General features: G+C 42.0%; 1 protein-coding gene and 1 long non-coding RNA gene across 2 annotated transcripts; one reads left to right on the forward strand and one right to left on the reverse strand.

The window, feature by feature from the left end:
• Positions 1-26,217: 26,217 nt before the first annotated feature.
• On the reverse strand, positions 26,218-26,935 carry LOC128484654 (uncharacterized). Its single transcript, XR_008351184.1, has 2 exons — positions 26,863-26,935; positions 26,218-26,356 (listed from the first exon to the last, which is right to left on the reverse strand). It is a non-coding gene; the product is annotated as an uncharacterized LOC128484654 (long non-coding RNA).
• Positions 26,936-42,068: 15,133 nt separating this feature from the next.
• On the forward strand, positions 42,069-99,542 carry RPS6KC1 (ribosomal protein S6 kinase C1). Its single transcript, XM_053459028.1, has 16 exons — positions 42,069-42,759; positions 44,403-44,438; positions 46,343-46,463; positions 53,857-53,972; positions 54,331-54,421; positions 61,804-61,863; positions 63,453-63,815; positions 69,461-69,582; positions 70,880-70,972; positions 78,168-78,215; positions 79,631-79,763; positions 83,464-84,957; positions 85,231-85,320; positions 92,491-92,573; positions 94,395-94,490; positions 98,971-99,542. The coding sequence occupies exons 1-16, from the start codon at positions 42,658-42,660 to the stop codon at positions 99,079-99,081; spliced, it is 3,159 nt and encodes a 1,052-aa protein (XP_053315003.1). The 5' UTR covers positions 42,069-42,657; the 3' UTR covers positions 99,082-99,542.
• The last annotated feature ends 44,637 nt before the right edge of the window (positions 99,543-144,179 follow it).

The raw sequence follows: 144,179 nt of genomic DNA on the forward strand, positions 1-144,179 counted from the left end.
CCAGGTTCGCTTGATCAGGACGCAAAGCAGCGAGTCCGCTTGATCAGGACGCAAAGCAGCGAGTCCGCTTGATCAGGACGCAAAGCAGCGAGTCCGCTTGATCAGGACGCAAAGCAGCGAGTCCGCTTGATCAGGACGCAAAGCAGCGAGTCCGCTTGATCAGGACGCAAAGCAGCGAGTCCGCTTGATCAGGACGCAAAGCAGCGAGTCCGCTTGATCAGGACGCAAAGCAGCGGGTCCGCTTGATCAGGACGCAAAGCAGCGTGTCCGCTTGATCAGGACGCAAAGCAGCGAGTCCGCTTGATCAGGACGCAAAGCAGCGAGTCCGCTTGATCAGGACGCAAAGCAGCGGGTCCGCTTGATCAGGACGCAAAGCAGCGAGTCCGCTTGATCAGGACGCAAAGCAGCGGGTCCGCTTGATCAGGACGCAAAGCAGCGGGTCCGCTTGATCAGGACGCAAAGCAGCGGGTCCGCTTGATCAGGACACAAAGCAGCGAGTCCGCTTGATCAGGACACAAAGCAGCGAGTCCGCTTGATCAGGACGCAAAGCAGCGAGTCCGCTTGATCAGGACGCAAAGCAGCGAGTCCGCTTGATCAGGACGCAAAGCAGCGAGTCCGCTTGATCAGGACGCAAAGCAGCGAGTCCGCTTGATCAGGACGCAAAGCAGCGAGTCCGCTTGATCAGGACGCAAAGCAGCGAGTCCGCTTGATCAGGACGCAAAGCAGCGAGTCCGCTTGATCAGGACGCAAAGCAGCGAGTCCGCTTGATCAGGACGCAGAGCAGCGAGTCCGCTTGATCAGGACGCAAAGCAGCGAGTCCGCTTGATCAGGACGCAAAGCAGCGAGTCCGCTTGATCAGGACGCAAAGCAGCGAGTCCGCTTGATCAGGACGCAAAGCAGCGAGTCCGCTTGATCAGGACGCAAAGCAGCGAGTCCGCTTGATCAGGACACAAAGCAGCGAGTCCGCTTGATCAGGACACAAAGCAGGGAACCAGGAACAGTACAGGTGCCGAGCCACAGCAGGAAGATCCATAGACCTCAATACAAAGGCCCTGACTGAAGGGCAGGGCAGGTTCATAAAGGCAGGGTAATCACAGGTAACAAGGGCCAGCTGGATGTATTGGCTAGGGCTCAACCCAGGTAACAAGGCACACCTGAGTTCTGAGTGCTCCAGAGGGCGGCCACTAGTGGTTGCAGATTTAAACACCACAGGTATAAAAAAAGCCATGGTTCAGGCAGCGAAAAAGTGGTTCCTGACAATAGCATTAAACATGGACATAGCATTGCACATAGAGATAACATTAAACATGGAGATAGCATTAAACACTGACACTGCCTTACACATGGATAAAGCATTAAACATGGACATAGCATTTGTGACAGTGTAAACCCCAGGGAGATGCTTAGTGTGGCATTTGGGTACAGGTGCTATCCAGATCGTAAATATGGGTCCCTGGGGTGGAGCAATTGGAGAGCAGGGTGGGCCAATGCTCCGTTTCCCCATGCTGTGGAAATTCCATGCCGAGTTTTCCAGGAGGCAAGAAATCTGCAGGATCCGGTCCGGGATTCCTATGGGGCCGGCATCAGGCACAGGTGCTGGACATTAAAAGCCCCTGGAGCTTGATACTCAGAGAGACTGTTGGGGGAAGAGGAAGTTCCCTGTGCTCCTAGGGCAAGGAGAGGCCCCGAAGAAGAGAATCCCTGAGCCAAGTGAGGCAATACCTGCCTGGACGTTTTGTGTGTTGTCTGGGGGAGGTTTTCCAGAGCCTGGCTGGGAGGTTGAGGTAGTGGGTGATTAGGCTGGTCAGTCTGCACCAGCATAGTTCAGTTAGAGACATACCATGCAACAGTCAAACAGTGGTTTTTGGGGTTTAAGCGGTTAAAATAAAGTGAATTTTTTTTTTTCTCTTTTTTTTTGTTTTTCGTTTTTTTTTTTTGGTTCCTGCTTTCTGCCCACAGACCATAGCAGTGCTTTGCCCGCATCCTCCACCATATGTGACAAACCCTATAGCATGAGGGCCATACATGTCACTTTTAGGGGTCCTAAGCACCTAAGTCCTCTAGGGCAATTAGAGCCAGGAACAGCAGCTCATTTTTTTTTCGTTTTTTTTTTTTTTGGTTCCTGCTTTCTGCCCACAGACCATAGCAGTGCTTTGCCCGCATCCTCCACCATATGTGACAAACCCTATAGCATGAGGGCCATACATGTCACTTTTAGGGGTCCTAAGCACCTAAGTCCTCTAGGGCAATTAGAGCCAGGAACAGCAGCTCATTTTTTTTTCGTTTTTTTTTTTTTGGTTCCTGCTTTCTGCCCACAGACCATAGCAGTGCTTTGCCCGCATCCTCCACCATATGTGACAAACCCTATAGCATGAGGGCCATACATGTCACTTTTAGGGGTCCTAAGCACCTAAGTCCTCTAGGGCAATTAGAGCCAGGAACAGCAGCTCATTTTTTTTTCCTCCTTATTTTAACCGCTTAAACCCCAAAAACCACTGTTTGACTGTTGCATGGTATGTGCCCTTGTGTATTGCTGGCTGAAATACATATGCTTATGGAGGATGGCCTTGATGTGTTTGTGACGACTTATTGATGATCAGGACGTGAAGTTTCTTTTTGCTGGATAAAAGTATTGCATATCTGTGAAACCTGCAAAAGAAATGTCCAGGCAGGTATTGCCTCACTTGGCTCAGGGATTCTCTTCTTCGGGGCCTCTCCTTGCCCTGGGAGCACAGGGAACTTCCTCTTCCCCCAACAGTCTCTCTGAGTATCAAGCTCCAGGGGTTTTTAATGTCCAGCACCTGTGCCTGATGCCGGCCCCATAGGAATCCCGGACCGGATCCTGTGGACTTCTCGCGTCCTGGAAAACTCGGCATGGAATTTCCACAGCATGGGGAAACGGAGCATTTCCCACCCTGCTCTCCAATTGCTCCACCCTAGGGACCCATATTTACGATCTGGATAGCACCTGTACCCAAATGCCACACTAAGCATCTCCCTGGGGTTTACACTGTCACACATTACACATAGAGATAACATTTAATATGGACATAGCATTAAACATGGACATAACACTACTCATTGAGATAGCATTAAACATGGAGTTAACATGCAACACATCGGAAGGATTTCATTTTGGAATGTATCGATTTTATTTTGAAATATAACTATTTCTTGTTTGAACACCAGTTTTACCGTCATCTATGTGGGACAGCCATGGGTGCCAGGTTCGCTTGATCAGGACGCAAAGCAGCGAGTCCGCTTGATCAGGACGCAAAGCAGCGAGTCCGCTTGATCAGGACGCAAAGCAGCGGGTCCGCTTGATCAGGACGCAAAGCAGCGGGTCCGCTTGATCAGGACTCAAAGCAGCGGGTCCGCTTGATCAGGACACAAAGCAGCGAGTCCGCTTGATCAGGACACAAAGCAGCGAGTCCGCTTGATCAGGACACAAAGCAGCGAGTCCGCTTGATCAGGACACAAAGCAGCGAGTCCGCTTGATCAGGCCACAAAGCAGCGAGTCCGCTTGATCAGGACACAAAGCAGCGAGTCCGCTTGATCAGGACACAAAGCAGCGAGTCCGCTTGATCAGGACACAAAGCAGCGAGTCCGCTTGATCAGGACACAAAGCAGCGAGTCCGCTTGATCAGGACACAAAGCAGCGAGTCCGCTTGATCAGGACACAAAGCAGCGAGTCCGCTTGATCAGGACACAAAGCAGCGAGTCCGCTTGATCAGGACACAAAGCAGCGAGTCCGCTTGATCAGGACACTAAGCAGCGAGTCCGCTTGACCGGACGCAAAGCAGCGAGTCCGCTTGATCAGGACGCAAAGCAGCGAGTCCGCTTGATCAGGACGCAAAGCAGCGAGTCCGCTTGATCAGGACGCAAAGCAGCGAGTCCGCTTGATCAGGACGCAAAGCAGCGAGTCCGCTTGATCAGGACGCAAAGCAGCGAGTCCGCTTGATCAGGACGCAAAGCAGCGAGTCCGCTTGATCAGGACGCAAAGCAGCGAGTCCGCTTGATCAGGACGCAAAGCAGCGAGTCCGCTTGATCAGGACGCAAAGCAGCGAGTCCGCTTGATCAGGACGCAAAGCAGCGAGTCCGCTTGATCAGGACGCAAAGCAGCGAGTCCGCTTGATCAGGACGCAAAGCAGCGAGTCCGCTTGATCAGGACACAAAGCAGCGAGTCCGATTGATCAGGACACAAAGCAGCGAGTCCGATTGATCAGGACACAAAGCAGGGAACCAGGAACAGTACAGGTGCCGAGCCACAGCAGGAAGATCTTCAATACAAAGGCCCTGACTGAAGGGCAGGGCAGGTTCATAAAGGCAGGGTAATCACAGGTAACAAGGGCCAGCTGGATGTATTGGCTAGGGCTCAACCCAGGTAACAAGGCACACCTGAGTTCTGAGTGCTCCAGAGGGCGGCCACTAGTGGTTGCAGATTTAAACACCACAGGTATAAAAAAAGCCATGGTTCAGGCAGCGAAAAAGTGGTTCCTGACAATAGCATTAAACATGGACATAGCATTGCACATAGAGATAACATTAAACATGGAGATAGCATTAAACACTGACACTGCCTTACACATGGATAAAGCATTAAACATGGACATAGCATTTGTGACAGTGTAAACCCCAGGGAGATGCTTAGTGTGGCATTTGGGTACAGGTGCTATCCAGATCGTAAATATGGGTCCCTGGGGTGGAGCAATTGGAGAGCAGGGTGGGCCAATGCTCCGTTTCCCCATGCTGTGGAAATTCCATGCCGAGTTTTCCAGGAGGCAAGAAATCTGCAGGATCCGGTCCGGGATTCCTATGGGGCCGGCATCAGGCACAGGTGCTGGACATTAAAAGCCCCTGGAGCTTGATACTCAGAGAGACTGTTGGGGGAAGAGGAAGTTCCCTGTGCTCCTAGGGCAAGGAGAGGCCCCGAAGAAGAGAATCCCTGAGCCAAGTGAGGCAATACCTGCCTGGACGTTTTGTGTGTTGTCTGGGGGAGGTTTTCCAGAGCCTGGCGTAGCTGGGTCTGGCTGGGAGGTTGAGGTAGTGGGTGATTAGGCTGGTCAGTCTGCACCAGCATAGTTCAGTTAGAGACATACCATGCAACAGTCAAACAGTGGTTTTTGGGGTTTAAGCGGTTAAAATAAAGTGAATTTTTTTTTTCTCTTTTTTTTTTTTTGTTTTTCGTTTTTTTTTTTTGGTTCCTGCTTTCTGCCCACAGACCATAGCAGTGCTTTGCCCGCATCCTCCACCATATGTGACAAACCCTATAGCATGAGGGCCATACATGTCACTTTTAGGGGTCCTAAGCACCTAAGTCCTCTAGGGCAATTAGAGCCAGGAACAGCAGCTCATTTTTTTTTCGTTTTTTTTGTTTTGGTTCCTGCTTTCTGCCCACAGACCATAGCAGTGCTTTGCCCGCATCCTCCACCATATGTGACAAACCCTATAGCATGAGGGCCATACATGTCACTTTTAGGGGTCCTAAGCACCTAAGTCCTCTAGGGCAATTAGAGCCAGGAACAGCAGCTCATTTTTTTTTTGTTTTTTTTCCCCTCCTTATTTTAACCGCTTAAACCCCAAAAACCACTGTTTGACTGTTGCATGGTATGTGCCCATGTGTATTGCTGGCTGAAATACATATGCTTATGGAGGATGGCCTTGATGTGTTTGTGACGACTTATTGATGATCAGGACGTGAAGTTTCTTTTTGCTGGATAAAAGTATTGCATATCTGTGAAACCTGCAAAAGAAATGTCCAGGCAGGTATTGCCTCACTTGGCTCAGGGATTGTCTTCTTCGGGGCCTCTCCTTGCCCTGGGAGCACAGGGAGCTTCCTCTTCCCCCAACAGTCTCTCTGAGTATCAAGCTCCAGGGGTTTTTAATGTCCAGCACCTGTGCCTGATGCCGGCCCCATAGGAATCCCGGACCGGATCCTGTGGACTTCTCGCGTCCTGGAAAACTCGGCATGGAATTTCCACAGCATGGGGAAACGGAGCATTTCCCACCCTGCTCTCCAATTGCTCCACCCTAGGGACCCATATTTACGATCTGGATAGCACCTGTACCCAAATGCCACACTAAGCATCTCCCTGGGCTTTACACTGTCACACATTACACATAGAGATAACATTTAATATGGACATAGCATTAAACATGGACATAACACTACTCATTGAGATAGCATTAAACATGGAGTTAACATGCAACACATCGGAAGGATTTCATTTTGGAATGTATCGATTTTATTTTGAAATATAACTATTTCTTGTTTGAACACCAGTTTTACCGTCATCTATGTGGGACAGCCATGGGTGCCAGGTTCGCTTGATCAGGACGCAAAGCAGCGAGTCCGCTTGATCAGGACGCAAAGCAGCGAGTCCGCTTGATCAGGACGCAAAGCAGCGAGTCCGCTTGATCAGGACGCAAAGCAGCGAGTCCGCTTGATCAGGACGCAAAGCAGCGAGTCCGCTTGATCAGGACGCAAAGCAGCGAGTCCGCTTGATCAGGACGCAAAGCAGCGGGTCCGCTTGATCAGGACACAAAGCAGCGGGTCCGCTTGATCAGGACACAAAGCAGCGAGTCCGCTTGATCAGGACGCAAAGCAGCGAGTCCGCTTGATCAGGACACAAAGCAGCGAGTCCGCTTGATCAGGACACAAAGCAGCGAGTCCGCTTGATCAGGACACAAAGCAGCGAGTCCGCTTGATCAGGACGCAAAGCAGCGAGTCCGCTTGATCAGGACGCAAAGCAGCGAGTCCGCTTGATCAGGACGCAAAGCAGCGAGTCCGCTTGATCAGGACGCAAAGCAGCGAGTCCGCTTGATCAGGACGCAAAGCAGCGAGTCCGCTTGATCAGGACGCAAAGCAGCGAGTCCGCTTGATCAGGACGCAAAGCAGCGAGTCCGCTTGATCAGGACGCAAAGCAGCGAGTCCGCTTGATCAGGACGCAGAGCAGCGAGTCCGCTTGATCAGGACGCAAAGCAGCGAGTCCGCTTGATCAGGACGCAAAGCAGCGAGTCCGCTTGATCAGGACGCAAAGCAGCGAGTCCGCTTGATCAGGACGCAAAGCAGCGAGTCCGCTTGATCAGGACACAAAGCAGCGAGTCCGATTGATCAGAACACAAAGCAGCGAGTCCGATTGATCAGGACACAAAGCAGGGAACCAGGAACAGTACAGGTGCCGAGCCACAGCAGGAAGATCCATAGACCTCAATACAAAGGCCCTGACTGAAGGGCAGGGCAGGTTCATAAAGGCAGGGTAATCACAGGTAACAAGGGCCAGCTGGATGTATTGGCTAGGGCTCAACCCAGGTAACAAGGCACACCTGAGTTCTGAGTGCTCCAGAGGGCGGCCACTAGTGGTTGCAGATTTAAACACCACAGGTATAAAAAAAGCCATGGTTCAGGCAGCGAAAAAGTGGTTCCTGACAATAGCATTAAACATGGACATAGCATTGCACATAGAGATAACATTAAACATGGAGATAGCATTAAACACTGACACTGCCTTACACATGGATAAAGCATTAAACATGGACATAGCATTTGTGACAGTGTAAACCCCAGGGAGATGCTTAGTGTGGCATTTGGGTACAGGTGCTATCCAGATCGTAAATATGGGTCCCTGGGGTGGAGCAATTGGAGAGCAGGGTGGGCCAATGCTCCGTTTCCCCATGCTGTGGAAATTCCATGCCGAGTTTTCCAGGAGGCAAGAAATCTGCAGGATCCGGTCCGGGATTCCTATGGGGCCGGCATCAGGCACAGGTGCTGGACATTAAAAGCCCCTGGAGCTTGATACTCAGAGAGACTGTTGGGGGAAGAGGAAGTTCCCTGTGCTCCTAGGGCAAGGAGAGGCCCCGAAGAAGAGAATCCCTGAGCCAAGTGAGGCAATACCTGCCTGGACGTTTTGTGTGTTGTCTGGGGGAGGTTTTCCAGAGCCTGGCTGGGAGGTTGAGGTAGTGGGTGATTAGGCTGGTCAGTCTGCACCAGCATAGTTCAGTTAGAGACATACCATGCAACAGTCAAACAGTGGTTTTTGGGGTTTAAGCGGTTAAAATAAAGTGAATTTTTTTTTTTCTCTTTTTTTTTTTTGTTTTTCGTTTTTTTTTTTTGGTTCCTGCTTTCTGCCCACAGACCATAGCAGTGCTTTGCCCGCATCCTCCACCATATGTGACAAACCCTATAGCATGAGGGCCATACATGTCACTTTTAGGGGTCCTAAGCACCTAAGTCCTCTAGGGCAATTAGAGCCAGGAACAGCAGCTCATTTTTTTTTCGTTTTTTTTTTTTTGGTTCCTGCTTTCTGCCCACAGACCATAGCAGTGCTTTGCCCGCATCCTCCACCATATGTGACAAACCCTATAGCATGAGGGCCATACATGTCACTTTTAGGGGTCCTAAGCACCTAAGTCCTCTAGGGCAATTAGAGCCAGGAACAGCAGCTCATTTTTTTTTCGTTTTTTTTTTTTTGGTTCCTGCTTTCTGCCCACAGACCATAGCAGTGCTTTGCCCGCATCCTCCACCATATGTGACAAACCCTATAGCATGAGGGCCATACATGTCACTTTTAGGGGTCCTAAGCACCTAAGTCCTCTAGGGCAATTAGAGCCAGGAACAGCAGCTCATTTTTTTTTTGTTTTTTTTTCCTCCTTATTTTAACCGCTTAAACCCCAAAAACCACTGTTTGACTGTTGCATGGTATGTGCCCTTGTGTATTGCTGGCTGAAATACATATGCTTATGGAGGATGGCCTTGATGTGTTTGTGACGACTTATTGATGATCAGGACGTGAAGTTTCTTTTTGCTGGATAAAAGTATTGCATATCTGTGAAACCTGCAAAAGAAATGTCCAGGCAGGTATTGCCTCACTTGGCTCAGGGATTCTCTTCTTCGGGGCCTCTCCTTGCCCTGGGAGCACAGGGAACTTCCTCTTCCCCCAACAGTCTCTCTGAGTATCAAGCTCCAGGGGTTTTTAATGTCCAGCACCTGTGCCTGATGCCGGCCCCATAGGAATCCCGGACCGGATCCTGTGGACTTCTCGCGTCCTGGAAAACTCGGCATGGAATTTCCACAGCATGGGGAAACGGAGCATTTCCCACCCTGCTCTCCAATTGCTCCACCCTAGGGACCCATATTTACGATCTGGATAGCACCTGTACCCAAATGCCACACTAAGCATCTCCCTGGGGTTTACACTGTCACACATTACACATAGAGATAACATTTAATATGGACATAGCATTAAACATGGACATAACACTACTCATTGAGATAGCATTAAACATGGAGTTAACATGCAACACATCGGAAGGATTTCATTTTGGAATGTATCGATTTTATTTTGAAATATAACTATTTCTTGTTTGAACACCAGTTTTACCGTCATCTATGTGGGACAGCCATGGGTGCCAGGTTCGCTTGATCAGGACGCAAAGCAGCGAGTCCGCTTGATCAGGACGCAAAGCAGCGAGTCCGCTTGATCAGGACGCAAAGCAGCGAGACCGCTTGATCAGGACGCAAAGCAGGGAGTCCGCTTGATCAGGACGCAAAGCAGCGGGTCCGCTTGATCAGGACACAAAGCAGCGGGTCCGCTTGATCAGGACACAAAGCAGCGAGTCTGCTTGATCAGGACACAAAGCAGCGAGTCCGCTTGATCAGGACACAAAGCAGCGAGTCCGCTTGATCAGGACACAAAGCAGCGAGTCCGCTTGATCAGGACGCAAAGCAGCGAGTCCGCTTGATCAGGACGCAAAGCAGCGAGTCCGCTTGATCAGGACGCAAAGCAGCGAGTCCGCTTGATCAGGACACAAAGCAGCGAGTCCGCTTGATCAGGACACAAAGCAGCGAGTCCGCTTGATCAGGACACAAAGCAGCGAGTCCGCTTGATCAGGACGCAAAGCAGCGAGTCCGCTTGATCAGGACGCAAAGCAGCGAGTCCGCTTGATCAGGACGCAAAGCAGCGAGTCCGCTTGATCAGGACGCAAAGCAGCGAGTCCGCTTGATCAGGACGCAAAGCAGCGAGTCCGCTTGATCAGGACGCAAAGCAGCGAGTCCGCTTGATCAGGACGCAAAGCAGCGAGTCCGCTTGATCAGGACGCAAAGCAGCGAGTCCGCTTGATCAGGACGCAAAGCAGCGAGTCCGCTTGATCAGGACGCAAAGCAGCGAGTCCGCTTGATCAGGACGCAAAGCAGCGAGTCCGCTTGATCAGGACGCAAAGCAGCGAGTCCGCTTGATCAGGACGCAAAGCAGCGAGTCCGCTTGATCAGGACGCAAAGCAGCGAGTCCGCTTGATCAGGACGCAAAGCAGCGAGTCCGCTTGATCAGGACGCAAAGCAGCGAGTCCGCTTGATCAGGACGCAAAGCAGCGAGTCCGCTTGATCAGGACACAAAGCAGCGAGTCCGATTGATCAGGACACAAAGCAGCGAGTCCGATTGATCAGGACACAAAGCAGGGAACCAGGAACAGTACAGGTGCCGAGCCACAGCAGGAAGATCCATAGACTTCAATACAAAGGCCCTGACTGAAGGGCAGGGCAGGTTCATAAAGGCAGGGTAATCACAGGTAACAAGGGCCAGCTGGATGTATTGGCTAGGGCTCAACCCAGGTAACAAGGCACACCTGAGTTCTGAGTGCTCCAGAGGGCGGCCACTAGTGGTTGCAGATTTAAACACCACAGGTATAAAAAAAAGCCATGGTTCAGGCAGCGAAAAAGTGGTTCCTGACAATAGCATTAAACATGGACATAGCATTGCACATAGAGATAACATTAAACATGGAGATAGCATTAAACACTGACACTGCCTTACACATGGATAAAGCATTAAACATGGACATAGCATTTGTGACAGTGTAAACCCCAGGGAGATGCTTAGTGTGGCATTTGGGTACATGTGCTATCCAGATCGTAAATATGGGTCCCTGGGGTGGAGCAATTGGAGAGCAGGGTGGGCCAATGCTCTGTTTCCCCATGCTGTGGAAATTCCATGCCGAGTTTTCCAGGAGGCAAGAAATCTGCAGGATCCGGTCCGGGATTCCTATGGGGCCGGCATCAGGCACAGGTGCTGGACATTAAAAGCCCCTGGAGCTTGATACTCAGAGAGACTGTTGGGGGAAGAAGAAGTTCCCTGTGCTCCTAGGGCAAGGAGAGGCCCCGAAGAAGAGAATCCCTGAGCCAAGTGAGGCAATACCTGCCTGGACGTTTTGTGTGTTGTCTGGGGGAGGTTTTCCAGAGCCTGGCGTAGCTGGGTCTGGCTGGGAGGTTGAGGTAGTGGGTGATTAGGCTGGTCAGTCTGCACCAGCATAGTTCAGTTAGAGACATACCATGCAACAGTCAAACAGTGGTTTTTGGGGTTTAAGCGGTTAAAATAAAGTGAATTTTTTTTTTTCTCTTTTTTTTTTTTTTGTTTTTCGTTTTTTTTTTTGGTTCCTGCTTTCTGCCCACAGACCATAGCAGTGCTTTGCCCGCATCCTCCACCATATGTGACAAACCCTATAGCATGAGGGCCATACATGTCACTTTTAGGGGTCCTAAGCACCTAAGTCCTCTAGGGCAATTAGAGCCAGGAACAGCAGCTCATTTTTTTTTCTTTTTTTTTTTTTGGTTCCTGCTTTCTGCCCACAGACCATAGCAGTGCTTTGCCCGCATCCTCCACCATATGTGACAAACCCTATAGCATGAGGGCCATACATGTCACTTTTAGGGGTCCTAAGCACCTAAGTCCTCTAGGGCAATTAGAGCCAGGAACAGCAGCTCATTTTTTTTTTGTTTTTTTTTTCCTCCTTATTTTAACCGCTTAAACCCCAAAAACCACTGTTTGACTGTTGCATGGTATGTGCCCTTGTGTATTGCTGGCTGAAATACATATGCTTATGGAGGATGGCCTTGATGTGTTTGTGACGACTTATTGATGATCAGGACGTGAAGTTTCTTTTTGCTGGATAAAAGTATTGCATATCTGTGAAACCTGCAAAAGAAATGTCCAGGCAGGTATTGCCTCACTTGGCTCAGGGATTCTCTTCTTCGGGGCCTCTCCTTGCCCTGGGAGCACAGGGAACTTCCTCTTCCCCCAACAGTCTCTCTGAGTATCAAGCTCCAGGGGTTTTTAATGTCCAGCACCTGTGCCTGATGCCGGCCCCATAGGAATCCCGGACCGGATCCTGTGGACTTCTCGCGTCCTGGAAAACTCGGCATGGAATTTCCACAGCATGGGGAAACGGAGCATTTCCCACCCTGCTCTCCAATTGCTCCACCCTAGGGACCCATATTTACGATCTGGATAGCACCTGTACCCAAATGCCACACTAAGCATCTCCCTGGGGTTTACACTGTCACACATTACACATAGAGATAACATTTAATATGGACATAGCATTAAACATGGACATAACACTACTCATTGAGATAGCATTAAACATGGAGTTAACATGCAACACATCGGAAGGATTTCATTTTGGAATGTATCGATTTTATTTTGAAATATAACTATTTCTTGTTTGAACACCAGTTTTACCGTCATCTATGTGGGACAGCCATGGGTGCCAGGTTCGCTTGATCAGGACGCAAAGCAGCGAGTCCGCTTGATCAGGACGCAAAGCAGCGAGTCCGCTTGATCAGGACGCAAAGCAGCGAGTCCGCTTGATCAGGACGCAAAGCAGCGAGTCCGCTTGATCAGGACACAAAGCAGCGAGTCCGATTGATCAGGACACAAAGCAGGGAACCAGGAACAGTACAGGTGCCGAGCCACAGCAGGAAGATCCATAGACCTCAATACAAAGGCCCTGACTGAAGGGCAGGGCAGGTTCATAAAGGCAGGGTAATCACAGGTAACAAGGGCCAGCTGGATGTATTGGCTAGGGCTCAACCCAGGTAACAAGGCACACCTGAGTTCTGAGTGCTCCAGAGGGCGGCCACTAGTGGTTGCAGATTTAAACACCACAGGTATAAAAAAAGCCATGGTTCAGGCAGCGAAAAAGTGGTTCCTGACAATAGCATTAAACATGGACATAGCATTGCACATAGAGATAACATTAAACATGGAGATAGCATTAAACACTAACACTGCCTTACACATGGATAAAGCATTAAACATGGACATAGCATTTGTGACAGTGTAAACCCCAGGGAGATGCTTAGTGTGGCATTTGGGTACAGGTGCTATCCAGATCGTAAATATGGGTCCCTGGGGTGGAGCAATTGGAGAGCAGGGTGGGCCAATGCTCCGTTTCCCCATGCTGTGGAAATTCCATGCCGAGTTTTCCAGGAGGCAAGAAATCTGCAGGATCCGGTCCGGGATTCCTATGGGGCCGGCATCAGGCACAGGTGCTGGACATTAAAAGCCCCTGGAGCTTGATACTCAGAGAGACTGTTGGGGGAAGAGGAAGTTCCCTGTGCTCCTAGGGCAAGGAGAGGCCCCGAAGAAGAGAATCCCTGAGCCAAGTGAGGCAATACCTGCCTGGACGTTTTGTGTGTTGTCTGGGGGAGGTTTTCCAGAGCCTGGCTGGGAGGTTGAGGTAGTGGGTGATTAGGCTGGTCAGTCTGCACCAGCATAGTTCAGTTAGAGACATACCATGCAACAGTCAAACAGTGGTTTTTGGGGTTTAAGCGGTTAAAATAAAGTGAATTTTTTTTTTTCTCTTTTTTTTTTGTTTTTCGTTTTTTTTTTTTGGTTCCTGCTTTCTGCCCACAGACCATAGCAGTGCTTTGCCCGCATCCTCCACCATATGTGACAAACCCTATAGCATGAGGGCCATACATGTCACTTTTAGGGGTCCTAAGCACCTAAGTCCTCTAGGGCAATTAGAGCCAGGAACAGCAGCTCATTTTTTTTTCGTTTTTTTTTTTTTTGGTTCCTGCTTTCTGCCCACAGACCATAGCAGTGCTTTGCCCGCATCCTCCACCATATGTGACAAACCCTATAGCATGAGGGCCATACATGTCACTTTTAGGGGTCCTAAGCACCTAAGTCCTCTAGGGCAATTAGAGCCAGGAACAGCAGCTCATTTTTTTTTTGTTTTTTTTTTCCTCCTTATTTTAACCGCTTAAACCCCAAAAACCACTGTTTGACTGTTGCATGGTATGTGCCCTTGTGTATTGCTGGCTGAAATACATATGCTTATGGAGGATGGCCTTGATGTGTTTGTGACGACTTATTGATGATCAGGACGTGAAGTTTCTTTTTGCTGGATAAAAGTATTGCATATCTGTGAAACCTGCAAAAGAAATGTCCAGGCAGGTATTGCCTCACTTGGCTCAGGGATTGTCTTCTTCGGGGCCTCTCCTTGCCCTGGGAGCACAGGGAACTTCCTCTTCCCCCAACAGTCTCTCTGAGTATCAAGCTCCAGGGGTTTTTAATGTCCAGCACCTGTGCCTGATGCCGGCCCCATAGGAATCCCGGACCGGATCCTGTGGACTTCTCGCGTCCTGGAAAACTCGGCATGGAATTTCCACAGCATGGGGAAACGGAGCATTTCCCACCCTGCTCTCCAATTGCTCCACCCTAGGGACCCATATTTACGATCTGGATAGCACCTGTACCCAAATGCCACACTAAGCATCTCCCTGGGGTTTACACTGTCACACATTACACATAGAGATAACATTTAATATGGACATAGCATTAAACATGGACATAACACTACTCATTGAGATAGCATTAAACATGGAGTTAACATGCAACACATCGGAAGGATTTCATTTTGGAATGTATCGATTTTATTTTGAAATATAACTATTTCTTGTTTGAACACCAGTTTTACCGTCATCTATGTGGGACAGCCATGGGTGCCAGGTTCGCTTGATCAGGACGCAAAGCAGCGAGTCCGCTTGATCAGGACGCAAAGCAGCGAGTCCGCTTGATCAGGACGCAAAGCAGCGAGTCCGCTTGATCAGGACGCAAAGCAGCGAGTCCGCTTGATCAGGACGCAAAGCAGCGAGTCCGCTTGATCAGGACGCAAAGCAGCGAGTCCGCTTGATCAGGACGCAAAGCAGCGAGTCCGCTTGATCAGGACGCAAAGCAGCGAGTCCGCTTGATCAGGACGCAAAGCAGCGGGTCCGCTTGATCAGGACGCAAAGCAGCGTGTCCGCTTGATCAGGACGCAAAGCAGCGAGTCCGCTTGATCAGGACGCAAAGCAGCGAGTCCGCTTGATCAGGACGCAAAGCAGCGGGTCCGCTTGATCAGGACGCAAAGCAGCGAGTCCGCTTGATCAGGACGCAAAGCAGCGGGTCCGCTTGATCAGGACGCAAAGCAGCGGGTCCGCTTGATCAGGACGCAAAGCAGCGGGTCCGCTTGATCAGGACACAAAGCAGCGAGTCCGCTTGATCAGGACACAAAGCAGCGAGTCCGCTTGATCAGGACGCAAAGCAGCGAGTCCGCTTGATCAGGACGCAAAGCAGCGAGTCCGCTTGATCAGGACGCAAAGCAGCGAGTCCGCTTGATCAGGACGCAAAGCAGCGAGTCCGCTTGATCAGGACGCAAAGCAGCGAGTCCGCTTGATCAGGACGCAAAGCAGCGAGTCCGCTTGATCAGGACGCAAAGCAGCGAGTCCGCTTGATCAGGACGCAAAGCAGCGAGTCCGCTTGATCAGGACGCAAAGCAGCTAGTCCGCTTGATCAGGACGCAGAGCAGCGAGTCCGCTTGATCAGGACGCAAAGCAGCGAGTCCGCTTGATCAGGACGCAAAGCAGCGAGTCCGCTTGATCAGGACGCAAAGCAGCGAGTCCGCTTGATCAGGACGCAAAGCAGCGAGTCCGCTTGATCAGGACGCAAAGCAGCGAGTCCGCTTGATCAGGACACAAAGCAGCGAGTCCGATTGATCAGGACACAAAGCAGGGAACCAGGAACAGTACAGGTGCCGAGCCACAGCAGGAAGATCCATAGACCTCAATACAAAGGCCCTGACTGAAGGGCAGGGCAGGTTCATAAAGGCAGGGTAATCACAGGTAACAAGGGCCAGCTGGATGTATTGGCTAGGGCTCAACCCAGGTAACAAGGCACACCTGAGTTCTGAGTGCTCCAGAGGGCGGCCACTAGTGGTTGCAGATTTAAACACCACAGGTATAAAAAAAGCCATGGTTCAGGCAGCGAAAAAGTGGTTCCTGACAATAGCATTAAACATGGACATAGCATTGCACATAGAGATAACATTAAACATGGAGATAGCATTAAACACTGACACTGCCTTACACATGGATAAAGCATTAAACATGGACATAGCATTTGTGACAGTGTAAACCCCAGGGAGATGCTTAGTGTGGCATTTGGGTACAGGTGCTATCCAGATCGTAAATATGGGTCCCTGGGGTGGAGCAATTGGAGAGCAGGGTGGGCCAATGCTCCGTTTCCCCATGCTGTGGAAATTCCATGCCGAGTTTTCCAGGAGGCAAGAAATCTGCAGGATCCGGTCCGGGATTCCTATGGGGCCGGCATCAGGCACAGGTGCTGGACATTAAAAGCCCCTGGAGCTTGATACTCAGAGAGACTGTTGGGGGAAGAGGAAGTTCCCTGTGCTCCTAGGGCAAGGAGAGGCCCCGAAGAAGAGAATCCCTGAGCCAAGTGAGGCAATACCTGCCTGGACGTTTTGTGTGTTGTCTGGGGGAGGTTTTCCAGAGCCTGGCTGGGAGGTTGAGGTAGTGGGTGATTAGGCTGGTCAGTCTGCACCAGCATAGTTCAGTTAGAGACATACCATGCAACAGTCAAACAGTGGTTTTTGGGGTTTAAGCGGTTAAAATAAAGTGAATTTTTTTTTTTCTCTTTTTTTTTGTTTTTCGTTTTTTTTTTTTGGTTCCTGCTTTCTGCCCACAGACCATAGCAGTGCTTTGCCCGCATCCTCCACCATATGTGACAAACCCTATAGCATGAGGGCCATACATGTCACTTTTAGGGGTCCTAAGCACCTAAGTCCTCTAGGGCAATTAGAGCCAGGAACAGCAGCTCATTTTTTTTTCGTTTTTTTTTTTTTTGGTTCCTGCTTTCTGCCCACAGACCATAGCAGTGCTTTGCCCGCATCCTCCACCATATGTGACAAACCCTATAGCATGAGGGCCATACATGTCACTTTTAGGGGTCCTAAGCACCTAAGTCCTCTAGGGCAATTAGAGCCAGGAACAGCAGCTCATTTTTTTTTCGTTTTTTTTTTTTTGGTTCCTGCTTTCTGCCCACAGACCATAGCAGTGCTTTGCCCGCATCCTCCACCATATGTGACAAACCCTATAGCATGAGGGCCATACATGTCACTTTTAGGGGTCCTAAGCACCTAAGTCCTCTAGGGCAATTAGAGCCAGGAACAGCAGCTCATTTTTTTTTGTTTTTTTTCCTCCTTATTTTAACCGCTTAAACCCCAAAAACCACTGTTTGACTGTTGCATGGTATGTGCCCTTGTGTATTGCTGGCTGAAATACATATGCTTATGGAGGATGGCCTTGATGTGTTTGTGACGACTTATTGATGATCAGGACGTGAAGTTTCTTTTTGCTGGATAAAAGTATTGCATATCTGTGAAACCTGCAAAAGAAATGTCCAGGCAGGTATTGCCTCACTTGGCTCAGGGATTCTCTTCTTCGGGGCCTCTCCTTGCCCTGGGAGCACAGGGAACTTCCTCTTCCCCCAACAGTCTCTCTGAGTATCAAGCTCCAGGGGTTTTTAATGTCCAGCACCTGTGCCTGATGCCGGCCCCATAGGAATCCCGGACCGGATCCTGTGGACTTCTCGCGTCCTGGAAAACTCGGCATGGAATTTCCACAGCATGGGGAAACGGAGCATTTCCCACCCTGCTCTCCAATTGCTCCACCCTAGGGACCCATATTTACGATCTGGATAGCACCTGTACCCAAATGCCACACTAAGCATCTCCCTGGGGTTTACACTGTCACACATTACACATAGAGATAACATTTAATATGGACATAGCATTAAACATGGACATAACACTACTCATTGAGATAGCATTAAACATGGAGTTAACATGCAACACATCGGAAGGATTTCATTTTGGAATGTATCGATTTTATTTTGAAATATAACTATTTCTTGTTTGAACACCAGTTTTACCGTCATCTATGTGGGACAGCCATGGGTGCCAGGTTCGCTTGATCAGGACGCAAAGCAGCGAGTCCGCTTGATCAGGACGCAAAGCAGCGAGTCCGCTTGATCAGGACGCAAAGCAGCGGGTCCGCTTGATCAGGACGCAAAGCAGCGGGTCCGCTTGATCAGGACTCAAAGCAGCGGGTCCGCTTGATCAGGACACAAAGCAGCGAGTCCGCTTGATCAGGACACAAAGCAGCGAGTCCGCTTGATCAGGACACAAAGCAGCGAGTCCGCTTGATCAGGACGCAAAGCAGCGAGTCCGCTTGATCAGGACGCAAAGCAGCGAGTCCGCTTGATCAGGACGCAAAGCAGCGAGTCCGCTTGATCAGGACGCAAAGCAGCGAGTCCGCTTGATCAGGACGCAAAGCAGCGAGTCCGCTTGATCAGGACGCAAAGCAGCGAGTCCGCTTGATCAGGACGCAAAGCAGCGAGTCCGCTTGATCAGGACGCAAAGCAGCGAGTCCGCTTGATCAGGACGCAAAGCAGCGAGTCCGCTTGATCAGGACGCAAAGCAGCGAGTCCGATTGATCAGGACACAAAGCAGCGAGTCCGATTGATCAGGACACAAAGCAGGGAACCAGGAACAGTACAGGTGCCGAGCCACAGCAGGAAGATCCATAGACTTCAATACAAAGGCCCTGACTGAAGGGCAGGGCAGGTTCATAAAGGCAGGGTAATCACAGGTAACAAGGGCCAGCTGGATGTATTGGCTAGGGCTCAACCCAGGTAACAAGGCACACCTGAGTTCTGAGTGCTCCAGAGGGCGGCCACTAGTGGTTGCAGATTTAAACACCACAGGTATAAAAAAAAGCCATGGTTCAGGCAGCGAAAAAGTGGTTCCTGACAATAGCATTAAACATGGACATAGCATTGCACATAGAGATAACATTAAACATGGAGATAGCATTAAACACTGACACTGCCTTACACATGGATAAAGCATTAAACATGGACATAGCATTTGTGACAGTGTAAACCCCAGGGAGATGCTTAGTGTGGCATTTGGGTACATGTGCTATCCAGATCGTAAATATGGGTCCCTGGGGTGGAGCAATTGGAGAGCAGGGTGGGCCAATGCTCTGTTTCCCCATGCTGTGGAAATTCCATGCCGAGTTTTCCAGGAGGCAAGAAATCTGCAGGATCCGGTCCGGGATTCCTATGGGGCCGGCATCAGGCACAGGTGCTGGACATTAAAAGCCCCTGGAGCTTGATACTCAGAGAGACTGTTGGGGGAAGAAGAAGTTCCCTGTGCTCCTAGGGCAAGGAGAGGCCCCGAAGAAGAGAATCCCTGAGCCAAGTGAGGCAATACCTGCCTGGACGTTTTGTGTGTTGTCTGGGGGAGGTTTTCCAGAGCCTGGCGTAGCTGGGTCTGGCTGGGAGGTTGAGGTAGTGGGTGATTAGGCTGGTCAGTCTGCACCAGCATAGTTCAGTTAGAGACATACCATGCAACAGTCAAACAGTGGTTTTTGGGGTTTAAGCGGTTAAAATAAAGTGAATTTTTTTTTTTCTCTTTTTTTTTTTTTTGTTTTTCGTTTTTTTTTTTGGTTCCTGCTTTCTGCCCACAGACCATAGCAGTGCTTTGCCCGCATCCTCCACCATATGTGACAAACCCTATAGCATGAGGGCCATACATGTCACTTTTAGGGGTCCTAAGCACCTAAGTCCTCTAGGGCAATTAGAGCCAGGAACAGCAGCTCATTTTTTTTTCTTTTTTTTTTTTTTGGTTCCTGCTTTCTGCCCACAGACCATAGCAGTGCTTTGCCCGCATCCTCCACCATATGTGACAAACCCTATAGCATGAGGGCCATACATGTCACTTTTAGGGGTCCTAAGCACCTAAGTCCTCTAGGGCAATTAGAGCCAGGAACAGCAGCTCATTTTTTTTTTGTTTTTTTTTTCCTCCTTATTTTAACCGCTTAAACCCCAAAAACCACTGTTTGACTGTTGCATGGTATGTGCCCTTGTGTATTGCTGGCTGAAATACATATGCTTATGGAGGATGGCCTTGATGTGTTTGTGACGACTTATTGATGATCAGGACGTGAAGTTTCTTTTTGCTGGATAAAAGTATTGCATATCTGTGAAACCTGCAAAAGAAATGTCCAGGCAGGTATTGCCTCACTTGGCTCAGGGATTCTCTTCTTCGGGGCCTCTCCTTGCCCTGGGAGCACAGGGAACTTCCTCTTCCCCCAACAGTCTCTCTGAGTATCAAGCTCCAGGGGTTTTTAATGTCCAGCACCTGTGCCTGATGCCGGCCCCATAGGAATCCCGGACCGGATCCTGTGGACTTCTCGCGTCCTGGAAAACTCGGCATGGAATTTCCACAGCATGGGGAAACGGAGCATTTCCCACCCTGCTCTCCAATTGCTCCACCCTAGGGACCCATATTTACGATCTGGATAGCACCTGTACCCAAATGCCACACTAAGCATCTCCCTGGGGTTTACACTGTCACACATTACACATAGAGATAACATTTAATATGGACATAGCATTAAACATGGACATAACACTACTCATTGAGATAGCATTAAACATGGAGTTAACATGCAACACATCGGAAGGATTTCATTTTGGAATGTATCGATTTTATTTTGAAATATAACTATTTCTTGTTTGAACACCAGTTTTACCGTCATCTATGTGGGACAGCCATGGGTGCCAGGTTCGCTTGATCAGGACGCAAAGCAGCGAGTCCGCTTGATCAGGACGCAAAGCAGCGAGTCCGCTTGATCAGGACGCAAAGCAGCGAGTCCGCTTGATCAGGACGCAAAGCAGCGAGTCCGCTTGATCAGGACACAAAGCAGCGAGTCCGATTGATCAGGACACAAAGCAGGGAACCAGGAACAGTACAGGTGCCGAGCCACAGCAGGAAGATCCATAGACCTCAATACAAAGGCCCTGACTGAAGGGCAGGGCAGGTTCATAAAGGCAGGGTAATCACAGGTAACAAGGGCCAGCTGGATGTATTGGCTAGGGCTCAACCCAGGTAACAAGGCACACCTGAGTTCTGAGTGCTCCAGAGGGCGGCCACTAGTGGTTGCAGATTTAAACACCACAGGTATAAAAAAAGCCATGGTTCAGGCAGCGAAAAAGTGGTTCCTGACAATAGCATTAAACATGGACATAGCATTGCACATAGAGATAACATTAAACATGGAGATAGCATTAAACACTAACACTGCCTTACACATGGATAAAGCATTAAACATGGACATAGCATTTGTGACAGTGTAAACCCCAGGGAGATGCTTAGTGTGGCATTTGGGTACAGGTGCTATCCAGATCGTAAATATGGGTCCCTGGGGTGGAGCAATTGGAGAGCAGGGTGGGCCAATGCTCCGTTTCCCCATGCTGTGGAAATTCCATGCCGAGTTTTCCAGGAGGCAAGAAATCTGCAGGATCCGGTCCGGGATTCCTATGGGGCCGGCATCAGGCACAGGTGCTGGACATTAAAAGCCCCTGGAGCTTGATACTCAGAGAGACTGTTGGGGGAAGAGGAAGTTCCCTGTGCTCCTAGGGCAAGGAGAGGCCCCGAAGAAGAGAATCCCTGAGCCAAGTGAGGCAATACCTGCCTGGACGTTTTGTGTGTTGTCTGGGGGAGGTTTTCCAGAGCCTGGCTGGGAGGTTGAGGTAGTGGGTGATTAGGCTGGTCAGTCTGCACCAGCATAGTTCAGTTAGAGACATACCATGCAACAGTCAAACAGTGGTTTTTGGGGTTTAAGCGGTTAAAATAAAGTGAATTTTTTTTTTTCTCTTTTTTTTTTGTTTTTCGTTTTTTTTTTTTGGTTCCTGCTTTCTGCCCACAGACCATAGCAGTGCTTTGCCCGCATCCTCCACCATATGTGACAAACCCTATAGCATGAGGGCCATACATGTCACTTTTAGGGGTCCTAAGCACCTAAGTCCTCTAGGGCAATTAGAGCCAGGAACAGCAGCTCATTTTTTTTTCGTTTTTTTTTTTTTTGGTTCCTGCTTTCTGCCCACAGACCATAGCAGTGCTTTGCCCGCATCCTCCACCATATGTGACAAACCCTATAGCATGAGGGCCATACATGTCACTTTTAGGGGTCCTAAGCACCTAAGTCCTCTAGGGCAATTAGAGCCAGGAACAGCAGCTCATTTTTTTTTCGTTTTTTTTTTTTTGGTTCCTGCTTTCTGCCCACAGACCATAGCAGTGCTTTGCCCGCATCCTCCACCATATGTGACAAACCCTATAGCATGAGGGCCATACATGTCACTTTTAGGGGTCCTAAGCACCTAAGTCCTCTAGGGCAATTAGAGCCAGGAACAGCAGCTCATTTTTTTTTTGTTTTTTTTTTCCTCCTTATTTTAACCGCTTAAACCCCAAAAACCACTGTTTGACTGTTGCATGGTATGTGCCCTTGTGTATTGCTGGCTGAAATACATATGCTTATGGAGGATGGCCTTGATGTGTTTGTGACGACTTATTGATGATCAGGACGTGAAGTTTCTTTTTGCTGGATAAAAGTATTGCATATCTGTGAAACCTGCAAAAGAAATGTCCAGGCAGGTATTGCCTCACTTGGCTCAGGGATTGTCTTCTTCGGGGCCTCTCCTTGCCCTGGGAGCACAGGGAACTTCCTCTTCCCCCAACAGTCTCTCTGAGTATCAAGCTCCAGGGGTTTTTAATGTCCAGCACCTGTGCCTGATGCCGGCCCCATAGGAATCCCGGACCGGATCCTGTGGACTTCTCGCGTCCTGGAAAACTCGGCATGGAATTTCCACAGCATGGGGAAACGGAGCATTTCCCACCCTGCTCTCCAATTGCTCCACCCTAGGGACCCATATTTACGATCTGGATAGCACCTGTACCCAAATGCCACACTAAGCATCTCCCTGGGGTTTACACTGTCACACATTACACATAGAGATAACATTTAATATGGACATAGCATTAAACATGGACATAACACTACTCATTGAGATAGCATTAAACATGGAGTTAACATGCAACACATCGGAAGGATTTCATTTTGGAATGTATCGATTTTATTTTGAAATATAACTATTTCTTGTTTGAACACCAGTTTTACCGTCATCTATGTGGGACAGCCATGGGTGCCAGGTTCGCTTGATCAGGACGCAAAGCAGCGAGTCCGCTTGATCAGGACGCAAAGCAGCGAGTCCGCTTGATCAGGACGCAAAGCAGCGAGTCCGCTTGATCAGGACGCAAAGCAGCGAGTCCGCTTGATCAGGACGCAAAGCAGCGAGTCCGCTTGATCAGGACGCAAAGCAGCGAGTCCGCTTGATCAGGACGCAAAGCAGCGAGTCCGCTTGATCAGGACGCAAAGCAGCGGGTCCGCTTGATCAGGACGCAAAGCAGCGTGTCCGCTTGATCAGGACGCAAAGCAGCGAGTCCGCTTGATCAGGACGCAAAGCAGCGAGTCCGCTTGATCAGGACGCAAAGCAGCGGGTCCGCTTGATCAGGACGCAAAGCAGCGAGTCCGCTTGATCAGGACGCAAAGCAGCGGGTCCGCTTGATCAGGACGCAAAGCAGCGGGTCCGCTTGATCAGGACGCAAAGCAGCGGGTCCGCTTGATCAGGACACAAAGCAGCGAGTCCGCTTGATCAGGACACAAAGCAGCGAGTCCGCTTGATCAGGACGCAAAGCAGCGAGTCCGCTTGATCAGGACGCAAAGCAGCGAGTCCGCTTGATCAGGACGCAAAGCAGCGAGTCCGCTTGATCAGGACGCAAAGCAGCGAGTCCGCTTGATCAGGACGCAAAGCAGCGAGTCCGCTTGATCAGGACGCAAAGCAGCGAGTCCGCTTGATCAGGACGCAAAGCAGCGAGTCCGCTTGATCAGGACGCAAAGCAGCGAGTCCGCTTGATCAGGACGCAAAGCAGCGAGTCCGCTTGATCAGGACGCAGAGCAGCGAGTCCGCTTGATCAGGACGCAAAGCAGCGAGTCCGCTTGATCAGGACGCAAAGCAGCGAGTCCGCTTGATCAGGACGCAAAGCAGCGAGTCCGCTTGATCAGGACGCAAAGCAGCGAGTCCGCTTGATCAGGACGCAAAGCAGCGAGTCCGCTTGATCAGGACACAAAGCAGCGAGTCCGATTGATCAGGACACAAAGCAGGGAACCAGGAACAGTACAGGTGCCGAGCCACAGCAGGAAGATCCATAGACCTCAATACAAAGGCCCTGACTGAAGGGCAGGGCAGGTTCATAAAGGCAGGGTAATCACAGGTAACAAGGGCCAGCTGGATGTATTGGCTAGGGCTCAACCCAGGTAACAAGGCACACCTGAGTTCTGAGTGCTCCAGAGGGCGGCCACTAGTGGTTGCAGATTTAAACACCACAGGTATAAAAAAAGCCATGGTTCAGGCAGCGAAAAAGTGGTTCCTGACAATAGCATTAAACATGGACATAGCATTGCACATAGAGATAACATTAAACATGGAGATAGCATTAAACACTGACACTGCCTTACACATGGATAAAGCATTAAACATGGACATAGCATTTGTGACAGTGTAAACCCCAGGGAGATGCTTAGTGTGGCATTTGGGTACAGGTGCTATCCAGATCGTAAATATGGGTCCCTGGGGTGGAGCAATTGGAGAGCAGGGTGGGCCAATGCTCCGTTTCCCCATGCTGTGGAAATTCCATGCCGAGTTTTCCAGGAGGCAAGAAATCTGCAGGATCCGGTCCGGGATTCCTATGGGGCCGGCATCAGGCACAGGTGCTGGACATTAAAAGCCCCTGGAGCTTGATACTCAGAGAGACTGTTGGGGGAAGAGGAAGTTCCCTGTGCTCCTAGGGCAAGGAGAGGCCCCGAAGAAGAGAATCCCTGAGCCAAGTGAGGCAATACCTGCCTGGACGTTTTGTGTGTTGTCTGGGGGAGGTTTTCCAGAGCCTGGCGTAGCTGGGTCTGGCTGGGAGGTTGAGGTAGTGGGTGATTAGGCTGGTCAGTCTGCACCAGCATAGTTCAGTTAGAGACATACCATGCAACAGTCAAACAGTGGTTTTTGGGGTTTAAGCGGTTAAAATAAAGTGAATTTTTTTTTTCTCTTTTTTTTTTTTTGTTTTTCGTTTTTTTTTTTTGGTTCCTGCTTTCTGCCCACAGACCATAGCAGTGCTTTGCCCGCATCCTCCACCATATGTGACAAACCCTATAGCATGAGGGCCATACATGTCACTTTTAGGGGTCCTAAGCACCTAAGTCCTCTAGGGCAATTAGAGCCAGGAACAGCAGCTCATTTTTTTTTCGTTTTTTTTGTTTTGGTTCCTGCTTTCTGCCCACAGACCATAGCAGTGCTTTGCCCGCATCCTCCACCATATGTGACAAACCCTATAGCATGAGGGCCATACATGTCACTTTTAGGGGTCCTAAGCACCTAAGTCCTCTAGGGCAATTAGAGCCAGGAACAGCAGCTCATTTTTTTTTTGTTTTTTTTCCCCTCCTTATTTTAACCGCTTAAACCCCAAAAACCACTGTTTGACTGTTGCATGGTATGTGCCCTTGTGTATTGCTGGCTGAAATACATATGCTTATGGAGGATGGCCTTGATGTGTTTGTGACGACTTATTGATGATCAGGACGTGAAGTTTCTTTTTGCTGGATAAAAGTATTGCATATCTGTGAAACCTGCAAAAGAAATGTCCAGGCAGGTATTGCCTCACTTGGCTCAGGGATTGTCTTCTTCGGGGCCTCTCCTTGCCCTGGGAGCACAGGGAACTTCCTCTTCCCCCAACAGTCTCTCTGAGTATCAAGCTCCAGGGGTTTTTAATGTCCAGCACCTGTGCCTGATGCCGGCCCCATAGGAATCCCGGACCGGATCCTGTGGACTTCTCGCGTCCTGGAAAACTCGGCATGGAATTTCCACAGCATGGGGAAACGGAGCATTTCCCACCCTGCTCTCCAATTGCTCCACCCTAGGGACCCATATTTACGATCTGGATAGCACCTGTACCCAAATGCCACACTAAGCATCTCCCTGGGGTTTACACTGTCACACATTACACATAGAGATAACATTAAATATGGACATAGCATTAAACATGGACATAACACTACTCATTGAGATAGCATTAAACATGGAGTTAACATGCAACACATCGGAAGGATTTCATTTTGGAATGTATCGATTTTATTTTGAAATATAACTATTTCTTGTTTGAACACCAGTTTTACCGTCATCTATGTGGGACAGCCATGGGTGCCAGGTTCGTGCCGAGTTACGCCAACCTTTTCGTAGCCGAATGGGAAGCAGAACAGATATGGCACAACAATCCATTTGAAGCAGACCTGGTGCAGTGGAAGAGATATATCGATGACGTGTTAATTATATGGAGGGGAACACTGGATAAATTACATCAATTTATAGAATACATCAACCAGAACCAATACAACCTAAAATTTACTTTCAACATACTAAAGCAAAGTGTTGAATTCTTGGATGTGGAACTATTCACAGAAGGCAATGCTCCAGAAATTATAAAAATGCTACCGATGCCAATGGTTTCATTGATTACACAAGCTGTCATCACCCAGCATGGTTAGATAACATCCCCACGGGGCAGATGATGAGAATAAGGAGGAACTGTACACGGGACCAGGACTTAATTAAACACACCACAGATATTAAAAGTAAATTTAGGGAGAAACACTATCCAATAGAGTTATTAGCGAGAAGTCAACAGAAAGTGGAACAAATGGACAGATCTCATCTACTAAAAGGAAAGCCCGAACATAATATGAACAAGAAAGATTTCAGTTTTTCATTCATTAAGGAATATAATACTAAGGCTTACCACATTAAAAAGATATTGCGGAAACACTAGCATGTCCTGAAGAGCGATGACATTTTAGGTCCCCTCTTACCGGAAAAACCTCAAATCGTATACAAAAAAAACAAATAATTTGAAAAACATTTTCCTCCCAACAAAGAAAACAGAAATTAATTTTAATACCTTTCTGGGCAAGAAACCCATTGTTTTTTGCCCATGCGGTAGGTGCAAGATGTGCACCTACCTACCAAGGAAAACAAACAGTTTTATCAGTAATAGGACAGGGACTACATACGAAATTAACAAATTCATCACCTGCACCACCAAATCTGTAATTTATTTATTACAATGTCCATGTGGTGCACAGTATGGGGGAAGAACAACCAGACCACTTAAAGGAAGAATTTAGGAACATCTTGGGAACATTATGAATTCAAGCATTAAACACGGTGTCCCGCGATACTGTAATTCATGTCCTGTTTTCTCAATTAATCAATTTTGAATCATGGGAATAGACACTGTACCCCCAAATTGGAGAGGAGGGAATAGTGCAGAAAACATTTCAAGAAAGGAAACTAAGTGGATCTTTAAATTAGGAACATATAAAAAAAGGAGGCTTGAACATAAACTTGGATATTCACGCTTTCACCTAAGGGATCCTAACCCCCATTTGAAATAAATAGACACAGACTACTTATTCATTCATGGGTTCTTCAATATTACTTTTTACTATACACAATTCCAATATTTCATATTTTGTATTATTGTTTGGCATTTTTCCACCCTTATTGCTCTCTTTTCTGTGGATTCATATAGACATTTATGTATAAACAAAATCCAAAGTATGTTTAGTTATAGTTCATATATCCACGTTTAATGCAATCACATCCTTAAACGTTTACATCCTATAGCGTTTATCCTACCTTCATGTTAATCCGTCTTCAAATGTCATTTCTTAACATCTGCACTGCACAGCACAGCAGGACACTAGGAGCCGATGCAACACCAAGAAAAGAGACAGCCCTACGGAGAAGGAGAAGCCGTTTCTATGGGGACGCGTATAAACAGAATGACGGCAGTACGCACATCCAGCCTCCAATACGTCCTCACGTATTGTGGAATGACGTAACAGCGCCACCTAGTGTACATGTGCGTACAACACGTCCTCATGTTCTGGGAAACAACGTTACACCGCCATCTAGCGTATATAGAAGAAAATACAACGAATTAACACACATAAAAAGAGTGGAAGAAGCGATCAAATACTTTTTTTTTCGTTTGACGTTTACATATTTATATTTTATATATCTTAAAGTACTTTTTTTTAAAATTTAAATAAAATTATTTTAAAGGCATATTCCCGTAATAAACCTATATCTTTAAATATAAGCAGCAGTTGATTATTCTTTGGGGGTGGTTTTCCCGCTCCCTGGCTGGAAGAAGTTGCCGCACTGTATCACAGCGTTCGGGGGATTGGACCTGAAATTACATGACATTTGGAGAAGAGATCCTGGACACCGTGGGCTTCCCCTACCCCCCTCCCTGAGCGCACCTTGCACATAATTTTACGTGCATTGGATCCCGTGATTGCAACCATTTACTACCTTTTTCACAAGCTGCTATGAGAGGGGAATGAGAAACAGACACAAATCTTCAGCACTATTGTGAGTGCAACTAACGCAATATAATTAACACCGTATTGACTGAACAGTCTACACTATTGTTGTTTCGTTTGTTTTTCTTACATGAGCGCCCCCTATTGAAATTGAACCTATACTTTACAACACCTGGAGAGAGTTGTTTTTAAAGAGGCAGCTGTGAGAAAACAAACGGGAAGTATTTTTAAGAGATTTACTTATTTAGCACACACTATTTTTGGGGCACACCGGTTCTCCTCACAATCTTTTTACTAAAGCACACACACCCAGGCACTCACACTAACACAACCAGACAATCACCACTAATACACACACACCCAGACATTCACACTAACACCACCAGACCCATACATTAACACACACCCAGACACTAACACAACCAGACAATCAGCACTAATACACACACCCAGACATTCACACTAACACAACCAGACCCATACATTAACACACACCCTGACACTAACACAACCAGACAATCAGCACTAATACACACACAGACACTCACACTAACACAACAAGGCCCATACATTAACACACATGCACAGACACTTAAACTAGCACAAATGCATGCTATCATACCCAGAGAAACACACATAGACAATATCATACCCATACACACACAGTCATAACATGCCTGCACACACACTAACATAAAACAATAGAAGAATTCCGCGCATATTCAGCGAATATCAATCACTGATCTGAGGAGTAAGTATTGGGGGTTGCAAAAAAACAACCCCCCCCCGATGTTTTAATTTAAACCCTGTGCGGACGCACACCTGTAAGGCCGGCCCTGGCGCAGTTGCGGCGGGTTTAAGGGGCAGGTGCATTTTTCGGTGCACAAGTTTATAGCAAGATGCACAAAACATTTCATAAAAGCCAAAATACACCTACATTTCCATTCCGACATGTCATGTTTGGGACAGTCTATTTTAGTAGTATTAATTTTAATTCCAACTATGTACCACATGAGAGATACAAAAATAAAATACCTGTATTAACACCAATATAGGCTATGCAATGTTATACTTCAAGTGTAAAAAAGGAACTATTATTTATTAACTCTAGTTACCTGGGGAAAGAAATATATTTTTGCGAGCAGTTGATAGGAAAGCTACAGGTTGCAGGTGCAACTTATAACCGTTACAAAAATAAAAATGCCCTGGTCCCCAAACCTTAATAGAACTTAAGATACTGGAAACGGCATGTGATGTAATTCTCTGCACTAAGGGAATGACATCCGTAGTTCCCACTGGTCTCTAATCTTTTGTTCGGAGCTTGGAAGACACTGACCCCGGCATATAACAGCCCTCTGCCATAGTGACCGTCGAACCAGTTGCCTCAGATTCTGGTATTGTTCTGTAGGCAGAGTAGTGGTGTAGCAGGAGAGGATGACCCGCAGCAGCCCCTGGAATTCTGATACCACATCCATGTGTTCGTCAAGGCGACCGAAGTCTGTCGTCCTGTCGGTTAATCCCGGTAGAAAGTAAGTGTCCCTCAGACTAAGAAGCAATCCCGCCGCCCGACCGACTACCTCCGCTGTCTTGTGCTCCCTTAGCCTGGGACAACACTTTCCCCAGTTCCCCAGTCACTCGCCGAGACTCAGTGTAGGGTAAAACCAAACGAAGACTGATTTATTTTGGACACACAGGGCTGGATATATCCATCAAAACACACATTTACATAAAATAAGATATTGGGACACAAACCGCCCCCCTTAATCTGCCTCCCAGAGACAACAGGGGCAGTCACGAGATTAACAATACAATGGGGGGGGGGAGACTGATTTATACAACATTAAACTGAAACAATGGCAGTCACTCCCTGGTTGCAGATCCTGGCTGTCTGCTGGAGATAATCCCCTCAGCAAGTGATGAGATGATACTGCTGGGGGTAGCCACAGAAGTCTTTACAAACCCAGGGCCCATAGTCAATAGGGAGGAGGCTGGCAGCCAGGCTTCTCCAGTGGTCCCAGTGATGGAGGGTTCCGTCACAGCATTAAACATAGAGATAACATTATCCTATGGGCATTCCATCAATACTGTCATTCACCTGTCATTCCATAGAACACAGCTATAATTCCACTTAATATGAGGTTTAGAACCTATAACTGTACTAGGGGAGTATACATGACACAGTTCTATATGATATTTAAGATGGTTTTCTCTAAAAAACAAGTTTAATTTTTCTCCCATTATATCCTATGGGCATTCACTCAATTCACATTCACTCAATCACTATAATCCCACATAATCTGAGTTTTAGATCCTGTGTCTGTGCTAGGGGAGAATGTGTGCCAAAGATCTAAATGATATGTTTTAAATTCAAAATCAATTATTCTTTTACCTTCCATTATAGTCAATGGGCATTTCTCCCCATTAAAGTCTATGGGCATTCCTCCCCATTAAAGTCTATGGGCATTCCTCCCCATTATAGTCTATGGGCATTTCTCCCCATTAAAGTCTATGGGCATTCCTCCCCATTATAGTCTATGGGCATTCCTCCCCATTATAGTCTATGGGCATTCCTCCCCATTATAGTCTATGGGCATTCCTCCCCATTACAGTCTATGGGCATTCCTCCCCATTATAGTCTATGGGCATTCCTCCCCATTATAGTCTATGGGCATTTCTCCCCATTATAGTCTATGGGCATTCCTCCCCATTATAGTCTATGGGCATTCCTCCCCATTATAGTCTATGGGCATTCCTCCCCATTATAGTCTATGGGCATTCCTCCCCATTAAAGTCTATGTGCATTCCTCCCCATTATAGTCTATGGGCATTCCTCCCCATTATAGTCTATGGGCATTCCTCCCCATTATAGTCTATGGGCATTCCTCCCCATTAAAGTCTATGGGCATTCCTCCCCATTAAAGTCTATGGGCATTCCATTTTGTCATTCGTTTTAGTATGTCCCACGGTAGACACTAAATACTACACGTCGGCAAATATACTGGAGTCAAGCTATCAGACAGTTTCAAATCAGTGGTCATGCCATCAGACGCTTTTTCTTTAGATTAGCAAAAGGTGCCTTAGACCTGGAAATGTGATAATAATCATATAATGTTACAATTTTTAGTGGATTTTGCAGAGTTCTCACACAAATATATCTCCCTGCAAAATTAGATACGTTTATTAAACAAATTAAAGGTAAATATCCGCTCATTACCTTTTATAACATTTCTGCATATATTACAAAATTCCACCGTTGGACCAACACATTTACACTGCACATATCTCACATATACACCCCTATATAATATCTTACAATATGGTGCATTTTTACTGTGGAAATTTAAAGATATAGCACCCCAAATAGCAGTGCAGTACTTGATAAATGTCATATTTCAACATTCTACATGGGGTTAAAAAAAAATCCCCCATTGGACCAATACAGTTACACTGCACATATCTCAAACACAACCCCCTCTATTATTTCTGAGAATATGGTGCATTTTTACTGTGGAAATTTAAAGCTATAGTGCCCCAAGTATCAGCCCGGTAGACAGCAACCGTAATTTTTCAACATTCTACATGGGGTTGAAAAAAATTCCCCCATTGGACCAATACAGTTACACTGCAGATATCTCAAACACATGCCCCTCTATTGTTTCTGAGAATATGGTGCATTTTTACTGTGGAAATTTAAAGCTATAGCGCCCCAAATATCAGCCCAATACATAGCAAATGGGATTTTTCTAAAATCTACAGAGGGTTAAAAAAAATTCCTCCATTGGACCAATTCAGTTACAGTGCAAGTATCTCAAACACACCATTCTCTATTATTTCTGAGAATATGGTGCATTTTTACTGTGGAAATTTAAAGCTATAGCACCCCAAATATCATCCCAGTAGACAGCAACTGGCATTTTTCAGCATTCTACAGAGGGTTAAAAAAAATTCCCACGCTGGACCAATACAGTTACACTGCAGATATCTCAAACACATGCCCCTCTATTATTTCTGAGAATATGGTGCATTTTTACTGTGGAAATTTAAAGCTATAGCGCCCCAAAAATTAGCCCAATACATAGCAGGTGGGATTTTTTAAAAATTTACAGGGGTTAAAAAAAATTCCCCCATTGGACCAATACAGTTACACTGCAGATTTCTCAAAGACATGCCCCTCTACTATTTCTGAGAATATGGTGCATTTTTACTGTGGAAATTAAAAGCTATAGCACCCCAAATATCAGCCCAGTAGACAGCAACTGCCATTTTTCAACATTCTACAGAGGGTTAAAAAAATTCCCCCATTGGACCAATATATTTACACTGCACATATCTCAAGCACACCCCCTTCTATTATTTCTGAGAATATGGTGCATTTTTACTGTGAAAATTTAAAGCTATAGGGCCCCAAATATCATCCCAGTAGACAGCAACTGCCATTTTTCAACATTCTACAGAGGGTTAAAAAAATCCCCCGTTGGACCAATACAGTTACACTGCAGATATCTCAAACACATGCCCCTCTATTATTTCTGAGAATATGGTGCATTTTTACTGTGGAAATTTAAAGCTATAGCGCCCCAAATATTAGCCCAATTCATAGCAAATGGGATTTTTCAAAAATCTACAGAGGGTTAAAAAAAATTCCTCTATTGGACCAATTCAGTTACACTGCAGATTTCTCAAAGACATGCCTCTCTATTATTTCTGAGAATGTGGTGCATATTTACTGTGGAAATTTTAAGCTATAGCACCCCAAATATCAGCCCAGTAGACAGCAACTGCCATTTTTCAACATTCTACAGAGGGTTAAAAAAAATTCCCCCATTGGACCAATATATTTACACTGCACATATCTCAAGCACACCCCCTTCTATTATTTCTGAGAATATGGTGCATTTTTACTGTGAAAATGTAAAGCTATAGTGCCCCAAATATCAGCCCAGTAGACAGCAACCGTCATTTTTCAACATTCTACAGGGGGTTGAAAAAAATTCCCCCATTGGACCAATACAGTTACACTGCAGATATCTCAAACAAGTGCCCCTCTATTATTTCTGAAAATATGGTGCATTTTTACTGTGGAAATTTAAAGCTATAGCACCCCAAATATTAGCCCAATACATAGCAAATGGGATTTTTAAAAAATCTACAGGGGTTAAAAAAAATTCCCCCATTGGACCAATATATTTACACTGCACATATCTCAAGCACACCCCCTTCTATTATTTCTGAGAATATGGAGCATTTTTACTGTGGAAATTTAAAGCTATAGCGCCCCAAATATCATCCCACTAGACAGCAACTAGCATTTTTCAGCATTCTACAGAGGGTTAAAAAAAATTCCCCCATTGGACCAATACAGTTACACTGCAGATATCTCAAACACATGCCCCTCTATTATTTCTGAGAATATGGTGCATTTTTACTGTGGAAATTTAAAGCTATAGCGCCCCAAATATCAGCCCAGTAGACAGCAATTGCCATTTTTCAACATTCTACAGGGGGTTAAAAAAAATTCCCCATTGGACCAATACAGTTACACTGCAGATATCTCACACACATGCCCCTCTATTATTTCTGAGAATATGCTGCATTTTTACTGTGGAAATTTAAAGCTATAGCGCCCCAAATATTAGCCCAATTCATGGCAAATGGGATTTTTCAAAAATCTACAGAGGGTTAAAAAAAATTCCTCCATTGGACCAATTCAGTTACAGTGCAAGTATCTCAAACACACCATTCTCTATTATTTCCGAGAATATGGTGCATTTTTACTGTGGAAATTTAAAGCTATAGCGCCCCAAATATCATCCCAGTAGACAGCAACTGGCATTTTTCAGCATTCTACAGAGGGTTAAAAAAAATTCCCCCATTGGACCAATACAGTTACACTGCAGATATCTCAAACACATGCCCCTCTATTATTTCTGAGAATATGGTGCATTTTTACTGTGGAAATTTAAAGCTATAGCGCCCCAAATATCATCCCAGTAGACAGCAACTGGCATTTTTCAGCATTCTACGGAGGGTTAAAAAAAATTCCCCAATTGGACCAATACAGTTACACTGCAGATATCTCAAACACATGCCCCTCTATTATTTCTGTGAATATGGTGCATTTTTACTGTGGAAATTTAAAGCTATAGCGCCCCAAATATTAGCCCAATTCATAGCAAATGGGATTTTTCGAAAATCTACAGAGGGTTGAAAAAAATTCCTCCATTGGACCAATTCAGTTACAGTGCAAATATCTCAAACACTCCATTCTCTATTATTTCTGAGAATATGGTGCATTTTTACTGTGGAAATTTAAAGCTATAGCACCCCAAATATCATCCCAGTAGACAGCAACTGGCATTTTTCAGCATTCTACAGAGGGTTAAAAAAATTCCCCCATTGGACCAATACAGTTACACTGCAGACATTTCAAACACATGCCCCTCTATTATTTCTGAGAATATGGTGCATTTTTACTGTGGAAATTTAAAGCTATAGCACCCCAAATATCGGCCCAGTAGACAGTAACTGCCATTTTTCAACATTCTACAGGGGGTTAAAAAAAATTCCCCATTGGACCAATACAGTTACACTGCAGATATCTCTAACACATGCTCCTCTATTATTTCCAAAAATATGGTGCATTTTTACTGTGGAAATATAAAGCTATAGCGCCCCAAATATTAGCCCAATACATAGCAAATGGGATTTTTCTAAAATCTACAGAGGGTTAAAAAAAATTCCTCCATTGGACCAATTCAGTTACAGTGCAAGTATCTCAAACACACCATTCTCTATTATTTCTGAGAATATGGCGCATTTTTACTGTGGAAATTTAAAGCTACAGTGCCCCAAATATCAGCCCAGTAGACAGTAACTGCCATTTTTCAACATACTACAGAGGGTTAAAAAAAAATTCCTCCATTGGACCAATTCAGTTACAGTGCAAATATCTCAAACACACCATCCTCTATTATTTCTGAGAATATGGTGCATTTTTACTGTGGAAATTTAAAGCTATAGTGCCCCAAATATCATCCCAGTAGACAGCCACTGGCATTTTTCAGCATTCTACGGAGGGTTAAAAAAAATTCCCCCATTGGACCAATACAGTTACACTGCAGATATCTCAAACACATGCCCCTCTATTATTTCTGAGAGTATGGTGCATTTTTACTGTGGAAATTTAAAGCTATAGCGCCCCAAATATCAGTCCAGTAGACAGTAACTGCCATTTTTCAACATTCTACAGGGGTTTAAAAAAAATTCCCCATTGGACCAATACAGTTACACTGCAGATATCTCAAACACATGCCCCTCTACTATTTCTGAGAATATGGTGCATTTTTACTGTGGAAATTTAAAGCTATAGCGCCCCAAATATCAGCCCAGTCGACAGCAACTGCCATTTTTCAACATTCTACAGGGGGTTAAAAAAAAATTCCCCATTGGACCAATACAGTTACACTGCAGATATCTCAAACACATGCCCCTCTATTATTTCTGAGAATATGGTGCATTTTTACTGTGGAAATTTAAAGCTATAGGGCCCCAAATATCAGCCCAGTAGACAGCAACTGACATTTTTCAACATTCTACAGGGGTAGAAAAAAATTCTCCCATTGGACCAAAACAGTTACACTGCAGATATCTCAAACACATGCCCTTCTATTATTTCCGAGAATATGGTGCATTTTTACTGTGGAAATTTAAAGCTACAGTGCCCCAAATATCAGCCCAATACATAGCAAATGGGATTATTCTACAGAGGGTTAAAAAAAATTCCTCCATTGGACCAATTCAGTTACAGTGCAAGTATCTCAAACACACCATTCTCTATTATTTCTGAGAATATGGTGCATTTTTACTGTGGAAATTTAAAGCTATAGCGCTCCAAATATCATCCCAGTAGACAGCCACTGGCATTTTTCAGCATTCTACAGAGGGTTAAAAAAATTCCCCCATTGGAGCAATACAGTTACACTGCAGATATCTCAAACACATGCCCCTCTATTATTTCTGATAATATGGTGCATTTTTACTTTGGAAATTTAAAGCTACAGTGCCCCAAAGAACAGCCCAATACATAGTAAATGGGATTTTTCAACATTCTACAGAGGGTTAAAAAAAATTCCTCCATTGGACCAATTCAGTTACAGTGCAAGTATCTCAAACACACCATCCCCTATGATTTCTGAGAATATGGTGCATTTTTACTGTGAAAATTTAAAGCTATGGCGCCCCAAATATCATCCCAGTGGACAGCTAATGGGATTTTTCAAGATTCTACAGAGGGTTAAAAAAAATTCCCCCATTGTACCAATACAGTTACACTGCAGATATCTCAAACACATGCCCTTCTATTATTTCTGAGAATATGGTGCATTTTTACTGTGGAAATATAAAGCTATAGTGTAATTTAGTTATAAATATAAAGGTCCTGGTATATGTCACTGTCAAACAACCCCCCAATATGTGTTCAGCAACATCTCCTGAGTATGGTGATACCCCACATGTATAGGTTTGTCAGATTGTTTGGCTGGTAAAAGGCTACTTTTGGGACATGCGTAATTCAGGTAGTCATTTGGTCATTCTGCCTCTATATCCTCTTTGGATCATCTTTGAAGCAGACTACTTCAATTTACCCCATCAAACCATATATTTTTGAAAACTAGACACCACAAAGTATTTCAAATGCTGGTATTTTAACCCTTTTATGCATGAGATTCTACCACCTGTCTTTCCCAAAATGTAATTTTGTATTTTTTTCCACACAAATTGTACTTCAGGAATGAATTCATAGCTCCTGGTATGCGTCACTATCGAACAACCCCCCAATGCAGAGCCGGCCTTAGGCGTTGTGGCGCCCTGTGCGGACTACTCCTCTGGCGCCCCCCCTCACTACCCCCCTCTCTGCCCCTTCAAACTACCCGCCCTCTCTGCCCCTTTAAACTACCCCCCCTCAAACTACCCCTCCCCTCTACCCCTTCAAACTACCCCTCCCCTCTGCCCCTTCAAACTACCCCCCCCCCCACTTACCTTGTTGCCGGAGTCCTGCGGTAAGAGCGGGAGGCATCCGTCTTCTCGCTCTGCCGGCATTTCATGTTGAGCGCCGGTATAGTCCGGCGCTCAACATGAGATGCTGGCTCCGCGACGGAGTCACGGAGAGTAAGGGGCGCCGAGCGGTTCCCGAGAACTTCACGAGCAACTGCTCGGCGCCCCTGACCGGGACTTAGATTAAAGCATCGTTTTTTTTTTAAACTTTATTTAACATCAATGATGTTAAATAAAGTTTAAAAAAAAAACAAAAAAAAAAAACGATGCTTTAATCTAAGTCCCGGTCAGGCGCCCCTGCAACCATGGCCCTGCCCCAATGTGTGTTCAGCAACATCTCCCGAGTGCAGTGATAAAAAAAATGCCATATTTTTACAGATATGTGCCATATATTTCAATATTCACTTGTGTTTAAATAAATGTCACTAGTTTTGCATAAAAGAATATAAAAATATTTATATTATTTAACCCATTAACGACCTTTGCCGGTTCAGGACCGTCACTGAAAGACGGTCACTTAACGACCTTTGACGGTCCACCTCCTAAACTTCAATGGTGTCGCCAGAATGCCTCGATCAGGAGGCATTCAGGTTCACCAAACACTTACCCTGGGATGGACCGCCGCTGCCGGTGATCTTCACCATCGGCAAGATGGCGACCGTCCTGAAAAAAAAAAATAAAGACGAAAAAGTTCGCTAGATGGTCTCCAGACCCTCTAGAGAACTCTGGCTCCACTTGCAGGTTGAATACAGGTACTGCACTCAACCATGCAAGTCAATGGAGCCCAGCTTACTAATCACAATGTGATTAGTAAAATATTTTTTTAAAAAAAGGAAAATAAAAGCTTAAAAAAAAAATGTGCTAACATTTAAAAATAATTATGCAGTGATGTCACCAGAGGAACCATCCAGTACCAGCAAAATGTGTAAAAAAAAATATTAAAAAAAAAAATGTATTATTATTTTGAGCAAGTCCTAAAATCTCAACATACAAAGAGTTAAAATAAAAGCACTTCAAATAACCAAGGGGTGTCTAATTTAATAAAAAATGGCTTGATGGGGTAAATTGGAGTGGCCTGTCTCAAAGATAGGGCGTAGGTACAGACTGACCAAAATAGAGAAAAAAAGCGCACTTCCCAAATGTGGGATTTTAAATCTCAAACAACCCGACAAACCCATGCATGTGGGGTATCACTGCACTCGGGAGATGTTGCTGAACACACATTGGGGGGTTGTTCGATAGTGACGCATACCAGGAGCTATAAATTCATTCCTGAAGTACAATTTGTGTGGAAAAAAATACAAAATTACATTTTGGGAAAGACAGGTGGTAGAATCTCATGCATAAAAGGGTTAAAACACCATTTTTTGAAATACTTTGTGGTGTCTAGTTTTCAAAAATATATGGTTTGATGGGGTAAATTGAAGTAGTCTGCTTCAAAGATGATCCAAAGAGGATATAGAGGCAGAATGACCAAATGACTACCTGAATTACGCATGTCCCAAAAGTAGCCTTTTACCAGCCAAACAATCTGACAAACCTATACATGTGGGGTATCACCATACTGAGGAGATGTTGCTGAACACATATTGGGGGGTTGTTTGACAGTGACATATACCAGGACCTTTATATTTATAACTAAATTACACTATAGCTTTATATTTCCACAGTAAAAATGCACCATATTCTCAGAAATAATAGAAGGGCATGTGTTTGAGATATCTGCAGTGTAACTGTATTGGTACAATGGGGGAATTTTTTTTAACCCTCTGTAGAATCTTGAAAAATCCCATTAGCTGTCCACTGGGATGATATTTGGGGCGCCATAGCTTTAAATTTTCACAGTAAAAATGCACCATATTCTCAGAAATCATAGAGGATGGTGTGTTTGAGATACTTGCACTGTAACTGAATTGGTCCAATGGAGGAATTTTTTTAACCCTCTGTAGAATGTTGAAAAATCCCATTTGCTATGTATTGGGCTGATATTTGGGGCACTGTAGCTTTAAATTTCCACAGTAAAAATGCACCATATTATCAGAAATAATAGAGGGGCATGTGTTTGAGATATCTGCAGTGTAACTGTATTGCTCCAATGGGGGAATTTTTTTAACCCTCTGTAGAATGCTGAAAAATGCCAGTGGCTGTCTACTGGGATGATATTTGGGGCGCTATAGCTTTAAATTTCCACAGTAAAAATGCACCATATTCTCAGAAATAATAGAGAATGGTGTGTTTGAGATATTTGCACTGTAACTGAATTGGTCCAATGGAGGAATTTTTTTTAACCCTCTGTAGAATGTTGAAAAATCCCATTTGCTATGTATTGGGCTGATATTTGGGGCACTGTAGCTTTAAATTTCCACAGTAAAAATGCACCATATTCTCGGAAATAATAGAAGGGCATGTGTTTGAGATATCTGCAGTGTAACTGTTTTGGTCCAATGGGAGAATTTTTTTCTACCCCTGTAGAATGTTGAAAAATGTCAGTTGCTGTCTACTGGGCTGATATTTGGGGCCCTATAGCTTTAAATTTCCACAGTAAAAATGCACCATATTCTCAGAAATAATAGAGGGGCATGTGTTTGAGATGTCTGCAGTGTAACTGTATTGGTCCAATGGGGGAATTTTTTTTTAAACCCCTGTAGAATGTTGAAAAATGGCAGTTACTGTCTACTGGACTGATATTTGGGGCGCTATAGCTTTAAATTTCCACAGTAAAAATGCACCATACTCTCAGAAATAATAGAGGGGGTGTGCTTGAGATATGTGCAGTGTAAATATATTGGTCCAATGGGGGAATTTTTTTTAACCCCTGTAGAATGTTGAAAAATGACGGTTGCTATGCTTTGGGCTAATATTTGGGGCGCTATAGCTTTAAATTTCCACAGTAAAAATGCACCATATTCTCAGAAATAATAGAGGGGCACTTGTTTGAGATATCTGCAGTGTAACTGTATTGGTCCAATGGGGGAATTTTTTTCAAACCCCTGTAGAATGTTGAAAAATGCCAGTTGCTGTCTACTGGGATGATATTTGGGGCGCTATAGCTTTAAATTTTCACAGTAAAAATGCACCATATTCTCAGAAATAATAGAAGGGGGTGTGCTTGAGATATGTGCAGTGTAAATATATTGGTCCAATGGGGGAATTTTTTTTAACCCTCTGTAGAATGTTGAAAAATGGCAGTTGCTGTCTACTGGGCTGATATTTGGGGTGCTATAGCTTTAAATTTCCACAGTAAAAATGCACCATATTCTCAGAAATAATAGAGGGACATGTCTTTGAGAAATCTGCAGTGTAACTGTATTGGTCCAATGGGGGAATTTTTTTTAACCCCTGTAGATTTTTTAAAAATTCCATTTGCTATGTATTGGGCTAATATTTGGGGTGCTATAGCTTTAAATTTCCACAGTAAAAATGCACCATATCCTCAGAAATAATAGAGGATGGTGTGTTTGAGATACTTGCACTGTAACTGAATTGGTCCAATGGAGGAATTTTTTTTAACCCTCTGTAGATTTTTTAAAAATCCCATTTGCTATGAATTGGGCTAATATTTGGGGCGCTATAGCTTTAAATTTCCACAGTAAAAATGCACCATATTCTCAGAAATAATAGAGGGGCATGTGTTTGAGATATCTGCAGTGTAACTGTATTGGTCCAATGGGGAATTTTTTTCAACCCCATGTAGAATGTTGAAAAATTACGGTTGCTGTCTACCGGGCTGATATTTGGGGCGCTATAGCTTGAAATTTCCACAGTAAAAATGCACCATATTCTCAGAAATAATAGAGGGGGTTGTGTTTGAGATATGTGCAGTGTAACTGTATTGGTCCAATGGGGGATTTTTTTTTAACCCCATGTAGAATGTTGAAATATGACATTTATCAAGTACTGCACTGCTATTTGGGGTGCTATATCTTTAAATTTCCACAGTAAAAATGCATCATATTGTAAGATATTATATAGGGGTGTATATGTGAGATATGTGCAGTGTAAATGTGTTGGTCCAACGGTGGAATTTTGTAATATATGCAGAAATGTTATAAAAGGTAATTTGCTAGATATGAGCGGATATTTACCTTTAATTTGTTTAATAAACATATCTAATTTTGCAGGGAGATATATTTGTGTGAGAACTCTGCAAAATCCACTAAAAATTGTAACATTATATGATTATTATCACATTTCCAGGTCTAAGGCACCTTTTGCTAATCTAAAGAAAAAGCGTCTGATGGCATGACCACTGATTTGAAACTGTCTGATAGCTTGACTCCAGTGGCAAATATACCGGTACCAAAAAGCCTCATTACAACACCGGAAACTATGCTTGGCTCGGCCCCTCGACAAGCCACCAATCAGAGAGCTTTAGACAATCGTAATATTCAAGCGGAAGCTGCCCTTTAAATACAGAGCGACCGAACGCACACAGAGCGCTAAACACTAGAGACTGACAAACAACTCACACGAATGGACTTCTGAGGTTTATGTGAACTGTAAGGCAACGTCCATTTTATCGGAGATCAAAATCAAACGTGTCCTATGCAGTTGAGCTCCACAAACATGGCTCCTTAATCAGAACTACGGATAGGATGCGATGATCGCCCTCTCCCTCTCTTGTGTTTTGATTTATGTGACCTTATTATTCCACATAGCCGCCCAAGACCCGGAAGTTGTATTCCAGGGGTGGTGTACGGTTATCAGTGAGAGTGAAACGAAAGGGTTTGAGGCTAGTGTTCATTAGAACCCCCCCCTGTGTTAGGTATTGGTTGGGGAGGACGTGCAGCTGAAGGGTGAGAAAGGCCAAAACCAGAATGTTTATATGTGCACGGTGTGTGTGACATGACACCTGTCAAATTCTGCTCATTGCATTGATGTGAGTCTTTTTGTAACGGGAATTGAATAGTTTACTGTGACCATAATGAATGGGCAGCCACTTTCCAGAATGATCCACAGATGAGAAGAGGAATTGGTGGTTGCTGTAGGGAGTATGTGGGAGTCGCATTGGCTGGCTGTGATAGGAGTGCTCTGCATTATCCGGCAGGACTCCCCGGTAGTGATTTAGTGTTTGGGTTGCGTGTAGCGTGTAAATGGCAGTCAGAAAGGGATATAGCGCTCTGATGGTCTTTCTCTGGCGGTAGCGGGACAGTATGATCTCCCATAGAGACAGAGGGGATCTGGCGCGGTTTTACACGGTCACTGATCCTAGAAGACACCAGAAGGGTTTCACCATATATAAAGTCACAGCCAGGGTAAGTCACTGTTTACCGTGTGGGGTGAAAGGACGATACTCTGGATTTTGGAACTAAATGGGAGGAATGTGGAGTATTTGGAATGGTTTCTTCCATGTTTCTTCATTACGTGCAGCGCCGATAAAAGTCCTGCGGTAAGAAAAATGGCGAGAGTTCCAATATTCTACCGGTTACGGCGATGCGTCCGCGCCTTGGTCCACGGGAGGTGGTGATTATTTGAGAAGTTTGCCTGGGGCGCCGTTAGCACGGAGCCTTTCATTGGACAAGTCAATGGCAGATCTCTCATTCTGTACATCATACTGAGTGTAGGTTATGCTAAAGCGACAGTCCAGCCGCTGTATTCGCTTAATAAGTATGATAGCGGAGTGGTTTCTTACTTAAAATGTACAGTATCTGTGATCCACCTTGTACATGCATGGAGGGATTCGGCAGCCCCCAGCTATATGGCTTGCGGGAGATGTGTTTTGCACATCTCTTTCCATGCAATATCATCACCGCCAGTCAGTTTCTGCTCTGGTTTGGCAGGGGTTGTACCCGGGGTGTGTGGGGTCTAATGAGATGGTGTTAAGCTACAACTAAAAGGGGCACCCAGCCGTTATATGCACTTTAATGCGTCTGATAACTGTGTTAGGGATTTACATTGTTATCTGTGTAGCCCTCCATGTGCATGCTTGGGATGCAGCCCCTTTTAATTTTAATGGAACGCTTTACTACGACTCATTGGCTGCTTCCAGCAAGAGGGCAGACAAAGGGGCAAATACATGTGGGGTGAATCCCCCCCGGGGCATTTACAAAGGGGACATCACAAAGAAACCACTCGGCTATCATGCGCATATGATGGCTGGGGTGTCCCTTTAATAAATTGCTCCCTGAACCCAGTGATTTGACCCAAAGAGATGGTGTTTTAAAGATAAGATTTAAAGACCTGGATGCACACCGTTTAATAACGGATTTCTAAAACTAATAATTAGGCGGTCCGATTATTTCTTAGCGGGATGCTCACCTTTGGGGCGTACGATAAGATTGCCCTCCATGGGAAGTTAGGTATGTTGTGTTCCGGCTTAGTTTAGATGCCATACAAAAGAGAAATGATATTTGCCGTTTCCCTCTGGTCCCATCTGTTGTAGTAACACAATTAGAATGTGTATATCTAGTCTGATGCAACACAAGTGCTGCGGATAAAACCTATAATAAAATGAAGTCTCCCTAATTAACCCCCAGACAGAGCTTTCCCCAGAAGGCTGTGCCAAGCAGGTGTCACGTACTTGGTGTTAAAGGCAAATTGTGCGTCATATAAGATCATGCGTTGGAACAAATGGGGAAAAAATGACCTGTGTATGGCATTTAAGGGGTCAATACTCAAGAAAAGATGCTGTAGAACTTTTTTATTCAATTATTTAATGCAATAAAGTGACCTTAAATTTAGTAAACTTTTCTAAATATATAATCTGCAAATTCTTATCCTAATAGTTAACCCATTTTCCTGCCGCCCGCAGCTTGTTGCAGGTGCCATTTGTTTTATTTTTATGATACAGAGACGTCTTTCTATAAACCTCTGTGTGTCGCGTTTCGACTTCCAATTTTCTGCTCGCTGCCTTATTCATTTCTTTTATCTTTCTTTTTTTCTTTTTTTCTTTTTTCAGGTCGTGTCCCGAAAAAACCCTGAAGATGTCCAAGAGGTAACATTTATTAAAGGGAAATGTTCTCATTCCGGATTATTTATTATTATTATATCGTATACAGATATAATGAATCCTAATTCCCATACCTATATATTTCGAGATTATCATCTTTTCATATTCTTTTTGCTTTAGTAATAATAGAGAAAATCCTGGTTGTGCATGGTATTCGGACGCTGCCATCTTGCTGCTGCTTCGCCTTTATCCCCTTCAGGCCGGGGGTTTTGAAAACCCAAGAGCTAAAATATTTTTAGGCTCCCAATTACCTTCAGAATTAAATCTAAAGTCCTTGTACAAACATATAAGGCCCACCATAACACTGCCCCCTTAACACTGCTCCTCCATACATTTCTGCTCTCATAAACAAATACTCCTCTACTCTATACTTACGTTCTTCCCTCTTCCTTTTCCCGTCTACGAGATTTCACTCTATCTGCCCCCTATCTGCCCCCTATCTGCCCCCTATCTGCCCCCTATCTGCCCCCTATCTGCCCCCTATCTGCCCCCTATCTGCCCCATATCTCTGGAATCCACTTCCACCGAACCTTCAGCCTTCACCCTCCCTCCCAACATTCAAGAAACATCTCAAAACTCACTTCTTCAGAGAAGCCGCCCCATCTTAGCTGCTAGAACTTCCCTGTCACTGACAACCACCACACTACCTCTCACCCGTCTCTGTGCCTTATGTTTGTCACCCCATTTCCCTCTGGATTGTAAGCTTGTGGGCCGGGTTGTTTGTCAATTCTCGTCTTGTCAGACCCCCTGAATATATGTATTGTATTAAGCGCTGCGTAAAAGGTTGGCGCTATATGAAAAAGAGATAATTTTTCGATATGTTTCTTAAACCGGGATTCATCTTTTCCATGTTTGAAGCTGCTCAAATTATACAGCGTTCTGTTCAGGAGAAGTAGAGCCTTCTTTTAAAATCATAGAATTATTAGTAATAATGGAAGAAAAAATCGAATTATTCTTGCTAACATTTATCGTACTGTAGGTGCCGCAGCTGGACAATGACCTGATTTACTTTCAGCTGCATCTCCTGACTACATTCATACCCCGCATACGTAATTTTTATGTTCCAGAGGGCCACATGCATACTTTACATATTACCCCATATTACATATTTTTTAATACTATTGACTTAAGGGGCTTAGGAGTATTTTTAATATATGCTTTTCTTATAGTAGAAGAGCTAAGGGGCGTTTTTTTTTTTAGGAACATTTTTTTTATTTTTATTTTCAACCCCCCCCCTTTTTTTGAAAGGGGAGTAACTATTTTTCTCCCTCTCCTCCTCCTGACCTGTTTGTGCTGATCAAACTGTGATCAGCAAGCAGGGCTCCATAGTCCTGCATTGCTGAAAGACCCTGCGGAGCCTCTCCTGTCCTCAGCGGTGACACCTACCAGAAAGAAATGGCCGATCACGTGATCGACGCAGCTTGAATGGCGGTGTACCGGCCCCTGAAAAGACAAGATCAGCCGGCGATGCTGGCTTCAGCCGACAGGCAAGAGTCCAGACTGTCAATGGACAGCCTGATCTCCCGTGTAACGGTAGAGAGATGTCACTGCGACAAAGCCAGGACCTCCCGGTTTCTTGAACCCAATAATTATTACAAACCTTCTCATTTACTCTCCACATATATGTCCGAATGCCAATGAGATGAGTACGAACAAAATACGATGTGCAGCGTTATTGTTCAGCTGAAACTTTCCGTATGGAATGTCCAGAATATTTTGTTCCAAAGATGTCTAGACATATCACTGCAACTCGCTTATTATCCGCGACGCGCAAATACGTTTCTTTTTTTACAAATGGTTTTTCCTTTGTATTTTAAGCTGACGTGCCACTGTTACGTTTCTATGGTTTTATCTTCAGATCTTCATTTCAATATGTTTTTTTTCCCCAGATAGTTACTTGGAAGAGATACAGCGACTTTAAGAAACTACATAGAGATCTCTGGCAATTACACAAACTTCTCTTCAGACAGACCGAGCTGTTTCCGCCCTTCGCTAAAGCCAAGCTGTTTGGTAGGTGTTGTGTTTGCCTTGTCTTGTCTTTTTTTTCTGCCTCTAGGTTGTTTCTGGATAGGGATCAGCAGATGTATGGATCAAAACCTTTACATCTGCTGTCTCTGCCAGCATGCATGGCATCAGGGTGCAGCTTCACTGGAAAATAAATCATTTTCATATTATTTCTTCAGATGGGGTAACAGCAAGCAGGTAGAACAAACACATTTTAAGCATTTTGTTCGGCAAACTATATGTATTATCTCTTAACTGTTATTGCGGTGAATGCTGGCATGGTCCGGCTGATGCCTCCCCTCAAAGGGTTACCTGGCGGCGACCCTGTGAGAAAGCTAAAGAAACATCTCCGATGAATATCTAGAAGGAGGCTTTTCATATTTGTGGAAAAAACCCTCTTTATGGGTTATTTTTTATTACATTAAACAAACCTGAATGTAAAGGTTCTTACAGGTTCAAATAAACAATAAATGCCTGTACTGCCATTCAAAAGTTTGGGGTCACTTAGCCGTTTTTAGGGAAAACAAGGAATTTCTGGCTGTAACATAATTGCAAAAAGGTATTCTAACTGTCAATGAGCTTTTTAAACTTTGATTAGTGACCACAGCTTGCCACTGGAACACAGGAGTGATGGGAGTGATAAAGGGCCATTGGAACACAGGAGTGATGGCAGTGATAAAGGGCCACTGGAACACAGGAGTGATGGGAGTGATAAAGGGCCATTGGAACACAGGAGTGATGGGAATGATAAGGACCACTGGAACACAGGAGTGATGGGAGTGATAAAGAGCCACTGGAACATAGGAGTGATGGGAGTGATAAAGGGTCATTGGAACACAGGAGTGATGGGAGTGATAAAGGGTCATTGGAACACAGGAGTGATGGGAGTGATAAAGGGCCATTGGAACACAGGAGTGTCGGGAGTGATAAAGGGCCATTGGAACACAGGAGTGATGGGAGTGATAAAGGGCCATTGGAACACAGGAGTGATGGGCGTGATAAAGAGCCTCTGTACGTCTATGAAGAGATTCCATTAAAAATCAGCCGTTTCCAGCTACAATAGTCATTTACAACATTAACCCCGTCTGCGCTGGATTTCTGATCCATTTCATGTTATTTTAATGGGCAAAATTAGCTTTTCGGAAGTTTCTAAGTGACCCCAAGCTTTTGCGCACTAGTGTATTATACACTTTATATGTATACGCATGCGTATCATTTTCCCACGGGTTTGTATGTTGTGAAAGTGCGCTGAAAGTTTCAGCAAGCTTTTCTGTATGTTTTGCACATTGGATTTGCGCCTGCATTTCAAAGATTAAAAGATTATTATTGCAGACCGAAGCCTCAAAGAGAAACCGTAACCGCGGGTTTAATGTTTTTGTTTCAAAACATTGATTGCCCTCCTAAAACGACATGAAATGACTGATCATTTTGCGCCATGTTGATGAGCTTTGTATGAATTGTTAAATTTTAATGTACAGCAACTGGATAAAGTACTGAAAAGAGGGCCGTATAATATGAATATGATAAGCCGTTAACGTGCCGGATGTAGATCTCTGTGATGTTCCTATACCGTAACTTTCTGACATGTTTTAACACTTTAATAACTAATCAATCGCTTAACCAGGAAACGGCTTTTTCTAATTTGTAGGTTATAGTCCGTAAAGCCAAATACCTGCTTTTCTGTTACGGTGTTGTTTAGGTTTGTGTGCCTCTCGGGGCTGTCTTTTTATTTAGGGAATTCATGGAAATGGGGATTTTTTGCAATTAGGACTCTTTATATCGGATATAAAATCAAAAGGTCACTCAGTGCTATAAAAGTGGGCGGCTAGTTTTCTTATAATTATGTAATCATTTATAATAGCCAAGCCTATGTTTGATTCTCTGCTGCTTTAGATGTTGTTAAATGTTATTTAGTGCATTGTTTAAAATGTGCGTGTAAGGGAAGCGCCGGTGGAATTTATGACCTGAATTAAACTCTATAATAATAATAATAATATATTATTATTATTATTATTTTTTTTTTTTATTTTTTTTTTTATATACGGTAATATAATTTTAAAAAAACTATATATATAATTTTTTTTTTAATTATATTATATAACAAAAAATAAATAAAAAATAAAATAATAATGTATATATAATCTCTTGTGCTATTTCTTAGTATAGAAGATACACATGGCGACATGGTAAAGGTTTTGATGGAATGTACGTTGTACACTTTGAGTAAAGTGTGTTGTTTGAACCTTCCCTTTCTGCCCTTTTTATGTTGCCCGATCGTCGTTATCTTCTCCCTCCCTGTAAGGAAATGTTAGGAGAAGTGAACTCAGGACAGGAGAGGACGCTGGCTCTGCCGCATACATCGGTGTCTGTAGGTAAACACTTAAAGGAGAAGATATAAAAAATAGAAAGAAAATGGGCTTTAATAATGTAATTATTGGAAATTGGTGCTTTGATGAAACTTGAAAATGAAACTTGTCGCTGACTGTTCATGCGCGTTTGACCATCATAGCTGAACTCTGATGTATGGATCCTGGGTTTAGCACATTTACGTCGGTGCATATCCCCTATGCCAAGTTCGTGGTGGTCTGCATTGAGAGTATAGCTGGGTAGAATGCATTTGCTGCCTGTTGGGTGGCAGGGATTAGAGTCTGACTTTGGGACAGCATGTGTATTTAAAGGGACCGTTTACTCCTTAAGTACTTTAGTATACATTCTTCCAAAATGGGGGGAAAAAGAGCATATTTACTTGAGGTAGCCCTGCTGCAGCTGCCCTCACCCCCCATGGTCAACTTATTCTTGACGCTGATTGGCTTCAAGGAACCAATCGTTGTCGGAAAAGCTCTCCTATTAAAACCCGTGGGAAAGCTTTCGGTACAGGCACACAAGGGTCTGAACGGCGTTCTTTGAGCCAGCGATGGGGCTGACTGGCGGTGAATATAGCTCGTGCAAGGGGCATTTAGCTGGGGGTAGAAGTGATATGGGGGGGGAATTCTGCAGAACCCCCCTCCCCACAATGAAAGGAACACGGCGATATGTAAAGCGGCCACTCAGCATTAACGTGCATACGACGACTGAAGCGTCCCTCTAACGGACCCTGAAAGCTCTGCGGACCCCCCTGTCAGAGCGGCTGATTGGGGACTCGTGCCCCGTTCTACCGATTAACCGAATGAACAGCCTGTATATAAATTATGGAGCGAGCCGAGTCCTGTAGCCTTTCTGCAGCCGCAGATGTTCATGTAATAGACGGCATTAAACAGAATACATCTTCATTTCATTTCCACATGCCTCACTGTGTGACCTCTCAAAGGCGTTCCTGCTTGACATCAGGTATATTGTAAATTGGTCTCTGTACAGGTTTTGGATGCAGAGGATTAGCGAAGGAATCTACCCCAAGCCGTGTACGATCTCTAATACCTTTGAGATGTATAGGTCACCGGCGGGGTGCTGAGAATTGTGCTGTAATAAAAAAAGCACGCGCCTTCTTTAAGAAGTTTAGAAACTGGTCTTATAGCCTTAGAAACCAGTTCTCACTGATTGACCCATTATCTTGTTGCTATGGTGATAGCTGTAGCAAGTGCTAGGCTGAGACTGCATCATGCATAGTTAAATAGGTGGGATTTTGAACTATGCATTATGCAGGATTAACGCCGGCGATCGTGCAGTAAAAGGGTCACTGTGCCCTTCGTAACGCATTTGCGCTTGCAATTAAGTCTGGTGCATAAAATGTTTCAGCTACCCTGCAAGCTCATGGGTTTTTATTTTCTAATTTTTTATTGGGCTGACCTGTTACCCCCCCATCCCATCCATGGCGATGTCTGAGCATTTATGGCGCGTTTAAATTAAAATTCCGGGTAGATGTATTCTGTTTCTGTACAACGTAATCAGCCATCAGCCCGTCGGTTTCTGTTGCACCAGTGTGTCTTGAAGGGACAGTTTAATGTCCCCGACACCCTGCTATGGAAAAATGCATATCAAAGTAGTCTGAGTAACTTTATACATAAAGTATATTTTAATGTGTGTTTATATATATATTATATATATTTTAATGTCTGTTTTTTTTATATATATATATATATATATATATATTTATTATATATTTTTTGATGTGTGTTATATATATATATATTTATATATATTATATATATTTTAATATGTGTTATATTGTTCATTTTAATGTTATTGTTAATTTTTCACCGTCCTCTATTGTAACAGCTACAGAATCTGCTGGTCCTCTAGATAAAATGAAATATTAAGCCACATGTATATATAGATTGTAAGCTCCTTTGAGCCGGACCCTCCTCACCTGTTGTCTCAAAGTCAATTTGTTATGTTGCATACTACTTGTTATGTCCTGTCCATCCATTGTACAGCGCTACGGAATATGATGGCACATAAAACAATAAATAAATAAATAAATAAATGTATGTATAAAATTCCTTTGTAAATAACAGACTGTGTAGCCTGCACGGACCTGTAAGAACTCTCATCAGATATTTAGAAGGTAGTTGCATTTTCCTGGATTTGTGCCGGCCTCGTGTGATTTTTACCCTTTTGGTTGTGAAGACACACAGGGGTCGGTTCTCTGCCTGGGGAAAAGAATCCTTCGCCCTGGAGCGGCTCATCGTTGGTTTAGGGATTCTCCGCCGTGTTTGCTTAATGTATTTTGTTCCCACGCGCACTAAAAACAAAACGCCCGGAGTTTAAACCCAGAACACGAATGTTATTAGGAAAGCGATGCGATCTCGCCGTGTCGCCACATTGTTTTCCTTCTGAAAGCGTTGCTTACGCTGGGGTCTTTCCAGCCGGCCCGTAGGAAAGCCTCCGCAGGAGGTGCGGGTTGGAAGGCTGTGATAACGCGCCCCTTGTTATCAGTTCCTCGCTTGTGTCCATTACCGGTCAAATCCGAGCTCCACGTTACAGTATCTGTAGAACAACACATGCAAAAAATTATTATTTGTCCGTTTTAGTCTTGGGGGAATAATCCGCATGTTATTACAGGTTAATATAATTTTTTTTATAGGGCACCTATAGATTTGGCAGTGCCAGAACATGGGTCAATACCGTCCTCGTTAAAAATGTACGCATTATTAATCTGACCAAATGAATAACCTACTAAAATGTTTAAAAGGATTTTCATTTTTTATTTATTTTATTTTTATTTATGTCGGTTTAGCGTCATCCCAACCTAACATTGAATTTATTATTCTAATGCGATTTGGAGCTGTCATCTCCGCTTTCCTTCTGATTTCTGTGCCAGTTACTGACAAATATACAACGTATCAGACGGTCAGAAGAAAGGTCAGGTTCGTGATGGTAAATGTTACGCCGGCAATGCAATGGTTAATCAGAGATTTGCGTTTTTTAGATTTGTAATGGGGCACTCCAGGCGTCGTATCATATGATCGCTGAGGGGTCCTTTAAATCTTTGGTGCCCACCTTGCTAATGCATGGCGGGGGTTACGCATTCGCACTTTCATTGAGCCCCCCCCCCGCGATGTTGGCCGAACACTTCTCGCTATACGTGATCCACTGCCTGCCAATCAATGGATTGGGGTCTATTGAGAACTTTGCGTCTTATCCCTAAGGTAAGCACAATTATTCTTTAGTGCATTCATTGTTTGGGGGGCTTCCTGGGACGCTGGGCTGTCCCTTTAATTAATTTAAAAAAAAAAAAGGGACACCCTATCCTTGTCTATAGTATGGATTAAGATTCTGAATTGCTTCCCATTAAAATTCAACCAATTGCTCTTTGCTATAAAAATGCATCCTCGTTATTAGATATTATATTCTGTATCCTAATTAAATACATAGAATTCTAAGCGATCTCACTTATTTCCAGGTTCTAAGTAATTTTCCACCTCCCATCTGTTATATCTGTAATCTTGTCATATTCTTTTATAAAACAAGAAAAACTACGTCTTTGCTTTGGTCTAAGTTTTGGTTTGACAGAAGAATACACGCGATTAGCCAATATTCATTAAGTTACAACAAAGCAATATTCCGTATTCTGTTATACGGTTGCTTTTGTAATATAATTTCTTTACCGCAGGGATAATGGGAGGACTAGATGGGCCGAAAGGTTCTTATCTGCCGTGTTATTCTGTTTCTGTACAATGTTTCAGCCAGCAGGGGGCAGTGTTCTCTAGCAGAAAAGAATGTCACTGGCAATACACGCAGACTCTCCTAAATCAGCTAAATGATCATATTATGGTGTGAGCTCCTTTTTTCAGTAATTCCTCCTTATTTGCTTTGAAATTAAAGTATCCCAAACAGTGAAATACTACAGTGATGAGGTGCTGAATCTTTCACGCTGAAAAATATTTGACTTCTCTGTAAAACGTGGGTCCATGTATAAATCACAATTTGGAAATCAAGTCGGAATGGTGGAGCCATTTTTCAATTCAAAGTGGAGTAGTTTTACAAATTTTAAATGATTTTGTTACCCTGCGAACATGAAATTCAGTATATATATATATATATATAAGTATCATGCTTGAAATAAAAGTACAGCTTATTCAGTAAATAAACTAAATTTGCTTTTTAAAACTTTATTTTTTGTTGCAAATGAAACAATCTGTAGATGATAAGAACATTTCAGCTATACAAGTAATAAGTAATAGTAATAATTTTTTTTACTTTTGCTAACGTTGCTTTGAAAACTATAATCTTGGGGTGAACATGTTCATCTGGCGGAGTTTTCCATTCTCCTCTCCCCGGCCCTCTCCAATAAATCTTTGGAATCTTTGCGAACCTTCTGCTGTGGAAACAATGGTGGGTGGGGAGAGTCCTCCAACAAACCCGTATCTCCAGGTCGCATACAGCTACACATTGGTGGGGGCTTTAAGAGGAACCCCTACGCCTTTTTTCAAATATTCAGTTGAAATAAAATGCATTTCCAATGGCGTCCTCATCGAAGAATCGCTTGGCCTCATTGCGGTTTAACCCTTTCAGTGCCAGAGATCGAGGCCGTAAACTATGCATAAAATCGGCTTAAAGAGCCGGTCTAATGTCCCCGATAACCCATTATAGAAGAATGCATATTAAAGTACTTTATTAATAATTTAATAAGCATTCTTGGAAAAGGGATCTCACTTTGGGTGGAAGCTGCAGCTCTCTTGCATTTCCTACATGGAGTTGGCAGGAGGACGGGGAAAAAGCGCATGGGGAGGATTCTGTAGAGGCAAGGGAGGCACGGCTCTCAATACCAATCATGCTCCATAAAGGGAGCTGTATCTCCATAAACATCGGTCGGCCGCTATCATGCATACTTTCAATAAATAAATAATAATAATAATATATGTGGCATTTGGGAATTTTGCAGATCTTTCATTGAGATTAGCATAAAACAGCTTGATATCGCGATAAGGTCCAACTTTCTAACCAGTCTTTTGTGTTCCAGGGAGGTTTGATGAGGCCGTAATTGAAGAGAGGCGACAATGTGCCGAGGACTTACTCCAGTTTTCCGCTAACATCCCAGCGCTCTACAGCAGCAGTCAGTTTGAGGATTTCTTCAAGGTGATTTATCATGCTTTGTAAAGTTGTCCGATTGAAGTGTTTAATGATCCATGTCCCATTTTTAGCGTGACTTGTACGTTAGCTACGACTGTTGGGAGCAGTGGAGTCATCTGGAGGAATATCTGCACACACTTTCTGACACTTCAAACGACCAGAGGGACACTCGTTTTAGAAGATGAGGCTTTGATAAAACTTTTTTAGTGACTTTCCAAACTATTGCTAGCTACTTGTATATTCTGAGCTCCTAGAAAAGAGGAGCCAGCATGGGTCCTAGGAGGGACTGTGTCTCCTGAAGAAGGACACTGGGGAGGTGAAGTAAGACTGTCTAAAGTGTTTCACAATATTTTCTTACCCCTAGGGTGGAGAAGTGCATGATGGGTCAGATCTGATTGGTCCAGCTGAGCCATTTACAGATTTTACAGACAGTCTGTCTGACTGTAGCTCTGATGGTGAGTTCTTGTTCTTTCATCTGCTGTTTAGGTTTTTACTTGCAAGGCCTATGTGTCTGATATAGAATGAAATATAACCTTTCAGGCCGGGGGTGCGTTTCATATTTTTTTCATATATTTTTGGCATTTTTACCGTAATTCCCCTTTTGCATATTTGATGACCCTGCACAAATTATATATCATTTAGCTTAGGAGAAGTAGAGCCTTCTTTTAAAATCATAGTAATATATAAAACATTAGTGATAATGCATAAAATCTATGCTAAAATAAAAAAAAATGTTCTTTTATAATGTAAAGGCCACAGCTGAACAATGACCCAATTTATGTTCAGCAACATCCCCTGATATTACAGTCATACCACACATACATCTTTTTTATGTTTCAGAAGGCCACATCCATGCTTTACGTATTACCCCATATTATATGTATGTTTTAATACTTGGCTTAAGAGGTTTTGGGGTAGTGATTTTTGATTTTTTTTTTTACATATAGTGGAAGGGTTAAGGGGCTATTGTTTAGATTTTTCATTTATTTGTTTGTGCAGTATGGCTCGAGATCCCTTCTCATATTTTGCATATTTTTATGCCAGTGATGTCATGGTAATATGGCTTCCCCATCAATTTCAATTTATTAAAAATTTTCTTTCTTTAATTTTTTTTTTAATTTTAATTTTTTTTTGGAAGGGGAAGAAATTATTTTTCTCCCTCTCCTTCTCCTGATGTGTTTTGCGCTGATCACAATGTGATCAGCAAGCAGGGATCCATAACCTTACGTTGCCAATTGCATTTAGCCAGCAGGGGGAGCAGTGAGAGAGCCCAGCAGGGTCTAGAAAGGCCTTACCGACGCTCTCCTACTAGAAGTGAATTCTCAATTGCGTGATCGGTCATTCCTTGAACGATAGCGCTGTTACATGCGATCAGTCGGGAGGAAGCTGATTTAAGCCAACATGGGGAGTCCAAGCTGTCAATTGACAGACTCATCTCCGGTGCAAGAAAGGCAGGACGTACCTGTACATCCTAATGGGCTTATTGCCACAGGTCTTAAGGACGTACAGGTACGTCCTTAGGGGTTAAAATACAGCAGTGGTTTGGCAATAAGTAACAGTTGTACAAATATTAAGGTTAGACTTGGCTCCTGTCTTGCCGTATATCACCCCCAATAAGGGTGAACGTTAAACCTACCTTAAAAAATGTGTAATAAAATAGCTACCTAAACGGACAGGTACAATTTCCCCCCCTGGAACATTTGGTCATTTTTTAGTAATAGGGTGCAGTAAGTTACTGAACTGGTGCAAAAATAAATATCTGAAATTGCCTTGAAAATATCTTTTATTCCCTGTTTTCCTCTTGAAAGCCAGTGGGGTTGCTGATCCCTCCTGCTATGAAAGGGTTAATAAAGCTGACCATCTTAACAGTTGTTCACACCGGGCTGGAGGGCCAATGGTTAACCCTTCCCAATACAGATCATCTACCACTGTGAGGTTAATAGGCAGCGGGTGAGTGTGTCGGGAAGGATATATATATATCAGTGACCTCTTGGGGGCAGTGTTGCTCCCCTTTTGCAGCTGCAAAGCCTGTTGACGGCGAGTTTGAATGCATAAATATCTGGAATCGTGTCTAGTGTCGGAGTCTGTGAAACATCTGTGATTGAGAGATGCAAATTTTTAAATGTTAACAGTATTCAAGCTGTCCTACAAAACACTTGAAAAATGAATACCTGCTTTTTTCGCCCCTTTATTCCTTCCCTTAAGTGACAGTGCCAATTAAGTGTTGTGGCACTCGGGAGCATTGATTGCACATTCTACAGCTGTCAATAGTGACCCAAAACAATCTACAGAATGGGAATTAATCAACTGCTAATTTTTGCAGGGCTAGTAAAGCATTTTTTATGTATTTTTTTTTTTTTATTGTCCTATGTTTTTCGAGGGTATTATACTGCATGGCGGGGGGGGGGGTCGGGGGGAGCGGTGTCTGCGATTCGAAATATTCAAATAATTATTTTGAGTTGTTTGTACTTGTAGGATTTCCAGTGTTGGATTTCTGCTGGAAATCTATGGATGAACGAGATGAGGATATGGGATTATTGACTACAATGGGCCGTACACAAAAAAAAACCAAAAAAAAAACCTTGAGAATTAAGTATCAAAATTCCGTTTTCAGTTTGCTTTGGGTTGATCCTGCAATGGTTCCCAAAACTAAGAGCTATATATATACAAGCACATTTCTGGCTATAACATAATTGCAAAAAGGCTTTTCTAACCATCAATTAGCCTTTTAAACTTGGGCCATTGGAACACAGGAGTGATGGGAGTGATAAAGGGCCATTGGAACACAGGAGTGATGGGAGTGATTAAGGGCCATCGGAACACAGGAGTGATGGGAGTGATAAAGGGCCATTGGAACACAGGAGTGATGGGAGTGATAAAGGGCCATTGGAACACAGGAGTGATGGGAGTGATAAAGGGCCATTGGAACACAGGAGTGATGGGAGTGATAAAGGGCCTCTGTACTCCTATGAAGAGATTCCATTAACCCCGTAAATTTTCCCAATGCATGCACAAAGCTGTGGCTGTAAGGGATAGATTTCCCCCCTGATTCTATGCCTCTCAAAGAATTAGCATTCTTTTTTTGTTACTATATATAGACTGTTAACCCTTTCTGTTCTGCAAGAAGCGTTTAGGAACGTTGTCCGCTGCCTTGCTTAGCTACGAGTCTTTGAAAAGGTTAATGCAGATTCCGAGACCATCCAGAAGCTATCGGAAGAGTCCTTATTACTAATTAATCATATATTATTAAGAGAAGAAGGTCTGTGTAGTGCTTGAGATGTTCTTCTTTCAATCGGTTTTATCTTGGATTAGCCTCCGCTCGCTCACCTGTAACACAATAATAATTGTTACTTCCTCCCTTTTTCTCTGCTTTGGAAGCCAAACAAAGAATGACTTTGCCAAGCGTGCGAGCCAGAAGTATGTATTCATGAACGCAGCTGATGTATGGTTTCGCCGCTCTCACCGCGGGGAAGGTTTCTCTTTTTTTTTTTCCCCCGGATGATAATACAAGATGCCTGCGTGACAATCTCTTCTGACAAAGGTTAAAACTGTTGCATATTCATTTTTTTCAGCGCTGGCGCCGAAATCGCTTGACAAGCATTTAGAGGAATAAAGCAAGGTTCAGGTTCTGACAACTTGTCTTAAAATTTCAGCTCCTTCTATCTGTTGTAATGTAAAAACCTAAGAATATGAAGCTGTTCCATCTGCTTCCCTTTCTGTGAAAGCGTGTACATCGGTGTTATTCCAGAATATCCATCTATCTCATATACTCACCACGGAAGCTCCCCGTTTAAAGCAAGATTAATGTAAATGGGGACAAAAATGAAGGAGTCGAGGGTGGGTAGTTTGTGAGCACTTTGAAGCTGAATATTCTGCACTGAAGCTTGAATAGAAATATGATGTCATAGAAATACGATGGCATCAAGCGATCCTGCATCCAAGACAAGACCAAGGACCGATGGAGACCTGAGTCTCTACATCAGAGAAAAGGGGCAGCTAGACGGGGCTGAACGGGTCTGATCCGCCGTCGCATGTTACGTTTCTATTTGTCAAAGAGAGCTGTCACCATTCCAACCTTTAGTATGTTCATTCATGTACGGAAGACATGCAACGCTTGTGTTTTATGGTATAATTGTGTGTTATATTTATATTGTGCCCATAAATTGTGTGTTATAGATATTTAGTATAAAAGTTAAGCATGTGGAGGCTGAGATCGGAGGCAGTCTGTGGTAGAGACTGCATTGTCCTGTCCTTAAACTCTCTCCCGTTCCAGGCTTCTAGAACCAATCAGGGACAGAGGTGACGTTAAGTTTTCCATTGCAGGATATATACCGTATTGGCTCGTATATAGGCCGCACCCTAAAAGTTTTGTGCTTTTTTAACCCCTTCGAGACAAAGGCTGATTTTACTTTTTGTACCCTTTGTGACAATGGCCTTTTTAACATTTCTGCGCTGCTTGTGTTTAGCTGTAATTTTCTTCTTTCTCGTTTACTGAACCCACACACATTAGATATTGTTTTTTTCAGGACAAGAAGGGCTTTCTTTAGATGACATTGTTTTGATTGTATCATATTATTCACCATTAAAAAAATTATAAAATATGGTGAAAAATTTAGAAAAAAATGACTGTTTCTAACTTTTAGTTGAAAAATCTTTTACTCATCTATAAAAGGTAATGAAAAAACCTGCTAAATAGATTCTACTATTTGTCCTGAGTTTAGAAATACCCAATGTTTTTATGTTTTTTTGCTTTTTTCTACCCATTATGGGGCAATAAGTACAGGTAGCGTTTTGCTATTTCAAAGCCATTTTTTCCAAATCTGGTAATTCTTTCCCCCATGTGCCATTTCGGGTATCTTTGAAGCCGGCCAATGCAATTTACCCCATCAAGTCATATATTTTTGAAAACTAGACAGCCCAGGGTATTCCAAATGCTAGTATTTTAACTCTTTCCATGCACCATATCTACCACCAGTCTTTGTCAAACTTTATGGTAGTCATTTTTTTGCATTTGTTTTGTCATACACATTTTACTTCAGGTATGAATTAAAATGTTCTCGTTTATGTCACTATCACAAAACACCCCAATATGTGTTCAGCAACATCTCCTGAGCGCAGCGATACCCCACATGAATGATTTTGCCTGGCTGTTTGGGGGCAAAAGGGCCACATTTGGGGCATGCGCATTTTTCAATGTTGAACTTTGGCATTTGGGGATCCACTGCCCATGCCCTATTTGGTACATCTTTGAGCCGGGCCATTTCAGTGTGCCCAATAAACCCATATATTTTTGAAAACTAGACACCCCAGGGTATTTCAAATGCTAGTATTTTAACTCTTTCCATGCACCATATCTACCACCAGTCTTTGTCAAACTTTGTGGTAGTCATTTGTTTGCATTTGGTTTTCCACACACATTTTAATTCAGGTATGAATTAAAATGTTCTCGTATATGTCACTATCACAAAACACCCCAATATGTGTTCAGCAACATCTCCTGAGTACAGCGATACCTCACATGAATGATTTTGCCTGGCTGTTTTAGGGCAAAAGGGCCACATTTGGGGCATGCACATTTTTCAATGTTGAACTTTGGCATTTGGGATCCACTGCCCATGCCCTATTTGGTACATCTTTGAGCCAGGCCATTTCAGTGTGCCCAACAAAACCATATATTTTTCAAAACTAGACACCACAGGGTATTTTAAATGCTGGTATTTTAACTCTTTGCATGCACACATTTTACCACCAGCATTTTTGCAGTAGTATTTTTGTGTGTGTATTTTTCCCACACACACCTACTTTATGTATGAATTTACAGCTCCTGGTATATGCCGCTGTCGCACGACACCCCATAATGTGTTCAGCAACATCTCCTGAGTGCAGTGATACCCCACATGCATGGGTTTGTCATTTTTTGGGGAACTAAAAGGCCACATTTGGTACGTGTGCATTTTTCTAATTGGAAATTAGATGTGTGGCCATCCTTCCCCCCGTGTTAATTGGGACGTTGTTGAACCTGGCCCATTCAATTTACCCCATCAAATCATACATTTTTTAAAAGTAGACACCCCACGGGCATTTAATATGCCAGTATTTAAACTCTTTCCATGCGAGAATTGTTTTAAGCTAATATGCTAATTTTAGGACTTGCTCACAAAAATATATTTTTTATATATATATATTTTTTTTTTATAATTTTTTTTAAAAAAATTTTTAACATTTTTTTTCAACTTGGAGGTTCCCCTGATAGTGACATCAGTGGGAAATGATTTTTACATTTTACTGTTTTTTTACTATTTTTTTCTAATTATTATTAATTTTATTTTATTTTTTAATTTATTTTTACTAATCACACTGTGATTAGAAAGCTGGGCTCCATTGACTTGCATGGTGAATGCAGTACCTGTATTCAACCTGCAAGTGGAGCCAAAGTTCTCTAGATGGTCTGGACCATCTAGCGAATTTTTAAAATTTGTGGTTCCTGTTACAGGACGGCGGCCATCTTCCTTGATGGCGAAGATTGCCGGCAGCTGCGGCTGTGACCGCTCTCCGGAGCGGTCACAGCCCATCAAAAGGTTAGTGTTTGGTGTCGCTGGATGCCTCCTGATCGAGGCATTCCAGCGACACCATTTAAGTTTAGGAGGCGATCGTCGATCGCCTCCTAAACGCTTTTAAAACGGGCGTCCGCCGCCATACAAAGTATGGCGGATGTTGACGCCCCGTGGAGGGGCCAGAGATGGCCCCTTCGTGCCGATCGCGGCGTTGCTGAATGCCTCGAGGTCGAGGCATTCAGCAACGCTTTTTGGGTGCAGAAAGCGATAGTAGATCGCTTTCTGCACCCGTTTAAAGACGTGCCGGTCCTGGCACGTCAATTGTCGTAAAGCACATGCTTTTCCGTGCCGTGCCAGGACCGGCAATTGTCATTAAGGGGTTAAAGAAAAAGTTTTTTTTCTTTAAAAAACCACCAAAAAAACATGGTGCCACTCTGTCTCCCCCCCTGAGATATGCTGCCACTGTCCCCCCCCGATATATGCTGCCACTGCCCCCCCCGGGATATGCTGCCACTGTCCTTGTCCCCCCCCCCGAGATATGCTGCCGCTTTCCTCCTCCTCCTCCTCCCCCCCCGAGATATGCTGCCACTCTGCCCCCCCCCCCACTTACCAGAGCAGACTCCAGGGTGTCTTGCGGGGCCGGCGGGGGACATCTACGCAATACGCGTATACAACTTCCGGTGCCGGCACTCAGCGGGGGATCTGTATCCTAACTGCATGTCCCGGGCGTCGGGCGCTAGACCCCGAATATAGGCCACACCCCCACTTTAAGTCTTTAAGGGAAAAAAGTGCGGCCTATATTCGAGCCAATACGGTATATATATAATATGTGTGTGTGTATATATGTGTGTATATATATATATATATATATATATATATATATATATATATATATATATATATATATATATATATATATATATATATATATATATGTAAGGTTAAAATCCTGTATTACTTTGTTACACTGAAAAGCTCTACCCGTCTGTCCCGTGTGAATAAATTATTGCATTTTTTCATAAGAATGTGGAATTCTGCCTCTTTTGATTCTTTTGTGTAAAACCTATTCAGACGGCTTTATACACGGCATACGGGCGACTCGGATTTTAAAATGTTCTAGCTTCAGACTCTTTCAAGTATCTGTAATTAATCATGTTTTTTGCCAAATCTGTTGAATATACTTCACAAAATTTCTAATCATGTCTCATTTACAGATTATATTATTATTATTTTTTTTTGGCCAGAACCAATTAACGTAGATTCTAATTACGTTTTCTTTGCAGTGAGGAAGGACTCGTTTGGACTCGATGACGTGACATTTGCCAGTCAGTCTGAATGTGGAGGTAAGAGTTTAAGGAAAAAAGCAAAAAAAATGTAATTTATTATTCATTATATTAACAATGGCAACCGGCGTCCAAAGACGTTACATGAAAGTTTCCATCGAAGTAGAGCGTGTGCTTTAGTGCCAGGGTTAACAGTTTTATTATTGACGTCCCAAACCACGACATTTTAATGAGCTTTTGCAATTTTAATTCAACCTATCGGTGCCCGGTTTTGTCTCGCATGACAACTAAGTGTTCCTGGAAAAAAAACAAAAAACAAAACAGTTATTTCTGGGAAGGGTTCGGACATTCAACATGCTTCAGATGCTGCGTTTAGTTATAAAAGTGGCCAATTCAGTGCAATAGGTGGAACGACCCCTTTAAAATATATAAAGAGTAACGTGCCGATGTAATGAAGTCTGGTAAATCGTCTTAGTAATTGCCGTGATACATGTGTTTCCTGACCATGTAAACAGAATATGTTGACAGGAACACAGATCTGACGATCTCCAACGCCGTTAATGGACAGAAGGATCTCAGTAGGAGGTTTAGATAAGTTGTTGTTACAGGGGAGAGGGTACAGGGGGCTGAAGACCGGTCATCATTAACCTAATGTGAGGCACCTTCGATTGGTCTTTATAAATGGACTCCTTTCTGCCTTCTTAACTAAAACCAATTATTGAGCCCAATCTGTCCAAGCGCAATGTAGTTATTATAGAAAAAATGAATAAAAATTTTTATATTTTTGGGCGTTTTATTTTTTTTTTAAATAGAATTTTTTACATGTGCATTCCCAGTGGGGGAAAAACCTAAAAACTGGACCAAAAAAGAAAGCAGACCCCATTTTTCGTTTAGTTTTTGGTCCATTCATTTTCCTTTCCTGACCTTCCGTTTTGGATGAGATTGGCAGGGCTTCAATTTGAAACAAGTTTTGTTGGCACACTCACGCTCACGCACACTCGCACGGGCGCTCTCTCGGTGTCTCCCTACCTTCTCCGCCAACCACCTCCGTGTCCACGTCTTTTCCGCAGCTCTGTTGTTGTCTTGCCGCTTGCTTCTTCTGTCTTCTGTCATCTTTCTTGGTCCTCTTCCTCGCGCTGTCTGCTGCGCTTCTGCAAAAGCCTCTCCTCCATTTTTTTTTTAAATGCGGGAGAGGGAGCGCGAGGCGGCTCAGTCACTTTTTGTGGAAGCGCTCTAGGAGGCAATCTTAACGGAGCGGGGAGAAGGGACCAAGAAAGAAGACGGAAGAACAAAGAAGCGGAGCTGTAGAAAAGGATACGGGAACACGGTAGGGGAGGTAGGGAGACATTGAGAGAGAGTGTGAGTGTGTGTGTAAAAAAAAAATAAATAAATAAAAAATATTTGGACATTCGTACAAATTAACGAAATTGGCAAATTTCATTAAAATTCATAAGAATGGGATTATACAAGTCTACTAAAATCTGTAGTATTTGGCCACTTGGTTAATACACTGAGGGTAGTTAAACTTGCGCAGTATGGCTATCCTGGATCTATGAACTGGTTCGAAGCACACGAGACGGCCGAACGGTTCTTATCCGCTGTCCCGTTCCACGCGCGTTTTACTCATCGGCTGTTTTCCTCTCCTCCAGGTCTGTCCGGTGACAGTGATCTGATCTCTCTGACGGTGGACGTAGACTCTCTCTCGGGGTTGGATAATGGAATGGCCTCCAATCAGACTTCACCCAGTAGACCGCTCGCCGTCTCTCCATGCGCGGAGTCAGTAGCTCAGGGCTTCTCTGCCGCTAGCCTCGATGCATCCAGAGGCGAGACGGAGAAAGAAAGCCGTGGCCTGTTCCCTGTCCTGCTGAGGCAAAAAACGGACAAATCGGACTACTTAACGAAGGCCGGCGAGCTCATCACCATGGCCTTAAACAAAGAGACCGAGCAGGACTATGAAGCTGCCTTCAGCTTTTACAGGAAAGGGGTCGATCTCCTCCTGGAAGGCGTGCAAGGTACGATATGCCGCTCCATAATAACAGTCGCTTTGATACTTGGGGTTCCTCCAGTAGTCCAACCATAGAACATAGAATAAAGGCTCACAGTGATCATATTAAGCAATAACCTTGAACTTCTGGTGATATATAACATTTACGATTATAATATTTTTTGATGCGGTTGCCAAATTAACATCTATGAAACGTTTGGTTTTCTGGGATTAGAAAATGTGAAATAATTGTACTTGTTAGTGACGGAGGGGGCGGGGAGACTGCGCGGGGGCGGGAGGACTGCATGGGGGCGGGAGGACTGCATAGTGCATAGTTGCGCAGTGATAGCTGTAGAAAGAAGGAAGACAAATTCAATGCGTATGATATTTGAGTGCGCCCTTTCAATTTGTTTGTGTCCCCCTGCGCATGCATAGTGATTCTGCAGAATCCCCCCATATATGTTTGCCTCTCTCCACGTTCCCCAGTTGCATGGCTTGCCGGAGGTATGTTCGGCTAAACACATCTTCAGCTTACAAAAGTGCACGTGCCAGCCAGCTGCAGCGCTTGTGCAAGAGTTTCCAGGGGGTCTAACAAGACCACCCTCCAGAATGCCCGTAAATGAATCCCGCTGCTTTCAGTGGGGCTGCTCTCTTGCCACTGGCGCTGCAGCTTCTCCTACAAGTTCTTCTTTTCCCAGCCTACTTAAAGAATACATACTACAGTGCTTACAAAGTACTTAAAGCACTCATTAACGGGGCCGTATGGAAGACTAGACTGTTTCTTCAAGGTCATTCAGACATCGCATCTATCCAATATAATCCTGAGTCAGATGACCTCATTGGCCATTTTTCCAGTGCACATCCATTTTACATGCAGCTGACCAGCCCTGCAGCATGTGTGATGTATAACTGATGTGAATGTATACATCGCAGGTCAGCAACAAGTAACCTGTATATGTGTCCCAAAAGAAACTGGCTGATGTGGACGGGATGATCCCGGGACTCCTTCTAGAACTATAAACGGATATCTGCTTCTTTGTGCATTATTTGGGACAACTTTTAATGGTTTTATTCCCCAAAGTTTTTTCGGAGGGTCCAAATGCATATTTCCACCGGCTGCGTTGTGAGCCGCGCGCGTAATTAGAGTGTTTTATTCTCTTCTTCCACATCGTTCCCTCGAGAAAAGCACCGGAGCGTGTTATTGGTGCGTTTTTCCGAGCAAAGGAATAATTTCTCCCCGTGTTTGTAAATGTGTATTAAGTTTGGTTTTACAGGTAATTAAGTAGCTTTTGAGTTGATGTTCTGTTTGCACTACCAGTAATAAGGACTCCGAAATAAGCACTCGCACATCGCAGCCCCCAACATCATCATTTGCTTAAAAAGAGTTCTAATTACAGCTGACGAGGCATGGCCACCATAAAAATGCATTAGTTAGGCTTGACATGTTAATTACCTGTTTTTGCAGATGTTTTTATGTATTGTTATGCGAACAGTTTACAAAATAATTGCAGGAAAGTCAAATGGAAAATAAACGAAGTGGGAGGATTTTTGCCTAAATATTTTCATTCATGCGCATCTAGATGAGGTACAGCTGCTGCTCTCCGGAGACAGACGAGGAATCTCGAAGGGTCTATATTACAGGGGTCTCTTTCATGCAATCACTCGGTTTTATTTTTTTTTGCCAGAGCTTTTTAAACCAACAGCCACTGCTCTTCCACATTTTCCACTGTAAAAAGCCGCAAATACACTCTGGTTACGGTTAGAAGTCCCTGCGGAGTCAGAATGCACCCGGCATGAATAACTGTCGATTGTCATTTAAAAAAAAAAAAAATCTCTTTTCTTTTTCATTTTTTCCCCCCCCTTTTTTTTAATTTTTTTTTAATTTATTTAATTTTTTTTTTTTTTTTTTTTTTAGTGAAATTTTTTTCCACATTTTTGGGTAGGGTCCATAGCTGTATTATACTTCCTACTGGAAAGATTTTTTTTAGCAGCTTTTTAAAGGATAACTTGGTGTTTTCAACCAAATTTTGTAAAATAAGCAAAACAATCTTGGTTTGACCAGCAATAAGTTACACATATTTAAATAATTTAATAATGTTTAGATTGAAAAGATTATTAGTTTTAGAGCAGATGATACAATACAAATTGGATGCCTCAACCTGTCATCGTAATTTTTGTTATTGGTGGTTAGCGGCCGGCTACCTTCCATTTTTAACACTGAGATTCTTAAGGAATGTTGGCAATTAATTTAGAAATGTTATAAAAATGTATTTTGTATTAAACTTCCTTCTGGAAAAATTTTATAGCAGCTTTTTTTTTTAAAGGATAACTGTTTTTGTGCGCCCAAATAGTCCAAATATTAACAATTAATTTTGGGGGGAAAAAAAAAAAATATATATATATATATATATATATATATATATATATATATATATATATATATATATATACATTGTATTTATTAATATGGAGTGCTACAAGTTCCCTTTAAATTACCCAAAATTAGCCAGGTTAATATGGAATGCTACAGGCCATTTATACACGAAGTAGTATTAATCCCGAACAAACGCTGTTGCATGCTTTAAATGGCCATAGGGAGACACTTTTGTGTGATGTTACAAGCAAGGATGGGGCCCTGTGTAATGAATAATTCAATCGGCAAAGAGACAGTAAGTAATTTCACTGCTTCAACTATACATTATACAGGGCCAGCCAAGCAGAAGCTCACTGGCAATGGTTCTTTATAATGTATAGTGATTCCTCCTTTAGTGAATAAACCCAAATGTCCCTATGACTCGGAATTAGTAGGCGATGATTGTAAAGTGACAATTTTTTTAATTTTGTTTTTCGAGCCACAATTCTAAAGCGGAGAAGCCAATGAATAGAAGGCTTGTGTTTCAGCCGGCGTTTCCTTGATGGCTTCGCCCGTGACACAGTCTGGCTGTAAAGGTTATTATTTGTGTTATATGCGATCCCCGACCTCTCTCCGTCCCAAGTTCTTTTGTGAAAAACAATGAGAAACGCTTAGTGCCTCGTGCGGAAGTGTTTGTTACTAGCAATCATAGATGCGCGCTTCCAAATTAAAGGGACACGTACGCACCCCAGTTTTTTTTTACCCCTTAATTCTTCATTTATTTATTTATTTACACTTTACTGAGAGGGCGGTAGATAAGTGGAACAGTCTCCCAGCGGAAGTGGTGGGGGGTAATACAGCGAGGGAATTAAAGCATGCGATAGGCTTATGGCTCCTGAATCTAAGACAAGATCACGAACTGACCAAGGTTTGAGTCTTTACAGCAGACTAGTTAGATCTACTGTCACCTTCTGTGTTTCTATATGTCAGTGTTATATAAGCTTCAGTAAACGAGTGGGGCTGACATTAACGCGCTATATATGTTTCTATTAGAAACAGCTTTTTTTAGGGTTAACTATTTCCTTAACTGGGAAGTTCCGTAACGTCCGCTTCTCAGCCCGTTTCTGGATGCGTTGGTTGGAAGTCCGTGCGCTGGCCGTGAGCGGGCGAGTGATGGATGGATTAAATGCGCTGCTCGGTCAGCATCTGGTTAGCCGATAGTTCCCAGAACCCACTATTATCCATCTGCCCCGGAACGCCTGCTGCCTGGCAATATCCTCGACGCGGGGGGCCGGGAGATAGAAGGTCTGCATGCACTCTGCGGCCCCTGCGTCTGTCCTTCCCTCGTGCGAAATCCACAGCGAAGAAACAACTTCGATCCGGATCCGTTACCGGTGCTTTTTACTGGATTTTTTTTAATGAACTAAACGGATCGAACCTCGTTCTTGTCTCCTTGTGCGAGCGGCTCTGGTGAAAGGCTGGCTTTGTGTTTGGTGTTCCTTTTACCTCCGGTTCTGTTAGGATGGTGGGGGGTTATTTTTGGGGTGTAGATTTGTTAGAACTGCAGGTTATTAAACACACGTTCTAATTGTCACTTATCTTTTCTACATTTTTAATGCCGACGTCTCCCTTACATAGAATCTGACGACAGATAAGAACCTTTATCGTGATGTAAGACTCCAGTCTTAATCAGCCCTTGATGTCGTCTTAGATTCAGGAGCCGTAAGCCTGTCCCATGCATGTTTAATTTCCCTCACTGTATTAGCCTCTACCACTTCTGATGGGAGGCTGTTCCATTTGTCACTTAGCTGTTTTCATGGCAAATTTCTGGCTGTAACATAATTGCAAAAAGGGTTTTATAACGATCAATTAGTCTTTTAAACTAATTGATCAGCGAACGCAAGTGCCATTGGAACACAGGAGTGATGGGAGTGATAAAGGGCCATTGGAACACAGGAGTGATGGGAGTGATAAAGGGCCATTGGAACACAGGAGTGATGGGAGTGATAAAGGGCCATTGGAACACAGGAGTGATGGGAGTGATAAAGGGCCTCTGTACGCCTATGAAGAGATTCCATTAAAAAAATCAGCCGTTTCCGGCTACAATAGTCATTTACAACATTAACCCCATCTGCGCTGGATTTCTCATCCATGTTATTTTAATGGAGCAAATGTGCTTTTCTTTCAAAAACAAGGACATTTCTTAGTGATAACATTTGAACGGCAGTGTATAAATATCTCCACATTTACTGCCAGTCTGCCCCTTTTGTAAGGTTTGTGTATGTTGAAGCTTTTTTAACCCCTTCTACGACTCATAGCCTACCCTGGCTTTGACAATGTGGCATAGGGTTTAAAGGCCACTTCTTAATGCACTTTCTTGATGACAATAGTCAGATCGGTGGCAAGTACAGGATAAATATCCCAGATCCATTATCCCCTATCCGAAATACGCCTGCCCCCGAGCGTCTTGTATAAGGGATGCTCAACCTGTATTAACATTTGCCTGAAAAATGCCATGTATTCCATCTTGTGCCGACGTTAAGTTTATCATTTAATCCCTGATTTTATCTTATGATTTTATTTTATTATGCGAAGTGCTAAAAGCGAGGAGGTAGATCTTGGTTTAACCAGCAATAAATTACACATATTAATATTTAATTTAAGGCATTATTGGTTTAAGAGCATGTGATCTAAATAGTTAAATTTCCAAACATGTCACATTTAAGTAGCTTTCAAATTGAAATCATAGGACAAGTAAATTGTTGGTACTATATAAATAAGATCTCTTGGGGAATGATATCGTCATCATGAAGTATTAATATTTAGGCTGATAGGACAATAAAGATTGGATGTCAGCCTTCCATCATAATTTGTTATTGTTGGTTAGCGGCCGGCTACCATTGATTTAAACATTTATAGTTTTTTAGGAATGTTTGCAATTAATGTAGAATTGTTATAATCTCAGCGACTGTAACAAAGATTCCAGTTACTGCAGGACTTGTACACGTATGGCGCCATCTAGAGGGCACATGAGCTACTGCGTTAAAAGATTTTCTTACTTGGGCAGTTGTGGGGGGGTAGATCGTATTTTATGCACGCCCGGTGTATATGCTGTTAATAGTGCGCTGACCGAATAAGCAGTGTGTTAATTAATTAATGATGAATTATTATAAGGCTGGAAGCATCAGTGTCTAGCAGACAGTGATATACACTCATCACGCAAACTAGACAAAAATCAAGATATTTAAAGAGGTTTTCCTACAAAACACAGCTTTTTGCATGGTTCACACCATTTTTTTGTTTGTTTTCTGCTTCCGTAGGCGAGTCCAGCCCAACGCGAAGGGAAGCCGTGAAGAAGAAGACGGCTGAATACCTGATGCGTGCGGAGACCATTTCTAGCCTGTGCATTAGACGTTCCACCGATGAGGGTCTACTTAGCGATGTGAGTTAAAACTGAACTCTTTGTCCAGCTCTGATATACATTTATATAGATTGGAATAACAGTAGGTTGTATAATTGCTTTTTGGATATATGACTCCACCAGTTGAATGGCACTTTATTTCCATAAATGTGAGCATTGGAAAGTATTTCCATAATAGAATATTTCAGTGTATGTTTCCATCATGTTCTTTGTGACATTCAGGACCCCCACATTTGCATGAAGCCCACACATCAGATTGGTGACTATCAAATCAGTTGCTGAACAGCCGTGTTCTGAATGCTGTAAGCGACATGCTATGGGAAGATTCCTGTGCTGACTTTGCATTACTTATGATTGTTTACTATATATTTGTAGTGTACGTTATCCCCGCGTATTACTCTCTCTAGATCTCATATTCATGATATAGCCCGTATGTCCTGTTTAAGCCTGCATAAGATCATGAAAGTTACTATTTGGTATCACCTGTATCATTCCAAATCATTTATACATTTTCCATTTCTAAGAAATCCCTGCTTATACCAGTCTGTTTTTAGATAATCACTTCTTTTAAGAGAATGGGTTAAACTAGTACTATAAAGCGCAGCACATACAGAAGGACGTAACACCATCCAATCTCAGCTATGCTTTATGTGTTGGTGGCTTACGTGGAATTGGCTGCTGCTCCTACCCCCACTTCCGTTGGGTATCACGGGAGGGTTACTGAGCATGTGCAAGAGGAATGCTACCTGCGTACACTTCCTGTTTTCAGTAGAGGCAGCCGTGGGAGGAGTTAAGTGAGACAGGAAGTAACTCCAGTAACTAAAGAATGCTTGTATTGGTTTGCATGCAGTAAAGTGGAAAAAAATGGACTCCAGTATGGAATAAATAAATGTTTTATGTCCCGTTCCACATCCTGCCGCATAGTGCCGTGGATCCAACACATACTGAAGAGATTTTACATTGCGTCACAATCCTCACGATGGCTCCTTTATTTTCTGCCCCCTCGTTCTAAGTTCATCCAATCTCTGGGGATCTTAAACATAGTCCGACTACCCTTGTTGAGTTAACATCAGTCCGGTTTAATTTTCCGGAAACAAACAGGTTTATGAATTACTGTTACTTTGTGAGCTCCCCCTCTGTACTCTTAATTTATTTACTTGGAACTTAATAATTAGAGAGACACATAAAACGTCACCTTTCATCTTGGCTCTCTGATTTATGATAAATTTAGTTCCTTCGGCCTGGCATTTGCTCCAGCGGGCGTCCTTCCTTCAAGTACCACGCTGATTGATGTCTCATCTTTGATATCTTCCATTAGCCTCCAGGAGCTCGGAGTTCAAGGCCCTCTTGGAACCTAAGGAGTCCTGCAGAGGAACTGAAGGCCTTCAGAGTGCTCGGGGTGATTGACAAGGTAATTCTTCAGTATCTCTTCAAGAGTTCACTCATAAATCCGCCGCATGCTGACATTTTTGTCTTTGAAGCTGAGGATCTTAAGGATCTGAAACAAAAGGGGAAAATGACTCAAATGCATCCGCACTTTTAAAATTTAAAAGCAACAAAAGGGGGGAAAAAAAGCATTCTTTATGTAAGCAATTCGTGTAAGGTTGTGCAAAATATATCTGATGGGAAGTGCATGGTACGTGTTTTGTTGATGTTCAACAACATGGCTTAGATCAGTTCGGTAATTTGCTGTTTCCACTCTTGGCATAACTGAAATTATTGCTTAAAACTACATATAGTTTGTCATTTTTTGTTGTGGGATCAGTGTTTTGGTGCGATTTCATTTAAAGTTAGCCCAGCAGAAGCTGAAGTCCAGCATTACATAGTTACATAGTATATAAGGTTGAAAAAAGACCGACGTCCATCAAGTTCATCCCTTCTACCCAACCTTCCTCCAAAAGAAGGCAAAAAATGTAATTAAGCTTCAAATTCTGCCATCAGGGGAAAAAATTCCTTCTTGATTCCAAAAGGCAATCAGATTCTCCTTGGATCAAGAAGATATGAATGTTATCCTATTTATAGCCCTAATAGCTCTTATCAGTTTGCTGAAGTTCTCTCCATTCTTCAATCCCCCCCCCCCCCTTACAACAGCTGCCTGAACTAATCGGCAACAACCAGCAATTTAACAAAAGAGAAGAGATAACTTAATGGGGAGAAATGACCGAGCAGATCATTACCCCCCCCCAAATGTTATGGCTGCCCTCATATGGAATACACATAAGGCTTTTAAAACATGTATATAGTTTCCTTACCCTAGGCAGGTACACAACTGTCCTACCCCAATCTGTGGCACTTTAAATGCCAATGTGATCTAAGTGCTTTCAAAACACCATTCAGTGTGTGTGTGTGTGTGTGTGTGTAGAGTCAGTATGTACGCATGTAAATGTATAGTGCTAGAGTCAGTGTGTTTACTGTATTGTAGTGTCAGATTTGTTGTGTATTTGTGTATAGTGTTATATAAACCATACACGCTTACTCTACATATACTGTTAGTGTGGGTTTATAAGTGTTATGTTAGTGTGTATGAGCATAACGTGTTTTGTGTGTGTTCCATATGGCATCAGTATGAGTGTGTATGTCGCCATATAGTGTTACGGTTTGTGTGTGTGTGTATGATGTTAGAATGTGTATGTTATTGTTTGTGAGCATATGATGATTGCGTGTGTCTATTACTGTATGGTGTTAGAGTGTGTAAGTATGTGTTTGGTGTTAGCGTGTGTATGGATATGTAAATGGTATTACAATGAGCGTGTATGTCAGGGTTAGTGGCACCTGAGGCACAGTGAGCTCCATTCCATGTAGATTCATCTTTCCTTCATGTTTTAATTATGTACATTATGTACTACTGCATTTATCAAATTTATTTAATAAACATTGAATTGATCGCCAATTATTTAGTGTATTTAAATATTTTTTATAACATATATTTTGTAAGATCTTTTATCTTACCTAATATTTTATATTAAGGGGTCGTACGATGGTGGAGCTTTACCTTAGACTGAAGGGATATGACCGAAACGTTAAATATGTGAAAATTAAACTCCTGGATCCAAACCAAGTTTGTCGAACCCTACTTTAAGGGGTTAAAAGTGTGAAAAGACATCATAATGGATGCCTCGCGCCTCCTTTCATAGATTTGATCAGCCAGTGATGTCCCCTGTGACCTTGACTGGTTATTTTGTTCGATGACAAGTAGCCCACCATGCATCCTTTATACTGTGGGCTTGCCCGTCGCCTGCCTCCAGGTCTGAGCCTTCCCTTATGGTGGCTTCGGCGCGATTCCTCCCGTCTCGTGTCTCAGGGCTTTGATGCATATGTTCTGAAGGTGGCCACAGTGACTTTGGATGGCAGCAGATGGCAAACCTTCAGGCTGCCACCGGCTATACTGGTGTTAAGTTGGAGAGTTAACGTTTGATGATAGATCAGCGGTGCATATGAAAGGATTCGGCGAAAAAAAAATATCTTTAATTAAAATATTAGCATAGTAAACATTTTTTTTTTACATTTGCATGCAATAGAAATAACTTTAACTGTTTTTTAAAGGAGGCAAAATATATATATATATATATATATATATATATATATATATATATATATATATTTTTTTTTTTTAGTGACACTAAACTTTTTTTTTTAACCTTTAAAAAACAATTAAGCAGACCATACTTACTTTAAAGGTAAGATCTACAAAATCGTTCCCCTAACCGCCTTTACTAAGCGTCCGAGGCTTACTCAATGCCCTGGTGCCCCTGCGTCCAAAAAAAAATGTTGGCTTTCTAGACACAGCCGGCTCATTGAAGTGCTCTTTGAGTATATGAGACCGTTCTGTGAGTTTAAGCAGGTTTGGCCAATAGAATAGACTCCAACCAGATGTTTTTTGTTTTTCGCACTAACCTCGAAAGCTGTTTCCGACGTGCTAGGAGACCAGGTCTGGCACCAACAGTCATACCGCACGCAAAGTCACTGAGATCACGCCGTGTCCCGACTCTCATGTTTGGTCAACTCAACCTCTTGATTTATATACAGAGTCCCGGCCATGTGGCTCGCTGTTTGGCTCTGCATGTTAATGAGTATATAAGGGTGTTTTTGTTCCGTGTGTGCTGGGCTAGAGCCTTGAAAGGACCATAAAGCCCACTGACTCTCTTTCTGGTCCTAGACCACGGGTTCTTCATGCTTTCTTCTACCAAGGTCTCATCGCTGAAGATCTGATGGATTCGCGTGTCGCCATAGCTGATACACGTGTTTATCCAAGATGATTCTCATAAATGGCTTTTAACCAACGCTGACCGGTAACACAAGAAGTAGCGCTGCTTTTACCAGCTGAAATTAGCAAGAATAAACCAAGGAACGGTGATCAGTGTTTGATGTACTTGAGAAATACATCCGAGCGGACGGCATATCGGCATAGTGTCTGTTCCTGTAGGAAAAAAGCTATACAATAAGATGATGGTATCTAACAGCATGAAGTTGAGTATGTAATTGTAACTGAATAGCCTCTTAAAGGTGGCACTTAATGTCTCTGTGATCACTGGATCAGAGGATCTGCAATTCATCTCATTGTATGACGGCTGCTATAGAGCAGACAAGGTCTCCGCGTACGGCACTGGCTCCCGAGGACCAAAACGCCGCTCCGTCCTTTTGTTTGTGAATATGCTAATGTGCCGTTACTAAACCACATAAAGAAATCCTAGAACGTATTAATTAATGCGGTAAGGTGTTCTAGCATTATGTATCTCTTCTTGTTCTCTCTAGAATGGTTTCATTGACAGCTGGTTCTAATTCTTACAGATTGTTTTTATTGTCTCTCCAGTTTGCAGAACAATAATATTCATAAATGTATATTTTTTATATAAAATAATAAAGCATATAATAAAGTAACATAGCATATAATAATATAGATCATGTTTTTACTTCCTGCAATCTGCAGCGCTCTTCGCCTGTCTGCGTTTGGTTTTTCCGCGGGGTTATTGAAGCCGTTTGACTGTCCTTTAAGCTTATAGCTTCATTAGTAATTGGACCAGCGTCGGCTAAAGGAAAAAAAAACTTGGCTCCTTCATCGTGAGATGAGGATGAAGCCATTATATTAATACGCATCTCCAGAACTGTTCATTACGCTAGGAGTGATGCCTGCCGATTGGAAGCGCTGCAGATGTTCAGAGGGTAGACTCTAGATCACGACACATTCGCCCCTTTCTACCAAGACTATTGTCATTAGAACCCCTTCTCTCCCGATTACTTCTCGCCGGCTGTCTTTTCCGAAACATGTTTTGTGTCCTGGATGTCGTTCGTCTGTTCGGTGGAGTTTTGATTGGCTGCGCTCCACTTTAAATAGTAAATCTCCCTTATTCTGCTGTTGTTATAGCGATGACCTTATCTATACAGTTATTATCAATGAACAGATATGATATAATGATATATTTGTTTGCTCATTTTTTTTTCTTTTGATTTCATGATTTAGTCCTTCCCCGTGCTCTTTTTAGACGTCACAAGTGTTAGAGCACGGAACATGACGATGTTCTAGAATACGACGCTCTGCGTTCAGCGCCGTAGATAAATGAGTGTAAAAGGTTATGGAATGTGATATAGAAATCGATAATAATGACAAGCCTCTCAAAGTTTAAATAGGAAAAATTAATGGGAAAAAACCGGGGCATGAGCTGAATCAGTACAGTGCTGCGGAATATGATGGCGCTATATAAACTAATATATAATTAGGCATGACGTGTTTGGAGGTGGGCAGAGCATTAGGAGGAGGAGTGAGCGGGGCGCCATCCTGCGCGGACCTGTTTAGTCTTCCTTATAGAGTCTCTGGGTGCCCAGGAAAGCTGGGTCAGGTTTACGCGATAAAAACAAAATAATTGACAGCTGGTATTCCTGAGCATTGAAGTCACGGAGTGGTACGGAGGATATGGGGCAGAGGCGGGCGACCCGGTCCTCCTAATCCATCTGATTGAAACGGACCTTATGCTGAAAACTGGGGAGGTGGAGTGGAATTTATTACCAAGGTTAACTCATGGAGAGCAAGTGTGTTTTTGGAGTATGGGGACTCGAGACGTACTTTACTTAGAGTAGCCTCCCAGCAGAGGTGGTAGAGGCGAATACCACAAGGTAATTTAAACATGCATGGGGTGGGAATCTAAGACGAGACCGGCCACTGATTGAGGTCTTGCATCAGGAAAAACGTTTCTGTTAATGTTTCTGTGTTTTCTGTCCTGCAAGGGGTTAATGCTAATATTTATAGGGTCGCTAATATTTATGGCTGCTTCTAGAACCTGAAAATATCCAAGTGCCTTAACCCTTGTTGCTTCAGGGGGTTACATAGTAAATTCCAGCATGCCTCTGCAAGGGTTACTTCGAAGGTCTCTCGCTATGTGAAAGAACCATGTATGTTCAGCTCATCACGTGTCTCCACTCTTTCACACGGCAATGTCATTAATGTGTCTGAAGCGGTAGTTGAAGGTGCTTCTCTTAAAGAGTATTGTTAACTAAACATTATTGCCAAACAGATGGGAAGCATTCTCCGGCCTCATGTTTTCAGACCTAATTATATTAGCGCCAGTCCTGTACGGCTCAGCTGAAGAGGTGTATCCAGGGGCCAATTTATAATCATTTAGGCAACACCTGTTTGGGAAAAACTGACAGTCAAAGGGCATATTTTAAAAAAAATCACATATGTTCTCGTATTTATTACTTCGGTGTGAATGATATCCAGGTGCAAATAAACCGGGGAGTGTGAAATCGGACTGGAACGAGAGGCTGACGCTTTTTAGGTGCCTGACGGGAACGTTTCAATGTTGTCTGTACTATGCTGCTGAACGGAACACTTTTATAACTAAATATTACTTTAGAAATGTAATTAGCATTATTGTTGATCTTGCCGTATTTTGCCCCGTTAATATTTTCCCAGCGGATGCTTAAAGGGACAGTCTGGATTTTTGAGTCCATGAAGAGCCAGCCAATCACATGTATGCTGGCAAACCAGCAGTGTCCAGAGAGGAGACATGATTGGCTGCCGCTACTCCCGCTGGCGAGAATAGTAGTTCTACTGAGCATGTGCAGGAAGCATACCGTGGTATGCTCCCTCTTTCAGTGGAGGTGGCTGTGGGAGGAGCTATCTGAGGCCGAGAACTTATCCTGAGATAAAAAAACCTCGCTCGGTTTATAGGATAGGACTGTTATATATTTCCATCTTAAATGATTGAACACTACAAGGGACTATATTAAGTGAAGTAGATAAATATACGCTACGCAATGTGATTGTGTTATATGAATCGGTTAATAATAATGACATTACTCCTAAATAGTAATAAATTGAGGGGGCGTGGCCTGGCGACGGAGCTGAATGGACGCAAGGATCGTTTCTCCTGTATGTATGCGGTTCATACTTTGTCCGTGCTATGGAAGTACCGATGTAATGTATTTCTGGATGTGCTACTGTGTGTCTACCGCTATGCTATACCGCTGTGTGTCTCCCTGACTTAACTGAATGCAATCAAAGCATGGAGGCTGAGCGGCTCATTTCAGCACAAGGAGCCGATTACAATTAAAGTAAACCTCGGCTTTAAACTGTGAACTGTTAGATTTGAAGGTGGTAGAAGGAACGCTGCAGACTGGCAAAGCCCATTTCATTACATTACAATAATCTATATAGCGCCGGCAGATTCCGTAGCGTCGGTAAAATAACTTAAAATCATGCACAAAAACAAACTGCTACAAAAGGAGAAGAGATGTATCTGTCTGCTACGGCACCGCCGGCTGCTTCTGTCATAATAAAAATAATAAGCTAGCTCCGTACGTAAAGATAAAGCGGTAAAGGGTGACATTTGAGTGTTTTTTGCTCTCGCTTTTCCGTTTCGCCAGCCCTCGCTAGCGCTGCTGTGTGATACATTTAGAATTTCCACCTTCTGTTTTGTTGGCAAGTTAGTTTAATGTCGCGCAGCCCAGCGTTTTCCTATTGTGAGCCATTTGTTTCCCGACCAGGATTCCTGCTCTGTGAAAGTCACCAGTCTTGCTGGGCATGGCGTCCTCGCAAGGCTTTGTAATTAGACCGCAGATTGCCTGCTTCTTCAGACTCAAGATGACCCTTCTGGCTTTCGGCGCAAGTCAGCAGCTGGCATATTCCCCCGCGGCCCGTTTGTCCTTTGGTTTGTAACCAACAGAGTAACAGCTCTATCCCAAGATCCACAGCGGGATGCCCGTGACAATTATGGCCTCCGATGCTGGACAGCAGACGAGGCACTAATAAATGTGATTACAAAAAGTGGGACTCGTGTCAAGAAATCCTCATGTCTAGTGCGGCAGATTATCTCCGCGCGCGTGTCACGGTTTAAAGATACAGTAGCGGGTTTACTGCCCACCAGCGACTTGCCGCGTTCCAGACGGCTAATAATATATATCATTTACTCTTTTCATATGAAATTGTCAAGCGGCCCGTGTGATATGCGGACGTCTTGCAGGTCATTGGCACAACAGTGTCCTGTATGGCCCGTACTCTCGTTCTCTAGCTGGAAGGGCCGGGTGTATAAAGGATGCACATGTTACCCAACCAAACAGCCATGAAGCTTTACATTATTATTAAAATATTGTTTTTTTCCCTTCTTTTCTAGGTTCTGCTTGTCCTGGATACAAGAACACAGGAGACGTTTATTTTAAAAGTAAGGTTTTTTTTTACATTTCTGTTGTAATTTGAATATAGAATTTTTTCACGTGATATTCTGCTCTCTGTATAGCAGTTAAGAGAACTTTTCCCATAATAAGTGCCACCTTGAATGTGTTTTTCCTGCAAGAAGAACTGAGCTGGCCCTGCATAGAGCATAGTTAATTAGGTGAGGTTGCTTGAGGGTCACCTCCCTTTATTATGTTTTATACAGGGCCACTTCTGTAGCAGGAGATAGTAACTAGGGCTGGCAGAGGTGTATCTTGGCTGGGCCACATACTTCTGCCGGTGCCATCTACCACGCTCAGCGCCGGGGTATGATTTCATATGGCGACACGCTGCGTGGAAGGTCACTATGGAGGCTGTGCCGGTTAGCGCCGGTTACGAGGGACATCTCTGATGTCTCGAACCAGCTAAAGGAGAAGTGGAGCTCTTGGAAGCCCAGTAGGGTGATCCGCACCCAGTTACGCGGCAGAGGGGCTGCCACCCTAGCATACACTACTAATGATCCGTCTCAACTCATCTGTAAAGTCCTAGTCATAGTGAACTGTAGGTCACACCACCTCGGCCCTGGTACATGACCCCGCGGTCACAAGTGCAATACACAATTTCATTAAAACTGCTTTTAAGGAAGTTTTCTTCACTAGGTGTAGCGACTTTGACCTCCTACATAAAACATTTAACTCTTTAAGCTCAGTTGTTCAAGTTTCTGTTCAAGTCAATGTGTCCCTCAACCCCGGCGGCATCCAAGATATTCATTCATTCACATTCAGCTAATAGGGTTTCGGACTCGAGCATAGAAAATACTATTTGTTTTCTGGAAATCATTTGGAAATGACTTGATATCTCTGACAGATCCAAAACCTAACATCAGAATGGGAAGTTAGATGCTCAGCCGAGTTATCTGTCAGATGATATGTGGGGTTATTTCCAAACGATAACCTGAGATAATACTCAGAGGTGAGACAATAATAAGTTGCCAGATGAAACTTTTGCCTGTCCGTGGCTGGAATATTTCTGCAAAGCGAAGGACTGATGTTGTCTACGGGATCTCGACATATTAAAGGCCAAATTTTGCTCGGAAAGTAAAAAAAAAAAAAAAACCAGGACGCGAGGTCACAAGTAAAATACACAGCGTGTCACTTTGATGACTTAGTTTGCGAGGGAGTTTCTAATAAAAGCAGTGACCCGCGTAATTGATTTTAATGGTAGCTTTGTGCCATCTTCTGTTCTCTGGATACCTGCCAGATGCCATCAGCGCGGCCCCGGGGGACCGAAGGACACGGAGGAGCAGATGAGCAGCTTCTCTGAAGCCCACAGTAACTTGGACAGATTAGTTTGGTTGATAAACACAAAGAACAGCAGGGACCAAAGGATGCCGAGGGTACAACTGACCTTTCTGTTCTCTGTCAGGGTCTGAGGAAAAGCAGCGAGTGCTCTGGGAGCCGAAAGACCATCGCCCCCCGCTGCGTGCCCAACATGGTCTGTTTGCACAAATACATCATCTCGGAGGAGTCGGTATTCCTGGTGCTGGAGCACGCAGAAGGTTGGTCGGGGTATCAAAAGAGGCTGCCAAATGCAGCGTTTAGCTTTGACTCCTGGGGTCATCGGATTCTCCTCTGTACCTTGTTATCTTTACGTGTCACTCGAATGGTTTTAATGCTGAAGTTTAGCAGGGCGGCCAGACCTTCGCTGCTAAATGCATCATTTTTTGTGGGTTCTGCTTCTATCTAAATACTCAGGTGTGCAAATATCGGGATGTGCAGGTGAAATGCAAGACATGTACCTGTATTCCCCATCCTGTACTGATAACACCCGAAAAAAAATGGCGGCACGGGAGTCTTATGTCTTAGACAAGGGTTAGAGAATAGCCTCTGCCGGCTGTAGGCCAGCAATTCCAGGGCAAGTTATAACAGTTTCAGTCTTCTCAAACATTTCGGGTCATAAGCAAAGACACACCGCACACTTGGTGACCTTGCCAATCACAGATGGTATTTATTGTGAGATTCCAGACACAATTAATATTATTTGGGCAGCCAGGAAAAAAATGTATCCATAAATACAACTTTTACGTCTCCTTTTTATAACCCCTTAAGGACAATGGGCGGTCCCTAAACCTATTGAAAACATTATTTTCTTAATCCTGAAGTTATCCAGATCTGCAAATATGCCAAAAGTTTTAGAATTTCTCTGAATATTAACATTTTACAATAGATGTTATTTTTAAAGAGCAGATCAACATCGTGCAGTCGCCATAGCAACTGATGGAAGGCGCTGCCAACTGTTCTGTTTTTACCATTGGCTGATGTAAAACATTTACAACTCCCATCATCATCCAACCTCTTATCATTAGGAATGGCAGGGGTCGTCGATCCCAGGTTCAGTGTAAAAGGATCTCGAGCCCTGTAAACGCACAATATGTTGTAAATAGGGCATTCTTTGGCCGTATGATGTCACTTCTCCTGTAATGCTTCTTCTCTTCCTCTTTGCCAATCCAGGCTGTAAACGAAATGTTTTTTTTTCTGCTAACATAATAAATGCCAAACTCCCGATAGACTTCATTAGTTTGTTTTCTCTGTCTTTTTTATGTATTTTGTATAACGAGAGCGTTTTGTGCCTGCCGTTTAACATTCGCTGTTTATTCCGCAGAAGATAGCTAACAGTACAGCCGGTGGCGACACATATGGACACAAAGTAGATGTGAAGTAGATGTGAACAGCGATTCTGCTTGTGAAGTGTCATTAGCGATTCTGCTTGCCCTCCACGTGTTTATAGCAGGTGGCAAATGAATTAGGATTGTCACACCTGGGTTGCAGGAATCTGATGAAATCTGATGGCTATATTTATTGTGAATTTACTGAATGCAGGATATCTACTATGATATTACAGGGATAATGTCCCCCAGTGGATATGATAAAACAGCGTGTCAAACAATGAGTCAATGTCATTCCTAAATGTATATCCCAAGCTACTGTACCTTAAGGCATAGTACAAGTTCCATACAACACCTTAAAACTCCTTATAGTTAGTGTATATACCCCGATCAGCCATAACATTATGACCACCTGCCTAATATTGGGTAGGTCCCCCTTTTGCGGCCAAAACAGCCCTGTGACCCGTGTGGTATCTGCACCAAGACTTTAGCAGCAGATGCATCCCGGTGCCATGTGTTCTCCAGGTAAGCGACGCACCAGGCCAAGCAATGATATAAAAGGAAACGTGATTCATCAGAATGGGTCGCTCCATGGTCCCGTTCTAATGCTCACGTGCCCATTGTAGGCACTTTCGGCAGTGGACAGGGGTCAGCATGGGCACCCTGACTGGTCTGTGGCTACGCAGTCCCTACGGCACTGTCAAGGAATCCTTTAAGGACAAATTCCTGTTAGTTGCCCATGTTCCAATAGGCGCGTTTTGTCTCTTATACATGCCGTTTTAATCATGTGTATGATGCGCTTTGCATCCGTCATGGCTCTACGTTGGCTTACTTATCTTTAGTCCTTCAGTATCTTGTTTCCCGTTGAGTTATTTTGTTAGCTCGCTGTGTACCAGACACCGGTTTTGCTCTGACATTCGATTTTATTCCTCTTCCCCCGACCCTCCTGGCTAGTCTTGGATGCCGATTTCATTGACTCTGGCACCTCTCTTAAAGTCCTGGTGCCTTAGAGTGTCCATCTTTGGGAGACTGTCGTAATTAAAGACCCTCTTTAGTTAATAATCTACTGCTCGCTTTTCACAAGACAACCGCCAGAACCCCCAGAAGTAATGGCCAGGACCCTCTTCCCTCGCGGTGGGGATCACGTGCCGGCTCACCTCCCTTTCCATTCCTTCACCAAGTCAGCTCTGGACTACCTCTCTGCAGTCCTTCTCTATCTCACCCCCATTAGTTTAAATCATTTAACCACAGATATATTGTATCCTTCCCCATTAAAGAGTTTACACCTTATCAATTGCATAATAACAAAGCCTATAACACAACAATGCCGCAGCAATGGCTTTTCCCGGCTGCCCCATAGCTGCGTTTTCCGTTATTTCAGTAACGCGGCATTGGTCCCGTCGGAGTTGTTAACCAAAAAAAAATGTGTTTAAATACCTTTTTTTTAATTCCCTGTTTTAATGCTTCCTATAGGGCTACAATAATTGCTTTGTTAACGTTGTTAAAAGAGTTAATTCATTGCGACTGACGTGTCGGATTTAGAAAACTATTAATAATCTTTTGGCGTGTTTTTCTCGTAACGGTACAGATCCGTTGCCCAAAAATTATTACAGTAGGGTCGGCGCAAATTTCCGATTTATTGGCCTGCGTTACTGCCTACCAGAAATCTTGCGCTTTGGGTGTTTCTTTCTCCTATATCTATTACAAAGTCCATCTATTCAAATATAGCACCGATACAATTTCTGGCAATGGCTGCTGTTGTATTTGGAATTGATTGCCGCTTGGCAGAAGAAAGGGTGCTTTGTGCGTAATTAATGCCAAACTCTGATTACGGGCGCGGGCAAATAACACGAGTTTACAGATACTGTTACATTTTCCAGTTCATTGATGATTTTTCTTAACGTTGCACTTATGTCCCAAAATTGCTTATATTTTTAAGTCATTTTACTCTTAAAACAAAAGCACGTGAGAATTTTTTTAGCGAATTCAAAATTACCGTACTTTTGCACACCTGAATATTTTTAGCTACATCAAAGCAAGCTTTCGGGGTAGCTGGTCCATAAGCGAATGAGCCCAACGCGATGGTATGAAGCATGTGGGCACACTGGCTCCTGTCTCTGTGAAAAGGCATCTACTGGTTGTCTATTTTGCTGGGCCTAGACCTTCCCGGGGCATATTTTCTGATTGCCCCCCATAGGCGCATGCTAGGGTAGAATGGGTGCGCATGGATCTTTAAAGGACTATGCTTAACTTGGCATGAAGAACTGTCACCGTTCGGGGGAAGAAGTCTACAGGTTTAAAGTACTCGTTCACCCAATGTTTTTCTGCACTGGCTAAACTCCATACTGTGTATTCTCCTTGTACGTTCTTCTTCTCGCAAGTAGAGTACGCGATACAATATGTTCATGATTTATTCCACCCAAGGATGTATTTAATGACTACATTAGCATATTCACACCTTTTGAGAAACCACATGGCGAAGATGCGCAGCGATCGTTTTCATTACCATTAGCGATATAGCATACGCTGCTTTGGATAATCTTCCTGATGATGTCATCATAGAAGTTTAATCTTTATTTTTAATGTCGCGCAGGTGGGAAGCTATGGTCGCACATAAGCAAGTATTTAAGCAGGAGCACAGACGGGAGCTTCGATGTTCCCGAAGCGAAGAGCTGCCGCTCCGATGAAGATCTTCTGAAAAATCTGGCCCCTTGTCCCAGGAATAGCGTTGACTCCAGAAGCAGCGATAGGAACCTGCTTTCCGTTCAGCAGTTGCACGGCAGTCTCACGCTGAGCTCACAAGACGATAGCAGCACCCAAGAGGAAGAAGGCAGGGAAAGTCCTCTGAAATGGGTTGATTCGGCATCGAGTTCGGAGGAGGAATGCACCACCAGCTATTTAACCCTGTGCAATGAATACGGACAAGAAAAAATCGAGCCCGACGCGTTAAGTGGGGAACTGTTGCTCCGATTAGAACAGGGACACAGCCGCAAAGGTATAGACGAGCTAGAAAAGCCCGTTTCCATTGTTTACGACGACTCGCTGCTCGCTGGCCAGGAATTTAAGTTATCGAACGAGACGAGCGAGCACGGTTTAACGGAACCGGCGTCGATGACGGACGCGCTGAGCAAATCCAAAAATAGTCCCATGGAATTGTTCCGAATAGACAGTAAAGAGAGCGCTAGTGATTTCACGGGTGCTGATTTTGTAGAGAAGGCCTATAACGTAGATTCTGAAATGTTTGAGCCCGCGCCTCCGTTCCAGGACGACGACACGGATTGTGAGATTAAAATTAGCGATGCCGACAAGCCAAGCGTCGGCGCCCATGACACTATAAGCAGAGGATCAAACGACTCGGTACCCGTTATATCATTTAAAGACGCCGCTCTGGATGACATGAGCGCCGCTGAAGAAGGAAGGCCTGATCTGCTTGTTAACCTCCCTGGTTCTGATCACCTGGAAAGTGAAATCGTTGCGAAAAGCAGCCTCTTGGAAAGTGACGATATGGAAGCTACGCTTGTCGAAACACCTGATGTCTTACAGATTAAAAGCAGCTTGGATCAACAGGAGGAGAAGTCTGCTGAACTACGTGAAGTGACTTTTGAGAACACTAAGGACCCCTCCTCTGTGGGTTTCGATATTGCGCATCTGGAGAATAACTTAAGCACTTTGGAGCAGCCTCCTTCTATCGATCCGCCATCTTTAACTTCATCAACTTCTTCATCTACTAAAGAGACGTCACAATGTCGAGATGAGCATCTATCCGCCTCCAAAGAGCTCGGCATCGCTCAAGACGCTCTTCCTTCGGCCCATTCTGACCCCTCCGAGGATCTATCAGCTAATCTAACCCGGCTCCGGATCCAAGTCGAGGACACAGACCAAAGCAGCCACGAAAATCCGGAGAAGGACATCCATAAAATATTCCAGGAGCTCGATGCGAAGTTATCCGAGGCGTCCAATTTCTTCCTTCCGGAGCCGTGCATCCAACGCTGGGCCGCTCAGCTGGTTGTAGCCCTTGATTCTCTCCACCGAGAAGGAATTGTGTGTCGCGATTTAAACCCAAACAACATCTTATTGAATGATAGAGGTCAGGAACTTTTGCAAATGCATTTCTTTTTTATTCACTGTTGCTTCCAATTAACTGAGTAGGCGTTTTATCTTGTAATTAGTATCTTCGTTTCCTGTCTCGAGCTTCATTATCAGCGCTGCAAATTCACCCGCAGTAATAGCTTCTAGTACTTAATGATGCCATTATTCTTAATGATACTGTTTTTAGCTAGAAAGAGAGTAATTACAGTTCACTTGTACAGAAAATGGAAGGGAAAAAATGTTTTGATTTCTCCTGTCGTTTTGTTTTCAGGACACATTCGGCTAACGTATTTCAGCAGGTGGACCGAGGTTGAAGAATCCTGTGACAGCGATGCGATGGAGAGAATGTTCTGTGCTCCAGGTTAGAGCAATCACCTCGAATGTTTCACTTGAAAAGCAGATTAGCAGCTTTCATTTCCCCCTGTAGCTCGCGTATCATACTTTTATTGGACGTGTAAGTTAATGCATGGCCTGATATTCACACTAATTCCCGTTCTGTCATGTCACGGTAGATATGGCACATAATTGAAGCTTTGCTGAACGGTAAATAGACTTTTTTGTGCGTTACCAAATGCTGTTTCGTTATTCATGTTAGGGTGTATATGTGTGTGTGTGTATATATATATGTATATATATATATATATATATATATGTACAGTATATGTGTATGTATGTGTATATATATATATATATAGTGTGTGTGTGTGTGTGTGTGTGTGTGTGTGCTCGTGGGCAAATCCAACAAATAATGGGTTAGTTAAAATAAAATTGCTATTAACTCAGCAATTATTATTATAAAAGACTCCACTATATGGTCTGTAGCTTGCCTCTGCGCACAGTAAATGCTTATCCAGCCTCTATATTCCTTGGTCTCTGGCCATCATGATATTTTTTTTATTTCTCGTTTGGAAATCTCAATACTATGTTGTTTGTTTATATAATGTTTAATATTGATACAGCGGATATAAAAAGTCTACACACCCCTGTTAAAATGCCAGGTTCTTGCGATGTTAAAGAATGAGACAAAGATGAATCATGTCAGAGCTTTTTCCACCTTTAATGTGACCGATAACGTGAACAGTTCAATTGCAAAACAAACTGAAATCTTTGAGGGGGGAAAAAAAAACCCACTAAAACCTCAAAATTGAACTGTTCACATTATAGGTCACATTAAAGGTGGAAAAAGTTCTGACATGGTTCATCTTTGTCTCATTCTTTCACATCGCAAGAACCTGGCATTTTAACAGGGGTGTGTAGACTTTTCATATCCACCTCATTTATGTTCCATATCTGTGTCTGTATCTCTCTGTCGACAGACATTTTATATGTTGTTTGAGATCTCCCCGCCAAGTGGAGCGCGCCTGTCTTTCTGGAATTTGGAACATTTGTTGCATTATTGTTACTTTGAGTGAAGCATCAGGAACTGCATTGAAAGCTATGTTAGGAATGGGCTGTCTGTAAGATGTCGATATTAGCTGACGGATAAGGTACTAAGGCTGATTATTGTATCCGTCGACGCGCGGCATCCTTAGGGAGAGCCGAGGACTGCTGAAGGAGAGCAGGATTCCCACACACGGAGCCTTCACCGCTTTCTCATCAATCCCAAAGACTGGGACTAGTGAAAATGTCCGTTTTTGCTTCTGTTTATTCTCCATTGGGGATTATTCAATAAAGGGAGAGTTGACAGAAGAGTTTGCAGGAGTGTTTTAGCTCCATCACCTCACTACATAAAAGAAGGCCCAACCCCAGTGAGCTTCTGCTGCGGAAGATGCTTGGCTGGCCCTGTATAATGTATAGTTAAATCAGTGAGATTTTTTCAAAGCCTCCTTTCACAATAAATCACCCCCTCTCCCCTTTTCTCACTATGTACCCCTCTTCCCCTTCTCACTGTCTACCCTCTCCCCCCTTTCTCAGTATCTACCCTCTCCCCCCCCTTTCTCAGTATCTACCCCCTTTCCTCCCTTTCTCACTATCTACCCTCTCCCCCTTGTGAAGTTCACTTACCGTCCAGAGGTCCTGCGGTGGGAGCGCGAGGCTTTTGTGTCCCTGCTCTGCTGCGGTGCGCGCTTCACTGCTGAGCGCCGGAATATGAGGTCCTATTCTGGCGCTCGGCATGAAACGCCGGCACCGCGACCGAGCTAGATGCCTCGCGGAAGAGACTGAGGGGTGCCGAGCAGTTGCTGAAAACTTCATGAGTAACCGCTCAGCGCCCCAAAAAAAGACGGTGTTTGATGCCACTGATTCCGGGACATGTGGTCACCCTATTGTGCGGCCCGGTTGCTTATAGGCCACGGACCGGTACCGGTACTTGCCTGGAGAAACCCGCCAGTAAACTCTCCTGCCAACTCTTCCGCTGGTGAATAGACCTCATAGGAAGAGCAAGCACTAGCGTATTTATGGGGGGTCACTGCCTTATGTCATGTTGGCTGGGCAGAGACCTCCACAAGTTGTGTAAATAGTCCGGTTAAACGGGAGATCTCTGATTTCCCCAACTGACACAAGCGTGGCGTTGCGTGAGCGATGACGCCTGAAAAACCTGTGGTTACTTGTGAATCTTCTTCTCTTCTAAAACGCACTCGTGCCCCTCGTGGAAATGCTATGCATGGTTGGGGGGATCGCTGGGAAAGCCCAAGCCGAGGAAGCACGCGTTGAGATCCATCCCAGCGATCCATCCCTGTAATGATGGCCTCTATGTGTCCGTTAGGCTGTGATGACGCGGCTTATATATAATAATAATAATATTGCTGAGCAGTTATTTTTCTAGTTTGAACAATAGCTGCTAGTTTGCCGTAACCTATAATTTGTGGAAATTCTCTGAAATCGCGGCATTACGGTGGATTTTTTTTCCAAGTTTTAGATGCAGTTACAAAAAGAACAATTTTATAGACAACAAACACATAAATGGAGCAGCAGCAGAACAACAAAAGAAAAAAGATATTAATAAGTGGTCATTGTCATAGGAAGATGGGGATGGAAGCTTCTCGGGGGCAAAAAAACCCAAATGACCAGATTTACCTCTGCTGACCGAAGCAGGCAGTTCCCTGTCGCCCCTGTGTATACGAAGCATTTCCCCCATTTATTTATTACTGTAGGCTGCAGAATTACAGGCGAGAAAACCTTTTTCTTCCTACTTTGGGGAAACTCCTGTGTGATTAGACAGAGTATGGAGGTTAAATCTATAAAGGTGTATTGAGTTCTGCACAGATATAAGTGGAAGAAGAGGATAAAGCAGCGGGCTGCATTCAGGTGTCAGATAATTTATCCCTCTCCGTATAAACTGTGCAATAAAAAGTTTGGAGGTAAAAACTAGCGACCGGCCATATGAAAGCGGCACTTTTTAATTCTTTAGATAATGTTATGCATTTTTTATGATGGATTATATATTAAATGGCTGTCATCTATTTTGAAATGGAAATTACTTTATTTCCTGGAATACAATAAAATAGCTTTTTTGGGAATATTTTTTAGTGATTATTTTTATAAATATGGCAGTTTTTTTTTTATTATTATTATTTCTATTGACCTCCTAGTGTAATACAGGGAATAGGTTCACACTGTACACGCCGGTGTGATCTGCCACCATTCTGTTCGGAGATCTCAGCAAAGAGACCTCTTCTATGTGGCTCAATCCCTATGACCGACTCATTTAACCCCTTCATGACGAAGCCCGGACATGTACGGGCTCGCAATGCATTGTTTTTTATGGCTTTAAGGACAACCCATTAATTGTCATATAAATAGCACAAGATGATGCATTTCTGGTATTTTTACTGTTAAAAATTCCCGCAGCTCGGTTTGCGACGTGACCTCTACAGGACCATATCTATATATTCACCGTGGGAGATGACTCTAGGATTCATATTGTTTTTCCTTTTATATCATATAAATCCCCTGTTATCAAAGCCAGCTGATATCTCCGAGCCCCTCGCGTTGCCCTAAATAAACGTAGCACTGTTCCTTTTGCTCCGAAGGAGAAAAATAAATGCTTTTTTTGGGGTAAAATTGATAGTTTCACTTGGTCGCATGCAACTTTGAAGATGGCCCAGCAGGTGGCAGCCTCTTACTGTCTTTCCCCCCCCTTCTATCTTTTCTCATCGCTAAAGGGAGGTGTACAGGATAGTGAGAAGTCCGGAAAGGAGGAATTCACAGGACGGAAAGTGCTCCTTTCTAAAAGTTTGGCCTCTCCATTACACTCTCAGCGAAAGAGCTTGAAGTCCCCTTTTATTCTCTGATGTTACAGAGGCGAGGTTCATCCTGAAATCTATAGCTCTTCACGTAACTAACCGTTTTACCGGTGCTTTAAAGTCCTGCCTTGGTCTCACTTTGATGAATATCCAAACCAAATCATTGTGTCCCGACGTGATAAGTCCGATTTCTGTTCCCAACCCCACAAGGGAAACGAAAACTTATAAATCATTCAAAGTCCATGAAATCGGTGACACAGCCTGAAAGGAACACTTTGTATTTTCTGCCAGCAATATTGCCTTACATTTCAAATACAAAAAAAAACCCAAACAAAACCGCCGTGATGTGACATTGCTTTTGTTGCAGTCAAACCAGTGACAGCCTCGATGTTTTCTAAATAAACCAAGAGCGTTTAAGAGGCTTGATGTTTGGAGAGAGAGAGAGAGAGAGAAAGGGGAATAAAGTTTATCGCTGGGTTAGGATGAAAATGATTCACTTCTGTTCAAACAGCCCTTTGCTCTCATCTCCCCGGGGAAGCGCTTATCACACATTTGGCTACAAAAAACATCGTCCACCTGCCCTCCGATTTCTAATTGTTGCAGTATATCTTTTATCTCTTGGTTACATGGCGTGGCATTTGTTTAAAAAAAAAAATCCAGAAACAATTGAACTTTTCACCAACTTTTATACTAAGTCCAACTTACCCAAATGCATAACCTTACATATGATCATGTTGAATTATTCATCAAATTTCCTTTTCAGATCATGAACAGAACTGATACTTTTTTGCTTTTATTTTAACTGTTTTCCTACAACAGGGGCGTCAACACCTGCGGCCCTCCAGCTGCTGCAGGACTACATCTCCCATAATGCTCTTTCAGCTAAGGGGCTGGCTGAGGAGGATGGGAGATGTAGTCCTGCAGCAGCTGGAGGGCCGCAGGTTGGACACCCCTGTCCTACAAGGTGCATACTTTCCCTATTACTTTTTAAAGAGCCGTTCTTTACTTAAGATACTAATAAAATCTGGAGAAAGCACCACGCTAATTATACCCACTAATCGCTGTTCTAGTCTTTGCCACCTTTAGTAACAGATCTCCACTTCTCTGGGGTACAGTTGTCCATAACTATTAAACCAACCATCTCTAAAAACCTTTACGCTGATTGAGAAAGAGAAATCACGTTACAGGTTAAGATGGAAATGATTCTTCACTTCTCTCGAAACAACCTTTTGGTCTTGTTGCCCCTGTGCAGAGCGAGTCCCCTTGCTGACTTCATGAACCTTGTATATAACTTAGTGAAAAGTAAGAGGCAGTTATAATAAATTAATCATGTTGGACCAAAAAATATCTAAATATGTAAAGCTACATACTTTTGGGACCTCAGTGGTCTCTTCTTCAGATAGAACCCGAAGAGATCCCCGTAATTGGGGGGATCTTGAAGAAGAGGTCTCTGGGGTCCCAATAACTTTATATCTTTTCTTTTTCTATGGTGTTACCAACTTCAACTAAAGTCCCCATTAACTTTAGTATTTTTTCTATAAGATCTGCAGAGTTCTGGTCTGTGGAATAAACATACAAAGTGCGTAACTATCTAAAACGGCTTTTTGTTATTTTCAAGAAGGAAGAACTCCCTGTAGTTCCTTCTACCCCAGCAGCGGAATTTCATTCCACGTATAAGGAACGATAAAAAGGGGATGTTGAGAAAACAAAGCCGGTCAATGATTCACCTTGGCTGAGACTTCTTATTTCTCTCTGCTTAATGTGCAAAACAATGTGCCGTTACTGTAATTAATTTCTTTAACAAGTACATACATCCTCGTATAGTTTGTGCCCCCAGGCATGTGATTATGTTGTGTTGGGTGTGTGAATTACACATTTCATTCATTTACTTTTGTAGCGGTTCACTGTTGGTTGTTAATTGTTAACGATTGACAAACAACCGTTTATATGTTTAGGAAAACATACTTTTTTTTGTCTTGATGTTACCCCTCTGTAACTTTGTATTTTAGGACACGTCACTCAGAAGGGTGTAATGGGGCATTCCCATACTGCCTGTGCAGTATGGGAATGTATGGAGGGAATGATTGATCACGCAGCAGTCGTATGCATTTAAGTGCGTATGATGGTCAGAGGGCTTCTATTAAGCTGGTAGCTGTGCTGCTGGACTTGCTGCTAAATTGTATTTTACCCCCAATAACCACTTTGTTGCCAGTGGACCATTTGGACATCGTGCCTCCGGGTAAGAAAGTCCTTATTGCCGACTCCATGGAGAACGTTGGCTGTTCCGGTCCTCTTGAAACTTTGCAAGCCAAAGGCAGTTAAAGGGTTTAGCCTCTTTCCCCCTTTCTCAGATTAATTAAAAAGACGCCATTATTTTTAATTGCTTTGGAACAGAAACGTAGAATTTGATGGCAGATAAGGGCCGTACACCCATCCAGCCTGCCTGTTTTAAAGTATTCATTTATTTTGGAAAAAAGGGATCTTAATGTGTGTAAAGCTGAAGTACCGAACATTGACCGTCTTGTTAAGGCCTTTAGCTCTCCTATATCACTAGAGATGGTTGACCTTTAATTGAAACCTCTAGATTGTAAGCTCTTGCGAGCAGGACCCTCCTTACCTAATTTATAGGTTAGTCTGTCAGTTCTAGTTTGAATGTATGGACTGTAAAAAGCGCCCTGTAACTCGCTGGCACTAAATGAAATACTCTTAGTCAGTAAGGGGAGTCTGGCTTTCACTTGCCAGGCATCTTGTGCCAATCACTCGACCCAGCGTTGTAAGGGTTTGCCCCGGGCACTGGATAGATGACCCCGCTGACTATACTAGATGTTCCCCAAAACCGAATACATCGAAAACCTGGCTGATTAACACCTTAGTCACTGATGTTTTTTTGTTTTTTTTTATAAAGCAAAATGTATGTCTTTGAATAACTCTCATGCTCCAACGAATTTGAACTGAAAAGTTGGCGTAGAAGCTGAGATATCCCAAAAAATGTTGCCTGGAGTTGTGCAGGTCTGGTCGATAGCATGTGTTAGACATACAGTATACATGTTATCATCAGATCAGATAAAATGTACAGAACTCTAATACATGTCTCCGCGGGAAAGCCCTTTGCGTCAGATTGAAACCTCTGGCCCTCCATGGTGAAGATATTTTATGGCGTTTTGACTCTTCAAGTGGGTTTAATCACCTATTGGAGTTCATTGTAGCGCAACAATCCGCCCCTCACAAACAATTTGAGAAATCCGCGTGTTGACCCCCTGGTCTGTCTTTAAAAATGTATGTAATTTTTCAGCTGTATATGAATATTGGATATATGTTTGTCCTAAAGCTGTTTTTTTACCTTTCAGAGGTGGGAGGCATAGCAGAAGAAACAGAAACCTGTGACTGGTGGAGTCTGGGTGCTATTCTCTTTGAACTTTTCACCGGCAAGGTAATATTTACTTATTTTATTTATTTTTTTAAATGAATGATCTTTCTCTATGTCTGGAAATCCACATGTTTTACCAAACTAATTCTGGCAGATCTGACCCGTTCGGCCCGTCTGGTCTGCCCATCTGTCCTGCTCTATAGACTTGGACGTTAGTCCTTGGTCTTGTCTAAGATTCAGCATAACTTTCTGCTTATCCCACGCATGTTTCACCATCCATTTATCATTTGGTAGCCAGAAGCTAGTAAGCTAGGAGAACTCTCACTATATTTATGAATCGATGGCTGCTTGCCAGCTGCCCTAAGTGTGTCCTCCATACCCAGACCACACTAGCTTACACAGCTGTAAGAGGTCCACAAACATTGGAGGGGGGGTGGAAAGATCCCAAAGCAGCGTCAGGAGGCACCTTCAGTGCCCCTGGGTAAACGTCTGCCCCTTGTGACTTTATTACCATTCATAGGGGCGTCCATCCTCAGTTTCTCGAGATGCCCAAAGACCTTGCTGGATCCTGATGAGATTTATTCCATCTTTGTCTGGCCGGTGGCCCAGGGCTCAATGTTGGTTCTCACGGCCATAAACCTTCCTGAAAACATTTTGTCTTCTGCGTTGTATTGTTTACTTAATACGGTCTGGGTCCGCTGGCCAATATTACTGAGGGTTTGTTACCCTCCTCGGGTATTACAATTATTTCTCATCAGGACTCGCCGGTGTGATGTACAATCTACCGATTGCTAAAAAAATTATATTTTTTCCCCTTTCTTTTAATAATTCCTCTTTGTTTAGTTGGTTTTTTTTTGCGTTTGCGTAAAGGGATCATCTAATTGATTTTCTGATTATTGTTCCATACGTTCTCTGTTGAAGAATGCTAGTGCATGCAGCCTCGCTAGGCATTTCATAAAGGGACATTGTGTCTGTCGCACAAAAACATACGAAGAATGTTTTATTATCAAGGTGTAGAAGAATTTCTAAAAGCCGTAAAAGTGCAACGTTTTCCAGGATGCTTCTTGGCGCCCGCCTGTATTCTGTGTGCTTTGAAAGACTTTGAAAGTTCTGCATGCATGATGGGAATTGTAGTTCGAGACAGCTAGCGAGGCGGAGGTTGCCCGTAGCCCAGCAGCGCATGGTTAATGAATTATGCTTTAAAAGCAGTTTGCGGAACACATAGGATGAAGGGTCTTATGTTACACATTTCAGATTTCAGCTGTACAAGCAGGTTATTTGCTATTTCTGGGTTACCTCTAAAATATATATATAGGGCCGGAAAATGAAGGGTAAGGTTATCTGATTTATTGTGCTGCTTACGGGGAGAAATCTTAATCTGTGCGTTTTCTTTAGTTTATACACGGAGCCACCTGCGAGGTCTGATCGGCCGCACGGGGTAATAAAACGCATTGCCGCGGGTAGCTCAATAAACCCAACGAGTTGGTCAGAGGGTCTGCTAAGGCATAATAGGGGTTATGTGTTAAAGGGAAGGGCTCAGCAAGAACAATGCACTGGTTGCCATGGTAACTGCCCAATGTTTATGCCTTTGTACCAGAATGTCGCTGCTGATAATGTGAACCCAGTAGTGTCTGAGGATCAATACTTTGGCTCTTTTACTACTTTAAGTAGTTTAGGAGCCAAAGTCATTTTTTTTTCCCCGACATGAGAGGGGATCTAGTTATGGGCGACAGTCTCTAGTAGAGCGTTTGTAACCATGATCCGTTTTAGTAGAATTCGAATGTGAATGTATAGTGAAGTCATGTGACATGGTATGCAAATGTATTGCTTTAACGATAAAGAAAAGTATAAAGGCATTGATTTGACTCATTTTGGTTATTTCAGGCCCTGGTTGAATGCCATCCAGCAGGTATAAGCACTCACACATCGGTCTCCATGCCAGAGAATGTGTCTAAAGAAGCCAGATCTCTCGTTCAGCAGGTAATACTGGGGTAACCTCGGCTATTTCAGGGACCCCCCCCCATCTCTGGGGATGCTTATGTTTTAGGGGGTGTGGTTAGATGTATGGATGGGGCGGGGCTGTAGTATGTATCTCAGTTGAATCCCTCCAAACGTTTCAGCTGTTTCTATATACATTACTGTGTATAGAAGAGGGGCATTAGGAGTGGACGGGGTGTAGAGGGCTTTGGGTCTCAGCAGGGGGACTGTCCCTAAACATAGAAGCTTAGCATTTGATGGCAGAGAAGACCCAGACGGCCCGTCTAGTCTGCCATTCTCCGTGATGTAAAGATTCAGACCTTAATCAGTCGTTGGTATCGTCTTCGATTCCAGATACTCGTATACCTATCCTGTGCACGTTAAAACCTCTATGGCTTCTGCCGGGAGGCTGTTCCGTTTATTTACCACCCTCTCTCCGTAAATGATAGGAGGCTGTTTCATTGATTTACAACTTCATGGCAACTTGGGAGGTGTGATTTTGTTTGCCGCACAAAAAACAAAACTTAACTAACCACGGTGGTTCTTCTAAGAAATAACTTGGAGATCTTGGCCTCCCTATTATAAATAGAGCGCCGACGCTCCCGTGTTTGTTCAGGCTGAGAGTCCTGCGCCTTTGGATGGCGTTTATGGGACTTGTAAGCCATTGAAGTCCGGAGCGTCGTCTGCGGCCCAGCGGTGATGCGGACGAGTTGGATTAAATGTATCTGTATGTAGGCTGTGGTGTGAACCGGCTCTGCTACCTTTGTTCAAATGAACAATTTATGTTGGTGGATAAAACAAACGTGTTTGATTGCATCTCCAGCTTTGCTTAACAGCTGCTTTGGAGATACTTAACGCCCCCGGTGAAATGCGGCATCTCGGCGATGAAATATTAAAGAGCCGGCGGTGCCGCGCGCCGGCTCCTGTGACACGGAACTTCTGAAGCCGCGCTCTCCCATCCAGGTGCCGTTGCTGGAGTCAGCACTTTGCTCCTGATCTTGGCCGGCGTGTTTTCAGATCTTGACAGCACTGGCACGTAAAAAGGAAGTGTTCAGCGCAAAGAATTCCCTCTGCCTTCTTTTTCGGCGGAGCCTGGAGCAGGTTTTTGGCTTCGGCGTTGTGCGGGGGGGGGGGATCGCGCTTTCTGTTGATCTGCGTACGTTTGCCTATTAGGAGCCGGGATCGTTTCAGACATCTGTGTTTTAGAAATTCTCTCTGATGGCAGCCTTGTCTCGTTTTGTGTGCCTCGCACTTGTCAAAATACATCCTACTCTTTCCACATCACATCTGAGGCTCCGGCGATCCGTTCTAAGAGCGATGCGAGGACGCGCTCTCCCCGGGGAGGTAGCGCAGCGGCTTATACTAGAAGGGCAATTATGTGAAGGTGGCTTTTGCCTTTAAAATAAATAAATAAACTTCAGAAGCAATAAGTTTATTGTACAGCTTATGAATTATATGATGGATCTTTTAGGTTAAAATAAAGAAATACCGTTCTTTATTAAATAAAAGCAGTATCTTGTGCAGCTGCTATTTTCAGGACTCTCTTAGTTGTACCATTATTTTGAATTTATCTTTATTTTGTAACCGTGAATATAATATTTATGTTTCGTTATATACTTCTAGCTGGCATTGTAGAAAACATTGTTTTAAGCCCTGAATAATGTTTTGTTTTTCTTTTTCTTCTTTATTTTAACTCTACGAAGATAAATCATCCATCCTGATAAGAGGGGGCACTTATTCCACTGACTTGTAGACACGCTTGTTTGGAGAGGTTTTACAAACATTGATCTGTGAGAGGTATATTTGAAAGGGACCCGGGGGCAAGACCTTTAACTGGTGCTACATGCCCTCTGCCTTTGTCTGGGGCATCTATTGTTGACTCGCCGTCTCTTTAGGATTCACAGTTGAGAGGTCACCCATGGTGCATCTTGTCTACTGAAAATCCTACAGAGCCACCTGTGTCCCTGAACCGGAAGTAATAAACCTACAGAAGGCAGTCTCTCGAATTAACCTCTGGACCTCCCATGACCCGGCGACTTCATTAGACTTCATAACACGCCTGGAAAGGGCCCACCAGGGAACCTTGTTGACTCGCTCGGGAATCCTATTTGTTTGGTTTTAATTACTGGAGGAAGCCGGCGGCGAGGACTTTCAGGAAGACCTTGGCAGGAAAGGGAAGGGGTCTACTAGCTGGTAGCACTTTGTCTGTTTTGCTTTTCCCTTTCCACCCACAATGAGGTTCATAAGTGTCACAGACAAGTCCGGAGGGAACGTCTGATCTAGCAGCAGGGAAATACACGCCGGTCCTCACCATGATTTGGAACTCTGATCTTATCCTAATGGGCATCACGCGGCTCTTTGATTGCGGTGACAAATTAAGACAAATGGCTCGTATACTTAAGATATTTTTTTTGGCATAATATATGCTATATTCTGTAATACTACTTAAAAAGTGATTACGACTGATTTGCTTGTGTGCGTTCCCGTCCTATATAAAATATATAAAACTAATAACGACTGTGCTGGTCAGCCTGCCTCTTCAACCATCGCCGGGGTGCCGTTATGTGTCGCTCGTTCCACGTGAGACTTCGTCGCTTGTACTTTTTCTTAGGCAAATAAACCAGATGTGCCAATGAATTCTTTCCTGAGAAGGGTTAATCGCATAAGAACGAGGTTGAAACTTTATTAAAATGCAGATATTCACAACGGAAAACAAAATAATATTAAATAAAATAGCCAAAAAATATGTGCTGCTCGCTCCATCGCTTGGCGCGTAACTAGGTATCAACATTAACTTCTAAATTATAAAAAAAATATATGAAGAGGAAAGTAAATACTCAAAAAAGAACAAAAAATTTTGACTTCAAATCTAAAATGTTACACAAATAAAATCAGTCACGTTACAGTTCATCTTATTTATTTTGGGGGGGGTTAACTAAAATATCAGAATGAAATTTTAATGTACCATATATAATTCTGTAGAACGAGAGAATTAGAATTACGTCTAATTGTTACGTTATATACGGCTGTCATGCCCTGTTAACCCGTTGTACAGCGCTGCGGAATATGATGGCGCTATATAAAACAATAAATAATAATACTATAGCCCTTGTTAACGTTACTGTGGTAACCGTACCTTCCAGAGTTTTCGGAAACGGAGAATGTTAATTTTCAGGTTTCACGTACAAAAAAAAATAAAAAATGCAACAAATACGGCATTTTGCTGATGAATCTGTAAACTGATATTTTACATGTTTTGTTCTGAGGGCATCCAAAAAAATACTTAATGCGCCACCAGACGACCCACTTACCAGAATGATTTGGCTTCTCGCTGAGCTTACCAAAAATATTTTTTAAAGAACTAAAGGGACTTGACAAAGCACAGGAGGGAGGTTTAGTTCAAAGGAGAAGAGATGTTGGAACAAGAGGTCATCGTCTAAAACTAGAGGGTCAGCGGCTTTGATCTAATGTAATATAAGGAACTTTAATGTTACTTAGTTGGTGATAGATACATGGAACAGCCTCCCAGCAGAAGTGGTAGAGGCTAATGCAGTGAGGAAATTTAAACATACATGGGACGAGGATGTGGCTCCCGAATGTGACGAGACCAGTGACTGATTAAGGTCTGAGTCTTTACATCAGGAAAAACAGGTCTGATCTGGCATCAAATTCTATGTTTCTGACTTTTTAAGTTAAAAACAAATCTCCATCACTTTGCATGGATGGGGAAGTTGGTTTGGGGTCCTTTATTAGCCATATTTTTGCAATACCCGCTTCGTTACTCTGCTGCACCTCACTGACGGCCTTACCTGCGATCTCTCGATTTTGCCTCAGAACCTCTGTATACCGCATCCGATTGCTGTTCCTGGGGGGTAATTTCTAGCACCCCTGATGGGCGGTGGGGCATTTACTTCAGCGCGCTTCCACCCACTTTTATGATTTCTTTATTACAAAATGACCTTGCCGGGTGTCTCTGATATAGTTAGACGTGTCAGTTGCGCAGCATCGTTACTTTGTTACTTTGGATGGGCTGGTTTCAGCTGTTTTTTTTCTGTTGCACAAACTTTACAAATACTTATTCCTGATGCAATTTTTTGCATTTTCGTTCATAGATTTACTTGTTTTGGGTCCTGTCGCATTCCAGGAAACATTGTCGCAAAACCATTTATAACATTACGAATCTCCTTGTCTTTGCAGCTGTGATATCGCTATACTTCCTTTATATTACCTCTATTGTACTAGCTATACTTTAATCAACATAATATACATTATTAAATATTTACAGACGCCAAATAATTATCCTTCCCTTTCCATATTTCTTTCCAAAAGACCACAAATATTTTATCAAAAGATATAGAAGTGAGTTCGGTGAATCCCTATATTTTTTTATAATTTTTTTATATTTTTTTTAGTTTTTGTGTGTTTTGAAGGTAAATAAATCGGTGTACTTTTTTTTTTTTTTGTTTGTTTGTTTTCCCCCCAGCTTTTGCAGTTTAACCCTATGGAGCGTCTCGGTTCCGGGGCGGCAGGTGCCGAAGACATTCGATCTCACCCTTTCTTTACGGGCGTGGATTGGGAAGAGTTTACAAGATGAAAGGAGACCTCACACTACCCGGAGGAAGCAATTGTTTACTCTGCTGGAATATTAGACGGGAGAGGACAATGGAGTCACTTTCCCTGAAGGAGATCTCTGTGTTCGTAGGACGGCGACATGCTGACCGTAGCCAAATCCCAGAGTATGATGCCGTCCTTTTTTAACACTCTTGTGTCTATTAGAGAAGCGTCAGAACTCTTCCTAAGACGGCGATACGGCCGCTTAGTCCGACCAGAAGGATGATAGCATGCTCTCCGTGCTTCCTCCGCTCTAGGTGTGCGAATGTGAATTAAAATATCCGTTTTATTACCGGGGGCATTGGCAGGGATGTATACGTTTAAACTGGCTCCCGTTCAGTTACATTATGCATATAGCCTGGGCTTTTACGGAGACAAATGAAAGAAGCGTAATATTGTAACGATTACCCAACAATAAAGGCATTCGCTGGTCATTATGCTATAGCCGCTGCTGTGATTCTCTTCTTAATATCTCGGTTACCTAAACATTCGGAGGCTTTTGCTTGGGAACCTTTGGATGAACCGCGCGCTGTACCAGATTGGGCACCAGAGTTTATATGTTTTAATCTTCACTTTGTGTATACTTAATCTGCTTGCTTTTTTTTTGTTGTGCAAGTACTTCAAATTGGATGATTGTATGAAAACATATTTTTCCACCATTAAGAAGAACATTACAAGTCATTAGTAAGTTCAGTGTGACCAGAAATAGAATGTTTTGTAAGGAAGGACAATTACATTTACATCCATTTAGTTTGTTTGCGTGAAGCTATTCTATGCCTGAGCACCAGCAGGTAAATATATATATCGCCAGGTTACTCTGCTTTGGAAATATAAGGAGTTGTAAAAGATAATAATAAGGATAAAGAAACACAGAAACCCTTTTCCGTTTCTATGGCAACCACCTGTCTTTGCTTGATTTTGTGTCACATGACAGTAAAGTGATCCGGGCAAAAAAATAGTCCACATTATTAAAGATTTTGTTCCTCGAAAGATTTGGGCATATAACTTTACGAGGAATGCTGTTTCTAATGCTGTATTTAGCTACAAAAGTGCTGCGTTCAGCAGAATGGGTGGAACAGCACCTTTAAAATCTTTTTTATGCAATGTTGTGCAACAGGCTCCCCAAAAATGGTACATAATGGGCTTGTTGATTCCATGAAAAGGGTTAAAAGACCCTTAAAGTTAAGACAACACTTTTTATAGGGATTCTGATGGAATGTTAGTAAAAGTACAGTCTGCTTTCCCAAAATTCTAGAAATATTTTAAATCCCTAATGGGTAAAGCTCATTAACACCCCCCGGCAGAGGGCGCTGTCTAAGAAGGGGTCTGAGGGGTGCAGCTGATCTAACTTTGTGTGTAAACGGTTTAATACTTCCAATTAAGTATGAAGAGTATTAACATTTAACTCATTTTGTCTCATTTGGAGATTAATCACGTTTTAAACCATAAATGAGCTATTTTAGCCTGCATTTTCATGTTAAATATCAATTTTTATGTACTTATCAACATACAGTTCTAACAGGTTGCTTTAACGTAAGAGTTTTCGAGGCTAAATAGGTCGATTGTGTAACACAAATGACAGTACAATAACCAGTCATGTTTCAAGGTGCTATTGTGAATAAACAGGAACGGCCAAAAGCTATAATCTCTTTAATTGTCTAAATGGCATATAGACTGTTTTTTGTGTAGTCTTGTGACTCTTGATTAATGATGGAAAAAGATTAGGATATATTTTTGATATAAAGCCAGCTGCATACTAGACGTAGAAGCAATGATGTCTCATTCCAAACACCCATTCATGGAACGCGATCGTTGGAATCTCTCCAGCCGTGAACAGCCGGGTTCTTTTATTGACCCGGAGCCAATGCCGCGTATGGGTTTGCCCTGGACTTCCAGGCCACAGTAACATGGCATAAGTTGTTCATTTAATTGTATGAAAGTAAAGGTTCTCTTACAAGCTTCACGATTAGCACTGAATTTGAGATCCAGATCTTTCTGAGGTCACTAGAGTGGATTGAACTCCAACGCCAATGGTCTTTTCAGTTAAGCTGAGCTTTTTTTCTTGCATTTTGTGTCTCCCGTACTTACTTTCATTGTATTGATTTTTTTTATTAGAAAATGTGAGGTTTACCTTAATTTGGCAGCAATGATGAGTCTGTCCAATAACATCTAATGAAAGTAGGTAATTGTCTCAAAATGACTTTATTATAATGACCCATCACTAAAGCTTTTTATTAGTGTTTTAAGGGTATTCGGGTCAAAAAAATAAATATCGGTTTATAGAGGGAGCGGATGTGATCTGTGGCAAATTCAGCATTTTTGTTTCTGTCCTGAACTTACCTTCATCCGCCTTTACAAAGGCTTTGAGGGCCTATCATCTCCAACCAAAGGGCCGCAGTTACAAAACGAAAGGGGAGGAATAGCCTAACCTGGAGGAATAATCATGTTGAGCAGCAGATTTATACATAAATTCCTTGGGCTCCCTTGGTCGTAGAACCCCCATGTGGTTCTTGGCGCACAGGTGAGTCTTTAGAAGACGTCGCTAATTACATCTATTAATGTTTTCTTGGTTTCTGTATTTATTCATCACCAGGCATGTGGTATGTATTTGTTATATCACAGGTTTGTGTAGAATTTGTTCTCAATGGGACATTTGCTGCGATTCATAGCTAGTTGGCTTTATGCGCTTTCATCTCCCTGACCTCACTTTACATTAAGAAGGATCTACCCCAGTGAGCTCCAAGAATAGCCTGGATGGCCCTGTATAAAGCATATTTGAAGCAGTGATTGAACTATACATTATGCAGGGCCAACTCAGCCCTTGCAGAGGAATTACAATGATAGCTACTTTAGGTAGTTAAAAGCACAACTTTAGTGAATAAACCCTATTGTGATTTCAGGGTTCAAGCCACTGAACTCAGACCTACTCAAAAAAAAAAAGCCTTCATAACTAGTAAAAAAAAAATGTATATTTACTTTTTAAGGGTTTCCATATATATATAGCGTTAATATATACCAAATTATACTCTGCTGGAGTCGCTAAATGAGATCGGCTTGTTTATTACTTGGGCATCAACACAATGAAGTGTTATCTTTCGCGTGGTGTGTAAACAGACGTTGCGATGATGGGGTTTGTTCTTACAAATTCCCGTTCTGTTCCCTTGGAGAGAATGCCCATCTGTCTCAGGTGAAGAGACCGCTTCCTAAACATTACAAGGGAAATGTGTGACCTCCAAAGGAAACGCCGTCACATTGTTTTCCCTTTGAAATCATTCCATGGCTTTTCTCTGTGTGTTTTCACGTGCCTGTATGTGGCCCGTGACACGGTGACAGCGAGTCCGCTGCAATAACACTGGATGCGCTCCTAGGTCACTAGTATCAATGCACAGAGTGCTGCTTGTCTATGACATCACTCTCCTCCTGCTTCTGCTCATCTGGCTCATAACAGGAAGTCCCTCAGGTAAGCCACAGGAACAACTTCCTCCGTCAAGGCTTATAGGAAATATCTGTTCGCCGAGGCCTGGTCCCGGCTTCCTTCAACCTTTGCCCTGCCTGTCACTCTGAACCGAAGCCGCGGTTCTCAGGTGCGGCTGTAAATCCCCTAAAAAATCCCCGTACGGTTTGAAGCGTGGGAGAGATAAATGAGGTCATTATACAATATCTTTGTTGCAATAAAGTATCAGTTCCTAGTGATGCCATTCTGGTTTGTTATATTTTGGAACATGAACGTTGTCATTAGTCGTTACCGGCCACACGATAGTTGGCATTCTACTGGGTGTTTTTTTTAATTATTCACAAATAGTATTATTTGTTACTCTGTGGTATTGGTTGTTTTTTTCCCTCCAAAACACATTTCCTTTACTTTTATATAAGTATTTGCCTCTTAGGTTCTTTGGTAGTTATTCAGTTAATACGGTTAACTTATTATCCTTATAACATTTATCAAAGCTCAATCCCGCCGCATCGCACATTAGCTACGCTAGCCCTACGCTAAAGACGTAGTTTTAACCCCCTTACCCCCAAATTAATTAGAAAGGGCAAACACTGGCAGGAAGAATGGCTCTGCTTGTATCTACGCAGTATCCGGGGCAAGCAAAGCTCCTTGATACAGCAGAAGCTCACTGGGGTTGGACCTTCATCATCTAAAGTGAAGTCAAGGAGCTGAATCCATATCTCTCCTGTCAACTCTCCTTTAGTGAATGGACCCCAAAGATGATGAGCTGCCGCCATTTAACACCTGGGCTTAGACTATATTATTTTTATTAGTGGTGGAGGGGCAGGTCCAGGGGCCATTAGCCAGTTGGCTTGAGGTGCCACTGTTCAACGGGCTGGTTAAAAGGGAGATCACTGCTATATGACCCATTGTACAACGCTACGGAATTTGATGGCGCTATATAAAACAATAAATAATAGTAATATGAGTACTGTGACGAGTAGGCACAGCCTTAACAGTTTACTTCTGCCATGCGCCATCTTTCATAGGATGCGTACATAAAATGAGAACAAAACATACAAGATCATAGCGTTCTCCAGGTGTACATATCCATTTATATTTGTATCTGCTTTCTTTACGCTACAATGTTACTAATGTTACATCCATTCATGATGGGAAGCTCACAATGTTTCAAGCTTTTGAGTCCTTTCTGTTCAGCTTGGAAGAATTAAACTATTTTGACCTAAGTTATACTTACTGAAACCGGGGCGTTCTTTTGGGCTGACATTTAAATTATTTAATTTGCATATGTAAATATAGACAGAGTAACAGCTGTGCTGACACCGACCACACTTCTGTTTAATAGCAAGTATTTGCTACATGCTTACATCTCACAATCACATGTATAAATACAGTGAGGATTCTCCGACAAGGGTTAGTTGTCATTTTTAACATAGCACATTACAAAATAATGTAATATCATGTTTTTCATGTATTTTATTTTCAGAATAAGGGAGTTCTATATAAAATCAATTTTGGTGAAAGTTTGTAAAGAGGTCTATTTGCTGTAAAAACTGATGGAATGGTCCAGTTAGCAGAGGTAACCAACAGGTAGAATGAGAGTACAAATAACACCCAGCTAGAGTAAGATCTCCAGCTGGCTTTGAATAATGGGAGTTGCAGTTGTCCAACAGCTGGCATCAGTAACATATTGTGGCCTAGGTTGATTAGGCATTCTTCTAGATCAACAGCAAGGTTGAACTTGATGGGTTTTTGTCTGTTTTCATCCTAAATTACTATGTGCCCTGCAAATCACTGCATTCAGCTTTCAAACTCTAACCTTCTGTGGCTTGAGTTCCCTGCAATCCCTCCAGAATGGAAAGCCCACTGCCAGGGGCATGCCTTGGCAGCAGTATAGCCAGCGCTCTATCTTGGTCTAGGCTGCCTAGGCCTAGGGCAACCCTTTACAGGGGCGGCACAAAAAGCAGTCCCCATCTCCTCGAAGCAGAATTGAGCTGCCCCCTTCAATAATATTGAGATTATTAAATAGCGCTGGCCATGAAAACTACCATGTACCCATCACGTGGAGGCCTGCAGGGAACAGAGGCAGAGCAACTCGGGTAAATTGGGAAGGTGTTTGGGGTCAAAGATGGTACTGGGAAGCTGGTTGTGCCCAAACAACTCAACAGTGCCGTGTTTGTCCACCAAGATGGCACTGACAAGCTGTTTGGGGGCAAAGCTGTCACTTACAGATTAATGCCACCTATGCGCTGTGCTGTGCACAAGCTGGATTGAGTTTAAACTATGTATATTTACATATACTGTCTAAACTGGCAAGAATTGAGTTCCAGACACCTGTCATGGTGCAACCAAATCTTGAGGGTGAACTTAATGTGAAGTGACTCTGTCCCTTTTTGGCTCCCTCTCTGTGGACTGATCATGACCCTGTGACTAGGGCCAGTATTCTTTAAGAAAAGGTGGGAACATTAATGGTTAACTTTGACACTCCTGCTACTGTGGACTACAGTTCCCATTATGCTCAGCAAGCCGTTTAGTAAAAAACACTGGATTTGTTGAATTGTACACTGGTGCTATCTTTTATGTATGGCACAAATGGCGTGTAATGTCCAGTAACAGCGGTTGGAGCCTTGGTGTGGCGTTGCTGCTCATATCATGGACTGACCACGTGCTAATTCAACCAATTGAATTGATCCTTCTAGTATGGCTGACATGAAAACAACACAACACAACAGTGTGTAGAGCACATTAAAAATAAGGTGAATATACGACCCCCATTCGTGATCCTACATGGTCGATACAGGAGAAAATTCTGAAGTCTGGAGATGTCGGTTATTAAATAAACAAAATACAGAATACTAAGGTAATAAGACGTGCCGAAAACGGGAAGCGGAGCTCGGCAGATTGTTTTGAAAGTGATTTCATGTTATATCCCAAGGACAATAAATATAGGAAGTTAAACAAGCAGAGACTTCCTCTTATACAAGATTTATGAGGTGATAACATTTAAAGTAGTAAAGCAAAGTACAACGTTATCTGCGAGGATACTGTAGAATGGAGGAGTTACTCATAAGAAGGTGTTATATATATTTAGGTAATAACGTTGCCCATATTGGACACATGTAGTGATGGAATTTAAACACGCATGGAATAGACATACAGCTCCTGAATCTAAGACGAGACCAGCGACTGATTAAGGTTTGCGTCTTTACAGCAGATGTGCTGAGAAAACTAGATGGGTTTTATCAGCTGGCAAATTTTATGTTTCTATGATGTTGGGATAGACAGAGCTGCTCCGGCCTTTGGTCTCTGACTCAATCATATGCTGATGATGCTCCAAATGTTAAAAAGTAGTACTTTTATTCACTATTACAGTGTGAAAATCTTAGTATTTTAAATTCAGTTGTAAATGTTTTTGCCTGTTAGTGCCTTTGACATCATATAAAGTATATGACATAAAAGCCCCACTATTCCGTTAAAATGGGCTCTTAAGCTGGAAGGAATGTGGGTGATCTTACGTTTAGTAAGCAAATCACAGACATGAGGAGTAGTTTGGATGTTATTTGAGCCCATAAAATAATCTGTACCTCTAATTTTGTAGTAATCATTAAAGAATTGGGATTGATCTCTTCTGTACTGAGAGGGTGGTGGGTAAGTGGAACAGCCCTCCAACAGAACTGGTAGTTGTTAATAAGAGAATTTTCACATGAATGGAGTAGGCATATGGCTATCCTGAATCCAAAATGACACCAAAGACTGGTTAAGATTTGAGTCCTTAGAGCAAGAAAAACGGCCAGACGACAAGATGGGGCCGAATGGTTCTTATCTGCCGGCAGATTCTATATTTTGAATCCAGTGTACTGATTACATTTGCTAGTTTTGTTGTCTTACGTCACAGATCTCATCTAGCCCTTTACTTATAATATATCTTTAATAAAGGAATTTACTTATCCAAAGAGCTGTGCAGGGGATGGCGAGCGAGGCGGGCAGAGGAGCAATTGCCCATTGGGCTACTCCCATATAAACATTGTAGGCCACAAGCGGTGGCTTCTTTTGGTGCAATACTTGCAATTCCATATAAACCCACTGAGGTGCCCATAGAACGGACGTAAGCATTTACATGCTGGCTGTATCCTTTATGTGCTCCTTTACTGGCTTTCTATGCATTCCCTTTCCCTAAACACATTTTCTTTAAAGTTACTTCCTTAAGCATCCCAATAATCCTTGGATATTCTAGCAATTGGTAAATGAAAAGAAAAAAGTTAAACAAGTAAATACGTTTTAAAGAGAGAGTATACTTTATAGCAGCAAACTCTCCCACCATGTGACTTGTAATTTACACCATAAATGTAAGTTGATTACCTATGGATCAGGGGAGAGCTAGAAACGTTTGGCCTCCAGGCTAATAGTCAATTAACACAGTGACTCAAAACACATACCTACCAACAGTCTCAAATTTAACGAAGTCCCATCAAATTTGGATTTGTCCCGGGATAAAAATGCAAGCATCATTGTGTTATACACACACAATGCTTGAAATAAGCCCCAAATCACCCAGTATCTGTACTGGGTAGCCTAGAGCTCGATGCTGCAGGGTCACATAGAGCACACGGCCCCTCCCCCTTTACGCCACCCATTTAGGCCCTGCCCCTTTTCTCCCGGGAACCAGTTTGTGAGTCTGCACGTCCAGCATGGAGTATCCAATCCTGACCAACACAGAATCACCAGGAAGGGTTGTATGGAAAGTCGATAACGGGATCACAGGAGAAGTCTAGTCTGGGTCTTTGTTATTTATGGGGCCACTGACATTATAAAAAACTTTTGACAGTGGCCCCAAATCTTTAATTTAGAGCAGCGCCGGGGACATTTGCCCAACGCTTTCTTTGCCAGCCCTTGCTAAGAATAGTGGCATTCTCTGAGGAGTGCATCCCGTGTGACCCAACGCCACATGTGCTTCCGCAGGGTGCCAGATAGTAACGATTCCGCGTCGCATCGAGTTTCCAGTTCATAGGACTGAGGATGACCAGTGGCGCTTTGCCCTATTATCTGTTTTGTTGGCAGAACGTGACGCAAGTTGTGACTACCAGCCAATGCTGGAGGGCTTCCTATTCTCCATCAGCTCCTTAGAATATGGAATTAACTTAACAAAAACACAACCAGCCGTTTCTTGGCTGAAAGAAAAAAATAATAATAATAAAAAAAAAAACTTAAGCTGGTTTCACGTTCTGTGCGGCTGAATCTGGCAAAAGTCTGGGTTCTTGGGTTGTCAGGGGCCTTAAGGTATGGAGCTCTTAGAAAGAGAAATGCAAACCGCTAGAAATATCGAGACACAATCGTGTAATCGGAGGCCCATGTGTTTGGCACGGACGGCGCGTGATAACAGCTCGGTTTGGAGAGGTGTCACTTGCACCGCTCAATGCGGAATTCAAAGGAAATTTGGATTTGGAGGCAGACAGCCGCGTCCTGAAATGTGTGCTTTCTATGATTGTGAATTTCCACATTCATGGACAAGTGCATTCTATCTGCGCCTACGATGAGATGGCCGATCTTCCTGCGATTAAGGAGAATATTTCTAGCCAAGAAAAGAATTTTTGTCTGCAAGCCAATAAGGGGCAAAACCTTTGTTTGTCCTCCCGGTCAAACTATTGAAGCCGCTGTAGATTTCGATGACTCGATGGATGACACGTAGCTGGCGGAGGCTCGAGATTTAAAAAAATGACTACTTTGATCAGTATATTTTAGCACAGAATGTAAAAATGTCACAATGAATCAGTTCACAGACAGATGTATGTCCCGATCTGTATATAATAAAGATGGCTAAACATAGAATGTGACGGCAGCCCGTCTAATGAAACCTTAATCAGTCCTTGGTCTCGTATTAGATTTAGTAGCCATAAGCCCATCCCATGCATGTTTACATTTCCTGAATGTATTAGTCTCTACCACTTCTGCTGGGAGGCTGTTCCATGAATCTATCACCCTCTACTGCAGTGTTCTCAAAGAAAGCTAATGATGGTATATTCCCATTCAGCAACAGGGGTAATGACGCACACTCCGACACAGGTAAGCATATATATATATTTATATATATATATATATATTTATATATTTTTATATACCGTATTGGCCCGAATATAGGCCGCACTTTTTTCCCCCACTTTAAGTCTTTAAAGTGGGAGTGCGGCCTATATTCGGGGTCTAGCGCCCGACGCCCGGGACATGCAGTCCCGGGCGCCGGGCAGGCAGCGGGGTTAGGATACAGATCCCCTGCAGCGGTGCAGGGGACCCGTATCCTACTGTCTGATACGCTCAGACAGCCTCCCCTGCCAGCACTTCCCACGGGGGGGGGGGGTGCCGGCACGGGAGGTTGTCTAAGCGCATCGTCCGAACGTCCGCACGATGCATTTTACACCCCCCCCCCGACTTACCAGAGCAGACTCCCGGGTGTCTTGCAGGGCCGGCGGAAGACATCTACGCAATACGCGTATACAACTTCCGGTGCCGGCACTTCCGCTGAGTGCCGGCACCGGGAGTTGTATACACGATGTGCATAGATGTCCCCCTCAGGCCCCGCAAGACACCCGGGAGTCTGCTCTGGTAAGTCGGGGGGGGGGCAGAGTGGCAGCATATCTCGGGGGGGGGGACAGAGTGGCAGCATATCTCGGGGGGGGGACAGAGTGGCAGCATATCTCGGGGGGGGGGGAGAGGACAGAGTGGCAGCATATCTTGGGGGGGGGAGAGGACAGAGTGGCAGCATATCTCGGGGGGGGGGAGACAGAGTGGCAGCATGTTTTTTGGTGCTTTTTTAAAGAAAAAAACTTTTTCTTTAAAAAAGCACCAAACTTTTAGGGTGCGGCCTATATACGGGGGCGGCCTATATCCGAGCCAATACGGTATATATATTTTATATTTATACCGGTATATATTTATATTTATATTTATATATTTATATATATTTTTTATATTTATATATATTTATATATATATTGATAAATCATGTATCCTGCACTATAAATTTTGAGTGTCTTGTAGGTAAACATATTGTAGATGTTTCATTCTCTCCGGCACCTGTATAGACAAAATCTTATTTATATGTAAAAACATTAGCAATAAAATTCTGTCTTTCTATTTCATTGGCTTCACTCCCAGAATCAACACTTATAAAAGAATGTTTTTTTCTGTTTAATACTATAAGGTCATCCTCATCATAGAAAGAGATGACGATTAATGATTTATTTCAATTGTGAGAAATAAAAGACATACAGACATGTTTGTTTAATTATGCAACTAATTCTCTAAAATTCAAAAACTAATAATAAATGTGACCCTGTCGAGAAGTTGACCCTGTACCGGCAAAACGCTTTGGACTGCTTTTTTTATAGTCATTTTATTGTAGCTTTTTTAATTTTTTTCAATGGTAACTATTAATATTTTTCATTTAGATGTCTATTTTTGGCTGCTTTTTAAATATTAGAGTGCACCAAAGAGGTCCTGATGATATGGCACAGAGTATCGCCATCAATGTTATGTATATGGTAATTTATTAACTTGAATTACAATGAATATATGTGTCGCTTTAGCATCATATAGTGTTTTTAGGACTTTTTATCATTTAAAAGGTGCTGTTCCACAAGATTCGTTGAGCAAACAATCCTTGGCTGTTATTTTATTCTTTCTTCCAATGCACTTTTACAGTTTCAATGGCAACATCCTATGAGTGAGTGCTTTTAAGTCACATGATAATTCATCTGTCCCTGAAAAATTCCGAATGGGTCAAAATGTGCCGCGATCAAATAATTATTTCTAGGAATGGTTTGGCCATTCAACAATTGGATTGATGATTCTAATGCTGCAGTAATCTGCGTTAAATTCAGCAGAGAAAGTGGGACTGCATCCTCATATTTCTTCTTGTTGGCGTCCTGTGCTGTTTTTTTTTGCTTTTTCTACCCCTTACCCCATTCGGTGCCTTTTCCCATGATACCACTGTTCCTTTCTGTCTATTTTTTTTGGTGTATATATAGTATTTTGATATCAAGTTCTTTTCAGAAATGCTTATTTAGACTTTGAGATCCACCCTGTTGCATTTTGTCGTACCACTCTGTTATATTGTAATTATTATAATTATGATGATTCTTATCTATTGGGCCCAGACTCATTTCACGGTAAAACATAAATATGCATTTAATAAATCGTAATCTTAAGTAATTTGTGGTGCATTATTATTATTATTATTATTTTATTATTATTATTTTCTAATAAATGTATATATAAATGCTAGATATTATGCACACTATATATAAATATATATATATATATATATAGATATATCTTATGGCTTACACATCTACATGTATATTTAGTAAAAAATTTCTACCTTTTTATTACACACATAATAACTAATTACATAATAACATACATTTTCTGTGGCGCTTAAAAAAATTGTACAAACATTGTACGTCTATGTGGAATTTTTGTTGGGCTAAATGTCATTTCCCGCGTGCAATTAATCAAATGTTAGTGTAATCTTTTACAGGAAGTATTAAAGCCGCTCTCCAAAATTCCTTTAATGGATCAGCTGATGCCGCTGGCTGCCGGCTCGCTCAGTCTTGTGATGGGTGAGGAGATGGAATAAGCACTGGATGCGCTCCACCCTTCGGCTTTACTATTTGTTGTGGGTTTGCGAATGTTTGGGTTGGCAGGTCCAGATAAGCCCGGGGAACCAGTACTATTCCACTGAGTTATCACTGGTCGGGGTTATGTTAGGCGATCGTTCCGACATGAACCTTAACCCCCCTATAGACCACATGTCATCCTTACATTCTTGGCACAACTAATGGAAACGTTTGGGTATCCAGAGCCCAAGCTCGTTTTCCTCTAATGGAAAATTGCACTTAACCTTTACCGTCCGAGCGGGCGAGGGCGGAGGTAACCGAGGAATTTGTCAGATCTTTTAAAAACCGTCATGAAGTACAGAAAAAAAGTACCCCGTCAAAAAAATTCATTCATCCGCTGATGATGTCAAGTGGAATTTTACTATGACAATGTTAACTAAAGCTCAATCAATAAACACTGTACAAAAAAATAACAGTAATTTAGTATCTAATCTGATCAATATGTTTTTTATTTAATGTGTTACATTTCTAATTCAAATGAACCAACTAAGATCAGAATTATTTACAATCTGTGTTTAAAACTGGATTTAGAACATGGATATATTTTTTTAAAAGAAATTCTTATTTTGGTGTATTATTGAAGTATTATTTCGAGGGAAGCTTATTTCAGAGGAAGGGAAATGCTAGAACAAGAGGTCATAACTTAAAACTAGAGGGTCAGAGGTTTAGATGTAATGTAAGGAAATGTAGCTTCACTTGGGACAGGCATGTGGCTCCAAGAATAGATTGAGGTTTGAGGCTCTAGATGAGGAAAAACGGGCTGAATGTTCTTATCTGCCATCAAATTCAATGTATCTAAGTTTCTATCTATCTCTCCACCCAGAGCCTCATCCAATCACCAATGTCAAGACAACTTACAAAGGTTTACAGGCATGTAAAATACATTGTTATGTGGTGACCCCACCATCCAGCTATTTATCTAACAGTAGATGTGTTCGGCCCCATTGGGATTGCAGAGACCACCAAGAACCATAATAGGTATAAGTTAGCCCAGACACGAGCAAAATATTTCTACTTCCTACTTTCTTATATACATACTGTACCATAAAACAGACATTTTACATAGACTCCACAGCACCATGTCTGCGATCCAGATCTGACATCATCAACTCTAGCTGACATCACACGGTCTTCTATTTATGATGCATTTGCCTTTCCTCATGCTGATTGGCTGCTCAGTTAAGGGCATAGCTTTTAGTGACAAAACTATTTTTAAGTGGCAGAACCGTTTTAATTACAAACATATTCCATGGTACTTGCATAAATCTCATTATCTGTCTCAGAAATTTTGAAAAAAAAGAAAAAAATGATAAGTTCTCCAGCTCCTTCTTCTACATTTGATAGACAAGAAAGTCTCCTCATTACTATGGAAAATATAGAGTTGGAGGTAATTGCTACTTAAACATGAAGGGGAGCATGAATGGGCACAGCCTCAACTGGCCTTTCTTTGACAATTTATAACTTCCTTCTAAATTTCAGTGTTAATTATTGCTTATTTTTTAAAAAAACTGATTTAATTGGCAGTAAACACCTCAACTTTTTATACTCGTTAAAATGCAGTCACTGATGTTTCGTGGCGTTTTCCAAGGAAGCTCAATTAACTTTGCACTCCCTATATATAACCTGTCATAATGACAAACATATTAGAAAAAATATCAGTTTGATGGAGCAGGTACCAGATATTTATCGGTGTCGTCCTTTGACAAATTGTTATCTGGATTGGTAAATTGCAATGGTCATTTTACCCCAGCATAGTTTTTGTTTGAAATACCGGCATCTGTGCCAAAATCATGGCTTGAGTCAGGGGTCGGCACCAGCATTGCTCGTGGTGGACATTTACTGGGGTCTGTGGTGGGCTGTTCTATGGACCTCACAAACCGTGCCATGGACACTGGTGCTCTTGTACAGTTTGCCTGTCCCTGTTTTGAGTTTTCAGGAAGATTTTAACTGTTTAACATCACTACGCACAGGGATAGGCAAAGTGTCCATACATGTTTTCGTGGAAAGCTTTGTGAAGGTCTAGATGGCCAGAGCTAATGTGTTTCTCCTGCAAAAGGGGTCATGTGGCCTTTGTTTGAGTTTTGGTTGAATAAGTAACTGGTGATTTCCAATAAATCTCATTAATTGAACTATGAATTGTTATAGGACCAGGTCGATGCTTCACGCAGAAGTCATTCCCTGGGGTTTTCTTATATTATTTCATACCCTTGCTAATGCATAGGGGCATTCATCAGAATCCTTCCAAATGCACTTGCCCCTTTTCCATGGTCCTTCTGCTCCTTCGATCTCAGGGGATGTGTTCAGTTGTAGACATCTCCTGTTTCCCCTGTGCATGCACACTATGCTTACCTGGCTTGCACAAGAGTTCCAGGAGCTCCAATGAGACCCCCGAAGAGCGATGTATCCCAGACCTAGGCCCCCCAAAGGTAAATATACCACCGTCCCTGAATTCATGCCCAGAAAGCACTTTCATTGATTTCACTTGAAGTGTTTTCCTGTTGACTGCTTGAAGTAGCCAAAGCTGGAAACAAAAAAAACAAATAACATGGGATGGTGGGTTGCAGTGCCAGAGCTGCAGCTTCTCCAAAAGCTAAGTGCGTTTCTCCCTTTCAGCTTCCCTGCTAAATACTAACACACATTATTCATTGCTGGGGCTGAACATTTATTATTATTTTTATTATTATTATTAGAACTTTAGATGTTATTGAAGGTTCTGCCAGGTTTATCCTAGTTTATGGTTCATTGCATTGAACTCAACAGAGTAGTTTTGGGGTTTAATGGAGTGCAAAAAAGCCCTACTATTCTACATTATATTGTTACACATACATACATAACATAGGCTAGGGTTGTAAGAAGTCCTTCAAAGCCAACCCTTTACCTTCAATAGTCCACATGACAGTTTTTTTTTAAGATATTTCCAATAAAATATTTCTGCACTCCTATTGTGCATCCAAGTCAATATTTATTATCATTTCCACCGGTTCACAATCTGTAACTAACGTCAGGAAATTTACAGGTCACCAATTATTCATTTCCTTGGCATTTCAGCGGAGTCTCTGCTTTTGCGATATATATATGAAATTCTATTAGATTTGCAAGAATACATAAAATGAAGGCGAAATTTGTTTATAGGACATCTGAGCTGAGCGAGGAGCGGCATAAACACAAGCGCAATAATATGTTCTCCAGCTCTATAACTAATGTAGTTTTCTCCATTACATTTTATGGAAGTATCTGTTGCTAGTGATAGTGATTTGCCCTTAATCCTCAAGTGTCTCTAATTTGCCACTTGTCACCTCCTGTAATGGGAGACAATTATTTGAAACCACAGTCAGAAATGTAATTCCCCACCTTACAAAGGAAAATTGTAGGGATAACTGAAACGGACATTAGGTTCCGTAATGGCTTTAAGCACTTGATTGATAATACTCCAAATACAGAAATCTCCTTATTTTCTATAGAATAGAGAAAAAAAAAAAGGTTAGTCTTTTTTTTTTTATCAACTATATCTCAGGGATGAAGGAATGAATGCGTCTACTTACTGTGATATCCAAGAGCCGCGCCAATTTGAAAATGCAATGACTGGGTAATAATGCCCAATTTTGCACACTTTAGATCCATTAATGAAATTACGTTGGCTGAGGTGTTTTCATCCCCTGGTTAAGTAGAACATTCTTGTGATATAGAGGTAAGATAATGGTTTATATGTATACATTTCAGAGACTAGTGGGGGTTTTTTTTCAACACGTTGAGAAATACCACCATTTAAGACTGTGGGTGTAGATTGTTGACGTTTGGGATTATGTGCCAAGGTCATTCTTGGGGATTTGCCGGGTCTCCAAGGTTAGCATTTTCAATGTCGGGACAGGGGAGCTGCGTTTGGTGACACACATTCCCAGCCCTTAGTCACGCCCACTTCCCACCTACTCCCTGCCCAGTTCCCGCCTCTTTAAACTGGGGCTAGCCCTGCCCCCACACCTGGCTCGCCTCCTACAGCTGACTTTAGGGCAGCCAACTCTGGGACTGAATGCTTCTTATCTGCAGAACAAATCTGTTTCTGTGTAACTGTAATTTGTGTAACTATTAGGATAGTTCTGATTGGTCCAAGGAGACTTACAAAAGAAAACTTGTATATTGGGGATTTTTGCTTAGAAAAATCAGATTATATATCTTGAAAACACTAATCACGCATATTAACACATATCTAATTATATGACGCAACAAAAAACAAAGCGAATATCACCATTTTACTACTTCCTCTAAAAACAGCTCCCTCTGAGACCCCAATACTCATGACCATTTTAGCACTCTTCATTTTATCAAGCCGTCCAGTTATGTAAATAATGAAGTAGAACGCAGCTATTTAACTCAAACATATTTATTTACGGAGAGCTCATATTCGCCGTTTAAAGCTCTTTTTATACTTTGGCGCTTTTAAATTGATTCATTAATATGTCTGTTTCATTGGTTCGAGAGCTCCCTGATGGGGGTTGTGGGTCCATTGAAGAGATCGGAAGGTCAGTTTTTAGGGTCGTCTTTTAAAGAAAAATGGCAAAAAAGCAGATAGAAATATTTTCTTTTTGGTCAAAAAATGTTGCCTAGTGCATACAACATATTTTTGGTTCCCAAACCAATCCCCCCCCCCTCCGCCTAAGCACAGGTATCCTAGCCAGCCTAGCTCTCCCCTCCGGGGCAACCCCCCCCCCAGTACTGTTCTGCCTATATGGTCTAAGAATGGGAGGCATCTAAAGAAGCTCTCAAATAAGATTGTGGGTTAACAAAACATCTACTTTATATCTGTATCACTATACTGATTTATTCAGAATCCTATCTAAAAATATAATTTCTTCAATGCACAACTTGGGTTGCACAATGTATGGAGCAAATACCCTGCTCTGGGAATTCCCTTTCACCTTTTACGAAGTTTTGCACTTTAAGAAGGGAGAGAATACTGTCTACACCTAATAATACTATAATACCACTGAACGGGCGAGAGGCAAAATACTTATTTTCGAGCTGCGTGCCAGGCGCGATGTAATTATGGATGCCGTCAGAGAACCAAGATGGTTTTAAGAGTTTGTCACATGTAATTACTGATCCCCGCCGAGCCTAAAAAGGAAACGTGAAATTGCCTTTTAATGAATTGTAACGAAGTAGGGTCTTTATGTTAAGAAAAAGCCAATGTGTTTAGTCGGCCACCTAAGGGAATCCACTTACGACTCTATTACCCAGTAAATTAACAGAGTGATATAGTCAGGTATATTTATCACGAGGAGATAATTAATACACTGCACTGGTTTCAAATTGAACCCACAGCACTTATCTCATTTTCAATTAGCACAAATGTTACGGCACCGCAGGCTTGTTGTGGTTTTTTATTTTCTTTACTATGGGCTGGATAATTAATTTCTGCGAGGGGCATATCTGACACCTGATAACGCTGCTTATTAATGGATGTCACCCTAGATATCTGTTCGTTAGGAGAGAGAGAGAGAGAGAGAGGTAAATAATTGTTCAATTCCCCAGCCTATGAACATTTCTTCTCACACTTCATTTTATCATTTTGTGTATTTGTATATGGCTGAGAATACAGGACAATAACACAAGACGTGGCCTGCGCAGTTCTAAAGATGGGAGTTCTTCGTGGTTAACTATTTTCATGTCTTACTGCCAAATATAGTTGAAACAAAAGTTTCCTATTTATGCTTTATTTTGAATCGTGACAGCGCCATTGGATCGGGGGCCGGGTCGGGTGCTGTAGTGTTCTGCCAATTGCTGGATATGCCCTGCTACATGAGCATAAAAACTTATGTCGTGAGGCTGCCGCTGGCCTTAAAGTGCCGGAGCCACCTCTTCATCACCAGTCTGGTCCTGGACTAAACGTTTATATTATTTGTAAGGAAGAAATAACTTTCTGGCCAATGCCATTACATTTTACAAGAGCACCAGCAGATTCACAGTAACATGAACACACTTTAAGATAAAGCCATACAGAAGGTGAAGAAGGACCTGCTTTTGTGAGCTTGCAATCCATTACGAGGTTGAGGGGGGATGAGACAGAAGGACTACTTGGGAAAGGATCATGGGCATTGTTACCTTCCAAAAAGATCTGAGGTTAAAGCCAATAGTAAATGAGACATGTTAGAAATGCTGCCTACCTTTCCTGTCACTCCTTTCTGATATATGAAGGCATGTGATAGCACTTATTATTTAATAAATATTGCATTAATATATTGTATGTATAGAAAGCGCTATAGTTAAGGCAGGAAAAACATTCCCTAAGCCCTACATACCTTTACCTGGCTGCTTTTCAACTTAATCGTGTGATTGTGACTTCTCTCCTTGTATCAAAGCAGGGCCACTTGTATCATGGGCAACCTGCAGGAGTACCCAGAAGTCCCCCTCTCTGCAGGGTCCTGTGCAGCTGGAAGGAAGGCGGTGAAATATGCCCCCTACAGGTTGGTGTCACTAACATGCACAAACCTTAACACCATACACTAACACTATACAGTATATACATAAACCTACGCACACTCGCTCCCCCTCTCTTCCCACTAGACTCACCCCCGAGACTCAAACACCATATGCTAACAACAAAGTTGAGTGTTTATGTTAGGAAAAGCCAAGATGTTTAGTCAATCCCCTGGAATTAAATCATGCTTCAGTGTGCTTCTCATGCTAACAGAAGGGGGCTGAAGTAGGAAGCAGTGGAAAGCGGCCCACCTAATATTCAAGCGTTCAGTCCCCTTAGCCCAATCCTAGCGACCCCCCTGGCAACTTCTGCCGGAAGACTGTTCCCCTACAATGAGTTTATCTTCTTATCGCACTTAACAACTTTTTCAGCTGGTTCTTGATGGGATACAAAGCTCCCCAAAGAGATATATTATTAGTTCAATACAAGAGCAAACATCAGCAGAACTTCCTCAGGACCCTTCAAGAAGGTGACTTTTCTCTTCATTGACTCACCTAATATTTATAATATCAGCTCCATTAAATAACAATACAGGAAAGTAAACGTTATAAAAGAACACTGCTTAATGGGAGAAACTCATTTTATAGACACCGTTGTGAACATTTTGGAAGACACCTAACCTACTCAACAGATCAGAATGCGCCCATTATGTATAATTAAAGTACCGTATTGGCTCGATTATAGGCTGCACCCTTATAGCTTGGTGCTATTTTAAAGAAAAAAATATTTTTAAAGAAAAAATACACATTAGTGGAATGGTAAAACAGTATTTTATCTAATAAACAGGAATACATGTATTTTAACATTTTTGGTATTTATTATGCAGTTAGTCAGCATAATACCAATAGCCATTTAAAGGTCCCCCCTTAATTCATAATGCACCTTACTTATAGATATGCCACTCTGCCTCCCCAGATATGACTTATGCCCCCCAGATATGCTTTATGCCCCCAAGAGATTCCACTCTGCCCCCCCCATACCAATGGACAACCTCTGCTGCTGCTCGCCACTTCCGGTGGGGCGCTCCGCACAGACGATCACCGGCTGCCAGCGAGGAGGATCCAGGTCCCCTGCAGCGTTGCTCAATGGGCCGTGTTGCAAGAGAGATCTCTGATCTCCCCAGTTGGCCCATTTACACCATGGAGTATTCTGGGATATGATGTCATATCCCAGTGCTCCTCAGTGAAGGTGGCGGCTGTGGTGGTGGTGGTGGCGGCGGTGGTGGCGGTTGGGGTAGATATGTCCCTGGGGTATAATTTTCTTTTAACAGAACTATGTTCTACAGTTTAGTAGAAACGGAATGTTCTTATAGTAGCCTTTTGTTTCAGGGGCTGTAATTATTTGCTTTCAGGCCAAACAACAACACTAATTTCAGCTTGAGGTTTTTTTTTTTTTTTTACCACATTAATCAGCAAGTCCTAACAGTACCATAGGGGGAGGGTTACTTGATTGTTTGTCAACAAGATAAAATAAATATGAGTTGGGGGAGGGATAAAGAAACCTCAGATGGGCCAGTCAAACGCAATCAAATATGTATTTAATTAAAACAAACAGAAAAAATAAAAGTTGCGTGTCGAAACAATAAAACGGCGCTATTCCTACATAGATTTCGAACAAGATAGATCAGAATCTTGTACGATGAAGACATAATGTGTCATAATAATTAGGAACTCAGACAAAAGAACGGCTAATCGAGATGCAAATTTATGCAGTTCTGGTGATTCAGACGAGGCAGATTTTTTACCTCTTTTTTTTTTTTTTTTTCCTTGATTCATCTTCATTGCTAATCATTTGAAGGCTGCCAAATGTTCACTGACACTAATGTATTATAGGTCAAGAGAGGCAGGTCTTCACCTATTACCCCTACAAACAATATGCTTTGCTTTCCTCTTCTCTCTTCAGGATTTTTCGGCAATTACTGCCAGATGCAATCAGACTCCTTGAATAGGAGCAACTGGGTTTGTTTGCGGCTTGGATTCATTAGAATCGGGGGGAACAAGAAAGGAATAAAATTACTTAATTGCACCAAAAAGTTGCAGCCAAAGTAATGGCGAGAGAGGCTGATTATGTGAATGTGTATCAGACCACTCTTGGACTGGAGCATCTTCGAAGGGATGGGAGTTTGGCCTTGCAGATACACACAGATTTGGGCTTTCTCCAAGGCAGATGGTTCTACATACCATCTATTCTTCTCTTTGTCTTTTTTTTTTCCACCGTCTATTTGATCTCGTTCATCTACGATGAAAACAGAAATATGCATTTATATCATACTGTTTTCATTTCATACCTATTTTACTTAATTATTTTTATTCTTAACCCATAATTTTAACTTGGGTTCCATGGTCAACGCGAATAAAGATGTTTTATCCTTTATATCTCATTGATACTACTGAAAAGACCGGGGAGGATTGGCAGATCCTTCCTTTTGAAGAACGTGAACTTAGAATGACTCTAAAGATAATTTTAATCGGGTTCTGTTACCTTTGTCTGTTTTTTTTTTTTATTTTGTTTTTACATGGACGCATTTTTAGAAAATGGAAATAATTTTGGCTGGGAAATATAAGAAAATTGCTAAAGGTTTATTAAAATCTTTATATATTGAATGGATATAGTGTATTGTAATATAGTAAAGAATAAAAATAAAAAAAATCTTAATGATTTTGACCTAAATTAGACGTTGTTTTTCAATGCAAATAATTTTAAAGCTCACAGTTCTCCGTTTGTTCCTCTGATATAGTTTATTAGTGAATATATCAGGGAAAATATGTTTTTTTTGGTGGTTGTTGGTCGTGAAAACCAAAGCTTGCTTCCAAATTCTCTTCGTAGATGTTCTCATTGCCGGACTATGAGGAAATGCAGAAATCTACAGAATTCTAAACGTTTTCTCATATTCCAGATGAAAAAAATAATGTAAATTATAGTTCTTTTCTAGAACAGTGTATGTCATCTTGCTATCTGGAGAAAAACAGTAAAATATACACCAATCCATAAAATTCTGCGTTTGCACGTAGTAGGACAGGTAAAGCTATACTAAACCCATCTGAAATATTAGCTTCTTTTTAAGTCATAGGTATCCACTTCACTGCACTTTTCATAAGCAGGGTCTGCATTAGGCCATTCATCGGTGTGCCCGGTGGCCAGTCCGGGCCTGCTTGTCGCCCCTTGGGGATATTTCTGCGGATGTCCAATTTATCTCTTATACTCCAGTGCTATAGAGACATTTTTTGGTCTTATTCTCCAGAATGAAAGTTACTAGCCCTCCTCTGACAAACATTAATAAAACTATTACCAATATAAGGATTATTTTCCTTTTATTTTTTTCTCAGATTGGTGATTCATAAAGTTCTACTAGAGATCTAAGTTATACTCGATTTTATTTATTAAATTGTTTTAGGATGGGATAATCTAATCTTTCATGGATTTCCTACATTTTGAGCGGTTACGGTCTGAATGGAAGGGGTTACGCATGTGAGCATTTGGTATATGGTTCGACATAACAGCCTTTATGTTAAATACCAGATAAAAAGAAGCAATGTGTGTGTATAAACGCCTAGCATCTGCCTGTTTTGCTTTAGGCATGCCAAGCTAGGGACCACAGTGTTTCCCCTACTGTTTCCAAACTGTGATATATTATGTCTAGCATGAGAAACTAGACGTATTATGTTACACTGGGGCATTGCGGGAAAAAAACCCCTTTCTATCAATGACTTTATGGAATAAAAAGAAGACACTGAAACCAAACAAAGACAGGATCCCTCGTCCGCTACGTCCCATTTACTGCCGCGTGGCACTCGAGCGGATAGGGCAGCGCGTAGCTCGTCCGCGAAGTGGTTATTGAAGAAGGAGGTTAATTTGTTGAGTGCTTTCCCCTCTGACACTAAAGGGAGGGAAAGATTAAATAAATGGGTTAAAATTAATTATAGATTGTTGCGTCTCGCATTTGCATAGCTCATTCTGCTACCCCAGATTATTTCGGTGTTTCATGTTCATTTGGATTATTAGTACCCACAGGCTAATGTAAAGAGCGGCTTTAATGTATAGGAAATGCATCAATGCAAGTGGAAAAAAAGGAATTTTCTGTTTGGACACATTTAGTTTTGGTTTAATATTATTATCCGTTTGTCATTCTTCTGATCAGGGCCAGACTGGGGATAGCAAGGTGGCCCTGGCCCCCGAATGGCAGATATGCGGGTCGAGAAGGATGTATTTTTTTTATTCTCAAGGTTTACTCTAACATGGGTCGTACATACTACAGCTAATATATTTTTTTCTGCAAAGTTCTAATTTTTAGTATGTTTCAGAATGTTCTGCAAAGTAGTCCAAATTTAGCAGCTAAGATCGCCTTAGTAGGTCCTATAACTATAACATTATTATAGTTCTCTTCCCTTCCCTTTTTTGAAACGTAATATCAATATTTTTCTAACCGGCACATCCTCTTAAATAAACGTGATTGACATTTGTTATGTTACATCTGAGAAGCCTCCTTCCTAATACAGGATGCTTCTGAAAAGTTTATTTGGCAGCAGCATATATAAATAAGTTAAGATGATGTAATACGGAAGGACGAGTATTTCTAGAAGTGGCTAGGTTTGGGGGAATAGTGATGTCAATATTTTTTGTAATAATGTATTTGATTTAGCCTCCATCACTGTGCCCTGTATAGTATAGCTATGAGAAAGACTCTGTAGAGCTTTGCAGCTTCTATTGCCCCAGTCTGTCTGGTAGTTTGATGATGTCATAATGAGTTTTCTTTATTGATGATTGAACAAATGGATATTGGTATTTTTTTGAAAGGACTATCACAGTCTAATTTTTACATAAATACATATTGTTGTCCATTTTATCCAGATTTCAATGCATTTTATTGCATGCAAAATGGTGAATGCATTTTTCTAGTTACTGGAGTTACAAAATAAGCGTTCCATCTCAATTGTCTCCTCCTCCTGGCTGCGCTACTGAAAACAGGAAACATACTTAAATACACTTCCTGGGCATGCTCTGTAACACATCCTACTGAAACCAATGGTAGTAGTGGCAGACCACGGCACATATGCTGTCCAAACACTGATTTTTATTCATTCTGTAGTATGTAAGATTGGTTTCATGGAGTTATAAGCTTACCCTTTGTTAATTTTCTGGGATCATCATATCGCAGTATCCCCTTTTTTGCCTTCCTTGGTGTTTTCTGCGAGTATTAATTTCTTTATTACAGCACGATAGGCTCCTCCATGCTGGATCATTGTGTTGATTCCGATTCCTGCTATTTTTGTTTTGGAATCCTCATTTTCTTGCATCTGTCACTTGTCAGAGATAATCTGGTGTTAAGTTGTTGTGTTTTGTAATTAGCTGTTCTGTTAACATCCCCTTCTGCTTAGTGATTTCCCATCTTTGTGAGAGATAATGACAGTATTTGTAATGTAAGACTTGCAAGGCATCTAACTTAAAAGGAAGCCAGCCATTCAAAATGAAAATACACATATTGTGCTGTTCTATTTCCTTATCGATTCATTACCATTTCTACAAATAGAAATATAATTTCTTCTGCACCCCACTTCTATTCTAGTCTACTGGGAGAAGGTTTTTTTGGGGGGCCTAATGAAAAACAGGGCTGAATTAATTTCCCCACCCATAGTCAATTGAGCCCCCAATCCTTAAACTTAAAAATCTTTGTATTTATATATATATGTATATATATTCAATATATTTTGTTTGTTTATCTAGGTATCTGTATGACTTTTTTTCTCACAATGCAATTTTCACTCTCATTCCAAATTATTTTCACACTGGCTGAACTCTTCTATAACGCCTTAAACGGCTGTGATCTATATCTTATCAGTCTTTGGCATTCTCCTTAACCCAAGCGCTGCTGACCATGACACACACATCTTAGAGTAGATAATAATGGCTGGGTATGTTACAAGGGATTCCCCTACGCTGGACTCACGCATTAAACATAGGATAGGCATGAGGCTGTCCTGAGTCTTACATCAGGGAAAAATGGGCAGACTAGATGGGCCGAATGTTTCTTATCTGTCTCAAATTATTTGTTTCTTTCATGGCACCCAAGATCCGGTCTTTGAGAAGTTGGACAATTGGCAGGTCTTGGGAATCCAGCCATATACCTTCCAACGTGTCAAATGGCCAAAGAGGGATATAGCTGTGTAGAAATCAAAGTGGTCAGAGGCATGCCCAACTCTTTATGAAACCAATAAAGACACTCACAAGAACAATATATAAATAGAATTTAATTTATAAATACATTTTCTTTTTTTTCTGTACTCTTTACTGTGACCTTTATGGGTCTAGAACACAATAAATGCTCACATCCACATCCAACATTCTGAGCTCCTAGTAAAGAGGGACATCAAGGGAGGCAAGAGAGACACAGGGAATGTCCATCCTAAAAAGGGTCAGCCTGCATATATCCAGCCGTAGTAGAGGGAAACAGTCACATGCGTCTCCGGCATTGGTTTTGCTTCTTATGTTATATTGCAAGCGTTATGGGCACAATTACTAAGAACATAGAAGGGAGCAGAAATAGGCGATCAATGGCACAGATATCTCCATTATCACCATTAGTATTGGCTCAGTGGCTCAGAGCCCCCAGATTCTTATGGTATTTACATATACTCATTTCTTTAAGAACTTTGAACCCTTCTCTGTTGCCTGTATTTTACTGTAGCAATCATAATATATGTAACACGACGCCAACCTTTGGCCAACAGGGTCAATCCTGATCTTATCTCACGTTGTACTTTAGATCTCGCAATAAATCCACCTTCCTCACCCTTTCCCGAGAACGCTTAAACCACCAATTGAAGTAATTATAAAAACCGCTGAAACCTGCTTCTGTTCTCCTAGGGAATTTAAAACTTCCTCTTCTGCAAGACGACTTCTGCAATTTGAAGGCAATAGATGAAAGCATTGTGTAAAACGTGACAGATTTCTGTTATACTTCAAGTTTATTGTTACTTTAGAGTGCCCTTTAAACCTTTTACAGCCATTAGCAGAAGTTGAGTAATATCTTTTGATAGATTACTTTCTAAGGATATTCAATAGCACCGCATCAAGTCTTTTTTTTTCTTTTGTTGTCTATTTAACAGTGGCTTTTATAACATAATTTAGGTTAAAAAGATCCATGCTGGGGTTTAAAATAAAATAAAATTGACATGATGAAAGATGCATTGCCTGCTGGGCTACACCAAGATTTGCAAATAGCACAAACGATTCTGAAAGAATATCTAGAAGATTACCACTGGAGAAGGGTGAATGTCTATGTGTTTATTCGGGCAGCAATGTGAAGTCACGCTCTGCCCGTGTTACATGAGCCTCAGTGAGATGCCACGTGGCGTTCTGTGTACGGCTATGTCTAGTCTACCCGTTTCTGGGCTGATTTGAGCGCTGTGCTTACTAAAGCTGTTTGTCTGTGTTAACATGAAGAGAGAGAAGTAACGGAGGCTTCCTAAATTCACAGGAGAACACAGGAAAACCTGCCTGCCGAGTTCCTTAAAATACTTTGAGCAGGCGTACCTAGAAGAACTGATGTTTTGAAGGCAAAGGGTGGTCCCACCACATATTGATTGTAAAATGATAAAAATAAACTATTTTTGAAAGCATTCATACTTTTTCAGTACACCTCCCTAAAACTCTTTATCTATCTCTCGCTCTCATTCTCTCTCTCTCTCACTCTCATTCTCTCTCTCATTCTCTCTCTCGCTCTCATTCTCTCGCTCTCATTCTTGTTATTACAGTAAGCACCTTCCTCCCTTAAATCTCTGTATAATTCAGAATGTAAAAGCCACCACATTACAAAAAATATGATTTTCTAGTTATTATATATTTAAACAAGAACAAACAAATACTCAGATATTCAAGGAAATATGGTATATTCCTCTTAATTCTAATCTAAAGTATCTACAGTTCTTTTATAGGCAATTTTTTTCTATGTGTCACAAACCTCATGTGTTCCTGTATACATAATTTCCCTTTTAACATTAAAAAATAACCATATATTCTATGTTAAATTGAGACTTTATGTGCTATTTGCCCGGGTCACAAGGTTGGCACAGTCATCGAATCCAGTACTGCACCGGGCACACACACTGAATGTCACATTCATTGTCCACTTACCTCTCTCTTTTATGATCTTTTTTGCCTTTGTTGTTTGCGAGCCTTTGTCCCATGGCAGATCATGAACTCAGCATCTCATCAGTTTTTGGCTGGGCACAAGAGGGGCCATATATCAAACTGTCCCAGTGAAAGTCCTGGCAAATGTAACAGCTCTTTAATGAGTTTGTCTGGCCGTTAATTCTTCATCTGCCATGCAAAGATGCTGGTCTCAGTGTTTGGGCAGCATATCAAAAGTTAACTGTTTGACTGTTGCACAAATGTTGCGGTTTCTGTCACGGAAAAATAAATTAACCCTATTGGGTGGTGATTTGCGCGTATAAATAATATAAAAGAAATGAGAATGCGAAGAGTAGTTTTGGTACAAAGTTGGCCAACCACAAAGTAAATCAATGAAATGTTAGTTTTGATTGTTTCAGTTTTGCTACTTTGTATCCCTAAATGATTGATTTGTTATGTAAATTCTTTTACAGTTTTGGAGAAAACAAAAACACATATGGACAGACATTGAGGTCAATTCAATGACCCATCTAAATGTATGCTTTATTAGCCTTTATCATAAAAAGATGATTGCATGTTTCAATGATCCTAGCAAGCGAGCAATTCAACACCCGAGGCACAAAGTAAAAAGCGATTACTTACCGGTCAAATGCATGTACAGGTTTAGCTGGCGTTTCTCATAGATATGATTCCATATCTAAACCATTATGCATCTGATAATAAGAAAGGAAAACTTCTAAATGACTTCAGGACGGGTAATTGCTACGGCTGAAGCTCATTACAAGCAATGTGTTATAGCCAGTACTTTTATGTTTCTTGGAGTTTGTTTTGATGTTCATTTAATTTGTTTAAGTTAATATTTACATACATGTTAACATGTAGACAGTTTGCTATGGTCGGTTGTGTAAAGAAGGTTTTTTAGTGATGGGTATTCTAATTTATAGTCAATATTTCCTTTTAATTGGTCTGTTATTTTATATAATAGCCTCAATTCATCTTACTACATCACCTTCGCAAGCACAATCACATTTTTAGATGATTACCTGATTCATATATCATAAAAAACAACACTATAATACAAAAAGCCAGTTCATATACCTTCATATATGTATTTAAATGTTTTCAGTTTATTAGCCCTAATTTTCCTGAATTATGTATACCTGGAAACCAAGGGCTCTAGGATTTCTGGGACTGTACCGGTTACTTTCCTTGTTAGTGACAAATATCTGCCACCTACTTTGCGCTTGCGGTCAATAGGGGTGAACTTCTTACTCAAGTCTTTCCAGACTTCCAGCGAGTAACAAAACATACAAGGAATACCAATAGCCAGATTAACATATCTCTGGTTTCACGATGCAATGCTAGATCTGGACGCCCGTACCTATGCCACGGCTTCTACTCCAGTGCCAATGGCGGCCATGGTTGTTTACCATTTTATCCCTGTGTTGGCCCATTGATAATAGCAAAATATACCTTCCAGCTAAACTCTATATGAGCATCGCTTCCCAGGGAATGCATTTGTTTAGAATTTATTTCACTTAACTTTTTCATTCAAATTAGAAATTGCAGATAAACCGTATGTAAAGTGAGCTGGCATCCACAGTCCGTCTCATGGTAGATATTAAGGTCAGGTGTACAGAAATAAGCCCCGCTTGGTACAATTTAGAAAGTCCATCAAAGCATCTACACAATAAAGTGTATCTCACGCAGCATGACAAATGTATATTGGTGCAACACGAATGGGTCATATTCTATAAATGATGCGACGGCTCAACGTACTCCGATATGCTATTACTGCTCAAGAATGTTCTAATGAAAATTAATGACTGTTGAGACAAATGGGAAGACAGAAAAGTACCGCATTTTATCCTAATTCCATAGAGTCCATTCAGCATGATAACTGTTATTGTAACACGACTACATCAAACATGACTGTGTGACTCGATGTGATCACGTTAGTATTGTTTGTATATTCATGTCAAGTAGGACAAAACAGATCATAGAATTTACCAGACAAATCTGGTTCCGACATATGAAATGTTTTGAGACGTTGTATTTAGGGCTGCAACAACTAATCGATAAAATCGATAATAATCGATAATGAAATTCGTTGGCAACGAATTTCATTATCGATTAGTTGAATCGATTATTATCGATTATAAAATGAGGGTTTTTTCAGAGCAAACGCTCTGAAAAATCCCCCTCATTATATAATCCGTTTAGTCTGACTCACCGTCTCACAGCAGCAGCTCCTACTTACTCCCCCTCCCTGTAATCACTGTGACAACTGGCCCCGCCCCTTCCTTCTCCAGGCCAGAACCACATGGCTGTGACACTCATCTAACTGTAAGTATATGTATAAATGTGTGTATATATATATATATATATATATATATATATATATATATATATATATAATGTGTATGTGTGTGTATATATATATATATATATATATATATAATGTGTATATATGTATGTAATATATATATATATATATATATATATATATATATTTGGGCTACTGAAAGTTAGGGGAGGTGGGGGTTAATTTAGGGGCAGTTATGGTTAGTGGGGTGTTTAGGGTTAATTTAGGGACAGTTATGGTTAATTGGGTGTTTAGGGTTAATTTAGGGGCAGTTATGTTAATAGGGTGTTTAGGGTTAATTTAGGAGCAGCTGTGGTTAATGGGGTGTGGGGTTAATTTGAGGCAGTTGTGGTTAATGGTGTGTTTAGGGTTAATTTAGGGATGCTGTGGTTGATGGGGTCTTTAGGGTTAATTTAGGGGATGCTGTGGTTAAGGGGGTGTTAAGGGTTAATTTAGGGGCAGTTATGGTTAATGGGAAGTTTAGGGTTAATTTAGGGGAATCTAAATCCTGGGGGCAGTGAAGTGACATATCTGGGGGTATAAGGCATATGTGGGGAGGGCAGTGTGGCATGTCTGGGGAGGACGGAGTGGTGTATCAGGGTGTATAAGGCGTATCTGGGGGTAGAGTGGCATATCTGGGGGTAGAGAAGTGGCATGTCTGGGAGGCAGGGTGGCATGTCTGGGGAGGATGGAGTGGGGTATCAGGGGATATAAGGCGTATCAGGCACAGTGGCAGATGTGGGAGGCAGCGTGGAGTGGCAGATGTGGGAGGCAGCGTGGCATATGTGGGAGGCATTGTGGAGTGGCAGATGTGGGAGGCAGCATGGCGTGGCATATGTGGGGAGGGCAGGGTGGCATGTCTGGGGAGGATGGAGTGGTGTTTCAGGGGGTATAAGGCGTACCAGGCACAGTGGCATGTGGGGGGTAGAGTGGAGTGGCAGATGTGGGAGGCAGCGTGGCATGGCATATGTGGGGAGGACAGGGTGGCATGTCTGGGGAGGATGGAGTGGTGTTTCAGGGGGTATAAGGCGTATCAGGCACAGTGGCATGGGGGTAGAGTGGAGTGGCAGATGTGGGAGGCAGCGTGGCGTGGCATATGTGGGGAGGGCAGGGTGGCATGTCTGGGGAGGATGGAGTGGTGTTTCAGGGGGTATAAGGCGTATCAGGCACAGTGGCATGTGGGGGGTAGAGTGGAGTGGCAGATGTGGGAGGCAGCGTGGCGTGGCATATGTGGGAGGCAGCGTGGAGTGGCATATGTGGGGGGGCAGCATGGCATGTCTGGGAGGCAGCGTAGCAAGCCTGGGCTCAAATGTGCATATATTGGGGGGCTGGTTGGGAAATAAAGACAAGAAATGTATTATCAAAGTTTTTTTATTCTGCTGTTTGTATTTAACATCATTTGTTTAGTAAATTATACTAAATAAATGAAAAATTTACATTCATTTTTTTTATCCGATTAATCGATTAATCGAAAAAATAATCGGCCAACTAATCGATTATTAAAATAATCGTTAGTTGCAGCCCTAGTTGTATTGTGTCATCACAATAGCTGGGTCTCTGATGCAGTATAACCTGGTTACTGCCCCCCCCAAATATTCACATAGAATCTATGACTTTTGCCAGCCACCAATGTTACGCTATGTTTAAAAGTTACCTACATGTTGGGGCATTTATCTAAACCAATTCCCATTGTCTTCCGCTCCAGTTTAAAAACAATAAGATTGAAAAAAAACCATTATATGAGCAGAAATTTTGTTTTTTTGTAAATACCTTAAAACTTTATATTTAGACGAGAAGCCCTCTTTGAAACTGTATGTCTCCCATGAATACGGTGAGATTTTGACCCAGTGGACTGCAAAACACATAGGGTCATCTTGTTGACCGAGATGCTTTCAAGGTTCTAGGGTTCCCCTAGGTTCTAGGTTCAAAGAATCCCTGCAAGAAAAACATTCTTCTGAAAAAGAAAGTTGTGTCTTTCTTATATCAAATATCAGTCACCGAGCTGTCTCGCTAGGCTTCTTGGCTAGAATTGTTTGCACAAATGGGAATGCATGGCTCTTTGCCTCACATTTGGTGTGACTGCACATATACTTTCTAGCTAAAAACATAGAATTTGGTGGCGGATAAGAACTGCTCGGCCCGTCTAGTCTGCCCGTTTTTCTGATGTAAGACAGTCCTTGATCTTGCCTAAGATTCAGGATAGCTTTATGTCTATCCCATGCATGTTTGCATTCCTTTACTGTATTAGCCTCTACCACTTCTGCTGGGAAGCCCTTCCATTATCTACCACCACCTCAGTATAGTAAAACTATAGAAACAAAGTTAGCCAAGTTTCTTTGATAGAAGTGTGTATTCTATACTCCGTTTGATTCTGAAAAGAAGACAGAAATAATCAGTATCTTTACGAAAAATCCGTAAACAAAGCATGCTTTTTTAAAAATAAATGTTCACCCTAAAATTTTTTTAACAAGCATACTTTGTTCATTTTCAATAATTTTCAAGAATCAAAATGTTGCTGAAAACACTGAAGATATAAAACAGGTAAAAAAAAAACAACATTTTTTTTCTCTAAAATCTGCCAAAATTATGCTTTTTAAAACCAATCTTAAAACGAGTAACAATATCTTTTCTTTTTTAAGAAAAAAAAATCATTTTCTACACCTCCGCCACTGAATTAGCGGTGGGTCGCGAAACCTTTTATAGTCAGGTCTTCTTTTTTTTTGTTAAGCCTGGATTATAAGAAGCCAGAAGTATAATGCAAAGAACATTTCATAATGCATATTCACAAAAGAAGCGGTGTAACTAAATTAATTAGGCAAGTCTTGCGTAAAGATGCAAAGTAATTATATATTTGAGACAGTTAATTAGGAAGCTACTTGGAAATTTCAGTGAATACAGTATTAAAGTAATTATACATAAATACTATAACCATTAAGAGAAAACGCATAATGAAAGCAATAACTAATTACGTAAATAATAGAATATTTTTTTTTATATTCCCAACACCTAACCATACTGTTCTTCATTCACTTTGAGATGTGAATGACATCTTCTATCAATTGAAACATTTATTATGGACGTTACAGGTAAAAATTTAATGAACTTTATTTGCTGTATTATTCGCTAGAAGACGCTGGTGGAGAGTCCCCCCCCCCCATCTACCTTGTGTTTTTGGGAAGAGGCAGATGAATTATAAAACGAATGAAGTCCTCATGCTATTTGCATCATGCGTGGTATAGACTCAACATGGCGTCCCTGATCACATACACGGTAATGTATATGGCATAATGCCAGCATGCACAGTAAATTGTGACCAACTACATCAATATTTTGTGAGAGTAAACTCAAAAGGGGTAGGATAAAAGGGCTAAAGGCAATAAAAAACGAACAGTAAATCACTGAAAGCATAATCGGCTTAAGGATATCAACTATGAACCCGTAGAAGTATCTAGCGGGGTTTGGGAATAATAAAATAAATATATATTATTTAAAACATTAATATTTTGTTCATTTTTACCTACCATACCTGGTTAGTCCAGAACCGCTGTTTCCTGTTTTGACGTGGGGATTGGGGATAAAAGCATATTTTAGGGCGGTTTTGGGGCAGCAAGTGGTGGAGTCACTGGACCCAATGGTCAAGGTTTAAAAACTAGGTGATGATCTCCTTGGTACAAGGATGGTGATAGAAAGGAGCTGAAATCTTCAACTCTCCTCCAAACTCACTCAATGCTGGGCTCAATGGATGTGATTTAGAATGTTGGAGGGTAGAAGGAGTGATGGAAGGGAGGGAGATGGAGGGTAACAAGATGGCTTAAGGGTTATGCATGAGAAGTAAAGCTAATGAAATGTGGAGGACTGTAATGGACTGAGGCTTTGAGAACCGGGCACCCCAATGACTTGTTCATCCACTCTTCAGACCCTATGCCACTGTCTAATTTCTGACCTCATTAACAAGTTGGACGCCATTTCTCAAAATACGCGTCCCAACCAATGCTTTTCACGTAACATAGTAACATAGTAACATAGTAACATAAGACACAGCAGGTGTTATAATATAAACCCCCTACATTTTACGTAATAGATTATTCTTCATGGTTTTCTTGTTCACGTTATCAAAAAAAACAATGATATCTTATCTGCTTTTAAGCCCTTTTGTCATATTCACACCTAAAATGAACCGAGGATCAATAGTTATCTGTCTCCTTGTTCCAACGGATACAATTCCACCACACTGGTCTTTTTACAAATTTTGAAGTGAACACAGCCTCGAGTGCTCACCAATCTATTTATAGGTGTCAAATGTTTATCAAAAGAAGTGCAGATAATTGAAGATAATTGACAAGAGTTCAAAGGTGCCGCGTGACACTTCTCAGACGCCAAGAATCCAAGTACTCTAATAACGGCCAGACTCAGCTGACTGCCTTATATCTCCGATCCGTATTGACTGCACTTCTTCTACCGATGTGCATTGGTTTCCGTGACATACACTATGACTATGCTGGTTACAATATATGTTAAAAAAAAATGGACCACAATTGTTTTAAAAATATGCTTTGTAGAAAATACAATTTTTTTTCAATACAAAAAAAGAATTCAAGAATAACATTCTAACTTAAACTAAAATAAATTTATTAAAAAATAAGTGTTTATAAAATATTTAATAATTATTATAAAGGAATGCAAATTTTTTAAGTATATATTGTATATATCAATTTTGCATTGTTTTTGGATCTAAGTGCCAGGAAGGCATGTCATACGTAAAAAAAAAAAATACATTTTCCAATGTTGATGATTTTTGGAACAATGATTTTTTTTGTCCGGTTTATGTTCTTAGCTTGGATACCGTGTCTTCTGCTGACTTGTCGAAGCCTCATTGAATGTTTCAGTCTTTAGTCGAACACTAAGCCGCATGCCAGGACATTCCTTTCACTTCATCTCATACTTGAGAATCAGCAAATTATCTCTCGACTATTCCACTTACCCAGGAAGGAGGTGATGACTATGGAAGACCCTTGGGAGCAGAGCGCTGTTTGCCTTTTGTTTGGGCCGTCAGCCGGCACCTTATAATTGATATCCTGTGAGTGCAAACTATGAACGTGTACCTGCCAGAAGTCATAACTTGATAATTTGTAACGGAATATTGTCTCACGGAATGCATTAATATGCACAAATGTAAGTCCGTCACGATGGTCCTTCACAAGACCCTTGAGGCATCTTAGTTGTTGCCCTTCCTAGGAAAACTGTGCCTAGATTTATGTCTACATACTTAAAATGTAAACAAGATTTTTAGACCTAGGGCGCTCGCCCATAAAGTTGTTTTTCCACCTATTCTACTGTTATTTGCCTATTTATTTTTTTAAGTTGTGGCCGTGTGATGTAGCTCGAGAACACTGATTGGTTGATGTGCTTGCATGAGTTTTTTTGTGTTGTTTTTGAGTTTAGTGGAAATAATTGTTTCTAACCCAACGCTTAAAATACTAGAACACTAAGTTAATTATATGTCTAGGTGGAAATATTAAGTATTAACCGTGCAAATAAGTTCTATATTGCACCAAATGGTCACTTTATAACTCTTAATCTTTTCAGGGGGATAACCAAACACTGTAGTTTTAGAGAAATGTTGATTATCTAGATATCAGCAAGAAAGAAGTGACTCTATTATATTAGATCCCGTTTTCAGTAGTGCGGCATGACTGATCCAAGCCTCTGTCGAGAGACAAACTGGTCCACCGTGAGGGCTGCCTGCTGGTAACCAAACCACCTTTCAGCTTAGTTTATTTATTAAACATTATTAATATGTTTACTCTATTTTATATTACTGAGGCCTACTTGTAATTTACAGAAGCTATAATAGCAAGATTTCTTTATCAGACACCCGCGCCTTCTAACCGGCCCAAAACCAAGGGCTGAAGGAACTGAGGGCTGAAGGGCCATTCTCAGTAAGGGTATAATGCAAGTGGAGCCTGGTTAACCCTGCATAATGAATACTTAAATCAGTGAGATTTTTGGGACATTACCTCACAGATTGATCTATGCATTATGCAAGGCCTGCTCAGTCCTTTTAAAGGAAGAGTCTCACCAGGCCTGCCATTGGATGACGTACAGTCAAGTCGCCGGTTAGACATCGCAACTATTTTCAAACTCATCTGCAAACCTATTTCAACAAGGCGGAATTTGCAGGAGAATTTTGGGACAGATATGGGAGATCGGTAAGTTATGAACAAATATGATTGATAATTATAATATTTACATAGCACAGGAGAAAGAAGGATGCATTGAACCTCTATTATAGAGAACTGATCTAACAACTAAGTTATGTGCCTCATTCTGCATCAGTAAAGCATTGATATTGTGATGACGTTAAAGAAAATTGCTAGTGAATAGTATTAATAGATATAGCACAACACAAAGTAAAGTTATTGGTTAAAAGGCAGGTGGCTGTGTGGGAAAATCACGTTTCCAGCAAGACTTCTCTAAGTAAAATCCAATTAATGCTAATTATGAATAATGAATAGCGCACCTGGAGCTTTAAGTCAGTTTCGCTGCATCTTATAAGAGAACAACTACATCATTGTTAGCCCAGACTGGGCGACTACATCGCTCACAAGCCGTGCAGGGAATTATTCTGCACCATGACAGATTCTGGGTATCGAACCCACTGCCAAGTCATCAGACGCAGATGATCAGATGGAAACTATGCTGACACTAGCCTGATAGTAAATATAAAAATAGCGTGTAAAAAAAAATAAAAAAAAATGAAATGCACTGTACATCTTTGTAAATAAATGTGTATCCCATGAGAGCAGCCAACATAACTTCGGGTTTTCAGGATCTGCATGATTATTCCCACTGGTAAGTTATTAGTTACTATATTGTTTAGGTGGTTTAGCCGTACTTAGCTGCTGACTGTTGTTAACTGGCTCAAGTGATCTTTATTAGTATGGGACGAACAAAAAAGGTGACTTCAGGGCAGGGAATTCCACAGATACAGTTTTTCCCGCCTTTTTCCATGATCTCCGTTTCACTTAAGTCAACATCGGAAACTCAACACCTCTAAAACAAATGCAGTTCACTTACAAGAGAAATGATGGTGGTAGTTGTGACATTCTCTTCTAAATACCCAGTTTTAGAGAGGCTGTTACAGGGAGGCCCATTTAATCTTTTTGTTTATTTTCCCTAAAAGCCAGAATGGCCCTTGTATGTAAACTGCGTCCTTTGGAAAAAAGTATTTCTCTCCTTTAGCATAAACCCCAGCACTGGATACAGTAACGTGGGTCGGCATTGGCGACATCCTGGTTGAAGGCTGCCATTTGTTTTCAGTCATGTGATATTTCCCCTGCGCCAATGAAGTCAGTTCCTTCATAAACTTAACTTAGTCAGCATGTTTGGCCGGGTGATTAAGACTGAGCAATTCTATTGTTGACCACGGGCAGTATGATAAGCAGTCAGGGGGTTTGTCTAGTAGACTGGCCTAAGATAACAGAGCTAGAGCATGTGCAAATGGCTAATCTGCAGATGCCTGAAAACATCTTATTATGGACAATTGTTCTTTTTTTAATTAATAAGCAAAATATTTTTGCAAAAGTATTAAATTTGGGAGGTTCCCTTAAAGGTTTGTTTAGGTCTCATAGTGTCCTGTGCCAGTACGAGGTAAATTCTATCGATCTTTATCTTCAATGTGGTAAGAGGCATGGTTAGGTGGTGAGGCTTTACCAAAATATCCTATATAAGTTCCCCTTACCGATTGATTTACATTTACAATGTATTTTATATCAAATATATTATACTAATACCCACCAAATAGTTTGAGCTACTAGAAAAGTAGAACATCTAAGGAAAAAACAGAGACAAAGGAATTTGGATCCCAAATATCTAATTATTAACATTTTCTATGCTGCTTCATTTTAAATATTGTTTATATAGTTCTAGAAACCTTAAAGTAAACTTGTCACACAAATTAAACATATAATAAATTAATAATATAATAATATGTATTATGAATAATAATAATAATAATAATAATAATATGTTTTGTTAATGCTCAAGAACCTTGCTGTGCTTTGACATGTCCAAATCATGATATCGCACAGGATTACAAATCCTACTATATATCTCAGGGTATCAAAAAATTAGATTATAGTATTAAACAATAAATACATCTCATGTCAATTACTAATACATATGTTTGAGATATTGATATAGCATTTCTTATTTCAAAATACTAAGCGAGTTGTTAAGGACAACTTTCAGTTCTACACGAAGTTACAACGTGTGAATGTAAATGAATGAATAAAAGCTTGTAATCTGGTACTTTAGAAGATGGCCTTTAGGCTGTTCCCTACACCTGTTTATGTACATAAATGCAAATCAGATTTATATTCACACTCATAAATGTCAGAGCTATGAAAGAAACTTTATACAATCGCTCTAGATTTGCCAAACAAAAGATTTTTTTTGGGGGGCTCAATGTTTATGAATTGCTCCGAGGACTCTACGAGTGTCTGGATATAACTAAAAATAATTCTGGAATATTTAGTGTTTATTTTAATTCTTTGATATAAAACAATTTGTATTTTCCCTTGTAATCATATCCCATAGGTAGACTTAGTTGCAAAAGCTATTGCATCGTCCAAAAGACATGCTTTAATGTTTCGTTCTCGAAAGTTAAAAAGTTAAAGTATTCTCCTACTTATATAATTTAAAGAAATATTTATAATAAATATTCGATTTTTTCCTATACATTGTGCTAGGTGGCACTTGTATAGTCAGTAAGGGAAATTTCTGAACTTATCTTCTTCACACTCCTATCATGCCCAGGCATACCCAGCATGTACTGGCTGACTTGGCATGATAGGAGTGTGATTGCTAACATTGTACAAGAGCCTTGTACAATGATCTTAAGACCATTTTAAAAGTGAAAAAAATATTCTTATCTACTGTACATAGCAACCAATGGAATCATACAATCACCAGGACACACTTTTTATATATATTTCAATAACAATGTGTTATAACAATAGAGGGTAAAGGGGGTGCAGCTGTGAGCAGGTCCCAGAACCATCACCTGCATGAGTAAGGTGGAAATACAGCTAGATGTTGAGCTAACATATTCAGAACTACCTTCTTCAACTTTGTTTAAAGTGTAAACTCAAGTCATATATGATTAAGATCACATATGATGTATCTGCATTCCCAAGGAGCAAAACAGGAGGCTCTTACCTTCCCTCTCAGTCTTGGTTTCTTTGGGAAATCCAACGCAAAATGTGTTAACAACTATTCCAAGTTAGAAAACTTGACAGCTTTCCCTGAGACGAGTTTCTGACCTGGGTACCCATCAAAGGTAATCGACATTCATCTTGGGATTCTCCACGAACCATTTGGAATTGGTTATAAACTACCTGCTAGACAGGTGCTTTTAAGAATCAATGTAAACCGGGAATTATGGTTTGTAGGTGGCATACAACCAACGAACCTACTAATAAATATTATAACTTCTGATTCTTGTTCTTGTCTTGAGCAGTAGGATTAATCGAAGAATTTGTCAATGCAAATTATGCAAATAATGTCCTTATCTAAGGGTAAACAATCCTATTTACTATCTTACTGTATGCTTTGCTGTATATTGTATCTGTGATCTATGCATACTTTTGCAATAAACATGTCTGCCTGCTTTTTTTTGGAGTACACACATGTATCTCTGCATGAATCCTGAAACAGGCTTTATATTTCAACCGAGGACAACAAATTGGCCCCCATTCTTGCCTCTTGGCTTTATTAGAAAGCAAACTGGCAAAAAAATGAGATCTCGCATACCTCTAAGTATGTATAGAATGTGTTTAAATGGTATATGTTTAAAGATTTAAGCTTCATAGGATGGACGTTGGGCAGTTTTTTGATCCATACCACCTTGACCAAAAATGTCAATGTGAAGAAAGGTAAAAACCGAATGATTAAACTATACCTTAGAAACACACACACTTCGAGGTAGGAACCAGTTGGGCATTTGCTACCGTTAAAAAGTATGCTTAAAAGAGCCAACTTTCCCTTTGTGCTGTGACACTTCAGTGCTGCCAAAAGATATTAAGAAGCTTGCATGAACTACGAGATGGCTGCTATTACTAAGTTATTGCCTGCCAGATGCAACTCTGCTTCGGTGCGGCTGGCTGCTTGTTTATATGGTTCTTCACTCACTTGCCCTTCTCCTAGTGACCGATTCCACGGAAGCAGGCAATCAGTGTGTCACAGCACACTGCCACTAGCTATTGCAAAACAGGCAGCTTAGCTGTGTCAATTGAGAGCCTTTCATAAAGCAGCTGATACAAGTAATATTTCTTTTGGAGAAGGACCAAACCGTCTCGTATTGGTCAATGCGCATCCAAGAACCCTCATAGTTGTATGGGGAACAAAAAAAAAAAACAAAAAAAAAAACAACACACGCACACACAAATACAAAAACATTGCGGCTTTTATTTTATTTATTTATTTTTTTTAAAATCTTGGCTTCGAGCTGTCTGGAAGAATACAGCCAGCTCACGGCCTCTGCCAATCCTACATCTGCTCCCTTAAACCTCCAGCAAATAAGAATTACGGTGGGTTGTTTAACTAGAGATTATGATAGGCACACTTTATTTTCACGGCTCATATCTGGACATAAGTTCAAAGGTGTTCAGAGATAACAGGAAACGCTGGCCACCGGCAACGCAATTTTGTAACAAAATCTATTCCTATTTATTTATTTATTTTGCGATAATCTCTGTGTTTATACAAGTTGTTGACGTTTTGCTGTTTTTTTATTAAAATTCTGTTTATTTAATTTGTCAGGCCAATGGCTTGTCAAGAATGACCTGTTTTTTTTGTTTTTTTAACACATCTGTGTGTATATACTCTGTTTCCATGTATATATATATATGTGTTCTAAAAAAGAATGGTAACAGTGTAACATATGCTGCCTCTGGTGGCCAAAAAGTATGAAGCAGGAGGGGAATTTAGGAGGACGTTAGCAAATGAATCCCATTGCTTCTAGTAGCAGATGCACCCTCGAGATGTTAGCAGTCACACTTGGATTGCTTTGATAATGATGGTTGGAATAAGCGTACAAACCATTTCCAAGCAGCCGAATCATTCCAAACTTTCTTTTTAACTACCGAAAACTTAGACTTAAAGTTCATCCTCAGGAGGAAAATAACCTGCCTGATAACACTGGCTCCGATACGCGGCTTGAATTGAACAGACGGTGAATGTGCCGGGATCAGGTGTTTGGATTGGAAGACCGGTCTGGCACTCGAAGGGTTAATATCATTTAATAAATCACTTTTTTTTTTTTTTTATATTCTTGCGTTTCTCGTGGTGATTGTCTCTGTGATATTAAAAAATAAACTGCAGATCTGTGCCAGAATCTTTGTCTATCTAAATATTGTTTTTTTGCTATTGATTCGATGTTATTCCTGAATTGAAAGTAGATGTCTAAATGTCTAAAGAACATAAGCAGAATTCAGACCTAAGTCTACCAACCTAGCACAACATATCAAGATTTGCATCGATGTTCCAATATCTGTTTATGAAATAAACCCACTAGGTTGAGGCAGGACAGAGGAGACAAATAAGTCCTTATCACGAAGGCTTTCATGAAGACCAAGAGCCTTCAGAATTTTTACTAGGGAAGGTCACACAGATTTAGAAACCAGGTTAAGATCTGAGAATGGAGTAGCCAAGGTCAGGTCAGGTTGAATGGGATCATATGTGATCTTTGCAGGCATTGTGAGTTATTGGCCAGTTGGGGAGATCCTTTGATCAACCCTGACCAACCCACTCTGTGCTGCTGCAACCTTTCCGATGTTCTGCAGCTGAGCGATACAAGCTGGCTCTTCGGATAAGGTCCACTTCTAGCCATGTCCACTTCTGGCCCTGGCTCCGCTCTGCCTCTTGCCACACACCCCAACATGGGAGTCCTGATTAGGACACCTGAATTTCAGCAGTTCAACTTTTCATTGGTAGCTGACTGGAGGTGAATTTTGCATCGTGGGACAAGATATGAATCCTTATGTACTAAAAATATATATATATATTTCATATTGTCATACTATATTATTAACCAAAAATGCATGAAGTTGGTGCAAATAAGTAGACTATATATAAAAACACAAAAAGAACCCCAAATGAGAAATCACCTTGTGATTCTGGGGTAGGAGGGGGAACACCAAATTAACTCACACAAACTATACATTCCCTAAAAGCCCACCCCTTATATTTCAGACATATTTGAAGGTAAAACTGCCCCTAATCACCAAATTAAAACACAAACTGTTTGTTCCCCGAAAGCACATAACCAGAGGATTTCAAGGACACTCAACTAAGGAAGTGATTTACCACAAGCTCAAATTTAATGTGATCACCCAAAAGCAGTCTCCCACTTCACCTGCACATAGACAGCACATATGTGTGATATGAGAGCATCACACATTCACATGAGACCCCCAAATCATGAGTGTGCAAAGTGATTTCAACCATTTTACAGTTGAGCCAGGGATGAATACCCTGAAACTTCCCCAAAACATCCACAAACATGGAGCACAATTGGTTACACCCCTCTTACCTTTCTAGGTGGACCACTGCAACCACCATAAATCTCTCATTCCTTGGGTCAGGGAGCAATTTTAATTTTTGATGTCTCAAAACTAGAACTCAAACACTTGTTGAAACAGCTTAGTGATTATATCTGGGAGTTGGGTTGAAGTTAGAGGATACAGTAAGTGGTAGTAGTGTTGGGGACCTGTTAGTGGATAGTCAAAGTGATAGGTGCATTTAGATGTTAGGGATACCGTTAGTGTATAGTGTTAGGGATGATTACATTAAATCACTGGCTATTGATTGGTGACCAAAAGGGACATTTATAATGTGTGTTTTTTTACCTGTATAACCTTGATGAGCCCTCCCACTTTCTCTTGATGAAAGAAGTCAATGATGGGAGGGTGAGGGGTCATCAAGTGGTAATCAGGTCATAATGATCAGATCACTACTATTTGTAAGGCGCGATCTGATCGTTATCAGTACAGTCTTGATTGGCTCTGCAGCAATGTGAACTGCTGCGGCGCTAACGGACGCCATCTGACCAGGAAGCACATGTGACCTTTTTTTTTCACAGTATACGATGCCAAGAAGAATAGATGCTCTGAGCATTTACAAGCGGTATCAGACCAACGGCTCATCTCTGGCCAACTAAGTTGTTTTAGGAATAATAAGAAGACAAACAAGTGTGCCTCCTCTAATGCCAACATCTCACTTAAAGATGAACTAGCCACCATATTCTTGCAGGGACAATACTTCAAGACCTTTCCTAAGCATGGTAGCCATTCACTTATAATGCAACAAATAAGCGTATTCATTCAAACACTGTATATATATATATATATATATATATATAGTTGAATTGCATTGAAGAAGTTGGGTCAGATGTATTGACAATGCTTTTGATTTCCATAAATGCATCCGTATTTTTAACATGCGTAGCACACATTTGCTTCTTGTTTATATTCCTTTTTAAAAAAAGTTAATGTTGCAGATACATCTGATGTACAAATGAATGGAAACGTTTGATGATACTTCAGTGAGTTGTTACATTTTGATGTCACAAAATCCGTCTAGATTGTAAACCCGTTTGAGCCGGGCCCTCCTCACCTGTTGTCTCTGTAAGTCAAATTGTTATGTTACATACTACTTGTTATGTCCTGTCTACCCCGTGTACAGCGCTACGGAATTTGATGGCACTATATAAAACAATAAATAATAATAATAATAATTAACTCCCGAACAGCCGGATACACAGACAAAAGTGAGGTTGTTACCCCAACCACTCATTCTCGTATCTGTTGCCTGTTCGAAATGTTCCTGTCAGCAAACTTTTACAAATTGTTATTGTAAACTTTATGTAAGTGCTGCTGAATGTAACATTTTTATAACTACTGTAAAAAGTGTACTGGAAATTTCTAATATAATTTATAATTATAATTTTATAATTCATAATTTATAATCTTACAACATTTAGCCTCAATCCTAATTGTCCAGGGGATGTTTAATATGTGCCTGTCTGCCAGTGCCATATTCCTTACTTTGATGTATCAATTCATCAAAATAGTGTTTGAGAAATGAAATCTCATTAAATGCCGCTGGAAGCGTCCATTGCTGCTCTTCCTAAACCTTGAGAGGCTGCTGTTGTAAGTGAAAGGTAAGGTGGCAGAGACCCCTCATTCAAAATACCCATCCGGATTTGTTTCTGAATCTAAAAAGCCGTCAAAATTTTGTCCGAATCGAACAGTTTTGACTGAAATTTGCATTCCAAAAATGAAACAAAAATGTCTTCCAAATCCATTCAGCTTGCCGTGCTAATTGAAGCAACGTTTAAGTTTATGTTGTTTTGCGACTCTTTTATTGAACTACCAATTGTATGTATATATGTTGTATGTAAATTTTTCTGTCTTCCTTTTTATAAAACAAAATAAAGACTAATTAAAAATTGTTTATGTTGTTTTTATTTTAAATACATTTTAGAGGAAATAATAAAACGACAGACAGGGCTTATTAACTTATCATGGTAGAGAGTACAACTAATATATGTGGAATGGCACCGATAAGTAATTAACATAGAAAGATAGAATCTAACAGCAGATCAGAACCAGTCGGCCTGAAAAGGATTTAGGAAAAGGGGCAAATCTCATTTAAAGCCCCCACCACTCTAAGAAATCCTACCACATCTCCTTAAAGGCTATTTTGTGGACCCATAGCATTTTTAAGACATTTTACAATGATACCTATATCTGTCCTCAAAAAGTACCCATCCTTTGATGCATTCTTTTATTCTTTTTTTTCCCAATCATTTCAACCTCCATTTCTTCATAACCCCTACTTAATGAATAGACTCTCAGAAATGCACGTACCCCTAAATATAGTTGGCTAACAAAAACAGGAAACAATTTTAAAATGTTCTCTTAAGCACAACAAAATTTTCACAGAATGCTCTCGCCTATTATGTCGAAAGACGGTACATTTCTAATCTATTTTTTTTTACCTATTTTGAATAATTTGCGGTGAAGGAAAATTCGCAAGGAGTTACATTAAGACGAGGTTTGTGTCCTTTGTGACAGTCACTTCAGCTCCCACGCACAACAAAACACAAGTATTCTTTTCTGTTCTTTCTAAATATCCAGGAAATTGTCAGACTTGAAGAATGCTTCTTAGATAAACATAATTATTAATGTACCATGTTTACAGAAAATGCACTGAACGATGACAATAGCGAGATTTTATTTTTCGTTCGCGGAGCTTGACTTATAAAGATCACAAGGCATGTAGTACAAATTTGTTGAATGTAACATACTTTGGAGCTTTCATTAAATTATAATTCATCCAGATCATTGGACGTTCTCCGGACACATTGTGGCTCGTGAAGAATGAAAGGGACTTTATGTACACACAAAAAAAAAATCTTACTTGGAGATAAAATGTAAAGTCTTTTGTATGCTTAATGGTGTGTTGCCATTATGAGATATTTTCCAGTAAAAGGTAAATGTCAGCTGAATGTCATGTCTGACTTTTGGTTTTAGAACTGGCTATTTTGGATACAGTTGACTTTGACATTAACAACTGATTACTAGATGGTAAGCAAAGATAGTTAAAGTTGCATTTCAATGATTGGGATATGGGGAACAGGTCCAGTTCTTGACCATGTTGACGATTAAGCATGCATGGGATAAGCATACAGCTATCTTGAATCTAAGATAATATCAAGGACTGATTACGATTTGAGTCTTACATCAGGAAATATGGGCAGACTTGATGGGCCAAATGGTTCTTATCTCCGATAATAGTCCACATGCAAATCATAACAGCTTTATGCAAATCAACAATTCTTGATTCTTCTGAGGTTTCTTTTTTGTGAGGCCTGGTTCAGTATCAGCAGATGCTTCTTGAGAATAATAAACTGAAACATGTATTTTAAATA

This window comes from Spea bombifrons, chromosome 3, assembly GCF_027358695.1.
Source record: "Spea bombifrons isolate aSpeBom1 chromosome 3, aSpeBom1.2.pri, whole genome shotgun sequence".
In the NCBI taxonomy this organism is placed as follows: domain Eukaryota; kingdom Metazoa; phylum Chordata; class Amphibia; order Anura; family Pelobatidae; genus Spea; species Spea bombifrons.

What these genes read in the sequence shown, in the direction of transcription:
- RPS6KC1 (XM_053459028.1), top strand. Translation starts at nt 42,658, where the DNA reads ATGATCTCCCATAGAGACAGAGGGGATCTGGCGCGGTTTTACACGGTC. An exon ending in CCTCCTGGAAGGCGTGCAAG is followed by an intron (nt 63,816 to 69,460) that starts GTACGATATGCC and finishes CTGCTTCCGTAG; the next exon opens with GCGAGTCCAGCCCAACGCGA. An exon ending in TTGAACTTTTCACCGGCAAG is followed by an intron (nt 92,574 to 94,394) that starts GTAATATTTACT and finishes TGGTTATTTCAG; the next exon opens with GCCCTGGTTGAATGCCATCC.